At 37.2% G+C, this 123,581-nt stretch overlaps 1 protein-coding gene across 1 annotated transcript; it reads left to right on the top strand.

Moving 5' to 3' along the window:
- The first annotated feature begins 31,714 nt into the window (after positions 1 to 31,714).
- On the top strand, positions 31,715 to 98,681 carry LOC121402185 (putative interleukin-17 receptor E-like). Its single transcript, XM_041588518.1, has 18 exons — positions 31,715 to 32,264; positions 40,657 to 40,681; positions 44,569 to 44,718; positions 47,496 to 47,602; positions 51,376 to 51,490; positions 55,189 to 55,233; positions 58,884 to 59,023; positions 60,012 to 60,083; positions 63,098 to 63,152; positions 70,584 to 70,747; positions 71,478 to 71,522; positions 72,176 to 72,233; positions 72,989 to 73,134; positions 74,079 to 74,144; positions 77,135 to 77,192; positions 78,731 to 78,844; positions 90,770 to 90,841; positions 97,390 to 98,681. Exons 1-18 carry the CDS (start codon positions 32,136 to 32,138, stop codon positions 97,443 to 97,445), a joined length of 1,617 nt encoding a protein of 538 aa, XP_041444452.1. The 5' UTR covers positions 31,715 to 32,135; the 3' UTR covers positions 97,446 to 98,681.
- Positions 98,682 to 123,581: the final 24,900 nt, after the last annotated feature.

Raw genomic sequence — 123,581 nt, 5'->3', positions numbered from 1 at the left:
GAATGTAAACATGCAGATGTCAATTACATTGGCACACAACTGTAAAACCATTGAAAATTGTTAATAAACGTATATTGCAAAGTTGTTTAGAATAACATTTTCTTTTACTATGAAAAAAATGTTTCAGTACCAGTACCAGTAAGACCCTTTTAAATTGTATTAAAGGGTGTGTAGTTTGCTTCATTTACCAAGCATGTCTTAGAAACAGGCTCAGGGTTGTTTAAGTAAGACAAATATACATTTTTTTATGTTAATACAAAATAGGCATTTAACATATTCAACAGAAATCCCAGTTGTTTTTTTATTGGAAGAATTATTTTGTGTATACTACCCCTTTAATAACCTTACATTACTACATTTTGATTTATTTATAAAAGCCAGTGTTTGTGAATTTATCAAAATTCCTAATAAGTTTGATTCTAGCAAGTCAGGTTATTATTTCAGACAGATGGAAGACCTGGGAGAGCTGCAGGTGCACACTTAAAAATGGGTGAACCATTGAACTTGTTAAAAGCCTATGCCAAAGAAAACAGAGCAGACCCGGGCAAGACATAAGCATGATATAGTTGCTTTAAGAATGGCAAGTTTAAGATTATTGGTTTTGGACATGTTGAATAATAGCTTTTTGGAGAAAAAAGTTTGGAGAGAAATAGGTGGGTATAAATAAGGAATGATGTATTTCAGGCACAATTGCACCTGATTATAAGCTAATAGCATAAATTGATGATAAACTATCAGCCAAAAATTGACACTACAGCTCACAGCACTCGTAAATAGCAGAACGTTCTTGGAAGATGCAGGGAACTATAATTCACAATACAGAAGTTTGTGCTACATATAAATTCTTTAATTCAAACACTACTAGAATCTCTTGCGTTTTGTCGCAGCGCGTTGGATCGCGAAAAAATCGCTTGTGGAGTCCTACCCTTAAGCAGAATGGCAACACAGACTAATTTAATTTATTTGCAACCATCACTTTGCATACAAGCAGATTTTAGCCCAAAAATGTTTGTGTGCATTTTTTGACTAAAATCAGTCTGTAAGCTTGATGACAGGTGATTTGCTATTAATGTCTATGGTTGCCTCAACTTCCAAATTTCGTAGTGCACAGAAAGCCTTTGGCCAATGGCAGACGGGTAATTAAGCCTTGGTGTTTTGAATTACACCATTCACTTTTAATGGCAATCCCATGAAATCAAAGGCATACTTTTTCAACAGCTGATTATTGCATCTATTCTCAGTCTGAAAATCAGCCTCATCTAACATTAGCATAAGGCATTTTACTCAGCAATACAGGATAACCTATGATTTAGGAAACCCCAGGTCCCTAATATTCTTGAGTCTAGACAACAGATCACAAACATATACAATGCATTTAATTTTTGTTTATAGAAACAAATACCAAATGGCATTTTTTTTTCTAATTTTTTAAAAAATTTTGAAAAAAGTAGCCAGCTAGTTGTTGTTTTCTTAAATTGTAATAATAATAATTGATAATATTTGTTTTCTTTTAATCTATTTTACAGCAATTTCATGATGTTGTTTAGTTTCTTCTGATGCTGATCCTGTTAGTACAGGCATTATCACCATCATCCAATGTGTTCACTACAAATCACAGATGGGAATGGTTGATTTATCCTGGGACATGTCACAGGTAGACAAGATGAATTACAGAAATAATGATGTGAGTACTCAGTAACCCTTTCTAATGTAAGGATTTCAGATGAATTGTACAGTACAACCCCTGCTTTTATGCAGTAAGTCAGCCAGTCTCATGTGGTATGAGTAATGCCAGCAATTATTTCAGAAGCTAAAACATCTCTCACTTCCCAATTTGTTGAAGCACTACCCTACCACTCCACATAACAGTTAATACCACACAGACATCAGTGCTAAAAAAGTAACCCCCTCACACACAGGTTATAAAAAGCTATTAATGGTCAGGGCCCCCTTATAAGTTAAAAAAAAAACATTGGCGCCAGGGCCCTCCATAAAAGTTTTTTTTAAAAATCATTGGTGCCAGGGCTCCCCTTCCAATTAAAAAAAAATTGGGCCCCAAAAATACTTTTTTAAAAAACATTGCCACCAGGGCCCCCCCTTAAAAGTAAAAAAAATTGGTGCCCAAAATTTTTTTTGTACAAAAAACATAGGAGCCAGGACCCCCTGACAAGTTAAAAAAAAATTGGGGCAACAAAAAATATTTTTGAAAAAAGAACATTTGTGGCAGGGACATATAGAATATTAAAATAATACATTGGTCGCCAGGGGATTAAAAAACAAAACAAAACACAAATTGGTGTTCAGTAGAATTGAACTCAAGGCTTCAGGACTTCAACTTCACCTGCTTTCGTGACTTTGGGTCTTTTCGCCGCTTCAGGACTTCAATTTCGACTGTTTTCGTGACTTCGGGTGCTTTCGCCACTTCGGGACTTCGGCTTGGCTATTTTCGTGACTTTGGGTTCTTCGGCTGTTCAGCTTTTCGGCAGTTCCGCATTTCGGCTGTTCGGGACTTGAGAAATGGATGCACGGCTCGGGCGCTCTCAAGGGGGGCCCGGCTCTTTCAAAAGTGCAGCACTCCCGGGCCCCCCTTCATGCCCGGGCCCGAGACACTTGTTCCCCCTGCCCCCCCCTGATGGCGGCCCTGCCCACAAAACTTAACTGATTAAAAAGTCTTCCTAATTTCATAGTACATCAGCTCATAGCACATCAGCATTATCATTTACATCTTGAGGTTTTTGAATGGATATTAAGAGATTGCCTAAAAAATATATCATATTTAAAATTGTCACTGTAGTATGAATGAAGTACATGGCCAGGAATTTGTAAGATGAGAATACACTCAATGAAGATTATGTAGACACATGCTCAGGGTGATTACTAAATATACAATAACTGGTAGAGAGCAAACACAATATACAAAGTAATCAGCAGAGAGACCTGGGTATGTCCATAAAGCATTAAATGATAATGAACCTTTGGATTGTTATTGAAGTAATGTGTAGGGCATTACCGAATACTAATAATCAGTCTCTCCTTATCCTCCAATTCACACTTTGCATCCTGTAAATGCTTAGAATCTAGTTTTTCTAAAAGCAAAAGCAAATGTAAGGCAACGACCAGTAACTGTAAAATTACATACGGTGACTGTGATCCTCTTCCTGCTTCTTCTTTCTTTGCATGAGTACACATGTGCAGTAAAGTGAAGAGCTTAACTTTAACTTTGTTAAGTGTTTGTCACTGTTTAACTTTTAGGGAAAGTTAATGAAGAGGAATTGAATTGCAGTCCTTGGTCTGCTGGCAAAATACAAAAGGGAAATTAAGACATTCATATAACTATAATATGTATTGCAAAAGGGTTTCAGTCACCAGAATTATTTTGTCATCTTGTCCCCTTTAACTTCAATGGATTATGATGTAAAATCCACATCGGGGATGACTTTGACATAGTTGACCAGCTTAAATATATTGCAATATACGGACAAACAATACCTGTTTTATTTAAAGGGTAAGGCATTTTTTGGTGATTTAAGGCACAAATGTCTCAATGTCTTAAATATATTGATAACGGGTTGAGTGCAGAGGACTCTTGTATTTGTATATATGTATTTTGTGGTCACAACCTCAACCTTGCACCCCCGCCAAATGGTTTTAAAAAATTAGTGGTGAGCACAACTTTCCCTTGTTTCTCACTAATTGTTACATCTCACCTCAGTTAGGTGGTGCAGTGGGTACAGACACAAAAGGAAATAATAGGCTCTGTTATCTTGGGCCTTTCGGTGCAGTGGAGCAGATAAAAATCTAGCCTGGCTAACTTGAATGCTAAACCTTAACTTTTATATCAAATCATTATGGTTTTGTTTTGCTAAGTCTTTCCTTGCTTAAAAGGGGAACATACTGACCAGAATGTTTCTTAATGAACATTTTATATTGCATTTTACACTTGTCCAAAATACATGCTCAGAATTTTCAGGAGCAGAGAAGGAGTGTACTTCCCCAGTTTGACCTGCACCCAACCCAAACCTACAATGGTCACCCAAATTTCAAACCAAACCTGCTTGACCCACAAGTAAACCTGCAGGGTTTCAAGTCAACCCACACATCACTAGGGTACAGAACACCCGAGTGTCAAAATTGCGATGAGCAGGAAACCAAAATTAGGGAAACAGTGACAGATTAGTGTTCACTGATATACAAAGTTGGATGAAGACCTAATTCTGTATATTAATGTTCCCCCACTAGTCTGTCCAACACTGGATAATCAGAAATCCAGACTCCTTGTCAAAGTATAGTGAAGATTGTTTTGTATGATATGATATTACTCATTTACATTCATTGTGTGATATAAGGAGCTCTGTATAAAAATCTTGCATTAATTCCTTTTATCAGAGGATAAATCTTTATATTGAGTTTGTACTACTTTAAACTCACATAAAGCCACCCTCAAACTACAAAAAAACATGTCAACAAAGAGGGGCGCTATAAGCCAGATGGCATCTAATAGAATATAAGGACATTTACATTTGAATAATTTAATAGGGATGCACTGAATCCAGGATTCGGTTCGGGATTCGGCCGGGATTCGGCCAGGATTCGGCCTTTTTCAGCAGGATTCGGCCGAATCCTTCTGCCCAGCCGAACCGAATCTGAATCATAATTTGCATATCCAAATTAGGGGCGGGGAGGGAAATTGCGTGACTTTTAGTCACAAAACAAGGAAGTAAAGAATGTTTTCCACTTCCCACCCTTAATTTGCATATGCAAATTAGGATTCTGATTCGGTATTCGGCCGAATCTCTTGCAAAGGATTCGGGGGTTCGGCCAAATCCAAAATAGTGGATTCGGTGAATCCCTATAACTTAATGATGCACAGTTCTGTGCTCTATGTGATACTTGTGACACTTTGAACTAAGATGAGGTTTGTGTCTATAAAATGATTTAAATGGTGTAGTAAGTGTAGTATTCTAGACCAGGGGGCAGATTCACTAACCTGCGAAAAATTGTCAGCAACTGATTCGCACCCATCACCACACTTCGCCAGGCAAAAATTCGTTCTAATTCACCAAAATGCATAGTTTCTGTTACTTAGCCAATGCGAGCAATTCAAAGCGAAGATGCACTAGTGTTCACTTCTGCCTAGCACAAATTCGCTAGAGGTCTTGTGCTCAGGTTAATTTGCAAAAATTTAAAGTAGAATGGACATCTTTATGTTATATGTTGCTGCAAATACATTACATTTCCACTGTTAATTACACATGTCCAGGGAAGCTTAATAAAGACAACAGAGTTGTTATAATGCCCTACACATGAGCTCACTGTTCTATATGTTAGAAAATGTATGGGGGAAACCGGTCACCCAAAAAATAAATTTTAAGGACTTTTGCAGGCTATCACTCTGAAAAAAGGAAAAGACGCCAGCGTTTTTTGAACTTTGATGCTTTTTCCACTAAAGAATATTATGTAAGTAACAGAAGATTGAGGAAGATCTATGTACTCCAGTGCACTTCGCCTGGTCTGAGCAAGGCAAGTCTGGCAAAAAAGGTAACGTTCAGTAAAATCCGCACTTTAATGAATTTGCGGAGTAACGTCCATTCGCCAGAGTAAATTGTCGCCTGGTTATAGAGTGCGAATGAGCGCTAGCGCCTATCTCTTTTGCTAGTGAATTGGTGCCTGCGTCCATTAGTAAATCGGCGATGTCCCTGCGGGAGAATTGTCGCCAGCTTTGCCACTTCGCCCTTTAGCAAATCTGCCCCCAGGAACAGATGCAGCCTCTTTGGTCTTACTAGTTTAGAGTATATTGAGTGTATACAGTACATTGGAAATTATCCCTTAGGTAAGGCAACATGGGCAAAGCAAGATGAATCAGAATTACCCTCTTCATTTTGTCCACAAGTTTTTCAAAATGAATTAGGGCATTTTTATGATTCCCCAGATATTTGCCTGACTAGATTGTATGATTGCTTATAGTAACCACACACTGTCTAAACTAGTCAGTATTAGAAAGAAAGGCTCAATGCACTACCAAAATCATTAGCTCAAAGATTTAGGAACCTTCAATGTCAGCTCATTTTGCATTGTTTTCTTTATTTGTAAAATATCACAGTAGAGGTGTGGATCATTCTACTTTTGTTTTACTAAAATATGTTATTAGATCTTAAAAGGCTATGTTTAAATGACTACCACATGTACAATTTCTAAGATCATTTCCGTTCATTGTCAAAGCATTCCTGAGTTCCATTTAGATTAAAGCATTCCTGATGTCTTAAGACTGTTTCAGCTGTAGCTGTGTTATTTCATGCAATTTGTAAAATTGAATCAGTTTCTTTAAAAATATAAAAATGAATTCACAGTGAAAGATGAAAATAGGAAATGTAGACATTTATGACCAATGAGTAGGCCATTTGCACAGCTTTTGAGGCATTTTGGCAACTATTGTTTTGCTTTCAAACATAAAGGGCTAGTAAAACCAGAATAGGAACACATATAACACAGTGGAAATAAATTCACACAAGCGAGAACCATATTATTCCATTTATTTTCAATGAGGCTGAAAATGTCAAAAGTTTTAAAAAACTTGGAAAATAAACAAAGTTATTAGGAATTATTTCAACTGATTTCTATAGAACATCACCAGCTGTTACTTGGCGTGTTTTTTTTTTTGCCAAGTTTTTGCTTTTTGTTTTTTAATAAATGCAGACTATAGAAATGCAGAAAATACTTGCCCATATATTCGTAATTGTGTCACATAAATAAAACTGGTAAATATTGATCAAAAGTGTAGATATTAATATTGACAAGATTGGTGAAAATGTGAGGATTAAAAATGTCATATCAATCAATAAAAAATAACGCTATTCCCATTTGAAATGTGTGTGAGGAAAGCAAAAGGGACTGAGAGGGATAGGGTAGTACGTAATTACCTCTGTATAGCTGAAACAATATGTCCATGTATTTATAGGAGCTGCTATGTTAGGTACTTCACTTGCTGTTGAAGGTAAATTAAAGTAAACCCAAATATAACTAAATTACAACTTTACTCCATTCAAATCAAAAGACATCACCTACTGCCTCCATTTTACCTATCACTGTCTTTATTTCCCTTATCATACTTTTCTCTCTCCCTATCTTTTTTGCCAAAACCAAAACTCAGTGACACCTCAATTTTATACCCCTTGATCTTCTCACATTTTACACAATACATTTCTCTTATTTTATGGACCTCTGAAAAACGTCACATATTGGTTATGATGTATAACCAAATGGCACTTGCTTAACTATGCACTGTGCAAGCTTATGATTATGAATCTATTATTCCCCATTCTGCTAAGCAATCTATACTACAATATATGCACATAATATTGTCATTGTTTATTACAAGGTTTGCCACCCTGCTGTTATTTCACCAACCTAGCTGGTAAAATACCAGCCAGAGCCAGGGCTGGTATTACAAATTTACCGCCTATGTACTGTACTTGCCAGTAAATTTGGAAATTCTGTTTGTTTTGACCCCAGCCTGCCCCTGATCTGCCCAAATTCTGCCTCCTCTTTGGCCGCTAGGCATTCCAGCTCTGCTCCATTTTCATCATTGGTCCGTATGGGGCCAACAAAAGTGGCAACCCTATTTGTGGATGATATTTTGGTCATGGGGAAGAGGGTTGTATCGTTATTTTATGAGATTGTGGAGGAAGTTAACTTAACATCCCATGATCAAATTCATCACTGAGACATCTGAACTATCCCTTAATTTATTGGACATTACCCAAGGAACCCAGGGAAGCTGTCTGACTGTTTGCTGAGAAAGTCCCAGGCTGGAAGGCTGCACAGAGGTCCAGGTGATTAAACTGCTGGAGGACAGAGCTGCCTGCTAGGGATGTCACGGACTGTTCGCCGGCGAACTTGTTCGCACGAACATCGGCTGTTCGCGTCCGCCGCAAGTTCGCGAACGTCGCGCGACGTTCGCCAATAGGCGTTCGCGTCAAAATCGTTCGACCATTCGATCGCTAAAATCGAAGGATTTTCGTTCGAATCGAACGATCGAAGCCATTGGATTGAATGAAATCATTCAATCGAATGGCTTCGATCGTTCGATTTGAACGAAAATCGTTCGATCGAACGATTAAAATCCTTCGATCGTTCGAATCTAACGATTTTCGGATGTTCGAAGTTCGCGAACTGTTCGCGAACTGTCCGCATTTTTTGCCGGTGTTCGCGAACGGCGTTCGCGAACACATTATCGGCGGTTCGCTATATCCCTACTGCCTGCATCATCTCAATATCTGCTCATATCATATGCTACTTAAGTGGGGAACTGTGAATTTATTAATCCATATGAATTAACCCTGCTGTTGCTGAACTATATCATATGACAAGTGATTCAGGAAGGATGGTGTTTTTCACTTAAGTGGCAAGAGTTATACTGCTGGCCAACAAACTAAAGGAACAGCACTAACAGACATTGATTTGGTGAGGATTAATACCAAAGGGTCCCAACGTGCACAAATCATTTGGGACTGTGACAGGGGAGTTCATACATGATTGTGTTAAACTGCTATTGTTTTATAATATGCTGTTTGTTTAATATTGCTGGTTATATTCAGGTCCATCCCATTTGCTTCTCTCAAATAATAAAAAGGGATCTTCTTGTTTAAACACCATTTACCTTGCTGTGGTTAATCTGGGGAAAATACAGGGGTTTCACTAAGTGTGCTGGAAATTCATACATTTTGGCTTCACCCAAGGGTGTGCTACACATGTAGGGCAGCATAAGATGATACCAAGTACTGACAAGTATGAACATATTGTATGAGAAGAGTTAACATGTGTTTTCACTAGATCAGTGACCCTCAACCAGTCTCTGAGTAAAGGAGGTGGGGTTGTACCTTTACCATAATTATGTAGTTGAGTTGTATGGTTGGTGGAAGCTTAAAAGGCAGTTTAAATAAACAATATGCAGCTAAGTTCTGCTACAACCTGTCTATACATTCGTTTTTTCTTGATTTCAATCAAAATTTGCCTTTCAAATAGATGAGCAGTATGTGGTAAATACTGGTAGGCTGTTATGGGTTACTAGACCTGACAACACTCAAAAAATTAGGGGGAATCTGTTAGGCGCAAATGAATATTTTTTAAATTATGCAAAAAAGGCACATACATTCAAACTAGTTTTACCTTTTTACCACCTTGCCACCTTTCAACATTTTTAAATGTGACATTAACTAAAAGCATATTTGGAGCTTTAGTTTATTAAAAGCCTGCATCCTAAAAATGTTTTTTTTTGTTTGTTCAAACCAAAGGATATCACTATTTATGTACCATGAAATTCAGAAATTCTTTCTTTGTTCAGTGACTCATGCTATATGCTCATGGCATGACAAAAACTGTGGAAATGATACAACATGACATCATCAGTAACTGTAATTATGCTTGGAAAGTCTGAAGTGAACCATATCAATTAACAGACATATTTGTGACAAATGTTAATGTTTTCCTAAAAGAATAAAAGAAGACAAAAAAGTGTATTCTATCTGAAGCTTTTAATGATCCATATCACTTATCATGGCTTTGTAAGTAGAGCTAATATAAATGCCTGATGTGCCATGTGACTTAGGGTTATGTTATGTTTTTAATTTTGTTTTTCAAAATGTAAAATATTCATACTCAACACATTTTACACCTAAATAATATTAATGCATACATGAATTGCTATATTTTAGACCACCTGGAGATGACACAGTTGTTGAAACCTTTGTTACAAGGAAATTATATGGTTAGCAATATAACCAATTAATTCAGCCTACTACAGCTCTCGTGCTGAGACATGGAGAGAAAATAAAGGTTTTAATCCCCTCTTTACACAAAGGCCAAAATCAGCCATCTGAAATACCTTGTGGATTTCGACAGAGAACCGCGAGTCTGTATTTTGAGCCAAAATCCACTAAAGTCTGTTTGCACCGAAGCTTCTGATTGCGTAAAAGAGAGGAGGCTACTGCCTGTGGTAGGGCTGAAATTGGCCAGCGTATTTTGGCTCCCATGTGGCCCTAGCTTTAGGAAGCCATTAGAAAAAAATAGCATGTTGCTATATGACAGTTTCCATCCTAAAAGTCAAGTAATGAGGTGCAAACATATTACATCTGATGAAAGGGTATATGAACGAATGAGTGGAAAACTTTTGAATACATTGTTGGATACTGTTAATTAAATACAAAAGAGGGGTTGTGGGCGCACCCGCAAAAATTAGTTGGATCTTTAAGCAAATACACAGAGTAATCAGGAAATATTGGCTAATGTTACAAAATGACCACTCTACCTGCACAATATTTAGAAAATTTCCTCTATTTATCAAAGGGGCAAGGATCTAGGTGATTATTTAAAGCGATACTGACACTTTCCTATAAAAATCATAGGAATGTGTCGATATAAAGTAAATGCTGTACAAGGAATCGTTTCACTCAAAGCACCCCGCAAAGCCCCCCCCCAGCCCCCCGAAACCTGTGTTCACCTGACCCTCTGACACAGCTAAAAGTCCTTCAGAGCAGTGACACTGGGCTGGGGACTGCGCAATCCTTCCATAGGCTGTTTCGAATGAAAACAGGACTTCAGCCTATGGAAGGATCGCTCCGCCCCCAGCCCAGCGTCACTAAAGCACCCCTGAAGATCGGCTAGCTTTGTGATCGAGTAGGCAACACACAGGTTTGCGGAGGCTGGGGGCGGCTTTAAGCAAAACAATTCATTGAGCAGCATTTACTTTATACAAACACATTCCTATGATTTTTAAAGGAACGTGTCAGTATCACTTTAGGCAGTTACCTTAATCTAAACCTCAGATAACCCAACTATTTCTCTGTTAACTGGTGATAGGCACTTTTCCCTGTTTTTTAGGATTAGAATTGTAAAAGTATCAGCAAAGGTGCTACCATCTCTGATCCAACATTAGGCACTGAGATCACTCTACTGTAATAAGGAAACAGATATACATATACACAGAAGTAATCTATTAAAATGTCTGCGTAAAACCAGCAGGATGATTAGACACGCATTGAATGCACCCAGAAATGCAGTATGGAATGTTAAAAATGTGTGGATCTCTTGGACATGTTGGAATTATAAATAAAGTAAATAGACTAGCACAGGGACTACACTATAAACTTTTTGTTCAACTGATGTTACATGATCATTGTGGCTTTTAAAGGCATATTGCAACAATTTATTATTCCACTAGGTGTCACTGTAATAAGGATTTGTGATCTCCATGGTGGGTTCTCACTTGAGAAAGGCCATAGGATTGTCCCGAAATGTTTGATCCTGTTTTGTGTCCAAAGCGCCACAGTAAATTTAGATAACACCACAGCAATATCACCATTATTCGCGTTTTTATTTATTTTTTCTTCCATAGAAATGATTGCCACACAACTTGTGTGCTATTTGATGGCAGCCTAATTATTGGGCTCCAGCAAACACTGATATTTTGGGGACGAAAGCTGTATTGTGAGTAAAAAATGCCAATCTGTGTTGCAGTTTGCAGATTATGCTGCATTTGTAAATGAGCCCTTAAAGGTACAGCAGCTAGTACAATAAGGGGCCCATTCATTAAGTTCGAGTGAAGGAATAGAAGAAAAAATGCTTTGAATTTCGAGGTCTTTTTTTGGCTACTTCGACCATCAAATGGGCTACTTCGACCTTTGACTACGACTTCGAATCGAACGATTCGAACTAAAAATCGTTCGACTATTCGACCATTCGATAGTCGAAGTACTGTCTCTTTAAGAAAAAACTTCAACCCCCTAGTTCGCCACCTAAAAGCTACCGAACTCAATGTTAGCCTATGGGGAAGGTCCCCATAGGCTTGGCTAACTTTTTTTGGTCGAAGGATAATCCTTCGATCGTTCGATTAAAATCCTTCGATCCTTCGATTGTTCGATCGAAGTATTTGCACAAAATCCTTCGACTTCGATATTCGAATATCGAAGTCGAAGGATTTTCATTCCCCAGTCGAATATCGAGGGTTAATTAACCCTCGATATTCGACCCTTGATGAACTATTTTATTGGCTTTGCTACTTTTTGAATGACCATGAACACTCTACTGAGTCAGCTATTTAAAGGAGAAGGAAAGGTTACACTTAAGTAGATTTCTATTGTAGGGATGTGAAAATCTTAGACACCCTTACACTTTACAGTCACATCCCTAGTAATATGGACACCTTAGTGGGTCCTTATGGGGACCTTGTGCTTATGTAACCCCCGCAGTTCACACAGTGTACTCTAGAGGCACTGTGCCAGAGTATAAAAGGTTTAGGAACCATGTGCTCTGGGTCCATTGCTTTAGCCTAACCAAGCAGGCTGGAAGGGAATGGGTAGTGCTGACCCTAGGCACCTTGGCCCTAGTAATTAGACAGCTATACTCGTTTTATAGATCGCTCTAGGAGTGAGAGAGAGGTTAATTAGTTAAGCAGCTCAAGGCTCCGCCGAGGAGATTAGAGGGATTAAGATCCCAGGGTATTACTGACCCAGAGTAAGGAACCAAGTGTTGAGATAGGGATGTCAGGAGTTCCCCTGCCACTGGAAGATATCCTGAAAACTGGGCAATACCCATCACATGCTGTCAACTTACTCTCTGCTGTATATTCCCTAGCCTGTGGGGATTCAGTCTATACGTGCTGTGAGTATATGCTTCCTTTATGCTGCTGTGTATGTTCTATACTCCATTGTGGATCAATGTGCTAAATGATCTATGTGCTATCGTTCAATAAATACTGTTCTTTGTTCAACTGTTAAAGAACTACTGGCGCCCATCATTGTGCTATCGCATCAGGTTACAGTTACACTACACCCTTTGCCTCCACCCCGCTGCGAGGGCTTACCCCTGAGAAAGAGAGCTCATCGGTGGTCTTAGCCCACCAAGGAAAGTAGCTTAAACTGCCCTAGCACAAGTCAGTTTACTGTAGCGCTACACTATCATAAATCTGGTGCACTCATAACTTACAAAGTGCAGTTAATGCTTTCTCCCTGGTGTCTAGAAGAAGGAACAGCGCCCTGCAGAGAATGTAGCGTTGAACTCGGGTGACGTCACTAATTTTCAAGGCAGCTTCCTCCCTGCTGCAGCCTTGAGGCGCGTTGGGCTCAATTACAGTTTAATGCGCATGTCTCAGAGCAGCCTTTCTCCCTTGTAAAACGACGCGCATGTAAATTTACCTATGTGCACGTCATCATTGACCCCTGTAACCACGCCTCCCAGCCAATCATATTGCAAGCTAAGGGGACGCACGATCGTATATTTTTTTAATCATACTGTGAACAGCTAACAGGCAACTTTAGTCAATTGCGGTTCGCTGTGGGGGGACAAAACATTTTTTAAAAGCAGGCTAAGGTGAAATATGCAGCCCGAGTATTAAACATTGGTGGACAGAGGAAAATACTTACTATGTACGCACTAACAGTTATTGCGCGCTCTTGCTACTCGTGCTGCTTTTGCTAATGAGTGATTTGTCACATATGACGCGGTCGGGGGAAGTTTTTTTCCGGCGCATGCGCATTACTGATGTAGAGTCGAAGGAAGTCTCACATCCTTTCGAAAGATGGCTGCCACGTTCTACAGAAGAAGAGCAGAAGATTAACCTTCATTTTCTGCTTTTCTATGCACAATGGAGGGAAGAAAATATAGCGATTAAGGACATCAATGGGAGTCCTATAGAGGGAGGTAGTGCATGAAATGGACCTTTCCTTCTCCTTTAAGACATCTGTTGATATGATCTTTTAAAACAAAAACAGCAATAATTTAAAATTTGAGTGCATAATATTACAAAGCAATAACAGCAAAAGACCCCATAGTGTTAATTTGTATTTATTTGTCTAGTTAATGTCGGTTAATAATTAGTTTTCATTATTTCTGATCTTCCTCCCATGACTCGGTAGCCAGTTAACTATTACTTTATTCATCACTCACATAATGCTTTGACGTAAAAATGCTATTATTGTTGCGAACTTCAATGTTTTACACAATGTAGATTAAACATTTTCTTTATATTGTTATTTTCTTATTCTGTATTGTAAGAGGTTAGCTACAATGCACTATTGTTCCAGGTTCAGCTTTGTTTGTCAAATAAAACCGAAGCTACTCCATGTTGGTCCTTGGGATATAGATTATTAGATTACCAGGACTCACCCTCATACCAGGTACCTAACAAAGGGACACAACTCCAAAATGTTGTGTGCAGCCAGTTTGACACAATAAGCACATCGGATCACCTTGTGGAAGAGCAATTTTGTGGGCTGTGCACAGGTTTTTAGTCGCTATTTTTCTTGTATAGATACCCCCAAAATATAATTTCCAGTTTATCATAAGACATGGTAAATATCAAATGAATGTAATTAAACTATGCAGTTTTGCCCACAATGCAATTTCAATTCAAACATCTGCTATAAACTGCTTTAACTTTTTACACTGCTAGGCACCAGCTATTTAACAACTTGGCATCTTGGTGTATGCAAACTTACAACTGACTTTGTACCTAGTCTCAGATAAAGAAAAAATATATAATTGTAATTACATCCTAACAGGCCTATGTATGTGACGTACAGTTTCTAAACTCACCAGGTATTTTATACACTTAAAATATGTACTGGCCTATATACTGTAGTTTGGTTTCTGTATAAAGTTACATTTTTGGCTTTCATCTCTTCACATATTCTTCCATTTTGTTTTACAGTTACGAAGTCGAAAGCAGCGTGTTAGATGAAAATGGCTGCAGGCCTCTGCACTTCATTTAAAAGAGCAAAGACCTGTGCTACACCTTTTGGATTATTCTGGAAAATTTGGATTACTTGAATAAAATGGAGTCTATGGGAGACAGCCTTTCCGTAATGCGGAGCATTCGGAATAACAGGTTTCTGGATAATGGATCCCATACCTGTATCCCATTTGAGCACTGGAAACAAAACTACACTGCATATTCCAGTATTCCAGTTAAATAAATACTGACACCAGAAATTAAACCTTTTTTACATCTATCATAACATAATAACACTTTATTTGCATATAATTTTGCCATAAAAGTATTTGCCCAATGGTTTTACATTACTTACCTGATCCCTCATGTTTCTCTGTGAGGGGGTGCCATAATTGTGCAGCATTAGTAGGTTGAGAAGGTTGATTATGCTGGCAAAACAGGTTTAGGAACTTCAAGTAACAATTACTTACAAGAGCAGCCCTATCAGCGAAAAATGATCAGCATGACCTATAGGTAACATGTCCATTAATATTGAATATATGAAGAGTAGTTTTTTAGTGTCAGTATCACTTTAAGGGGCAGATTTATCAATGGTCAAATTTTGAGTTCATGGGAGTTATTTAAAACTCCCATAGACTCGAAATTTGACCAGTTGTAATTTATTAAAAGATCAAATTTTTGGAACCCGTGTGAATAGGATTGACCCGCAAACTTAAATTCGAATAGAATTCGAATTGAATTCAAATCTAATTTGAATCAAATTTGATTCAAGTTTTTTCTCTGAAAAAAACTTGAACATCAGGAAGCCTGCGCACAACTCCAAATTGATCCCAGGACATCCGCCATAGGCTAAAACAGCAATTCGGCAGTATTAAGGTGGTCGAATTGTCGAATTCGAGTTCTTAAAGGGCCAGTGTATGATAAATTTTGAAAATCTAATTAGAATTTTTGAAAAAAATTGGATTGAATTTTAACAATTTCCGTGTCTAATTTGAGCCATAAAAAAAAACTCGAAAATTCAAATTTGAAAATTCAAATTTTCACTTCGAAGGTATAAGTGGGTAGCATATTTTTACATCCCAGATGCATGGCCTTAAATTTTTCAACTCTGAATCTCATCTGCCAATTTGCTACCCGCACCCTGTATAGAATGAATTGGCCTGCATAGTTTTGTGTTATTTGCAAACACTCTTATATTATTTACAATCCCCATTATTTACAATCTTACAATATTTACTCACCCCAATGACATTAATGAACAAATTAAATAAAAGTGGGCATGACTACTCTTTACAAGTACATTAGAAGCCATTATAGACAGATAGTGAGGGATCTTTATTTCCTATATAAAATATCAATGCACCAGAGGCCACCCCTTTAGATTAGAGCAGTGGTCCCCAACCAGTAGCTCGCAAGCAACATGTTGCTCTCCAACCCCTTGGATGTTGCTCTCAGGGTCCTTAAAGCAGGTGCTTATTTTTGAATTCCAGGCTTGGAAGCAAGTTTTAATTGCATAAAAACTGAGTATAGTGCCAAGTAGAGACTCCTGTAGGCTACCAGTCCACATAGGGGCTACCAAATAGCCAATCACAGCCCTTATTTTGCACCCCAAGGGACTTTTTTATGCTTGTGTTGCTCCCCAACTCTTTTTACATTTGAATGTGGCTCACAGGTAAAAAAAAGGTTGGGGACCCCTGGATTAGAGTAACCAAACTTTTTTTGAAGCAATGTAAGTGTTTCTTCTGGATATGGAGAGTTAAGTTGTGGAATGCCCTGCTGGGTAATATTGTTGCAGATTTTGTTAATGCAAAATCTGGCTGGGATGATTGAACAAGCATAACATCCAAGGCTATTGTGATCTTAAAATGTACAGTTAATTAGTATAAGTATTGGTATATATATATATATATATATATATATATATATATATATATATATATATATATATATATATATATATATACATAGTTTAGATCTTTATAAGTATGTATATATATATATATATATATATATATATATATATATATATATATATATATATATATGTGAATTTGGAAGATGGAAACTATGTCAATACAGAACCCTGTGGGGAGAGAGGATACCTTTGACAACCACTCTTTGTACACTATTCTTTAATCAGTTTCCTATCCACTAATAAACAGCTGTACCAAGACCAACAGAACTAAGTTTATGGATCTGTTAAAACCTTCTGTGGAGCTGCACACATGTGAAGTCAACTTAAGCTTTTTGCCACCGGCCACATTGATCACCAGGCAAGGAAGAACCCACCACATTTACAGCCCTAAGCAACTAGGCACCTAGGATTAACCAAAAAGATATCATTGAGAAAAATAGTTGCTATCCTTACCCAATGTTTATGGATACTCAGGTGCTGAAAAGACATCCTAGCACAGGTTCAAACAACCAGAACACACAATGTATCTAGAAAACCAAACATATGATTGCCCAATAAACGTTGAATAAAATAAACATTCCATCCATGATTTCGTTTCCAGTTACCTGTACATAGTGTTTAAAATATTTTGCTGTATACAGAAGTATAAGTCTACAAAATACTTCCATAGGAACTGATTCTGAATAGGTTGCTTACACGGTTGAACAGTGAATTCCTTTGTCAACAGGATATGGAGAGTTAAGTTGTGGAATGCCCTGCTGGGTAATATTGTTGCAGATTTTGTTAATGCAAAATCTGGCTGGGATGATTGAACAAGCATAACATCCAAGGCTATTGTGATCTTAAAATGTACAGTTAATTAGTATAAGTATTGGTATATATATATATATATATATATATATATATATATATATATATATATATATATATATATATATATATATATATATATATATATATATATATACATAGTTTAGATCTTTATAAGTATGTATATATATATATATATATATATATATATATATATGTGAATTTGGAAGATGGAAACTATGTCAATACAGAACCCTGTGGGGAGAGAGGATACCTTTGACAACCACTCTTTGTACACTATTCTTTAATCAGTTTCCTATCCACTAATAAACAGCTGTACCAAGACCAACAGAACTAAGTTTATGGATCTGTTAAAACCTTCTGTGGAGCTGCACACATGTGAAGTCAACTTAAGCTTTTTGCCACCGGCCACATTGATCACCAGGCAAGGAAGAACCCACCACATTTACAGCCCTAAGCAACTAGGCACCTAGGATTAACCAAAAAGATATCATTGAGAAAAATAGTTGCTATCCTTACCCAATGTTTATGGATACTCAGGTGCTGAAAAGACATCCTAGCACAGGTTCAAACAACCAGAACACACAATGTATCTAGAAAACCAAACATATGATTGCCCAATAAACGTTGAATAAAATAAACATTCCATCCATGATTTCGTTTCCAGTTACCTGTACATAGTGTTTAAAATATTTTGCTGTATACAGAAGTATAAGTCTACAAAATACTTCCATAGGAACTGATTGGTTGCTTACACGGTTGAACAGTGAATTCCTTTGTCAACAGCATTTGTGAATAACAATGTGTGGTCTGAGCAACTTCACAAAAGTTAATGGAACACAGATTATGTTTTTACTGCTCATTGCTCTCTGTTTGGCAATAACATTAAGCAACAGTGTACTGAGGTTCAGCAGTATCCATATTATGTGTCTAACATCCTGAATAGAAGATACGGTACATATAAATGCAAAGCAGCAGACTGTGAAGCCAGAAACATTTTCAGTTGGGTTAATTTAAGAACTAAAACAAAGAAAAAATGTTTGTGCACAATTATTTCACATGGGTTCAAGATGTAAATTTTGCACCATAATGTGCTTATATTGATTTTTATTTATGACAAGAATGTCAGACCTATTGCTCCTAACTACTTTATTTATTCCAGCTACCCCTATTCCGGTATTTTGTTTGTGCTTCCAACACACTACTGTGTTCACTGATGCAAAGGCACAAAGCAAAACATTACTGACCAAGGAAACCCTGTACTTTTCTGTTCATCTGTCTTTGGCTGCTGATTAAGTCCCTTAGCACTCACTGGCACGCTATTTCTTTTATACTGCACAAATGGAGGACATATAAAAGAATGCAGATATCCGTACACAGCCCATATTGACAGGAATTATTTTAATGTATAATTTGACACAAATCTTTTTGGCATAGTTTCAGAAGGTAAACATGCAGTCTGCCTATTTTAGTATAATGCAATATCTTCCATAATTATTCTGTTGATCTACATATGAATAGAAAGTGGGGTATTGATTATTCCCTAAAATCTTGCCAGTCTAAGCCCGGGGTTTTGTGGCCTTGCCACATATCTGGGACTGGGTAGCGCTTAGTTTACACCTTTGTGATATTAGTGGTATAAAAACTGCTAATATCATGAAATCTGTAAAATGAGAATGAGTTTCAAAGACTATTGATGATAATCCAGCATATTCAATGGTAGACCAATACAAAGAACTGTATTTAGGACCCAATCTCCACTGCCCCCTTCACTTGCCTCTCAGGACTCTCTGCACAATTGCTAATTTCCGATTTAGTCACCAATGTCTGGCGTTAGGCTGGGGGGGATTTTGCTTAGGTATGGGTTCCACAAGTAGGAAGTCAAATCATACTGTAGCATGGTGATTGATTTGATGTCTTTAAACAGGAAGAGCACTCTAAAAGACCGTTCCTGTGTTAAATTAGAGTGCTATTAAATTAATAACAGCTCTATTACAGGGCTTCTTTGCCCTATATAAAATGACCACTCAACATATAGTTTCTTCATCCCACTGACACAGAAAAGAGGACTAAGGGCTCAGAGAGTACCTCACAGAAGAAGAAAGACATTTTCACGATACAGACTTGAACTTTAAAAAACAACATAAATGTCAAGTAAATATAATATAAAGACATCACCTGTAAACACTGGATGGAAAATATTGTGTGCATATTTTGGAGCTGCTCCAATTTACAAACATTCTAAACAGATGTATACATAAGCTCGGAGATATCCAAATATAGTCAGTGGGTTGTACTTTGCATTAAAGGTTAGCATGCTGTCCTTGGGTCAACTTGTAATATATATTTCTTAGCTTCAGCAGCATTATATGTTGAATGGGTAAACAACATTATTTTGCCATTGGCTGTTGTGGAACATACAACTTATAAAGAACTGCTCTTTTAGCATGAACACAATACATTTGATAATGTATTGATTATAAAAAAAAATTGATACTAAGATATTTTGGATTTATTAAGTTCAACAAATTTGTTTTAGACCCAGATTGTGTCACTGTACAATGTTATTTGTGATCTTTGTTGCATTATTCAAATTAATTATATTTAGTTAAAGTTTAACAATGTAAATTATATTATACCATAACCATAAGCAGAGGGTGATTTTTTTTTTGGGTAGCCTAAGTCTAATGTTACAACAACAGTTTTTTCACCTGTGATTTTCCACTGGCGAGGAAAGAGCTGATTCAACTCCATATTATTAACACTGGCAAAAGTTGTAATTCACCTGTCTGGGCACACAGGGAGGATTTTTGTCTAAAATGCACTACAGTCTGAATCTTAATGATGGGCCCACACGCTGCATGGTTAAATACAAAGTAATTTTTCACTTGACCTGGGCAAAGCCCAGACTATTTTGAAAATAATATGCACAGCAGTCTTTTATTATCAAAATGATAGAGAAAAGTTCAGTTCATCCACATTACGGAAATCAAGGCTAAGCATGTTTATTGTTCTACTTTCACACAAAGCACAAGGGATATGTTAACTGTCATTTATGGGAAATCTTATACATAGAAAGTATAATGCAGATATATTTAGTCCCCTTGCAAATAACAGTGTCTACTTTTTTACTGCAGTTTCAAAGTAACACAATATAACATTAGATGAGGTTGAGAAAAAACTTGCATTCAACCATCAACACAATATTTGTGTGTAAGTGAAAGTAGCCAAATGGATCTGTTAACTGATCCAGAGGGAGGTGATTTGAATTGATAAAATAGTTGCTAATATACTGCTAAGAAATGTTTTAACTAATTGTATCAACTAAATATAACAAATTGTAACAGTTGAGATTCTCCTGGATCACTGAGCCACCAGACTGAAACCCCAGAAACATGAACATTAAACTTTAAGCTTCAATTTTGTGAAAATAGTAAAAAGTAAAAGATGGAAAGCAATTGAAAAAAGACTTTGTTTATGTTGAACAACAACTAACTCAACTAAAAAAAGTGTTTGGAAAGGGAACAACGGTCACCAATATCCAATCACAATGGTTCCATTGAACTATTTAGGTAGGTGTTGGCTGAAACTCAAGTAGATATATAGCCTTAATGAAAATCCACATATGACCATTACTATTAGTAAGGAGAATATAAACAAAAAAATATAACATAATATTATATATAAATGTCATAGCACCCAGAAGTGAAACTCTTTGAAAATGTTGCATGAAGAGGGGGATAGTGGATGAAGGCACATGGGCATCCCTGGCACACCACTAACTTGAGTGTCATTCAGAACCTACAAGCAAGGAGCAACAAAGGACACACATTTCTAGGGACTCCCGACTTTGCACGCTTATTCCTGTCAAACCTGTGCTCTGTACATGAAAAATGTATGTGGACTTTAAGAGGTGCAACTTCACAGATTATAGATATATGTATTTATACAATTGTCCTACAAAGTACAGTTCTATATACTGTAATATATAATATTCAGATTTGGTTTGGGATTTGGCCTTTCTAAGCACTATTCAGATGTGGCTTAACCCTCAAATCCCAAATTCATGGACAGCACCACCTTCCATTAAGCTACCTTGCAGCTGCCCCTGTGCACAGAAATCCAAAATATACAAAAATAAATGAAAAACCAGAACCAAGATTCTCTAAAACAACCACAGTTATACACAGTATGCCACATTAGCCCGGGTAGTCTGATTTTAAATAATCAAAAGTGTTCTGATAAATCCAACAAGTTTGTAATGCATGATCCAATCTACTGTCCATCTCAGATTTAAATTGACTGTTTGGATCCCCAGGTTGTCTGCAATATGTACATGTGTCAGAAAGCTGTCATGAATTCTTGTTTGTAGTAGCCATTATCTAGTAAAATGATACCATCCTCTCTGTTGGCTGGGGAAATGACTAGGTCAGTTTCTCCTGCTTTTGCTGATAGTGATAGTGCTTTACAGCTTTGGCACCCTGCACTAAATATGTCTGTGACATACTCCAATATCCATTATTTGATACATACAGGCATTAACTATGGTGTACAATATAGGACGGGGCTTCTATATAGACAATGGTAAGTGTACTACCTCCCTTTCTCTAGTTAACTGTAAAAAATCAGCAGAGCTTGTCACTCACCAAATTAGATGGTGATTTGTTGCCTAGCCACCGTTTTGGAGCCATTTTGAGTCAAGAATTCATATTCTGGAGTCTCACTACAGTTACTTGTGTACATTCTCCTGATGAAGGTCCATGTATAGGACAGAAACACTGAGTATTCTGCATGTATTGTTTTTTATTGAATGAATTTTGTCATACATATAATATATACACATATTGTATTGTAAAACAGGTTATTAGTGTCAAAAAACACATTTTATCCTTGATTCTTTATAGCAAAAAACTATTTAGGGAGTTAAAAAGTGGAGAAAAAACTATAAACATGATATCAATGTGCTTAATCTTGAGATTGAGAAGTTGACAAGTTTAAGGTGGCCATAGATGTTAAGATTTTTAAAAGATCTTTTCGTTATCATAAGACCAAGCTTATTGTGAAACGATCATTTAAATGTATGATTTGTCCATCAACTAAAAGGCTTGAGAGTATAGGAACACTGATGTCAAGAATTTTCTCCAGACTTTTCATTTTATTCCATCAGTTTCCTGTTTTCAATAAATGGCTGAAGGATGTGAAAGCACTGGATTTTGAAGGAAAGGACATTTTCCATTTGATTTCTCTAACTGTAATAGCTACAATGGGTGATCTGAATTGGGAAAATATTCTTCTGTTACTTCTTAGTCCCTTAACTTGCTTTGTTCTATCCTCCATTAATGGATTTTTATGCCTCTCCTCAATCGGCTTTTGCGTTTCTTAGTTTCTCTCATATTTCTCCAGTTTTTCTATATACTATTTTTATGTTGTAAAAAGTGTTTGTTTGTAAATTAGTATTTGACTTACAAAGATATCCAAAAAAAAAATACAAAGATACATTAAAAACAGTTTCTAAACATATACAGACACGTTTGAACTTCAAGATTGTACTCTTCCAGTTACACAGGACTGAAATCGGGAATTAATTAAGCAACTTATGCTGGAAATGATGAGGAGCCGTTGAGAACATTATGCAAATATGTTTCTTAACAGAAGATGTTTTTACCTTAATGCCAGTTGTATCCCCTAAGGTGGAAGTGACTCATTTGGATTTTTTGGTTCACCCAGGATAATTCTATTACTATAAATTTTTATTATTGTATAAATATATTTTACTACAATTTGCACAGATCAAAAAGCAAGCCAGTAACCAAATGCCTCTAGCACTATTCACTATAGGTGAAAGGGCACATGCAGGTATCAAACTTTCATCTTTCTAGAAATGTTACTCCTTAAAGGATTCTGTCATGGGAAAACATATTATTTCAAAAAAATCAATTAAAAGTGCTCCTCCATTTTAAGAAAGGGGACACTTTTTGTATATCTAATTTGTAAGTCGGACTTGGGGCTATACATGTTGTCAGTTTCTCAGGTTCCCCCAGTCATTTACTTGTGCTCAGATAAACTTCAGCCACTCTTTACTGCTGCACTGCAAGTTGGGGTGATATTACCCAACTCACTTCCCACAGCAGCCCTTCAGCAGAACAATGGGAATGTAACCAGACAACAGATGATACCTGCATTGCTAAAAATGCTTCTATGCCCCGCCTATTGGTAGATATAAAAGCACTCCATAGTAAAAAAGACCTACTCAATGAGTAGGAGAAACAATATTCTGCCTGAAAGTAGTTCCATTATGAAGTGCTGAGATGGTTGCCTACCCACCAATATTACAAACAAATTAATTGGTTCAAGGATAACATTTAAATGGTAGAATGATAATGTGCAATGTACACAATGTCATTTTGGTAACAAAATCTATACCATAAAAATCATGACCCCAAAGTGGGGGAATGAATAACAACAGGGACAAATGAGTCAGTTCATGCACTGTACACAATCTTATATATGGACACCGTATCCTATATAGAGACCCCCTGACTTAGAGTATTGTGGCTTCTTAATCTTGGAACTAAATTTAGTCCCAGTACCATACTGAATATGGCATGTGTGAGCTGAATCTGGGAAACTAAACCTCTGGCATCCAATGGAGGAGATACAACAATGGCTGCCAAACTGTTGGGTTGGTTCTCTTGGGTGGAGTTAGCTAGTTAGGGTGAGAATGTGAATAATGGCCACTTGGTCTCCTAAATACACCATAAATCCTAGCATGTAAGTTAGTTGGAGTGAGATCTGTGGTGAATATGTATTTGGAGTCCCAAATATTCTTAAAGTTATAACTATCTAAACTGTCCCATCTTAGCATCTTTCTCTCTTCATGCAGGAGTTGGGAAAATGATTTTCAAGACAGTTAGTTCTAATATAGGCTTTGCTACTTTTTTCCTAAAAGATGTCTACATGCAAAATTTATGCCAAATGGTTTTTAAAATGTTGTTTGTGCTGGAATCAGTTATTTGATTGAGCTCTAATACATCTGCTAGAAAAAGTAACCCAACCCCCCTAAAAGATGTATTACTGTATATCTGAAATCAAAATCTGACATCCAACTCCTCAAGACATTAAGATAGAATGAAGAGAAATAGATGCTGTGAAGAGAATAATGAAGAAAAGCTTGATTATTTCAAAAAACAGTTCAGACTTATTGACTGACATGTACTTATTACATTATGATGAAGCTTATATTAAATGTTAATTGTTGCAAAAGTTCCCTTTTAAAGGTTAACTACCTTCTTGATAAAAAGTTATCCATTTCATTTAAAATGCAAAAACAGAGCACTACTTGCACGTTAAACTTGCAGCAACTGCGTATGACACATAACTGGTGCCCTGAAGGGAGAAGGAAGATTTTGCATAACCAGCTGCAAATATGCATTGCCTTAAGCTTTATTGAAATTACCAATTATCTAATTAATTGTTGCGATAGTTCCCTTTTTAAGCTTAACTACCTCTTTGATAAAAAGTTACACATTTTGTTTAAAATGCAAAAACAGAGCATTACTTGCGTGTATAACTTACAGCTATCGTGTATGACACACAACTGGTGCCTGTCTGAGCCCTGAAGGGAGAAGGAAGCTTTTGCATAACCAGCTACAGATATTCCTTGCAGTAAGCTTTGCTGAAATTTCCATTTATCTAATAACATACAAACTGTGCAGTTGCTGTAAAAAAGCATAGTTTCATGCAGTTCAGCCCTTCACGGTTGATCACTAGCTTAGTATGAAACCTTATGAAAATTAAGCGTAGGACTGGCCAGATATGGGATGACTTTGACGTGGCAGCTTAAATATATTGCAATATATGGACAAACAATCCCTGTGTTGTTTAAAGGGTAAGGCATTTTCTAGTAGCAGTATGCACAAAATGTCGCTGTCTTAAATATATTGATAATGGGTGCAGAGGACCTCTTGTAGTTGACTATATGTATTTTGTGGTCACACCCTCATTGCACCCCCACCTAATGGTTTTAAAAAATAGTGGTGAGCACAACTTTCTCTTGTTTGAAACCTTATGAAGCCAGGATATCATTTTTTCAAGTATTCCAGAAAAATCAATGAGACATGACAAAAAAAATGGTTCAGCTTTTTCCAGAATTTTGTGTAATTGCAGCCACCTAAATGTGTAGATGCATGTGACTCTAGAGCAGTGATCCCTAACTAGTGGTTTGCGAGCAACATGTTGCTGACCAAGCCCTTGGATGTTGCTACCAGTGGCAGTGTCGGACTGGGATGCTAGGGGCCCACCAGAAAACCTTAGGCTGAAGGCCCACTTTCGAAATTATTATACCTCCTCTCCTCACTCAACCACTTTATTCTCCTAGTCTCTTTTCTCTACATATTTAACTCTATTCTTCCAATATTATTCCCATAAAGAAATAGAGAATGACCATGAAATAGGCCAAATGATTAGAAGCAAGAGGCCCACTGACACCTGGGCCCACCGGGAGTTTTCCTGGTATCCCTGTGGGCCAGTCCGACACTGACCAGTGGCCTCAATGCAGGTGCTTATTTTTTAATCACTGGCTTGGTAATGCCATTTTTCATAGAGTTCTATTTTGGTAATTATTTTTTTAAAACAATTTAGTTTTTCTCTGTAATAATAAAACAACTCCTTGAACTTGATGGTAAGTAATAAATCAAATGCTCGGATGCCTGTGCCCCTAGACAGAAGATAATCAACTTGCATTTTAGGAGCATCACCAAGGCAGAATATCGCCATAGAGTTTAGAAGCCCTTCACTTGAATTCAATTTCTCCGGGATGTAAAAAAAAGAGTGCACAAACACTCTTAAAACCTAGTCAATAATAAGTGCATAGTTCTGGAAACCACTGTACCCTTGTGTGCTGCACCTTGCACCGTAGTCCCATTTATAAGTGAAGCAGATGAAGCATGGGAACTAGGTAACATAAAACACAGACCTCACAGTAGTAGTGCTTACTCTTATAACAGAGCAGTGACACATGACAATTAGTAAACAAATTATATATAATAAAATGTCCACTGGGTCATGTATCTATTACTGGATTTGCGGCTGTGGTGATCTAAAAGTAAACCGACCTTTTAAAACTGTGATTTTACTTTTCTTTACAGGTTAAAAGGAAAACCCTTAAATTAAAACGAAATAAATTGGCTTTAGAGGAATTACCCTGTAACCAAGTTATGTATTATGTAATGTGACATAACTACGTATATTTACTCAGCAGTGGCTTCTTCTTTTTTTTAACTTCATGACATCATTATTCTGTCATGTGATTAGTGTGTCAATGTGTGTCTCTTTATTTGCTTCCTCTTTCAACAGAACAAGAGAAACCACAGCAAAGAACACATTTGCAATAAAAGCTACTTAAATAGTATCCTGAAGTCATAAAGTACAGTAAAATCAAACAGAAATAACTCGAAAAAGGAAGTAGAGAGTAAACAGTGACAATACTGTAAGGGTTACTCACCGCCGCTCCGGTGAGACAAGATGGCGGCATCCAGGGATCCCACATGGCATGTTCCAACGACAATGCGTCAAACGTGCGCAGCGTCCCACGCCAACGCGCCAGAATGGACGTTGGGGACTCTCCACACACGGTACGATCAGATCGTTGCGTCTATGGCCAGCTTTACCCTCACTGAGGGGCAGACCCCTTTTCAGTGCACATTTTAAAGAGATGGTCTGCAATTTGGTTAAGGATGTTTTTATTATATTCACCAACATATTTATCATTTGCTTCTGTGTCCCTTCCATGTCAGTACAAATGGGCAATATTGTCTCTACCAGACTAGGAGGCAGGGCCTATACAAAATGAATAATCATCTATAAGACCATCTGACTTCCTCTGCAACACTGTTATTTTTGAGTGGTAGGATCTCCCTCCTCACTCTTTTTGTGAATCTTGAAAGTAATGAAACATAGTTTTTCTTTCGTCTTTTGCTGACTAGTCACTGCTATTGGTGTTTGATGTCTTTTTATTGACAAGAATGAGTCCTCTCTGCAGTATTGCATTACAGTATTCAATGAGCAACAGTTCATTTTGATCATGCTGACTTTTCTGATATTGCCTTGTACAGGTGCAATCTATCATCTGAATATTCATGATCCAGAAAGCTCCAAAATACAGTAATGACATTTACCTATTAAAGTTTATTTTTTTTAAACAATTTCCTTTTCTCTGTAATAATAAAACAATACTTTGAACTTGATGGTAACTAATTAATCCATGCCTGTAGCAAAAACATTACAGATAACAGATCCCTTAATTGTATTTTACTCTAAAATGTAATTGCTATTTCTTAAGTTTGCAGATTTTTATTTCTTGAATTACTTTTATTACATCCCACCCTTTTTCATTAAACTGACAATGGACTCTTTTCACAGTAGTTTTTATATATTCTGGGGATTGTTTGTTAAAGAGGGTACACCAGGGCCTAAACTAGGAGTGTGTGGCTAATAAAGTTGTTCTTTTTTTTTATTTTTTTTGTTTTTAGCCGGAAAAGTTTGTAATCATAGTGGACAGGCAAGCCATTATTAACAATGCAGTTATCTCCCCACACTGGATATATATTTTCGGAATGATGCAATGGTAAAATATCTCTTCCTTAATGTATAACATATGTTACAACTTGACTTTTCGACTAGAAGACTCTGGAAATGACTAATCCATGACTAATCGGGAATGCCATATTCCTTCAAGTGGAAACCTTGATGTTTATTAGAATGCATAATTAAGCACTGGTAATTATCAAACTATCAGAGCTGGATTTCCCTGAGTGTCGCCCCAAGGACCTAGCGTCCACCACCTGCGCGGATAAATCCCCCCCCGCCGCGAGCATGTGCATGGGCCATAGCCCATAGTCAATGTAGATTAGGATACGGGGGGTGGCAAGCCGCCCCTAACATTTCGATGCCCTACGCCCGGGCGTTTGTGGGCTCACCACAACTCCGGGACTGCATACAATTGTATAGCAGAGGTCACTGCTAAAGGGGTTGTAAGGCAACGGTATTTTTCAGAAAGTGAAATATTTTAAGGAATTCCTTATGCAAATTACAAGTCAATAGCCCCTGTATTATATATTATGGGGGGCAATGTGCTCCTAGCCCCTATGATAAGGCCATTATTACTGATCTTATAGCCTGGCGAATTTGTAAATTAAGCACTGGGATGGCAACTATGCTGCATGAATCTATATTGGTCTATTTAATGATTAAATGTTTTCTGGCAGACATAAGGTATGGTGATTCAATTTATGGGAAAGCCCCTCTGAAAAACCTGAGGTCCCAAATATTCCAGATAACAGGTCCTATACTTTTACTTAAAGTATTTTGCGATTTTTGAATTGACTTTTGGTTGAGATTTCTACAGTTAGGGCCATAAATATTTGGACAGACAACTTTCTTTTCTAATTTTGGTTCTGTACATTACCACAATGAATTTTAAATGAAACAACTCAGATGCAGTTGAACTGCAGACTTTCAGCTTTAATTCAGTGGGTTGAACAAAAAGATTGCATAAAAATATGTAAGGAACTAAAGCTTTTTTTTAACACAATCACTTCATTTTAGGAGCTCAAAAGTAATTGGGCAAAATAAAAAACTGAAAATAAAATGTTAATTTCTAATACTTGGTTGAAAACCCTTTGTTGGCAATGACAGCCTGAAGTCTTGAACTCATGGACATCACCAGATTCTGGGTTTCCTCCTTTTTAATGCTCTGCCAGGCATTAATATTCAAGAATACATTTTTTGCTTTAATAAACTCCTGGGTTGCTTTGGCTGTATGTTTTGGGTCATTGTCCATCTGTATTATGAACGTCTCCCAATCAATTTGACTGCATTTAGTTGGATTTGTCAGTATGTTTCTGAACACCTCAGAATTCATTTGGCTGCTTCTGTCCTGTGTCACATCATGTATAAACGCTAGTGTCCCAGTGCCACTGGCAGCCATGCACGCCCAAGCCATCACACTGCCTCCGCCATGTTTTATAGATGATGTGGTATGCTTTGGATTATGAGTTGTTCCACACCTTCTCCAAACTTTTTTCTTGCCATCATTCTGGAAGAGGTTGATCTTGGGTTCATCTGTCCAAAGAATGTTTTTCCAGAACTGTGCTGGCTTTTTTAGATGTTTTTTTTTTTAGCAAAGTCAAATCTAGCCTTTCTATTCTTGATGCTTATGAGTGGTTTGGGTGGCTTACACTTTGCAGTGCACCCTCTGTATTTACTTTCATGCAGTCTTCTCTTTATGGTAGACTTGGATATCGATACACTTACCTCCTGGAGAGTGTTGTTCACTTGTTTGGCTGTTGTGAAGGGGTTTCTCTTCACTATGGAAATGATTCTGCGATCATCCACCACTGCTGTCTTCCGTGGACGTCCAGGTCTTTTTGCGTTGCTGAGTTCACCGGTGCTTTCTTTCTTTCTCAGCATGTACCAAACTGTAGATTTTGCCACTCCTAATAATTTGTAGCAATTTCTCGGATGGGTTTTTTTCTGTCTTTGCAGCTTAAGGATGGCTTGTTTCCCCTGCATGGAGAGCTCCTTTGACCGCATATTGTCTGCTCACAGCAAAATCTTCCACATACAAGCACCCCCCCTCCTCAAATCAACTCCAGAGCTTTTATCTGCTTCATTGATAATGACATAACTAAGGAATTGCCCACACCTGCCCATGAAATAGCCTTTGAGTCAATTGTCCAATAACTTTTGAACCCCTTGTCTAATTACTTTTGAGCCCCTGAAATGAAGTTATTGTATTAAAAAAAGGCTTTAGTTCCTCACATATTTATGCAATCTTTTTGTTCAACCCACTGAATTAAAGCTGAAAGTCTGCAGTTCAACTGCATCTGAGTTGTTTCATTTAAAATTCATTGTGGTAATGTACAGAACCAAAATTAGAAAAAAAGTTGTCTGTCCAAATATTTATGGACCTAACTGTAGCTCTACTATAACTTCAAGCATGTGTATTTTCTGGTACAACAGTGCACTAGAAAATCTTATCAACCCAAATGTTGTGCCTCATTTTAGGGTTTACTCCACTTTCGCTGTTACTTTTGTCTGTGTATGACAAGCTTTGTAATAAAATATTGCCACAGACATAAAACTGGTGGCAAAAATGGTGGATGTTCATTAAAGAAAGAGAACTGAACACTGACTGAATAAAGGGTTAATGTAAAATACAGTCAAAAGGGGGAGGTGGAGAGGGACAGTTGTAATAAGATACTTTCTTAAGATTACCTTGTCCACTTGATGTCCACCAGAGATTTGCATTTCCTACATGTGGTTTTAACTATGTCAGTAATCTGACATAACCTGCCCTAGTTCACATCTGTTCTTTCTTCCTTCTTAGTCCTCCTCCATACCATGTCAGACCCCTGCCTGTATTATCAGTGCTTCTCTCTCCTCACCTTAGCACTCTGCCTAACACTTTGGGGGTTATTTACCAAAATCTCAGTTTTTCTCATGTTTTAAATAAAAAAGTCAGACCAAACTAGAATTCACGATTTACCCTTATTTATCATTGGATCCAAAAAAAAACAAGACTTTTTCGGATTGGTGCATGAAAACCACAACTTATTCGGATTGTCGCGGGAAAAATTTGAATTTTTCAGATTTGACGCCGGACCTTGGCAGGTTACAGGACCGTGGCAGGTTGAAGAGGGAATATTTTCAGATTCTGACTTTTTGCATCCTTGGTGTATAATAAATCTCGAAAAATATGAGGGTTTTTTTCCACTAAAAATTCAGATTTTATCGTAGAAAATACTTAATTTTTTTCGTGTTTTTAGTATTCGGAATTTAATAAATAAACCCCATTGTGCCAGACTTATCAAAATGTGAGATTATAGCTTACCACAGAAACATTCACCCAATTTCTATTAATTTCATATTCAGAGGACAGTGAAGAAAGGAGAGCACCAGGATGAATGTAGAACAACAGGGGAGGAGAGCGGTGCAGTAAATATGATCACATGGGTGGTATTAGTGGTACATTGACATTTGCAGAGATGACATGGAGAAGGGTGAGGATGCTGCACTGTTGATGGTGGGGGGCAAAGATGCACAATGAAATCACACATAAAGAATGTGTGTGACGAATGCTCACTACCTGTTTATAGTAGGGAATCAGGAATGAGTAAGCAGTACTAAAGACATTAAAATGAAAGAACCACCCACTTCAATTAGTTTTAAAGAAATTGCTCCAATTCACTGCTCCCCTTGCACTGGGTAGCAAGGGAAAAAATCAGTAAGAATCCTATTATCCATCCTCTCCCTCCTTCTTCTCCCTGTAGCAGTTAGAATGAGACAGAGCACAGAGCAGCAGCTTTAACCAGTGAATTGCCTATTGCTTAGTGGCTGATCCTTTTGCACAAAACTTTTGGCTAGCCAATCTCCTTACTTAACTCCTGATCAGATAAAGCTCCTTGCTGGTTCTCCTCTCCCTCTGTGCAGGGAGGAGAAGGAGGGGAGTCTATAGTTCCCTATAAACAGGTAGTGAGCATTCTTCATGTAATACAGGAACGTCACAACCAGTCAGAGTGTAGAGAGTGTATGTGCTTCCTCACAGGACAGCATTCTGCTCAGCAGCGTATTTGTAGTTAGAGAGCTCACGTTAAAGAGACAGTAACTATGCAATATCACCTTGGGAGATACAGCTTTTTGGAAAGGCTAATGGTTATTATATTGATGTTTGGGATGTCTTATTGCCATTCAATCCAGAGAATTAAAGAATGTGGGCTCACATGCTTCCATACAGGGGTAAGCAAATTTACCATGTTCATTTTGAATCATTTAATTCATTTAATTTTTTCTTTTCACTTTTGAGATGATGACATTCTCTGTTTTATTTTACTGTACCGAAAATAATTTATGTTCCTTAGTCTTTGTAATGCCTGGAATTTACTGTTGAATTGCACTTCCGAATAACGGACATTTTTGTTTGGAAATATTGGGGCCATAAATATGATGAAATATGATGAAATAATTATTTTTGTATTTAATTCTACAATTGGTCAATTGTGAGTGCAGCATCCAGATTACCCTGATGTGCAACTGAGAGAGAGTGAGAAAAAAAGATGCTGAGAGTTGTAGTTCTGTGGCTGAGGGCTTTCCTGTTCTGTTTTTTTAGACTTTTGTAAAAGATGATATAAAAACAAGGAACACGGCATTTGTACAATATACTATATGTTTTCATATGAAAGCAAGAACTTTAAGGGGATCTCTACCCAAAAACTGCTTTATTTTGCATAATGTAAGAAAATATAAACAACTATTCACTGTAACACATTTTGAATGGATTCAATTTTTTGCACTGCTGTTTGTGACTTCCAAACATTGAAGCAGAAGCTTTGACAAGAACCAGGATTGTACACAGAGAAGAGATTGTTATGAATAATGCTTTAAATTGCAATTATTTTTACAAATGAGTTGATAACATGAGCATGAGTCTATTTCAAACTCAAAAATGATGTACAATTTGTAATGCAGAGAATATGTGTACCATCAACACTAATTTGCCTTGTTGTTGAAATATATAGGGCAGTTGTGGCAGCTCTGCATGTTCTCTAATCTTTGTGAAGAAATTGTCATCAGTTCAGAAGAAGAGAAAAGCTCTGGATGGTGAGGGGCCTGGGTGTCTGTGATCAGCATTTTGTAAATATACCAACACTGGTCCAAGCAATCTGAATGAGATAATATCACAAGAGGGCACTGTGTCTGTGTGTGAAAGAGATAGATCTCTACAGATACCTGCATTTAACATCTCGTACTCCTGATATGTTTGTACCAGTGGGGGACAGGATGGGAGCTGCAGAATACTACTTAGTTGTCAGACCCTCCCCCCAGGGGCTCAGCCATGTCCTATACTCACTGGCATTCCAGGCCCTCTAGGTGGGGTAACATAAGGACTCAAGACAAAACAAAATGCTTAATCAAAAAAATCATTCTTGACTACACATTGATTCATCTGGCCTATGCCCAAACACAACCCTGACTCACTCATACCCTGCCCATAGTTAAGCCCCACTATTAGTGATGGGCGAATTTATTCGCCAGGCGCGAATTCGCGGCGAATTTGCGCGATTCGCGGCAGGCGAATAAATTCGCGAAACGCCCGCGAAAATTCGCCAAAAAAATTCGCCGGCGTCAAAAAAATTTTTTTCCGAAAAACGGACGCCGGCGTCACAAACGGACGCCGGCGTCGGAAAAACGGGCGCCGGCGTCAAAAACGGGCGCCGGCGTCAAAAACGAGACGCCGGCTCCGTTTCGCGAATTTTTCGCCGTTTCGTGAATTTCGCGCGAAATTCGCGAATTTTTCGGCGAAGCAAAACGGCGCAAATTCGCCCATCACTACCCACTATTTTTAGCAGTCCATGAGGCCAGACTGCTGCATCGTTCTTGGCAACTCAGTGTGTCCAGAGAGGACTCACACTTATCCCCCACCAGGATTGCCACCTGGCCGGTATTTTACTGGCTTAGTTGTCAAAATACGAGCCAAGGCCAGGGCCAGTACTACAAATTTACCAGCAATATATTTGTAAATTTGTAACTACCTGTCATTCTGCCCCTGTGCCCCCTCAATCCTCTCTAAATCCCTACTTCCATTCAGGGCTTACCACCCATATTCTAGCCTTCAACCCCCAGTCTGCCAATTTACATAACTGATCTGCCTCATTTATATCATGGCTCCTCCCCCTACCTCACTGATCTGCCCCTTTCACATTACTGATCTGCTCCCTCAGGGCTCCACCCCTGCACTTCTCACCACAGGCCAGAATTTATACAAGAGAAAGGTGGTAACCTTATGACTGTTCTCACCGCTGGCTAATTGGTGGGAGAACAGTCACAGTACATAAGTGACTAGGAACAGTAACACCTAAGAATGAAAGTGTTTTTAAATGAATGACAATACAATGTATTATGGTACTGCACTGATAAAACTGGTATGTTTGCTTCAGAAATACAATTATAGTTCATATAAAAAAGCTGCTGTGTAGCCATGGGGGCAGCAATTCAAGCACAGGATTCATAACAGATAACAGATATGTTCTGAAGAATCCCATTGTATACTACAGTGTTTATCTGTTATCTGCTGTGTATCCTGTGCCTTTTCTCCTTTTTTGCTTGAATGACTGCCCCCATGGCTACACAACAGCTTGTATATAAAAACTAGTGTAGAGTTTCTGAAGCAAACACACCAGTTGTACCAGTGTAATGCAACAGAACATTACATTTCATTTAAAACTATTTTTTTTTTAATTTAATTTAAGACAAAGAATGGAAGTTTTAGAAAAAATACATATCAGAACCACAGCTGGCTCCTGTCACTGAATGGATGTTTAGAAGCCTATACTGTGAAATGCATACCCATTGTTGCAATGAACCAAGGCACAGACTTTATTGTAGCTGCTCTCACAAGATTGATTTGATTTGTAGGCACTGGAGGGCCACCCTTATAAAGCTTACGTCCTAGGGACAGGCCCTATATATACTGTAATTATGGCCCTGCTTGCACTCTGGAGAATACACAATAGTCAACATCTCAGTACTCCACAAGCTTTCAATGGCTAATAGTGAAATCAAAAATGAAGTGCAGGTCACATGGGAAGTCCACACATAATAAAGGACCTCCAGCAGCCCATCCATACTCTTTATATTTACTATCTTTTTCCAAATTTATTACAAGACCATATATAATCATATAAGCATGAGTTGTAAATCTAGGCATTTAGTTTGTACTGCATATACAGGAGGTTAGTAGTAGGCCAGGAGCATGCATAAGTTGGAACATGCTCAGAGAAAAAGGATGCCTGCTTTACATAGCAACTGCCTCTAGGCCCGCTGCCGTTTGTCACCCTTTCTCCTCCCCTTCATTTGTGCACATGCACAAATTTTCATCTTTAGGTCAGGAGCACTGGGAATTGGCACATGGGAAATTTAAGATCAGCAGAAGATTTTCCGAACCAATGTGGGTGTGGTTCGGCTTCATGCCGTCCCCTAAAATCCTGCAGCCGTAGGCCTGGGCATTGGCGGCATTTCCACAAATCTGGGCCTGGTTCTCTGTTTAAAGAATTTTGCTGTCTTGCCGTGGAAGCTATAGTATTGTGGAAGGAACAGGCAATCCATTCCAGTAGTCCACTTTGCATGTTGGAGCTCACTTTTCCAAGCAGGTTGTCTTGTGGAAAGGTCTTTAATTGTAGTTAAATGTTAGGAAGGTCTCTCAGAGCTGGGCACAGAACAGGAAGGTTACTCCCAGAAGGGCTGGGGGTGCTGCCTGCCACTACAAGGAGCAGAGGGAGACGTGACCAGGTCACAGAGTCAAAAAGTGAGGAAAGCCAGAAGTTGAGCCAGGCCAGAGGCTGGTGAATTTGTATTCCTGAAGGGGAGAGTTAGCAGGGTTTGGAAGCCACCCTGTATGGTGAGAACCCCTAGAGTGAGTCTTGAATGCGTGCTCTTGAAATGCTAATGAACTGTGTTCCAGTTACCTTTAAGTTAGGAAGAGTTTGCTAAAATAAACCTGTGTTTTTGGATGAAGTCATGGTGTCCCTGTCTTTCATGCCTATTACTCCAGGACCCCATACTGTTAAGCTACAGAGCATGCACAAGACTATTCTTCAGTTGTACATGCCACTTCAAAATGGACACCTTAGCTCATGTTGCTCACTAATTACTTGAAAGTTGCTCACTTTTTTTTCAAATTCAAATCGAATTTTGACTATTCTCTAGTCGAAGTACACAAAAAATAGCTCAAAATTTAAATTTTTTTCATTCGAAAATTCACCTCGACCTTTGATAAATCTGCCCTGTAATGTCACAACATGAATAATCCAATAAGCCTTCCATGAATTAAGGGGACATAGAATGACAATTTTCTTACAGGCATTGGAGCTTTCTCCCTAATCCTTGAATCTGCTAAACTCTAAGGCAATATGCCTGCTAACAGATTTCTCATCACTTTGTTGGATAGCATATATTTGTTCTCTTATTCATTCTGGAAGGGAACATAGCGTACATCCAACATATTTTATGCCACTAGTGATAAGCGAAATTGTCACACATCAAAAAAAATTGACGCTCATAGACTTCAATGCATTTGGCACATATTTTGCTGTTTCCTGAATTTTCCAGTTTCCTGGATCAGATTGGCCCAACATATGCCACAACTGAAGCATTCCAACAAGTTAATCCCTTGTTTAGTGCTACAGTTCCTGTACATTTTATTCTTAAACACTCTGAGTTCATTGTAATAACCTTACATGTCAGTGACTCTTTCCACATCTGTAGGTGTCCAACCTGGGTTACTGGTCTTTAACAATGTAATGTTTATTTAGCCATTCATTGACCTTTAATGAAAATGCCCTTTTAAAAAACGGTGAATGCTTTATACTTCAGATACACAAATGATCATGATATGGAAAATAACCTATTTCTGCAAATAACTTTCTTTTACCCTCACTATTTATTAAAAAAAATGTGTAATTCATAGTAGTTTGATCACATTTTGTTTGAAATAAGCAGTGTGTGTGTTGCCTTTGTTTCCTCATCTAAAGCATCTCTATTGCATAAAGTTTGTTTTTAGTAATCATTCCTGGCAAATTATCTTACCTCAAATTATACATCATGCTTTAGAAAAGGGAAATCCTGCTTTTAAATAAATCACCAAATCAGAAAGTAATTGCTTTACAGTCATTTTATGCTTTAGTCTTGCAAAAAAATCCTTCTTTTACCGTCAGATTTAACCAAACCAATTTGCTTTTATAAAATACTTTACATGAATGTTTATTTGAATACATTAAACTAATTATGTGCATCTAAATTCTCTTTTGTTTATGAGTATTAACTATGCCATGTGTTAGCTAACTAACACTCTTTGTAGACAGAAGGGAACTTGAGGAAGATAGGAGTTTCCACATTACATGGTTCCCTTTAAATGAATCAAGTCATCTGTTTATAGAAATTAAATGAAATGCACTACTTGTACCATGGAGGTACAATAAGAAATTCAGCTAAATGGTTGCCCTTAGATGCAAAGGGCTTACCAAATAAGGTTGCATAAGATGAAAACATCTCTTGAAGGCAACTTTTCTGTATTTTACTACTTATTCATTTCTGCTGCTCAGAAATGTGTTTAGCTTTTAATAACCTGCCAAAACATTGTAAAATGGACATGGTAATTAGGGGATGTAGCCATAAAGTTGGCTTTCGCTGCACTGCGTGCAGAAGATCTTTTTGTAGTTTGCACTGAGCATGAAAACATCAGAAGACCATGATACGGAACTGCTTCAATTTACTAGCTTGTACAGTGCGGGCACTCTTTTGAGACCTCTGTATGCATTTAATGGATTCAGTGTGCATGCACATAAGCAGCACAGCTCAAATCATACATAGATGGCATTGCACATGGTCACATATTTAATACTTGTCCTGGTCTGGTACAGGACTCCCTTTGTGATTTTTACCTATAGAGGCTCAATTTTGCACTAGCTGAACAGCATGCAATTGTAGGACAAATTTTTATTTTATTTTGCATGAGCAAGTCAGTGGCCTTCACACCTACAGGGGTAGTTGGTGGACAAGTACATTTATGCACCCTGTTATTGTATGTGTTTTAACAGCCTCTTCATGTAGAAAGTTTGGAGTATTTATTTCCACTTTAAATATATGCCTTTGTAACACTCCCTTTTATTGATGTAATTTACATATATTAAGTTTAATTGGATTTAACTGTTCACTTTATTTTCTAAATAAATTATCCAACCAATGTGCAATGCAAGGCTATGTTGTGCTTTGTCTCACAATTATGTTTTTGCCTAATTATCAACCCAAAAAAAGCAATGAAAATGAATTTCCATTTTAGCAATTTCCATACACGAATAAGGTTGCATGCCATCAGTAAATTAAGTGTGTTTAAGTTACACAATCCACTGTATGGCATCAAGCCAAAGCTGACCACACACACAATTTTCCAACCAAAACATACAAAGAACGTTAAGCGACTTTAAGCTAATCACCATCTGAAGAACCCACATCAGCTAAAAAAAACATGCAGATGTGGAATGCATAAGAAGTCAGCATATTGGCAGAAGCCATGTTACAATATCTTGCACTGATAAGATCTAACAGGATTGAACCAGACTGGCATGGCTGGATATATGGCTATGAATTATTAGGCTGAATCTGTGGTTCTGGATGCATAGTTGGCATAGTGATTTAACTAGACCATTACTCTATTTGTGAAAATTAAAAAAAACTATGCAAAAAATGTTTTGCATAGTTGCATTACACTAGCAACCATGCACTGATTTGAATAAGAGACTGGAATATAAATGGGAGAGTGTATGAATAGAAAGTTGAGTAAAGAAAGCAATAACAATACATGTGTAACTTTACAGAGTATTTGCATACAAACATAAATGTAGTTAGACATATACCTAATCCTGTATACTTGTGCCAGAATGCCTTGAGCAAATTTTACTTCCAAGGCTCGCTTTGAGTTCTGCAGCTTCACACCCAACTGATTGCACCTAATGAACTGCACATTAAATTGGTTACTGGCGCCATGAGTGCAGCCATGCCAAAATGATGCAATTTTAATTGACTCCAGTAAATTGCAACTGGTGTGCAAAATACCAATATGGACAGTACTGGTAAATTGTGGACACATTGTAGTGCATACTACTTAGTGGTAGGATGGGATCCCAGAATTATCCTAGAATTCTGGGAAAAGACACTGCATTATGGGTAAAAACAATGGTGATGTGGGGTGGTTTTGTGCTTTTCACAATGCAATAAATGAGAGTTTATGTTCTTAACAGACAATATTAAAAAAACATTTACTGTTATAGCTGCATTTCAGAATAATTTATACTACAACTGTGCAATGATCAGTAAACATCACTGGTTCTGTACAAAATACATCATTTAATATTTGTAAGGCATCACATTAATCAAGGCAACCGACTATTTGAAGTACCTAAAAGGCCTAAGGCTGATGCCACACACAAGGGCTGATCTGCAGAAAAACATAGGCCAAGCATTAGCCCCTACACTGGCATCATCTTCCTTCTTCTGCACTAGGAACCACTGTGTAAACCTGGGTGCAGGCAAATCCATCTGAAATCCACCATAAGTGCCTTCACCCAGGCAATTGTGCCAGGTGCAGGTGAAGAAGGAAGCAGATACACGTGTAGGGGCTGAAAAAAGCAGGCTGAGACCAGCCCTTATGTGGAATTAGTCTTAGTCTTGTAAGAATTTACAAATGAATAATAAAATAATTTGTAATTTTTAAAAATACATTTGTTAATTAGCAACAGCATTAGTGACCAACTCATTTAAGACATAATTGATCCTGCACACATAATGCTGATTTATTAAAGAGGTTATTCAATTTTATTATTTGTGGTTTCTGAGTTATTTAGCTCTTATTGAGCAACTCTCCAGTTTGCAATTTCAGCAATCTGGTTACTAAGGTCCTAATTACACTAGCAACCATGCACTGATTTGAATAAGAGACTGGAATATAAATGGGAGAGTGTATGAATAGAAAGTTGAGTAAAGAAAGAAATAACAATACATGTGTAACTTTACAGAGTATTTGATTTTTAGATGGGGTCAGTGACTCTCATTTGAAAGAGGCAGAAGGTGGCAAATCATTCAGAACTATGAAAGATGAAAGTGAAGGCTAAAGACAAAGTTGCTTAGAATTAGCCATTCTATAACATGCTCAAAGTTAACCTAAAGGAGAACCACCCTCTGATACCAAGCTGATAGCACAATGTAATTAGCCAGTGCTTCAAATTGCACTCATCTGTAGCACTGGAATACTTTGACTACCCATAAAAATGAGTAATGTTTTGTTATATTCATTAGCTGAATGTATTCTTGTGATTTTAGGATTATATGGATGAAATATTTGGAGTAGTGTTTGACCCACAATCCTAACTTATAAAATCTTCATTTCTTTATAAGGATACTTGTAGTGCTAAGAGCAAGTAGATGTCAAACGCAATTTAGTGGGTGGAGTGGTGGATTTATTTTACGCTACTTAATGAGTCAGTATAAAGTGTCTATAATTATAAACCATTAAACAAAGCAAAGGTTTTTTCATGCATTGTATTTTGCTTGGTAATATTTACTGTACTTTCTTTTTCAGGGTATAAACTGTAGAAAAGTAACATGTAAGTATTCATTTTGTAACCTTTTCCTAAGCTGAAGCAAAACAGACCTCGCAGTACAGACAGCATACTGACTCTTTATTCAAGGAAATCAGCAAATACCATGCTTATGCTTTCCCTGTCCCTAAAATAAAATGAACACAGTGGCATTTCAGTTTAGATGTTTAAGTTTACAAATAAAATCAAGTTCCTCATCTTTTCTTCTCTGCATTTTGCAAATAGTTGCGTAATGCACAGTAAATATTTTTTATAAGGATCTAGAAAGGACATTTTATTACAGCCAATAAGAATGCTCATTGTATTCTTTTAATTTATTAGCATAAGTTAAATACATGTTCACATACATTTATGTACATTATTTATATATAGTATGTTAGTATCATTAATTAGGTACTGTTTATACTTAGGAAATTTGGGTATTATCAGATGAACATTTTTTGAGAAAGGATTAAAACTGCAGAGGTATCTTGTAGGAAGGGAGAAAGGGTGAGAACTCTTTGCAAAGAAGAGAAGGGAGAGATGGGAAAAGAATTATAGAGAGTGAAATAACATTAACAAATGGGATATTTTATGTAGAGAAAACAGGATACTCTGCAAATTAAGCTATTCCCTAATACATTTCCATTTATCTTTATGGACACTGTCACCATTAGTCATTTAGATAGTTGCTACATTGTTTACTTTTTACTCATTTTCTGTGGATGTTGCAAGGAAGATCCCGCCGTGGTATTATATTGGATGGTAACTTGGACCTGTTTCTCACAGTTAGTCAACTTCTTTAAGGGCCATATATATACAAAAATGCAGCTTTAATTTAATGCCACAAAAGTGCAACAACTGGCATCCAATTAATCTCAGATTATAAAGCATGTAAATTTTGTATGTAAAATGGCTGTACACCGTTTTTTTTTTTTTGCAAAAAGTGTGCATGCCAGAATATATCCACTTAAAGGAGAACTAAAGCTTAACTTAATATGTAGGCTATAAATGTTTTACATTATGTTTTGGGCTTCTGTATCAGCCTGTGGCAATCATATCCCTTTAGCAGGGAAGATCTGTACCTCCAAAGATGCCCCAGTAGCTCTCCATCTTCTTTCTGCTGATTCACTGCACATGCTCTGTGCTGCTGTTACTTACTGAGATTAGGAACCGACGCACAATATACTGAATATATAGAATATAAATGTCACAATATAAGGCTGATTAATAAATTATTCATATTATTGGCACATGGCAGCACAGAAAACATGCAACTAGCATGATAATTTAATAATCAGCCCTGTATCATCTGCTTATATTACAGGCCAACCTCATTTTCTGCTTGATCATTTGTTACAACCCCTAAGCTTAGCTTCTCAACAGCTGCTCAGAGTCCACTGAGCATTTAATTTTTATAGACACTTTCCAAGATGGTGACCCCCCTCTTACAAGTTTGAAGTCCTGGATCATTGCTGCTATTGAGAAGCTGAAACTTAATTATTAAACATCACCTTGGAGTTCCAAGACCTTTGGCATGTGCCTTTATAGGGTCAAGGAAATCCTTGACTTATAATATATTTATATTTTTAATGTAACAAAGGGTACATTATTCACTATATTTTACACCACAGTAGAAGTGAATAGAGACAAATAGTAGAAACTTGCACAGCAACCAGTTTAATTAGTAGATTTGCATAAGCTGTTGATTTTTAATGTACCGTACTATTACTAACCTGTCACGTATGGTGATCCCAAACCTCAGGGCAAGTGACTGAATTCCAGTCTAGGTGTGCTCTTCTGCCAATAACAGCCACCTTTGGCCTTGGAGCTAGCTCTCAGCTACTCCGCCAGGTCTTACCTCAAGAGAATCCAGCAACTCCCACAGGGGCAAGCGACGTTTTCAAACGTACAGCAGGGAAGGAGCCAGTAGAGACGGAATAACCATAGTCTGGCAGGCTGGGGCAGTACCTGAAAATAATACAAGAACCAGAGAATAAGGGAGAAGCAAGCTTGACCTACAACGGGCAATGTGTGAGTACAGAGCAGGGTTTTTTTTATAGCCACACTGATGGCAAACTCTGAGCACCAGTGGCCAAATTGAGCAGAGGTGAATTCACTATGCCTACCTGGAAACAAAACATGGCCAAAGCTCAACGAAGATCCCACCTGCCTACTCAGATAGAGCCAAGGCAAGTAGGCTGCATAAAAGACAGCAGGTCACCAGTTTGCAGGCAGGATGTGACATTACCACACTGTCCCTGTGTTGGTGTTTGTTTTAAGTTCATTTTAACTAAACATTTTACATGAATTGGACCATCATTTTGCAACTGTATAACTTCAATATTTTTCATATGGCAAACAACAGTGGAAAAAGTGGCCATATATATTTTACAGCACATTTTACATTATCCATAAACAGGTATGGGACCTATTATCAAGAATAGTTAGGACCTGGGATTTTCCAGATAAGGTGTTTTCCTGTAATTTGGATCTCCATAATTTGAATGAGAATTAACCCCCTCCTGCATTTATGCGGAGTAGCACAATGGAGATCATGGGCACCATCTTCTGGGTCTTCGGTCTTTTTCTGTAAGGGAACGCTGTATTTGGCGCATGCGCAGCTGGAGCAGTTCGGTCTTTGTACCAACTGCGCATGCACTGAAAATTTCTGTAAATCGCTGAAGGGAAGGAAGAGGATCCAAAGAAGACTCAAGACTTGGAAGATGGTTGCCCATGACCTCCACTGAACAACTCTGCAAGTAGAAAGCGTGGTGGGGAGGACTATCTAGGGTAGTAGTTGGGGCTTTTCTTATTGGGGGCTTTAGTTCTATTTTAAGTCTACTAAAAAATCAAATTGAACTCTATTCGATTGTTTTGCCTCCAGTAAGTATATCTTAGTTAGTAAGTGGTACTGATAAAGAATACATTGTTGGATAGGCCAGTTTAATTGAAGGTTTATTTACATGTAGAGAGTATACAGACAGTTGTGACAGAGCTGTGCACAAGCGATACAGTACACAGGTACACTCTTAATATAGGGTTTAACACATGAGTAAAGTAACCTAGAACTTGTTATCACTAATAGCAGATTGGGTGGAGGGGCCAAGCAACTAGCACACTAAGGGCCCCTCTGTTACGCAAACAGAAAGGGTGGAGTGGCCTCAGTGTACTAGGGGTCCCCTCACATATGCAAATACAAATGACTCAACAAAAATAGTTTGCAGAAAAACATTTTCAAAAATGACTTTAAAACCTATTATATAAATAGTATAAACAAGATGGACTCTACCAGTCCTGGACACTTTAAACCAGTAAGCAAAAAGAGCTGGTCTTCTGTAAGTCATGCTGGGATGGCAGCAGTGTGATCCTCAGGGAATGATTTGGCCGTGCCCCATCTCTGCCCCAAATCCATCCTGGCTCAACTCACAGTCCACTGTATCCCTGCCCACTTTTGATGGCACTATACTCCCTTAGCTTTGAGCAAACTCCCAGGTTGCTCTTTAATAATGCTAATAATGTAATTTTTGTAATGTGCGTGGTGTTTGTTGGATGACCTTTTATTTAACTTGCTTTATGTGGTCCAGTCTGTGCTAGCTGGACATTTCTGTAAGGGACATGCATGTAATTTTGTGCCAAAAAGTGCAAAAACCTTGTTTAAATAGCTGCAACATGCAAAACCTGAATGTAATTTTTTTGTGTAACGTGCATGGTACTTTAGATGAACTTTTAGCTTTTTATGTGTTAAGTTGAAAAATGTTAATTTTGTCATGAGACACTTCTCTGTACACCGAAAAAAACCCTTTTTTAAAAAATGCAGTTCTGTATATACTGTAAATCCGCAATCCACTTCTTGCTAAATGTGGTCCAGTGTTACTTATCTCTGACATATCTCTTCAATATTTTTCTTGCAGTTGCCAAGCAAAGCTTTTTCTGTCGAACCCCACCACGTTCTTTACCCTCAGATGTGCTGCAAAATATGAAACTTTCAACAGTTATGAAGTGCAGTGGGAAGAGATGGTGTTCACTTTATATTAATGTTAATGGGACTGTCATCCTGAATGGTATGCTTAAAGGTGCTTAAAGGTGGTGATTGCATGAAAAATTGTAACATACCAGTTAATAGTGCTGCTCCAGTAGAATTCTGCACTGAAAGTAGCAAACAGATTTTTTTACATTTCATTTTAAAATTTGACATGGGGCTAGACATATTGTTAGTTTCCCAGGAGCCCTCAGGTCATGTGACTTCAGTCACTCTTTACTGCTACACTGTAAGTTGGAGTGATATCACCCCCCCCTCCATCCCCCCAGCAGCCTATCAACAGAACAATGGGCAGCTAACCAGATAGCAGCTATCTGACACCTCTGCTGAAGGATTTGTTTGCTGAAGTTGCCTCACGTCGAAATTTCGGGCGACTTCGGAAAAGGAAGCGCTCCAAGTGCCATCCCGCCATCGATTAACATTCTAGCGGGCGGGAAGGCAGGGGAAGGCAGTTCGGGGAGATTAGTCACCCCGAAGAAGAGGAGAATTGTCGCGGCAACTAGTCTCCCCGAATATGAGCATGTGTCTCTGCCCTTACAGTTGCAATGCATGTTGGAGTGATATCACCCCCTCCCTTTCCCCCCCAGAAGCCTAATAACAAAAAATGGGAAGATAACCAACTAAACAAACAGCTCCCTGATACAGGATAACAAGTAGGCATGAGACTAGCACACAGTAGTAAAAATCCAAGTCCCACTGCGACTCATCCAGTTATATTGAGTAGGAGAAACAATAGCTCATTGAATAGCTTATTATTTAAGAGCTGGCTCTTTCTTTATGCAAAGGATCAGGCATAATGACCTGAGATGGTTGCCTACACACCAATATTACAGCAAAAAAAAAAAGAAAATACAGTACACGTGGTTCAGGAATAAAATTGTAGAGTCGATTATTTGTAATGAAAACCGTGTTATTTAGATATAAAAGCCATAAATATGCCTTTAATTTAAAGAATTCTAAATAATAGTTATAATAACATGACAATACAATGACAATATAACCCATATATTCATTTTAAATTTACAAAGGAATTACTATATAGTGAAGGAAATCAGTATATAATCAGTATATAGTCAAAAGTAGTTGTATTTCTGTACAATAAATTTGAGTTTAAAATCTACCTATTGTGTATCAGGATAACTTAATTGATGATATGTTTCAACTTATACAGGCAGGATTCTTAGTCTTCTTAATTGTAAAGGTGAAGAGAAGTATAACATGTATGGATAGACATTGGGAGTGCGTTGTAAAGCTAAAACAAGAAATACACAATGTTTAAAATAATTAAATGATACAAGCATCTACAGATTTAGGATCTTATTAGAAAAAGTAAGCACAGAAATTTTGGAAATTGCCTGGAGCATGTTACATGAATGCAGACTTGGACTGGTAATCTGTACGTTCGGGAAAAATGCCTGGTGGGCCTCTCCATTTAGGGTTAAGTTGCCAGGGGTAGCCAGGAGCCACCAAATTGGAGCCGAAGCCTCTGAATGGGAGCAAAAGTGGAAGCTGAAGTTGCTAAATGGAAACCAAATTTGAAGCTGCAAAATGGGAGCCACTCTGCTACAACCTGTTGAAAAAGTCAATGGCAGATGGTCCCTTTAATACTGAAACATGTTTTTTATATTCAAAATTCGATAGTTTGGGTTGTTTGCTCTGGTTTTCGTTCTATAATTTAATAAATTTGCAAAAGTCGCACGATTCAAGCATCAAATCAAAAAAGTCACACACTTCGAATTGTCGCGACTTTTACTTGCACTGATTTTTTCAAGAATAATTATTGGTAAATTAATGGGAGCTGGGTTTGGGAGTTGGTCAAATATTTATTTAAATAATTTATTTAAATAACAGAATGAGAAAAAGTGTAGTTTTAGTAAATAGGCAGTGTTGTAGCCTTTTTTCTACTGTACATTGGAACTAATTTACCCAAGGCAATTGCACAGATCCAAAAGGATTTTATATGGTGGTTGCTGTGTACCAAAGCTGGAGAAGACCAAAGTGTTTGTTCTCAGAAGTTATTCTCTAAAATCAGTGCTGTTCGCCTTTTTTAATGTAGTTGTTTCATTATTCTGAATACCATAAGAATGAGTGAATAAATATAATAAAAAGTATCACCTGTGTGAACCTGGGGGCCATAAAAATCCTTATAGGGCCACATCTGTTCAGCTGTGTTTCAGGGGCTGCTGCCGCCCCCTGCACGTACTTTCAACTTTTAGCATCGGAGCGGGTCCAGGAGGGGCCGCATCGCTAGTGCAATGAGTGCTATTGTGCTCACTGCACTAGCAGAGCTGAATTTCCTTTACATGTTTAAAAAACTTAAATTCTTAACTCAAGGATTTTTTGCCGCCCCTGGAGACTGGCCGCTCCATCCTGCCGGAGGCAAGGTTCTCATCTTGCCTCAGGGCAGGAGCGGCCCTACATCTGTCCCACAGGCCTCCAGCTGGGCAACTATAGACCGATAACAACTCCATAGTAGCAATAGATAGCAATTCTATGTGGCAAATTTATGAAGGTGTGCAATTTGAGCTACACTGCTCTCTGTTCATTTCTATATCATTTTTAGAGGTGTATTTATGAAATGGTGAACTCTAACATTCAACCATTATTGAATACACTTCTTAAAATGCCATAGAAATGAATAGAGAGTGGCTTTCATTTCACATTCAGGCTGTATTATAAGCTTGGATGCCAATCAATGTACCTGGCTGATTCATTTTTGTATTGGTACGTTTGTGTGTGTCTGTTTTCATAATAAAATGTGCCATGGGTTTTCTACTAAAAAGTTTCATTTTATTACAGAACATGTTCGAGGGGTAGAAATATGTGTCATGACATTAAGCTCATCTCAGACTGAATGTGAAAGTGTGAGATTTTCACACAAATCAAAGAAACTTGATAGTCACAAGGTACGTTTGCTCTTAGGGTAACAGGCAGAAAGACAAACATGCTGCTGTTCACTGCATTTCTATTCTTCTTCCAACAGAGAGCTGCACTTGTATTTTAATGCAGATGATTATGCTTAATTGGACAGTTACTATGTCATTTTTCTTTCCAAGTTCCTTCACGCTTATCAAATTTAACATAATATTTTTGTCAGGATGATAAATTACATGGTTAACATTATGGCTTTGTTCATTATGGCAAATTCAGGAAATGAATTACCCAGTCATGCCAGAAACTTGGACAGACAAAGGTAAAGTAATTTGAAACTTGTTCCACATTTACTCTGATTCCGTTTGGATAGAATCCAAGCTGAATGAACACACAATACATCACTATGTACCTATTTTTATAAGCAAATATTTCCAGTTCAAAGAAATGTGCTATTACATTGGTTCTATTCCAGAACAGAACATTGTCTTACGTGTTTCTGAAACAATGTATTCCAGTAAGATAAATTCATGAATAATTATGTTCTTTTGAACTACAATGCATAATAATTCTTATATACATGTCAGACTATACAAAGACTGATGGACAGTAGAATTGTTTATTGCTGAAATGATCTCGCTGTCAGCAGTTTTGCAAATACAGGTACGGGACCATTTATCCATTTAGAAACTGATGACGGTGATAGGTATATTAGGGGTATATTACGGGTGTTATGTGGGCCTCTTTATCAAATTTTGGTTTGGAAGCTGGAGTTCCTCTTTTAATAAACTCAAAACAAGTGCTTTGTCACCAATATAGATCTTAATTTGGATCAAGTACAAGGTAGGGTTCTGTTATTACAGAGAAAAAATGATTTTTTTTATTAAAATGGAGGCTATGGGGCAGATTTACTAAAAACGAATTGTGTTTTTTTGGTGAAAATCGCCAAAATGACAATTCACATTGACTTTGCCAATTTACTTATAAGTAAGTGACACACTTCCCTAGCAAAAAACCTCAGTGGTAGAAAATGTTCTAAACGTTTTGCCAGGCGAACAATCGTTTTTCAGCTTATATACTGTATCAAAATGTTTAAGTTTCTCTTCGTTACCCTTTTCTCCAAAGTCTATTTTGCCAGGTCCGGACTGAGAATTAAAATAGGCCCTGGCATTTCAGGTACACAGAGGCCCAATCAGCCCACACAGAGGCCCAAACAGACAGCCCCAACCAGCCCACTAAATACTGACTTTCTATGGCACCTTATAGCAGCCCCTCTGGCATTTGCCAGAACCCACAGATTGCCAGTCCGGGCCTGCAGGTAGTGACTGGTGAATTAATTAATAAGATGACGCTACATCCTCAACATTATTCTGTCAGTGACATCATATCCTGTATTCCAAAAAAGGGAAAAAAGGAAAAATGCTGGTGTTTTTTCCTATTAAAAGTGGGATTATGTTTACATGTTGTAACTAATATCTTGTTTACACTTTTTTTAACATTTCAAGCTCATACCACATTTTTTTTATTGTGGGCTTATGGCCTAGGACAATAGAGGATCTCTTTTGTCTTGATTTTGATTCTTTAAAAATTTTAAATAAAAAGTGGCCACTTATAGCAATTTCCCCAAAATAGAAAGAAATTACCAAGGCTCTGCCACGTGCCACTTCAAGGCCCCTCATTGTAAGTAGTAAGACCAATAATGCACTTACCCTTAACTTAGAAGCTCTAGTGAGACAGCAAGGAGCTTTTAAGACCCAGCCCATTAACATACACATGTAAATAATTCCCTGTTTAGAAGGCTAGAAGGCACCTATAGGCAATATTTATAGACAAATTTGCAATTTGTACACAAAACACAGATAGAATTTTGCCAGTGCTTGGTCTAACCCACGCTGTGGCTAGACCAGCTGCTAGAAGCAAACTGTGGCAGGTAATTTCACCATCACTATTAAATACATACATATGACCTTTATATACCCACTGAATTGAAATTGATATTAGCGTAAGTTTGTAAGCGTAAGTTAATGAAGCTTTGCTAGGAAGAAAGAGGAAATGCGCAAAGGAATCTTTGCACCCACAAATCTTTGTTGAAGAAAGTACAGCAGCGTTCTTTTGCTTAGACAAAATTACGTATTTTGATGCGTACGCATATTCATCACAAAATAATGTGTGTCGTAGTTGCACAGAGTATGGTGAAGTGAAAATTTGTACCTAAGTAAATCTGCCCCTATGGGAGCCTTTCTGTAATTTGAGAGATTTCTAGATAACAGGTTTACAGGTAATGGAGCCCATACCTGTTGAATTTAGTATTTGGAACACTTGGGACCTGGGGTTTTCTGGATAAGTATTTTTTCTGTAATCGTTATCCTTACGTCTGCTAAAAACAGTTAAACATTAAATAAACCTATATGCCAGAGAAATAGAGGCAGGGCAGGCAATATATGATTGACAGCTCAGATACTGAAATAAATTTATAATGGGTAGTGATGTTTTAATAAAAAAGCGTTTGGGTTTCAGGTTTAATTTGCAAAGGACATTTATTAAAATGCTTTTTATGTCTGGGTGACAGGTTCCCGTTAATGCTGTTATTACCACCTGTACTGTTGGATTGCACACAAGTTGTTGTGGACTCCCTCAATTATGCTAACATTTTGGGGGAAAAAACTGCTTTGTGGCTACAGCCACATGTCAATTTGTGACTGACGTTTGCACTGTAGTCATAAATGGGCCCTAAATAGTGAAGTCTATACATATATTTACTCAGTCCTTAGAACTACTTTGTAGTGATAGTTTAAAAGAACATATTCACTTTCTCAGGAGTCCTGTTCTTCTACTGAACAACCAGTGTGTACACGCTTTCTCATTCTTTTATGGTACCAGTACTGATGCTCTTCTTCATTACGTTGCATTGCACTCTGAATCCTTCCCAAAAACACATGATAACACTGGCCACATAGGAATCACAAAAAAGGGACTTTTTTTCCATTTGTGTCACTTAACATGTGCAATGTTTGTTTGCTACTGTGCATCATTATTGTAATTATTGTTATATGTTATCACTATATAATAAATGTAAACAGTGAGATTATATTGTGTGGGTTCATCTGGGTACTCCAGTTTCCTCCCAAACCCCAAAAGCATACAGGAATTTAACTGGCTCCTGATAACACCGAAGTGAGATTGAAAACTGTACTGGGACATGAACTAATACAAGAGGTCTAAACTCTTTGTAAAATGCTGTGGAAGATGTCCATGCTATATAAATAACAATAAAAATAGTATTTCAAATCAATACCTATTTCAGTCCATGTGGCTGTAGAGCAACTTGTAGATCCATCATCTCTTCGTGAGAGAGAATTTTAGTAATGTCATAACACACATATAATATTGTACCCGATAACTAATGCTCTTAAATTTTAAAAGACATGGGTCACCTTAATGGTGGGCTCCAACATATTTTGACACACTAGGGCTCATTTACTAACACAGGGCTGGAATGTTTTAGTTATGCCATTAGGTAGCAACTAGCTATTACTTTAATTCATTAGAGTTCCTCTGCTTATAAAGTCCACCACTGCATAATAAGATGCAATAAGATACACCCTGGAAAGCTGGAATTTATTTCTGCTTTTATGGACAAATTTACCAATTATTTAATGCTTGCAGAAAGCTGTCACATATAGGATACAAGAATGATACAATAAAATGGTGTGTCAGGCCAAACTACTCCAGTGCTTCACAAAAATTTAGAAAAAGACTCACATAAACGTTCATGTCTTTGTAAGATTTTTATTTTTCTTTCTTTCAGGTTCATATTCAGTTTAACTGCTTTGAAGTGGGTATTGGCCAACAAGTATACGTAACCATGAAAACACTACCAAATTATTGCTATGTTGAACTAGAAAAGTATCACAATGTTGAAGGTAAGATGCTGGAGTGGAAAAACATTTCAGCTTTCTGAATGAAAATATGCAGCAGAGCCAAAAGACTTTACATATTATTTTACCTTACAGAATCATTACATCTAGGCTAGGCTAGACTTTATACGGCTAGGAAACAGGCAGAGCACCCGTTACATTTAACCCTTTCTCAGCAGGATGGGCCTTTGCTGCTTGAAAGGGTGAAGGAATGGTGTTGTATAACTATACCTCACTTGTGCTGTGTGATTAAATAACAGAATTGTATGAAGGGTTGGACTGGGCTTGTGGGAGACCGGGAAAAAACCCAATCCGAACCCTGAGCCTCTTCCTCTCTTCCTGCCACGACCAGTCAGTTGTGGCAAAAATGCAATGCACTTGTGCACATGCACAAACACATGGTGGGGGGAGGCGCTGAGGCAGCAGCCCCGGTGGGCCCCCCAGTCCGACCCTGATTGGATGCCAGAAGTTTATTAAACAAAACAAAAAGCAACAGGCTTTATTCTCTTAAATTGCAAATCAGGGTTTGAATACTCTTTGGATACAATTCTCTGAGGTATTCACATACATGTCAGATAATAACATAGCATTTCACAACCAGCACCTTGACATCCCTGTGGAGATAGCATACCACATGGATAGAGGCACCCTCAGAATCTCTGTACTGTGACCTAAATCCCTGTTAGGCTGTTATCCCTACACTACAGGCCAGTCTTGTCTGAGGGGAGAGCTATCCCCGTGCTATGCCTTCTTGTTGGAGCCAGGCTGCTCTTAATTACTAGTTCTATCTGCCTCACTTTCCTATAAAGTGATTTACAGAGGACTACCCTGTCCTGACTATACCTTATTCACAGGGTCCCTGTATCCCCAACTTCACCAAGGCCTTCCTTTTACTGGGGCCTAAGCTCCAGGCTCCCATTACCATCCACTCCCTCCTGGAGTGGCAGGGGAAAAAGGAAGCCCCATCCTCTTCCCAGCACTATACTGTAAGTGTGGCAGGAACTTCTCACCAGCCTCTTGGCCAATAATACACTGCACATCTTATGCTATTAAAGTACAAGGACGTGTAGTTATTTAAAGCCATAGGGGAGCGTAAACCCTATGGGTCCCTACACAAATATTGGTTAATATGTATATATAAGGTAAAGTTTGCCATTTTCCTATATGGCCTACTTATCTGTGCCCAGTGTGTTCCATTTAAAGGTCTTTTATCTTGAACAGACAGTTAGCAACTATGTTTTTTTCATCCTTGGATATTTCTACTTGGTCAATTCCCTTTTACATCAGGCCAACTAAGTCTTAATTAATAAATTAGTAGAAATTAGGAGAGTTTTATTAAATGCAATTATATGATGAACATAATCCTACATGTTTAGGTTGTTCTTCTATTGGATTGTGAAGCCTGTTATGTATGTAAATATTTTTTTATATTTTAGTAATACTGCAGATATGTATACAGTGGTGTATATTTTCATGAATTACAAGTACAGAAGGGGAAATGTTGCAATCTACAGAAAAATAAATATAAAATTAGAGGAAGTATTAAATGATATAAGAAACAAGGTTCCATGATTCCACAATCTAAAGAAGTGGGTAAATATCAGACACAATTTATTTTGTAAGCAAAACCCTTTTTATCCATTTCCTGGTATTTATATGTAATCTTTATCTTAATCTTAATTTTATTGAAAAACGTTACAAAATATGTCAGTGTTATAAATACTTGATAAGAACTCGTAAAATAAAGGATTTTGAATGGCACACCCTAACTGCCACATCTCTTCTTTGAAGAAAACAGCAAAATGAACTGAAAGTATCCTTTGAAATCTGACAAATTGTACCAGTTGATGTTCAGCCTTTAATTAAAGTACTCAATTACTTAAATATGACTCCAAATAACACTCAATAAATCAGAATAAATAATTGATTTTTCTTGTTTTCTATAAACATGTCAGTGGCTAGCAGTTGGCCCTAACAGGTGTGGTGCTGAATAGTTTTGTATAAAGTGCCATTGTACTCTTTTGTATTTACCTTTTGTCTATGATTTATTCGTGTAAAGCAACGACAAAAAAATTGGCATATCAGGAACTAAAAACAGCACAGTACTTTTCTTTATCTTCTTGAATGCACATTTCAAGAATAACTTCATGTACCCAACATGCAATAAAAAAAATAGTTTATTTAGGATTCGATAAGGGATCTTTATTCATACTCAAACTATTAACAAAAGCAAATGGTTAGGACGAAGCCTGCCATTGACATTATCCTATAAATACAATATATGCAACATGGGATCTTTGATTCTAGGCAAGCAGAGTCATGAAGGAAGTTGAAATATCAGTGCTAGCCTTACCTTTTCTTCACCCTTTCCTTCTTTTTTCTCTTCTAACACCTGTTTCTCCCTCCCCCCTACACGCTAGCTACGAGAATAGCATAACACTGAGCTATCTCGAGCACGGCAGGTTTTCCTTCACTAGAGCCTCTAAGGCCAATGCTGTCATCCAGACCTACGCCTGTTAGATCACAGGCTGTGGTCGGACATTGAAATTGTTATGTGAAGAATTGCTTAATGTATTTGGACATAAACAAACCTGCCGCTGTGACTATGTTATACATTATCGCATCCTTTTTACTTGTCATGTTGAAAAACAATAAAAACTTTGAATAATAAAATAATAAAAAAAAAAAAAAAAATATCAGTGCTAGCTTATACAGGACTTTCTTTCCAGGGATGCATGAAATACAAACATCGCATGCAGTAACAGTAAATATATGCCCATGTCCTTATTTTAGTCTGTGCAACTCACAATGCCATAGAAATACATTAGCTGTGTAAGGTTAATGTAACACCAGGATATGACAGTAGTGAGTAGCTTTGTAGCAGGTTGAAATAACATGGAATTGTTTCTTATAGCCTTTAATGATATACATAGGGAATGGTTGTAAGTATGACAACATTCACAAATGTCATTTTAAAATGAATCCATATGCACTTGTAGGGCTTGTAGGGCTTGTAGGGCTTGTAGGGCTTGAAGGGCTGCTGTTCGATAATTGCACTGACTCCAGTGGGCAAAGAGAGTTTTTTGTAGAAAAGTCATGATTGCTGAACATTGAAAGTTCTTGGTGATCTTACTTTTTAAAGGAAACTAAACTATTTTTTTTAATTCTGAAATAAATTCCAAAGTGTTTCCTGCCATTAACATTAATAGTATTGCTTTGAAGAGAAATCTATGAATGAATACATCAATAATGGGATACTGGCATGCTAGGGCAAATTTTATTTGGCATTTTTTAATATACATATTTTTAAAACATTTTTTATTACTACCATGTTTCAAGTCTGAGTGCATTCCCCATGCAAGATGGTTGGTGGTGACAAGTAGGAACCATAGCATAGGGAAATGATCCCTCCCTTTCCACGTTGCTGTTATGCTTGTTATGCTGGTCTTTTTCTCTGTAAACTGCAAACATGTGCCCTGTCATATATGAAAGCCATTCAGCACCCAATATATGATAGAAGCTGACATTTTTAAAAGCTATTCAAAATGCACTTTCATTTTAAATGTGTTTTGCATTATTATATTAACCATTTTTATAACATGATTATGCATTGTGATAAGTTAACAAACACATAGACCTGAAACTATTCATTATTCATCAGAAATAAGAATATAAATAATTAATTTTAATTATGTTTTACCTAGGTTGTGACAATAAAGATGTCGAAAATAACATAATGTCTTGTTTAGGTAAGTTAAAATTATGCCATTGCTCTTTCTTTAATAAATAACTATGGAAATTGTTGTATGTAGTGGTCTGCTGTATGATTGTAACCGTATTCATTTACAGTGGTATATCAATTATGTATTATATGGAATAATGTGCTTCAGTTGGAAGATTTAAATTATGAGGGTAGATTGTCAAGTTTGGGGTTGAGGGGAAATGATTACACTTTACAAGTACATTAGAGGACATTATAGACAAATAGCAGGGGACCTTTTTACCCATAAAGAGGATCACTGCACCAGAGGCCACCCCTTCAGACTAGAAGAATCAATTTGTATTGTAAGCAACGTAGGTGGTTATTAACAGTGAGGACAGTGATGATGTAGAATGACCTGCCAGATGATTTCCGTTTAGTTGGTTTCAGATTGTTCACAAGAAATAAAGACCTTTTCCAATTACAGTACTTTCTATTTTCTAATTTCTATTTTTAATATTGAAATGTAAAGTTTTATGTTTCATCTTCTAAAGCAGCTCTGGGAAGGAGGGTTACCAACTCTTTAATTGTTTTAAACTGATACATTTGTTATCTTTGTCCCTGCTGAGTTCCATTAAAGGGCACCTGTTGGACTAAAATGCTATCCCCAGGTGTGGTCTAATAGAGCCCATACTCTGGTTGGGGGTAACAGTAGTATTTTTTTTTCAAAAAGTTGCCCCCCCGCCAGCGCTAGGACACTCACACCAAGAGGGAGCTCCATATTAGTCAAGTGGCCATATCAGTCAAAGCACATGCGCAAATGTGTTTCTGACGTCACACACATGCACATATTGAGCAGAGCACAGCACTCACTCCTTATGCGCATGCGTGTGCCCCAACACGGACACTTGTACTGGGAGCTCCCTTCAGACTGAAACCCCAGAGTCACAAACATTACACTTAGGGGCACATTTGCTTAGCTCGAGTGAAGGAATAGAATAAAAAATACTTCGAATTTTGAAGTATTTTTTTGGCTACTTCGACCATCTAATTGGCTACTTCGACCTTCGACTACGACTTTGACTTTGAATCGAACGTTTCGAACTAAAAATCTTTCTACTATTCAACCATTCGATAGTTGAAGTACTGTCTCTTTAAAAAAAACTTCGACCACCTACTTCGCCACCTACAACCTACCGAGCATCAATGTTAACCTATGGGGAAGGTCCCCATAGGCTTTCTAGCCAATTTCTGATCGAAGGAAAATCGTTCGATCGATGGATTAAAATCCTTCGAATCAAACGATTATTCCTTCGATCGTACGAATAGCGCTAAATACTTCTACTTCGATATTCGAAGTCGAAGGATTTAATTTCGACATTCGAATATCGAGGGTTAATTAACCCTCGATATTCGACCCTAAGTAAATGTGCCCCTACAATTTTGAGAAAACTGTAAAAAATAAAAGATGGAAAGCAACTGAAAAAAGCATTTGTTTATGGAGAATAATCTGAAAACAATTTAACTGAAAAAAGTTTTGGAAGGTGAACAATCACTTTATGCTTTTAAGAGGGGATTGAATTGAATGATTTTTTGGACAAGCATAATATCCAAGGCTATAGTGATACTAAATATACAATAAGTATAGTTATCTATAATTAGTATAGATATTGGTATAGTTTATGTGAGTGTATGGAGGGGCCAGCGTGAGTGTGTGTAGGTATGGGCTCTGGGTTTCATTCGGAGGGGTTGGACTTGATGGAGTTTGGTCTTTTTTCAACCCATCTTGACTATAACTATGCAACTATATACTATATCTCTATGACTGCTTAAAGCCATAGATCATAGCTATATGTCATCATAAAAATCTTCCTTGACTTCCGGTATCCTTATAATTTACATTTTGGTATTCTTTTACATATATACTGTATATAAGTCTAGCCAATTTCTGATCGAAGGAAAAATCGTCCGATTGAACGATTAAATCCTTCTAATTGAACGTTTTGAAGGATTTTAATTCATTGATCAAACGAATTTCCTTTGATCCCAAATTGCTAGGAAAGCCTATGGGGACCTTCCCCGTAGGCTAACATTGTACCTCGGTAGGTTTTAGGTGGCGAAGTAGGTGGTCAAAGTTTTTTTTTAAAGAGACGGTACATACGACTATCGAATGGTTGAATAGTCGAACGATTTTTAGTTAGAATCGTTCGATTTGAAGTCGTAGTCGAAGGTCGAAGTAGCCAGTTGGATGGTCAAAATAGCCAAAAAAAACCTTTGAAATTCAAAGTTTTTTTATTCTAATCCTTCACTCGAGTTTAGTAAATGTGCCCCCAAGTCTTTGCTTTCTTTTATGTATGTGTAAGAAAACCAATGTTAATAGAATGTAATTTAGAATGGTTATCATCACCAGCCTATTCTAATTAAAAGAAAATCAAGTGATGGAAATGATGTGCTGGAAGTGTTTTTTTTCAGCCAAACAGACATCATGGAGAAATTCTAGTGACATGAAAAAGAATTAACTATGTGCGAAATTGCAAATTTCACACAAATCTGTACCAGGCAAAAATGTTTGCTCATCTCTAGTAACCTTCTTTTTTACCACTAGCGTAGGCAACCCAAAGTGACAGATTTATTCAAATTAATTTCAAGTTTGTTGTGTTTTTAATAACAAATTTGAATTTAAGTTTCCAAAATTTTTATTTTATAAAATTCTTCAAAAACTCAAACTGAAAAAAATTCAACATCTAAAAACTTATGAGTTCATGTAGAAGTCCATAGGTGCTGTGTTTTGAAATTTCAAGCAGTTTTGCAGTTTGAGTTCTTGAGATTTTAACATTTAAAAAATAAAATATAAAGTTTTTATGTTTTAAGTGTTTCAAGTGTTTTTTCATACTTAAAGGGATACTGTCATCGGAAAACATGTTTTTTTTCAAAACACATCAGTTAATAGTGCTACTCCAGCAGAATTCTGCACTGAAATCAATTTCTCAAAAGAGCAAACAGATTTTTTTATATTCAGTTTTGAAATTTGACATGGGGCTAGACATTTTGTCAATTTCCCAGCTGCCCCCAGTCATGTGACTTGTGCCTGCACTTTAGGAGAGAAATGCTTTCTGGCAGGCTGCTGTTTCTCCTTCTCAATGTAACTGAATGTGTCTCAGTGAGACATGGGTTTTTACTATTTAGTGCTGTTCTTAGATCTACCAGGCAGCTGTTATCTTGTGTTAGGGAGCTGCTATCTGGTTACCTTCCCATTGTTCTTTTGTTTGGCTGCTGGGAGGAAAAAGGGAGGGGGGTGATATCACTCCAACTTGCAGTACAGCAGTAAAGAGTGATTGAAGTATATCAGAGCACAAGTCACATGACTTGGGGCAGCTGGGAAATTGACAAAATGTCTAGCCCCATGTCAGAATTCAAAATTGAATATAAAAAAATCAGTTTGCTCTTTTGAGAAATGGATTTCAGTGCAGAATTCTGCTGGAGCAGCACTATTAACTGATTCATTTTGAGAAAAAAAGCAAACATTCAAATATGTGAATACTACTAAATATGCCCCATGGTGTTTTAAAAATTTTTTTTTTAAAATATAAATGCAGAACTACATATTAATCTTCTTAATGTTTTGCTATGTTAAAATCTGTGATAATTGAGTGTTTCTTGCCCTGATATTATGTTTTAATATGTATTTAAAAATTTCAGCTGGTAAATTAGATTACTTGGTGGACGAAGAAAAAAAATCCATAACAATACATGTTTCAGATATAATTGAAGGATTTGATTATAATGTCCGTCTTTGCTGGAAGCGTTTCATCTGCAAAGATATTGGAGCACATGCATTGGTTAGTGAATTATCTTATTGATAATAATTACATGTATTTTTTTAGAAGACGTGGTAGTGGTGTTTTTAAGATAAAGCTGTTTATAACCAACACTGCTTAGTGAGGAGCATATATATCTGTCATATAGGGTGGAACAATTTATGTTAGAATAGTATACATTTTATTAGGATGATGACTAGTAAGTCCATGAATTATTGGGGTAACAATGCTTTTTTGTCATATCTTTTAACATAATTTCAGAATTTCAGTAGGCATTCAACAGTCTATGCTTTTAGGGTTTAAATGAAGAATTTTATGTCTACATGATGGCATTCTAATTTCAAAAGCATATGATGTCTGCATCATAGCAATCCAACATGACGATTTGCATTTACAAATGAGTTTGTAAAAAATTATCTGATTCCCTTGGTTATTTTACCAGTATATCACTGCTTCTTACAACATCTGTTTGAGCATCTAGCACCTCCAACAGTTTGCATACGATTGCCCATATTTAATAGAATGCACAATGTTTTCTCAGATAAAGAAACCCATAGCAACAAATAAAATAGTTACTTTTAAACAGGTGACCAGTCAATACTACTTGGTGCTTGGTTGCTATTGATGCTTAAACCTTTAGTAAACCTTTTATTACAAGACCATACATTTTTGAAAAGGACTTGATTTTGAGGGGTCATGAAAAAATAACTCTCAGGTCTTGCAGATACATTTCTGTAAAGATATTTATGTATTAATGTTTGCACCAGGCCTAGTAACCCATAGAAACCAATTAGGTTTGTGCTTTCAAACAGACAATTAGGAAATATTGCTCCTTGGTTGTAATGGGCACTTAGACCTGGTGCAAATCTTTCTGTTCTACATTAATCTGATTGATATGTTTTACATGAAGAAGATTTTCATACTGAAACAATATTGGTTTATTGTCACCATTCAAGCTTAAAATAGCTTTTGTGTATGCTTGAACATTTTGTTAATTGTTTTCTTTCAGATAAAAGCAGACAATACAGTTAGATCGGTGACGTTGCGTTATGCTGAAATCTTGCCGTGCTTATGTATTGAGGTAAATTAACTTTGTTGGAATGACTAGAAAAAGACAGATGGAAGTCCACACAGATTTATATAGGGAAAGGGTGGGGGCTTCTCAAAGCTTGTGTAATTACCTTTAACTCCTCTGTAGCAAAAGAATGAGTGGGACATTATTTTACTGATAACACCAGTGTAGTTGCTCAGTACACAGTTACAGTATATGGACTACTGATTATTCCCATTGCTCATTAGTGCTCATTAGTGCTCAAGAGAATTCAGCTTTTAAAGGGGTTGTTCACCTTTGAGTTAACTTTTAGTATGATGTAGAGAGTGATATTCTGAGACAATTTGCAATTGGTTAATTTTTATTATTTGTGGTTTTTGAGTTATTTAGCTTTTTATCCAGCAGCTCTTCAGTTTGCAGTTTCAGCAGTTGGGTTGCTATGTTCAAAATTACCCTAGCAACCATGCACTGATTTGAATAAGAGACTAGAATATGAATAGGAGAGGCCTGAATAGAAAGAGGAGTAATAAAAAATAGTAGTGACAATACATTTGTAGCCTTACAGAGCATTTGCTTTTTAGAAGGGGTCAGCGACGCCCATTTGAAAGCTGGAAAGAGTCAAAAGAAAAAGGCAAATAACTATAAAACTATAAAAATGAAATAATGAAAACCAATTGAAAAGTTGCTTAGAATTACCTTAAAGATGAACCACCCCTTTAAGATGTCATTCTGTTGGTGCATCAGTTTGAAACCAACATTTAACTGCTGTGTTCATGAAGGGGGAGATGCAACATTAAGTTCACTACTGACATGTCATATCAATTATTTAGGCTCACAAGCAGGCAATACAATGAGCTTGACAGACCTTCCCAGAATAGGTCACAGAAATTGCTAAAATGTACAACCAAAAGGCTTCTTCCTTGGCAAGAAGTCACTTTAAAGAGATACTGACACCAGATATAAACTCTTTTTTACATCTACCATAACATTGTCTTTGCATGCGACATGTATTTATAATTTTACCATAAAAGAATATACGTGATGCTTTTACATTACCTATCCGATAGCCCATGTTCCTCTATGGGGTGGCTGCCATATTTGTGCAGCAGTTAGCATTAAATAACTTAATTTATATTCATATTTTTTAATGCACATTCATATTTTGAAGAGTAGTTTTTAGTGTCAGTGTAAGTAGTGGTGTCAGTAGAGACAGTTAACATTACCCTGGCTTTCTAGAGCTGCCAATGCAAGAAAAGCCAAACCTATAAATGCAGATATCTTTTTTTAAAAGTCTTTGGATTAATAACCTAATTGAAACAAGCAAATGTGAGTTCTGATACTTGAAATGTTATCTTTCCTCTCTATAACCTTTCAATCTCTAGGAGATGTTTATTCCATAAATTTAGGTGAAACCCAGTGAGTTCAGCAATGATAATGAATCTTTCAATAATCTAATAATTCAATTCTCTCTGGGTTCAATTACTTCCAGTAATTGGGTCATTGTTCTGCATGTGTGGACTCAACAGAATAAGATAAACACCTTTTTTAATGAAATTACATTTGGGTAAGGGCTAGGGAAAAGTGCTGTGGGTTGCTGGTTTATACTGTAAATGTATGACCATTTTATGTGTTTATTTTTACGTTTTGCAAACCTGTAGTAATGACTAAATCATCTACTACCACTGTGCACTTTTTATTTTTTGCTAATGCACAAAGTTTGTATTGAAACAATGACTAGAGAAGAAATGATATGAAGGTGTCACTGGTACCCTTGAACACAAAGCTGTAAAGATTTTTTTGCCAAGTCCTTGTATGTATCTCCGCCACAGGCACAAAAGTCAATGGCCTCAGATTTATTGTTTGCACAACATGTTTTGAGCCTACTGGCTCTTGACAAAGAGGCTCGAAACATGTTGTACAAACAATAAATCTAATCAATTAGTAATACTGCCTCTCAGGCCATTCCTTGTTACCCCATTTGCGTTTTCAAGAGAATAAATGACACATTCACCCGGATCTGACCCTGCCAAAAAAAACTTTATGCAAAAAGATTTATTTAATAAAATTTGCAGTATAACAAATGTCTTAAAACATTATGACATACACATTTTCTATATTTGCAATTTTGTATTTTTCTTTGAACTTTTACTTAGCTCGAGTGAACGAATAGAATAAAAAAACTTAGAATTTCGAATGATTTTTTTGACCATCGAATTGGCTACTTCGACCTTCGACGACGACTTCGAATCAACGATTCGAAGTAAAAATCATTCGACTATTCGAATGATAACATTGGTTATCATATCACAGTAACTACACAGAATCAACACCTCTGTAAATTTCAGATGTCACCTCTTTGAAGAGTTACAATGTGCCATTGTGATTGGATTAGTGGAAGAGTTTATATGCCAAGAACTTTCCACACCAGTCAGTTGAACTGAAGAAGCTGCTCGGATGAGTAGTGAAACGTCTTCAGTGGTTACTCAGCAAGTTCAGTTGTTTTAGACTTAATTATACTTTTAGACTTAATTATACTAGATATACAATGACCTGGATGAATGAAAATCTTCATAGTCAACTTTTAATTTACTCTGCTCAAAATATTTTGCTAGAGAATAAATCCTGTATATGTAACACTCCAATATAGAATCTCTTAGAAAAATAGATAGGAAAACAGTTTTGAATTGTAATCTATTGATTATGATTCACTTTATTTATATTTTAAATCTGCTGGTATTCTATGCTAGAAGTACATTTCTCTAAGTGAACAGAAATCAAAATGAACTAAAAGTTCTTCAACATTAAAGAAGATGTACAGTATAGAATAAGTGAAAAAGCCCTAATTCTGTAGACTCCCCTGTTCAGGGAGCAGGAAATGGAAAAGATGGGCTGGACTAGTAGGGCTTTTGTAGAAATTTAGAATAAAGTAACCAGAAACACAACTTTTTAAAGCATATTCTAAAAGAATATAATGCACTGGTACATTCTTGTTTTTTTTTACATAATATGACTCCTTTAACAAATCATCATTTTTATTTTTTTAGGGCTGGTCAGCGATTCCTGACTCAAGAAGAGCACGCATTTGTCCATTCAAACATGGCAAGTAAAATATTTAATAAAAAGATATAAAAATGTGATTGAAATATATCCCTAAGTATATTACAGTGAACATAAGTTGAAACTGAAATTACTAACAGGTTCATACACTTAAAACCAATTCCGTTAACCACCAAACAGTTTTGGTAGTTTAAGAAAAATTGTATTGTAAAATAAATGTGTATTGAACATTTAAACTTGCTTTAAATCTGTTTTATATGTTATATGTATAACTTCAAAGATTAAGGGGCAGCTTTATCAAGGGTCGAATTTAGAGTTTATTGGAGTTTATAAAAACTCCCATAAATTCGAAAATTAAAAAAAAATAAAATAAAATTGTTTCAATTCAGTTGGATGGGATCGACCCACAAACTCTAATTGAATTCGATTCTTTTCGATTTTCAGGATGCCACCAAACAACTCCAAATTTATTCCAGGATATCCCCATAGGCTTAAACAGCAATTTGGTGGCAAATAGTCAAATTTCTTAAAAGGCCAGTACATGATTAATTTCAAAATTTTAATTTTTTTTCAAAACTCAAATCGAATTTTAACTATTCCCTAGTCGAATTACACTAAAATAAACTCGAAAACTTGAATTTTTAAATTAGAATTTTCACTTCGACCCTTGATAAATCTGCCCTTAGGACTTCAAGTAAAAAACAAATGCTCCACATAGCCCAAATTTTTACTAACTGCCCAAAAATACCATCTTAAAGGGATGTATCCCCTACTGATAAATATACAGTTGATTACATCCACTGTATAATTAATTCATTTTAAGTGAAACATATGGGCCATGTTTGAATGGGTAGCGTCCTTAATTGTAGACATGTTTATTTTTACTCCTATAAGGGTGAAATTTCGAGGTGATGGGAGTATTTTTAAACTGTCATCACTTCGAAATTCAAATAAAAAATGAACAATCGATAGTTATTAAAACGTTTGAATATTTTTTCTTAGGGGGAATAGTCCGTATTCATCGAATTGGAATCATAGGAAACGAAGTAATAGCGAATTCAAATCGTATGAATTTTTCAAAGTCCACCAATTGTCTCCTAATAGGTCCTAGGAGGTCCCCCATAGGCTAAAACAGCAATTCAGCAGGTTTTAGATTAGGGACAGATTTATCAAAGGTCGAATTTCACATTTAAAAAACTTCAAAATTCGGATTAAAAAAGACCAACCAATATGTATTAAAAAAAATCTAAGGTTTTTTTTTGGCCGAATAGGTCAGTTTTTTCACGAAAAAAACTTTGATTTCACAAAGTTGACCAATTTACTCCAAAGGAGGTCCCCCATAGGCTAAAACAACAATTCAGCAGGTTGGCAAATGGTCTAAGTTTAATTTTTAAAGAGACAGTACATGATTTATTTCAATATTCGAATTTTCAGTTTATAAAATATGGCATTTCTAGTCATATTTATTTTTAGGGTTTAGTTCTCCTTTACACTCTCTCCCTAAATGCTATAGCTGTACAAAAATACAAAATATTAATCGGTAATATATGGGTTATAAATTTAGTATTGGGTCTCTGGGAGTACTTGTATAATATATTGTGTATTAAATATTTCTGGTATATTTTCGGTTATCATTCACATGAGTTTAACCTTATTTAAGCATTTGAATATGTTGTCTATGATGCATGAACTCACCAGCTTTTTATTGTTATCCGAAAGTCAAATGCACTTTTAAAGGCTTGTTGGAATAATTACCTTAATTATTAAGATTAGTCATAATTAAAAATACAGATGTTTAATATCACGTTCAACTGGTGGCAGAACCCTGGAAATGATATAATGTTACAGAAAGAATGTTTGCTTTCATGTTAAACAATAGAAGACATCTGAAAAAGTAAGAGGTGGTTTGAAATAATATTTATAAACAGTGTGACAGATGGGGAAGGTTAAGAGAGGGAAATCCATTGCCTAATAATACTTATAAAGTAATGAAGTAGGAGTTATCTATCACTTTATTGCATGCAGGCCCAAACATTTATTCTGTTTAGATGTAATCTGATCTTTTATTTTGCTGACTTTTAGAAACCCACTCCAGCAATCTTTATAAGATTGAGAATACATATAAAAACAACATATACTGACCAAGTGGATAGATTTTCAAATTCATCTCTTTCAATGTAGAGAGTACATTTGTATGAAGTAGTAAGGTGAAAAATTATTTTAGAATATGTTGTTACTGTTAACAGTTATAAAAAAGAGCCCTGATATCTTGCATATACTGTACTTACAGGTCTGCAACCTGCAAAATGCAATTTCGAATTCAATCTCCATGTTTTTTTAATCATAATGCAGCATTTCCCATAATTCTATGCAATTGCAACTGAAATGAGTGCAGTTGCACATGCGCTTTGATATGATTTGTTCACAGTTGTATTTACTTCCAGCATTCGCCACTGAATGACATCTGCACTCAATTAGAAATTTCTCTGTGGCAATTGGCACAGTATGCTGTGGGGACCCTACTACCATCATCAGTAGGCCCAATTGTGTGCAATTTTTAGCACAGTTACGTGAACGTGCAAGGGGAGGCTTCAGACACAAGTACCTCTAATGAATGTTTGCAACTATGGCCAGTCTGAGTTACTGCAATTGCACTTTCTACTTGTAAATAACACTTAAAATTTTGGTGATACTTTTGATTGCAAGAGTAGTTTACTGAAAAATTTATTAAGAAAAACATGCACAAAACCATCTATCACATGCATGCTAGTTTGGCACACTGACCATCTCTGTAGCACAGAACCCAAAAACGAATGTACCTGTAACAGAAATGTTTCTTCTACAGTAGGGAGTTAATACAAACTGCTCTATCGAGCCTATACTTTTTACATTCACTTAAACAGTGAACTTCAAAATAAGGATCACATTACATTTATAGAGCTACAGAATATGTTGGCACTTATATGTGGTAATAATAACCATTTCCCAGTGATATAATACTATTGGCACTGTAGCCTAGCTTATTTATAGAGATGATTCAAGACACAGCACTGAGAAATATGCTGGCGCTGTATAAATAAATGTTAATAATTAATCTAAGTTTAATAACTGTTGGGCTCGTTTTTGAGTACCACACTGAAATATATTCCATATTTTTTTTATTGATTTAAATGGCATGCCATTGATAACACCTTATTTTCTGAAGCATTTGTATATGCAGTCCCTACAAGAGTATGCAATCACCAGATTGTAGCACAGAAAACTGTTTAATTTAGAAATAATTCAAAATGACACATCTCAAAATGTAAAAGAAGCCAGAGATCTGTGCCTTTTTCTAGCACACAGTCTATTGGGGGAATATAATAAAAGTCACAAAGAATAAAACAATTTGCACAAATAAGAATAAAAATGTACATTTTGCAATGTAATACTCTTCCTTAAACTATTAACTTTTTCAGTTAGAAGTTTTATTCCACGCACTGGCACAAACTATAAAATTCGCAAACCTTCTTCTACTTGTGGAAGTGATCGCTAAACAGTTTTCGGATATGCAAAAGCAATATTAAATTTGTGCAAAGGAAAATTAGTTTGCCCAGAGGCATAACTTTTCGCATTGCGAATATTTTTCCATTTACCAACTTTTATTACATTCACCCATATGTGTTACTTTTAAGCTTTTCTAGAGGTTGCTTCTATGTTTTGGTTAGACAAGAAGGAACATAGCAGAAGAAGTTACATGTTATTGAGTCTGGCCTATTGTTGTCAGTGTGACTCTGAGGGGAGGCTGTCATGCCTACCAGGCCTGAAAACTCTCTAGAGTTTCTAAGAGTTTGGTATTATGTAGTGAGCAATACATATTTTTTTAGATAAGCTACACATGTACAATAATTATTCCTCTTATTTTAGGAGGGGCTAAACCCAATGGTCCAGAGAATTTCATCTGATCAAAATTCCATCTATGTACCTAGCTGAAGTGTTGTGATGTTTAATTTTGAGAATTATTCAAATTCTCCTACAAAACAAAATCTCCATCTTTCTTTACAATGTACAATAAAGTTTAGGATTTGACCATATAAAACAGATACACACTGGTAAATAAATTAAAAACAAATCAAAACACTTTTCTTTTGTAAATTCTTTTATTCCTACTTTTTCTAATATAAACATTTATGCAAATATGTATACATTTCTAAATATGATGAAAATAATACTGTTATTTATCATAATGGGAAAAGTAACCACAAACACTTTCACCAGACTCATAGAAAAAAGAAACAACCCATGCAGTTATCTCACAGGAGTGCTTTTACACAAATAAATACACACTCACCTTTTAAAAGTGGTATCTTCCCTATAACTACAGTTGAGACACACTTTAATTTGGCCAGTGGCATCATTGTATCATTCATATTTGATTGTTAAAAATAACTTGGCAATCATAGAGAATTGATGAACAGAACAGCTTGACATGCTTCATAGCTAAAACTCCTAAATGTAGAAGTTCTTTTTTTTTTTTTTAAATAACAGCCAGTACCAGGATGCTGAAACCATGAAAGTCCACCAAAGACTTTTTAAAGGGGATCTAAGCCCATAAAAAAAAATAATTGATGTAAACTTACCCAGAGTGGTCCTTTTGAATCCTTTTGGGAGGCTGAAAGAAGTGGATCCACTCTCTTTCCAGCTCAGTTTAAAGGGATTCTGTCGTAATTTTTATGGTGTGGTTTGTATTTCTAAATGACATTGTTCACACTGCAAATAATTCACTCTACAGTGGAAAAATGTTATTCCTAACACAACAAGTGTATTTTTTTTTTAGTTTTGATATTGGTGTGTAGACAGCAATCTCAGCTTTGTAGTTTCGAAAAACGGTCCGCACACACCAATATTGCAGTCGGGGATTGTGCCCCTTTTATTAATGCCACCAACAATAAATTTTCAACGTTTCGGGGGGACACAGCCTCCCTTCTTCAGGAGCTGTGACGTTTGTATTTTAATTTACCCTAAACGTTAAAAGAGGCTATCTATCTAGGGTAAATTAAAATACAAGGTCACAGCTCCGGTTACCCTGTCCTGCCTTATCTTTGTGGTGTCCCAGGCTTTAGAAACGAAATAGGTAGTTAGTTTTTGGGACAACTCCACTCTCTATATTTTCAATTTTCTCTTGATCTTAATCCTGGAATATGACCGAACTAGTTTTTTAACCCATATATATATAAGAAATCTTTTCTTCTGGCCATTGTTTTACCAAATCCTTTTTTAACCATTTAATCAATTACCAAGCCTCATTTTTTAGCCTATTTATTGCACTGCACTTTATTGGTGTAATTTATTGCATAACCATTCCGCCTAATCTATTTTGATTAACTACACTTTATATATCAACTAATTAATGAATTTATCTATTAAGGGGTGTTTTTGGAATCTATTGGTGGGGTAATATACCCTTTTGATTCAGGAATAATTAATTGTTATCAGTCTTTTGACTGAACGGCTTCACTTTAATTAATTGCACTAGCACTTTACTTAATTTATTAGTCAGCACCTTTATGAATGAATTACTATCCTCATTGATTATTTTGGTTTTGTAATTTGTGTTGTGAGTCTACTTGGTATAAATATAGTAACCCTCTATTTGGTGGGGTTCTTTTTTCTTAAACAATATTAACATTATTTCATCTGACATCGTCAGACCTCTACCTATAGTTTGGGCTAAATAAGGATCTAATACATATATATATACATACAGGGATACCAACCAGTGTTGCTTCGTTATGTACACAATCCACATGCTTAAGATAACAGACCATAACGTAGGCATATGGAACTCTTTCCCGCAACAGCTTTTTTTCAACTGAGGCTGTGCTTCATGTGTACATTTAATTTTGTCTGCATATTCCACACACACAAAACTCTTCGTTTAGAACAGGGGTAGGGAACCTGCGGCTCCAGAGCCTCATCCGGTCGTATTTACAGCCCTCGCAGTAAGCACACTCAAGAAGCCGCCAGCAGGTGCGAGGGCTGTATAGAAGTCCCAGGAGTGACAGGCAAGACTGAGCCACAGCAAGATGATTCATCATGGTCCTTACCGCGGTCACACACTCAAGACAAGAGAGAGATGATCAGCATGGAGCTTCAGAAACAGAAGTCACATTAAACAGATGAGAACACCAGCATTTAATAGGGCTATTCAGTGTTTAATTTATTTCAAAGTAGCCCTGCATATACACAATGCACTTCTGTTTGTTGTATTATGTTGTTGTAACAGTTAAAATTAAAAAAAGGTTAAAAAAGTTTATAAGCTGTGTTATGTAAAATGTAATCTATAAAGGCTGGAGTGAACAGATGTCTTACATAATAGCCAGAACACTACTTCCTGCTTTGCAGCTCTCTAACTCTGAGTTAGTCAGCGACTTGAAGGGGGCCACAAGGGACAGAACTGTTCAGCAATTGATCCTCAGCATTCAGATCAGATTCAAAGGCAACAGTTATGACCCATGTGCCCCCCCCTCAAGTCATTGATTGGTTACTGCCTGGTAACCAATCTGTGGAAACCAAGAGAGGAGGAAGTAGTGTTCTGTCTATTATGTTAGATATCCGCTCACTCCAGCCTTTATACATTACATTTTTGGCTAACTAACTATATTAGAAACATTTTTTATTTTGCACAGCCTATCTATTTACCCAGTTTTTATTTTTATACTGAACAATTCCTTTAAGGGGTTCTGAGAGGCATATCTGTTAGCAGTTTCTCATGCCTTTGGCAGCAGCAATGGTTCTTTAGAACAATTTCTAATATGCCACAATGACAAGTAAAAGATATAGCTCAAACAGTGGACTTGTTTGTGTAACATACTAACAGGGAGTCTCACCAAACCTTTGCCTTTTGATTTTGTTTTCTTGTCCAATTTCCTTTAAAGGCGTATGTTTTATAAAAAGATGATGGATGCATGGAATTTTTATAGCTAAATTTATATAAATGCTGAAAGGGCTGATGTTCTGAGTAACCACATTTGACATAACAGAAAATTGGTTGCAGTATTTGTAGCTTATGTCCTTTTTACAAACCCTCATAACACTGAAAATCTTGCTTGCTATACCATTCCACAATGATGTCTTACCCCACAGTCAAAATACAAACACACACTCATGCAAAAATGAATGCTTGAATGCTTCTGCCAGACGTCTTCATGGATGAGAAGATGATTCCTGAGAAGTTTTGTTCCATTTGGTCATGCCGTGTCGAAATCCATAAACACCCAATGTTATTCTTAATAAATAAAATCACATCTATGAAAACTCAAATAACATTTGAAACATTATAATAGCCAGTTTACCTACAGAATCTGTAATACCAGTACTACTCAGTATGATCAATTCTACCTAAATTACTTGTTTTACTAGCATGCTCTGGAAGCAACTAAGTTGTTACAGTAAGAAATATTTTATATATATATATATATTTATATCTTATAGATGCCAATTCAATTTGGAACAGCATTACATACAACTCTGTTACTCAGACGCTAGCCTGGCAATCTCTCTGTCCTGTTAATGCCACTGTCAGTCTTTGTTGGATGACTGATCAGAATGACACATGTGTGAACTTTTCAAACTCATTAGGCACAATGAATGATAAGGTAAGTAGTTATTTGCATGGTTTCTCTAAAATCACATTTACTAAGGATAGAATTTCGAAGCGGTAAAACTTTTTAATTCAACCATCAAATTGTAGAAATTCGATAGTCAAAGTTTTTTTGGAGTGAATTTAGCTGTTTTTGATCAAATTCAAATAATTTGATCGATCGTTGAAATCGTTCGAATAGAACGATTCGAACGATTTAATCGATCAATCGTTTTTCAAAAAAAAAAACAAACTTTGACTTCTAAAAACTTAGCCAAATACTGGCTATAGGTTCTAGGAGGTCCCCATAGGCTAACATAGCAATTTGGCAGGTTTAAAGTGGCGAAGTGTCGAAGTCGAAGTTTTTTAAAGAGACAGTACTTCGATTTTCATATGGTCGAATATTCAAAGTTTTTTCAATCCAAATCGAATTTTGGCTTTTTCGATGGTCGAAGTACCCAAAATTACTTCGAAATTCGAAGTTTTTGAATTCGAAAATTCACTTTGACCCTTAGTAAATGGGCCCCTTAATGTATATGCAATATACAGTATGATTAGGGCAGCTACATTTTTTATGCTTAATGTTTTTAGTGGCCTGGGGAAGTAATCTAAAATGAAATGAAATAAATATGCAATTATCATCATGTAGCAAAACCTATTGATGTGAAATTATTCCTACAAAACGTCTAATATATATGCTGATAGACTAAATTTATAATTACTTTAAACTAACTCTTTCCATACAGGTTTTATATACTCAAGTTGACTATCATCCTAGACTTTGTGCAAAGGTAAAAACAATGAGGATATATTTGACATGTTCTGCTATGCAGAAGAACACATTCTGGAGCAGGAAGTGAGCTTTCTGTTTATGTTAAATATAATATGTAGGTCAGTTGCCTTGGGGTGTAAATTTTTTACATGATTTGAACATTTTTCGAATGGTCGAATATTCAAAGTTTTTTCAATTTGAATCAAATTTTGGCCTATTTGATGGTCAAAGTACCCAAAAATGACTTCAAAATTCAAAGTTTTTGAATTTGAAAATTCACTTTGAATTCACTTTGACCCTTAGTAAATGGGCCCCTTAATGTATATGCAATATACAGTATGATTAAGGCAGCTACATTTTTTATGTTTTTAGTGGCATGGAGAAGTAATCTAAAATGAAATGAAAATGCAATTATTATCATTTAGCAAAACCTATAGATGTGAAATTATTCCTACAAAATGTCTAATATATGTGCTGGTAGACTAAATTCATAATTACTTTAAACTAACTCTTTCCAATCACAGGTATTGCTTGTTTCTTGTTTGTTCAAACCCTAAATTATATAAACTAACCACAATTAAAATGTAAGTTTGCATTTAGTATTAGTTCTATTTAATGAAAACTATCTTGTTTGTTATTTGTAACCAGCTCCCCTTCACTCTTTGTTTTCAGTTAACCACTAATATGGACTCCCAGGTTAGATGTCCTTTTGCACATGAACATTTTCCAGGTAAAAACAATTGTAAAACAATAAATTATTTTAATTAAATAGTGTATAGATGATAATGATTTTGCAAATGAGCTTTTATTTAAAACAAACAGTAAGTTTTGCTACTTATGCACGTAAAGGAGAACTAAAGGTTAACAAAGAACTATAATAGAAATGCTGCTCATTATGTTTTAGGGTTTTAACAGTTTGCCTCTGAAGATGCCACCAGTAGCAACCATCTTCTTTTCTTCTAATTCACTGCACATACTCTGTGTTACCCTCAGTTAACTGTGCTTAGAGTCCGACTAACAATATACAGTATATATAGAAATATAAAAGTCTTGTTTCAAGGCTGACAAGTAGCTAATTCAGATTCCCATTACATGGCAGCTCAGAAACCAATATTATTTACTTTTAGAGTTTAACATTCAACCCTGTAGCATCAGCTTATATGACATATGAACCTCATTTTCTGCTTGATGATTTGTGTCAATCCCTAAATTTAGCTTCTCAACAGCTGCTTACATCAGAATGAGCATGTGCAGTGTCACTGACACTCCTAACAAAGTCCAAGGTGGGGGATCTCATTTGACAACTTTGAAGACCTGGAGCATTACTTCTATAGAGAAGCTGAACCTTAAGGCTTGTTCAATAAGTTCCATATAACATATGGCATTTCTAGCCATAGTAGAAGCCATATTTTTAGGGCTTAGTTCTACTTTTCTACAGTTCTACAGTTTAAGAAATCAATGTAACTGATTTTGTTTTTTTTTTAGGGTGGAATGTGAGCATAGCAGATACAGATTCTTTTGCAGAAATAAAAATCACGTCGAAGATCAATGCCAGTTTTATATTGCGTTTGTGTAACAGGACAAAACTTACATCATGTGACTGCCTTAACATCTTTGCTTCAGTCCCTGTGGTTAGTAGCTCATTTTCAAACCACTTTCCAGATATAATGGAATTAATATATGATATAGCTACACCTTAAGACAGCGGTCCCAAACCTTTTTTTACCTGTGAGCCACATTCAAATGAAGAAATAAGTTGCAGAGCAACACAAACATGCAAAAAGTGCCTGGGAATGACAAACATGAGCTATGATTGGCTATTGGTAGCCCCTATGAGGAATTGCAGCCTACAGAAGGCTCCGTTTGGCAGTACACTTGGTTTTTATGCATCTAAAACTTGACTGTAAACCAGGAATTAAAAAATAAGCCCTTAATTTGAGGCCACTGTGAGCAACATCCAAGGGGTCGAAGAGCAACATGTTGCTCACGAGCCACTGGTTGGAAATCACTGCCTTAAGGACACTACTTTTTTGATGACCTACTGTAAATGTAAATAATGTTAAAATTATTCTGTTGTCAGCCTTTATGTACATTTGTTTAGCAGTTAGTTAAAAAAATTGATGTAGCTGCCCATAGACCTGACATAGACCTGCATGCAGTAGCCTTTTTTTTCAGGGGGCATTGCTTTATCTTGTACAGCAGAATTTACCAGCAGTTATATATCCTAAACCCAATAACACCATTGGCCTTTTGTTTTATTGTTTTTAAAATACATCTTTAATTTTAAATTTAAGATTTCAGAATTCAAAACAATTAAGGAGCCTTCCATTAATTATGTACAAATTAATTCCATATGAAAAAGTGAAGTTTTATCACACATATGCACGCACTTATCCTAGCATACCAACTTTATTATGCAGAAAATGGCTGAATGGTATTGCAACGAATTTATCTGGTTTATTTTGACCTTTCTAGCCCATGAACCAGTACAGTGCCTCAAAGCAGGCCATGCTAAATATGGCTTATAAACAAAAGTCTTGAAAAAAAGAATAGTAATTCATTTATTTTCAAACAGGTGGCTTCAAGCTATGCAATCCTAAATTTATCAAGTGATATATGCGGTTCTAATCTTTGCATCCAGGTAAGTAAATTAAATATGTACTGTGATTATTTCATTTGCAGTATTAATGATGGCCACATGTGGAAGCCTATTTATCAGAATTCAAAGTTGTGTAATATTAGAGGTTTTTTATCTATTTCGAAATAACACACCAAAAACCAGCAATATTTGCTTATTTATTCGGAAATACGAATATAAAATTTTAGATTGAATAAAATCATGGAAAAAGACTTGAATACCTTGAATTTATGATTTTACAAGCTCAAAAAATGTAGAAAACCTGAATGGAATAGTTTACATTTTGCTTAGGACAGTTCCAATTGACTTCTACATGACCTTGCAAGTTTTACTTTTGAGTTTTTTGTGTTTTTTAGCCTAATAAATACTTGCTTTGAAGTTATAATTGGAGTTTGTGACTATTAGCACAAAAAGCTCAAATACGACCATTGATAAATCATTCCCGTGCAACAAGTTATTTTGCAGAATTCTACAATACAGTCAGTGACTGCTATTCAGGTTTGTCCATTAGGTTTTTTTCTAATAATGTTCAAGATAGGAAATACTGTATGAGATACTTAACTTGATAGAAAGTGACCTTTTATTGTGTCTCTACTTTGGGCAATGCCAAGCCTATGCAATCCTAATACATTTAAATGATGATCAGATAATGATCAGGTATTTCCCTGACATTCTGCTTGATCCCTAGCATGACGAGGTGTATATTGCATTTCAAAGTTCATTTTTTTATTTACTTAAAATACTTGTGTCTAGCTCAGGGATATCTGTCAGCTTTGGTGTCACTATTTTATGGAGAAGACAAACTCCAGGTAATAAAATCTGGGTGTTACTGGCAAGAAATATTACTGACCATGCCACAGGCACAACTAGTTGCTCCCCACCCACAACCAATTACATCTCATGTCCCCATGTCCTTTCCAGATGCAATTCTGATTGCAGATTCTATTTAACAATAAATTTATCTATCTTTAGTTTACAGGAGCTACAATGCTGCATGTTAGCATACGTATTAGTAGACTCTAATGTATCACAATTTATTTAACTATTAATGCAAATACACACTTACATGTAAAATAAAATATTTACCTTAAAATGTGATTATATATTCCTGTTTTTAACACCTATTTCCTGTTATTTAATCCCAGCCTTTATATGCTTAATTGCAACTATTCAACACAAATTGACTAACAAATACAATAACTGAAAGCTAATCAACCAGTTGATCATATTGTTTGAAATAAATCCATGCTAGTTTACAGTATGGCCTAGTACCAGCTTAATTATTATGTCAGTAGTAGAATTTACCTTTGTATTCAATGTGAACAGTATAGTAGCAGGACATGTTTCCATGTTTCTCACATTCTGTGCCTTTCACAAAACCTGGTTTTCTACAAAGCTAAGACTATGTTTCTCAGCACAAACCTGTATCGGTTCAGCTCCACTGACTTTCACAAAAAGACTTGCACTGCAGGATTATGTTTTGAAGTATATACTTTAACATGCTTTGCATCTAAGGCTTTGTATATAAAATGAAAGCCAAAATGCAGGGAAAGTATAATTGCAACCTAACAAATAGATGATGGAGGCAAAGCATATTAAAACCAGAAATCTTGCTAATATATTTAGTGTATTTAAAAACACATTTTTAATGGAATTACTTTTGCTCTTATTTCTCTTATTTTAGGACAACAGGCTCATATTCAGCTACATAGATGCATTTAGAATTATGCAGAGCTAGAGAATGCATAACAATTGCCTTGATGTAACCTATTTGAAATACAAGAACACATTTAAAATTGGAATTAGGGAATGCAATAAAAGTTACGAATGAAAAGATTTGCAAAAATAAAAGCAAGAACTAGGGGGTTATTTACTAAAATTTGAAAATTTCTCAGGATTTTAGTAAAACCACATTGACTAAACTCACATCCACATTTTACCTTATTTCTCAATAAATGAACTCAAAAAAAAATATGGTGCCGGAAAAGGATTTGACACCCGAAAACTTTTTTGTATTATCGCCCAAAAACAGTGTATTATTGGATGAAACCCAGCGCAGATCATGATATCTTCCAACTTTAAAAGGGACAACTGCCATTTACTTATGCATGACCTTGGCAGGTTTGAGATGGAGTACTTTTTTAATTCTGAGTTTTAGCAGCCTCTGGGTTTAATAAAACTCAAAAAATTGTGACTTAAATAAATAACCCCCTTAGAATTATGCATTTTAATATCCTTATTAGTTACAAAGTTACTTAATTAATTGTGGTTTGAAAAAGCCAAGTCAACTCCTCCAAATCACCACCAGTGCATACATAACCCATACCTTTACTAAACTAACTATAGAAAAAATCACTATAGCCTTGAATATTATGCTTGTCCAATAAATCACCCAAGCCATTCTTAAAGGCATTAATAGAATCAGCCATCACAATAACATCTGGCAGTGCATTCCACGACCTCACTTTCCTCACCGTGAAAAACCATCTACGCTGCTTCAAATTAAAGTTCTGTTCCTCTAGTCTGGTGGCCTCTGGTGCATTGTTCCTCTTAATGGGAACCCCTCACCTGTCTACAATGCCCTCTAATATACTAGCGAAGAGTAATTATGTCCCCTTGCAAAAACTCCACAGATGCTAACCCCAACCATGATAGCCTTTCTTTATAGCTTGTATCATTCACTTACCAGTGTAGTGTAGTGTTGTTATATATCTTAAAAAAATAATTTAAGGCTTGAGTAAATAATTTTTGCCACAGTTCTTAGCCCACTTAGATTTAATACAAGACAGGGCCTTATTCTTCTTGTGTTTCCCAACACTTGGCCCTTAATGCGACTGTTTATAGTAATTTCTAATTCGTTTTAATCTTCCTCATCTGTTTTTTAATGCACTGTTTGAATGTACTGAGCTGCATGTCACACTTGCATTAAATACATGTATAATATAATATTTATATGTAAAAATAATGTAATTATATATTTTGTTTTTTTTAAGGTCTCACGGTCAGATGTCAACTATTCAGTTCCAGTCAACATCTGCAATATCCCCTGCAGTAAGTAAAGATACTTCAATTCCAAACATAGGTGGCATGAGTAGACATTAAAAACAACAAACTAAAGACTAAAACTGGAGATCAATGTTAGGGGCTGATTTATTATTATTCTGTATTTTAAAAAATACCAGAAGGAACTTAGCAAACGCATTACTCTCAGTCCTAACTCATAACTAACTGGATATTACCCTAAAAAAATAAGTGACCCATTGGAAAAAATTATAATAATGATATGTATAGGAAATAGTGATTGCTATGGACCCAGAGACTCAGAAAGGAACTCCAGGAGGCACCACCGTGATCTTGAACCTTTAGTTAATACAGATCATTGAGATTGTTTAGGCTTTTCAGTTTTGTTTGATAAAAATAGACTCTTATTTTGAATTTCTTGGACAGTTACTGGACCTTACTGAAATACCATGTATAAAAATGGACCATTCCATATAGATCAATTTCAGGAACCTGTAAAAACAGATCCTGACCCACACCACCTCTCCCTTTATCCCTTTCCCTCTAATCATTCCCCAACCCCTTCCCCTTCAAATCCTTCCCCTACTCCCTCCCCTTCTCTTCCTGTCAATAATGAGACACAAGAAATGAAAATTACCAGTGCTGAATGATACATTATTGATGTTTACATATACAACGGTATGTATTGTTTTGTTAAGTACTTTATTACCTTCAATAAAAAAATTTAAATAAAGAAATAAAAATACCAGCAGAGACTTATGAATAGTTAACCTAATTTTCTCATTGTAAAGCTTCTAATAACATCCTGCAGTAAATGCCTTGAAAAATTACTCAAATCTGAAGAACATTTTGATCTTGTTTCCAGAGTCATATAGAGTCCAGAATAACCTCCTTCATATGGTTCTCTAACAATAGGTTTTCTCTGGTACTGTAGTCAAGACACATATGTTCAAACCAGGAAATATTTAGTTCTGCTTGTTCTGCTTTCTTTAAACTCCTTGTAATTGTAGTGCGGGTATGGGATCCATTATCCAGAAGCCCGATATCCAGAAAGCTCCAAATTACGGAAAGACCGTCTCCCATAGACTCCATTTTATCCAAATAATCCAAACTTTTAAAAACAATTTCCTTTTTCTGTGTAATAATAAAACCCAACTAAGATATAATTAATTCTTATTGGAAGCAAAACCAGCCTATTGGGTTTATTTAATGTTTACATGATTTTCTAGTAGACCTAAGGTATGAAGATCCAAATGATGGAAAGATCTGTTATCTGGAAACCCCACGTCCTGAGCATTGTGGATAACAGGTCCCATACCTGTACTGTACCACAGTGTTTGAATAAGTGATCATATGTCAGTTAACAAATAAAACTAATTTCTAAAGGTTAATGTTGTAAGTATTTCACATTTGTCTCAGGCATAAGGTTCACAGATATTGTCTGTTTGCCAACCTATACATAAGGCAATAGCAGCATATGTTTACAATGTACATTGCAGATGGGGTTAAGAAGAAATGTATGCATGCTATATATCACAATATTGACTGTCTATTATTATTTTTTGCAGGGCCACAAGAGCAGTCATCTGATGAAGCTAGCTCCTTGGAGATATTCCTACTGACATCAGTATTGTTGATATTGATTGCAATATTCAGCTTTGTTGGATGCATTTTACTGTCAGGTATAGCATCAATGAATAAATGGAATTTTGATTTTATGTGTTTTTGCACCATTTTTGTGCAGTTTCTACAACAGATTTTTTACTTTACCTTTATTCTTTCTACAAGCTATATATTAGGATCTAAACCTCAAAATATGAGTTGATGCATACTTTGATTTCTGGGCTATCAGCAGTTTTAAACAGTTTTAGACTCCAAATACCCACCTATCAGCTCAATAGCTCACTCAGCGTGGCACCACCTATGAATTGTCTGAATTGCCTATGTGTTTTTTTGCATTCATTTAACCCTAGAGTTGATGACTCTCAGTTGAGCCAAAAGCTTTGTTTTTGAAGTCTAAAACAGCAAGTATCTCAGAAACTGCTAAAATTAGAATACCTATGCACACTGCAAACATTTTTAGAAATGAGAAAATGTATGAATCAGTTTATTTTTGGAGAACAGATCCCCTTTGAATATCCTGTAAGAAAATTGGTGATAATAGAATTTGCCAAGTATCGGTAACATTCAGCATAAATGGGGATTGTAATACTGTAAGTATAAGCCTCAAGCAAACAAAAGCATATATATAACATTTTATTATGTTAGCATTTAGCCAAATTCTCTCATAACTATTATTTTATGTATTATACCTATTCTAGCTGCCATATTTTGTGTCTCTGCTCTATCTGTTTTGAAGTTTATTTCTGACATACTATAATGTCATTATGAAATCTTCTCTTTATAAAACTGCTCACTTGATCACAAATCAGTCTATTCCACACCCATGCAGCATTGGATGAGGTAGCCAATCATTGCATATTTCTACCTACTCCATTTTTCAGCAGGCATTCTCTTGCCTGTTCCATCCCCACTCAGATTCTGTCAAATGAATAGTATATTCTTCAGTGTATGTAGAAGGGGTTGGGTGGCTTCTTAGCAAGTGTGAAAAAGCAAGATTATTGAAAATAGCTCTTAATACAAATTGATTCAGGGACTGGTCCGATTGTCAGGAAGGAAGATTTTTCCCCTCTGAGGCAAACTGAAGATACTTTGCATCAAGTAGTAGTTAGGCAGGTTTTCTATAGACATGTAATGGTGGCAGATATAACTAGTGCCTTACCCATACCACCAACCTTTTTTGTGGGGGGACCCTTGAGTGAAACACACTGGGCGGAGAGTTGCAGTACAAACACATCTTGCTTCCCATGACACATCTCTGATCTCACTTCCTGCAACTTTCCCTTTAATAACTTACTATTCTCCACCTACTAGGTCCTTTCTCAACAATTGTTATCCTCCATCTCCGCCTAGTGGCCAACCTGTATATATATATATATATATATATATATATATATATATATATATATATATATATATATATATATATATATATATATATATATATATATATATATATATATATATATATATATATATATAAAAACAGAGTCAATGGAGAAGCCGGCACTCTCGTCACTATGTATAAACGTGCCTGGGTGCAGTGTCCAAATTTAGTACATCTAACACACAAAAGGTCCGCAATCTCAGGACTTACTTGTAAATAAAAAATGTTTTATTAAAAGACTAACGTTTCGGCCTCTCCGAGGCCTTTCTCAAAGCAAAGAAAAATACATAATGAATGTCTTAAATACTAAAAGATGGCGGGAAGTGTAAATTGGCTGACCAATCATAGACAACATCGAGTCATTAAATAGTTAAATACAATTATACATCTGTGCTTGCACAAAACGAAGACTATAGCTATTAAGACAATCCCAGTTAAGTTAAAACCCCCTCTATTACATTTTTAGAAGGCTAAAAAGAATTAAAAACAATACTAAGTAACAATCACTTCCTGTTAGGTGTTAATCTCAATTTAAACTTTCTACGTTACATAGTATCAAAAACATGAGTAGGTGAAAGATCTGAAATAACTTACCCTCATATATGCAAATAATAATCGGAACTATAACATATCAAGTAAACTATTATGTAATTCACAGGTCAGGGTCCGTATCCATATATGTAAAAACTACTACAGTGTTAACCCCCATTTGTAACAGTGAGCAATGGGTTAATATAAACCTATGAGTGCTGGGATAAAATGTTGCCTAATGACACTGCATGCTACGGGGCAAATCCACATATGTGTATTAAAACAAACCAACATGTGCTTTAGTCCCAAATAACTATATAAGTTATTAAACCAAGTGTTATTAATAACATCATGTGATAAACCCATATTATCAATATGTAAGTATTCATCCAATATTATATGTAACCTAACAAGTGTATATTAACCCTGAATAATAATCAATTAATAAGAAAATAAACCCCATTATGTTAAGCTAAAAAATCAAAAAATCAAAAAAATACAGTGTACAGAAATAAGAAACAAATAGTAAAAAAAATACGACCAAGATTAGAAGCACTAACTGTGCAGTGAGACTGTTCCCCGAGCTGCATATAGTTCTTGGCAGATGTCCAGCAATTAGTGTGATCACCTGGACTTTAAGTCAGGTAAACTCCAGGAAAGCAGTTCAAGGCCCGCTGACTAAGGAACTCCAAAAGGCCAGCGGATAAAGCAAACACTGCAAAGGGCAACGGAACACCGACCTCTCCCAGATCACCAACTGCAGGGCCAGCGACACGCCGGCCAGCGGGTCCCCGATGGACCTGCCGCCAGAGGCCCACACAGGGCAATGAACCCACACGCCGCGTCAAGCGCTGGAAAGTAGCGACAGGTAGAAGATCGCATGCTACAGGACCAAAGCCACACCGGTAAGCAGATCTTCCATAGGCTCCCCATCAGAAGTTAGCGTCGTGTGATAGGCTTGCACGGCATATTCAGTGTTAAGTTCCGGCATATAGCGACAAATGGAAGGTCACTCGCTACAGGACCAGCAGCGCACCGGTAAACAGACCTTTATTGAGCTCCCCATCAGAGGTTAGCGTAAAGTAGTAAACTTACATTTCATTTTATCCCAGCACTCATAGGTTTATATTAACCCATTGCTCACTGTTACAAATGGGGGTTAAGGGACCCTGACCTGTGAATTACATAATAGTTTACTTGATATATTATAGATCCGATTATTATTTGCATATAAGAGGGTAAGTTATTTCAGATCTTTCACCTACTCATGTTTTTGATACTATGTAACGTAGAAAGTTTAAATTGAGATTAACACCTAACAGGAAGTGATTGTTACTTAGTATTGTTTTTAATTCTTTTTATCCTTCTAAAAATGTAATAGAGGGGGTTTTAACTTAACTGGGATTGTCTTAATAGCTATAGTCTTAGTTTTGTGCAAGCACAGATGTATAATTGTATTTAACTATTTAATGACTCGATGTCGTCTATGATTGGTCAGCCAATTTACACTTCCCGCCATCTGTTAGTATTTAAGACATTCATTATGTATTTTTCTTTGCTTTGAGAAAGGCCTCGGAGAGGCCGAAACGTTAGTCTTTTAATAAAACATTTTTTATTTACAAGTAAGTCCTGAGAGTGCGGACCTTTTGTGTGTTAGATGTACTAAATTTGGACACTGCACCCAGGCACGTTTATACATAGTGACGAGAGTGCCGGCTTCTCCATTGACTCTGTTTTGCTATTTGCTCAGCATGGCACCCGTGTTTTTTGATTCATTAAACAATTTACTTCAAGGATGTCTATACTACGATTGGCGTTGCTAGCCAAAATTTGGACTGACGTTTGTATGCCCTCCTCAAGTCTTTAATGGTCTGATCGAGGCATGCATGGTCGAAGCCGACAACAGCGGCCGACCTATGCAGATGGCTGTATATTGCCCCACACATGAGTGGATACAAGCCCAGAGATGTGGGATGTCTATTCTGTGTAAGTTTACTACTTTACGCTAACCTCTGATGGGGAGCTCAATGAAGGTCTGTTTACCGGTGCGCTGCTGGTCCTGTAGCGAGTGACCTTCCATTTGTCGATATATGCCGGAACTTAACACTGAATATGCCGTGCAAGCCTATCACACGACGCTAACTTCTGATGGGGAGCCTATGGAAGATCTGCTTACCGGTGTGGCTTTGGTCCTGTAGCATGCGATCTTCTACCTGTCGCTACTTTCCAGTGCTTGACGCGGCGTGTGGGTTCATTGCCCTGTGTGGGCCTCTGGCGGCAGGTCCATCGGGGACCCGCTGGCCGGCGTGTCGCTGGCCCTGCAGTTGGTGATCTGGGAGAGGTCGGTGTTCCGTTGCCCTTTGCAGTGTTTGCTTTATCCGCTGGCCTTTTGGAGTTCCTTAGTCAGCGGGCCTTGAACTGCTTTCCTGGAGTTTACCTGACTTAAAGTCCAGATGATCACACTATTTGCTGGACATCTGCCAAGAACTATATGCAGCTCGGGGAACAGTCTCACTGCACAGTTAGTGCTTCTAATCTTGGTCGTATTTTTTTACTATTTGTTTCTTATTTCTGTACACTGTATTTTTTTGATTTTTTAGCTTAACATAATGGGGTTTATTTTCTTATTAATTGATTATTATTCAGGGTTAATATACACTTGTTAGGTTACATATAATATTGGATGAATACTTACATATTGATAATATGGGTTTATCACATGATGTTATTAATAACACTTGGTTTAATAACTTATATAGTTATTTGGGACTAAAGCACATGTTGGTTTGTTTTAATACACATATGTGGATTTGCCCCGTAGCATGCAGTGTCATTAGGCAACATTTTATCCCAGCACTCATAGGTTTATATTAACCCATTGCTCACTGTTACAAATGGGGGTTAACACTGCAGTAGTTTTTACATATATGGATACGGACCCTGACCTGTGAATTACACAAAGTTTACTTGATATGTTATAGATCCGATTATTATTTGCATATATGAGGGTAAGTTATTTCAGATCTTTCACCTACTCATGTTTTTGATACTATGTAACGTAGAAAGTTTAAATTGAGATTAACACCTAACAGGAAGTGATTGTTACTTAGTATTGTTTTTAATTCTTTTTATCCTTCTAAAAATGTAATAGAGGGGGTTTTAACTTAACTGGGATTGTCTTAATAGCTATAGTCTTAGTTTTGTGCAAGCACAGATGTATAATTGTATTTAACTATTTAATGACTCGATGTCGTCTATGATTGGTCAACCAATTTACACTTCCCGCCATCTTTTAGTATTTAAGACATTCATTATGTATTTTTCTTTGCTTTGAGAAAGGCCTCGGAGAGGCCGAAACGTTAGTCTTAAAACGTTAGTCTTAAAACATTTTTTATTTACAAGTAAGTCCTGAGAGTGCGGACCTTTTGTGTGTTATATATATATATATTAACCATTAATTACACAGTTACATTAAACAATTGACATTTCATCCTTTTGCAGACATAAAGGTCGAAATCAATGGATGTTTGTCTTTTTTTTAACCTAAATTACTATTATATGTTAAAGTGGCAGAATAGCTAATTACTACTGTACCTGTCCACATTATAAATATATAGACTTTGAAAATAGTATTGTTTTGTCTTAATCTCTAATCTTTATTCTCTACTCTTTTTATCATGGGGGGATTGTTTTCTGAATTCAAAAAAAGTGCTTCTTTAACCACAATATAACTTTCTTATATAGTACAGGTATGGGATCAGGAAACCCGTTATCCAAAAAGCTCTGAATTACAGAAGGACCGTCTCCCTTAGACTTTTTATCCAAATAATCCAAATTTTTTAAAAACGATTTCCTTTTTCTCTGTAATAATAAAACAGTGCCTTGTACTTGTGTCATTAATCCTAATTGGAAGCAAAACCAGCCTGTCAGGTTATTTAAAGTTTACAAGAATTTCTAGTAGACTTAAGGTATGATGATCCAAATTACAGAAAGATCCGTTATCCAGAAAACCCCAGCTCCTGAGCATTCTGGATCACAGGTCCCATACCTGTATACTAAAGTGCCTAGATTTTGAATTTTAAGTAAGCAAGCCCAACAAGAATATGCTAGATTTTTGTAAATAGTCCAAAAAATTACAGTTTGAACATTGTTTAGCCTTAGGCTTCATTAATATTCAACCTTCAGCAAATAGCTTTGCATCTGGTGACTTATATGCATTAAAACAAGGAAGGTGCATTTTACCTTCAACCCATTTTCAAATTCAACATTTTACTCTTTTAAGAGTCGAGGCCTGAGGGATTTGGAAACAATAATTCTTTACTTTGAGCAATTATCTTTCTTGTGCCGGAGGGGGTCCGGGGGGTGCATCATTTAAAAACAGAAAATTTGGCTCTTAAAGTTACCAGGAGTAGCTTTTTGTGGCCACTAGTAACCTGTTTGGTGCTGCAGTCTGAGGCTTTCAACTCACCTCATTGGGGCAACCCCCTGGCCACTGCTGCAGAAAGGTACGAAGAATAATTATTGACAAATTCCATAAGTGCTGTCTAAATGTTGGATGTGGAAAATTTGATTTGTAAGCAGACACGAAAAAAAGCTACCCAATACAAAATGTAGCAGAGAAGTTTGGTAAGGAAGCATTAACACTAATTGCACATTTTTGCATAATGAAAGAATATGGCATTCTAAGCAAATTTCATTTACTGTAAAGTTGAGTGTAAATGTAATTGCAACTGAAAGCAGTATTCCTGGGCAGATGTGCCATCTGTTACTTTGTAGGAAGGGAAGAATATACAGTAAAACAGCCATACAAATATGGATTGCTTTTAGCTCCAGTTTCACACCATCATTAATCAAACTGGAAAATCTGCAGGTTCTGCAGGTTTTGTGCTGCAATTTATCAAGATCAATCATACCAGTGGAGTCAATTAATTCTAAAGAATTCAGTACAGGTATAGGATCTGTTACCCAGAAACCTGTTATCCAGAATGCTCTGAATTACATAAAGGAGACAATTTTCTAATATTACGTGCAACCGAGCAGTCCCATAATGAATGACCATTTCACCCTATACACGCTATGTGACATTAGTGGACACTTCTTCCTGTTACAGACTATCACAAAATGGTAAAAATGGTTAAAACTTGATTTTTTATAGTTTTAGTTCTCCTTTAAACGCATCTGAACTGAAATAAGAATGTTGAATCATTTTTTGATTCAGCCAAATACTGAATGCTCCACAAAAAATGAAAATTAAGCTGATTTTATAGGATTGTTTTTAACTTTGGCTGAACACTGAGCTCAGGGCTGGGCTGGGCTAAGGGCTGGTTGCTGCGTTTTTATGTAATACCAGAAAGAAAAGGCCAAAACAGGGCATGAAACGTCGCTGTAGCCAGATCGTTGCTATATGTACTAAATAAAGGCTTTTTTATTTTAAACATAAACCGTTGCTGTGCTTCAAGTTTTCTACAGTATACGAATGGATGGTGGCCATTGACTAGCACCAGCACTGGGAAAAGTTTTCCTTGAATGAAAAGGTGAAAACGGAGCTGACCTAATCAAGTTTACAAATACCAATAACACATACCAAAAAATATCTTGATATACCAGCAGAATTTCCATAGGTATACTATAATACATATACAGATGCAGCCACTTTGGTTTGTCTGTTTGACACAGAATAACTAAACACAGATATCCCATTTATCTCATTTAACACAGAAAACTGTGTCACAACATCCCATCTAATTAAAGCATTCACCATTGTGAACAATGGTGCTTTGGTATGCTAATGAAAAGGTTAAATGCATTAAATGAGTTAAGATAACTTTAGATAACACAGTTTCTTCAATTAACTCTGAGTCATGACGCATTTAACTCACAAATCCAAGTGGCTTCATCTGTAGATACTATAGCTCTGAGCTTAGAACATAGCTATCAAATAATATATGCCTATGATTAAGGGAGTGATTCCCGAAACGCGTAGGGCGTTGGATCCTTGTTTTAAACTGGAATAAAAGTACATTCCAGTGTATTCGGAGTGCCGTCCTTTTCTTTTCGAGGTCTATCAAATAATATACTAGAGTTCATTTTAATGCAGAGTCCTTTTATAAAGAATAGCTTTTACAATGAAATTATTGAAAACATGTACATATATATTGCAATTAATAATGGAATAACCAGTCTCCCAATGTGAAGTTTAAATCGGCAAATGAATGCTAACATGTTAGAACAGACTAATCGTAGATATCAGGTTTAGTGTAAGAATAACTTTGCCTGCTGCAGTCAGGTGCAAATTCATGCTCTTTGGCAATATACACTTTTTAGAAAATACCTCCAGTAATTATTAAAAAATAGTCTTCCTTATATATATATATATATATATATATATATATATATATATATATATATATATATATATATATATATATATATATATATATATATAAGGAAGACTAATTTTTTATAATTACTGAAGGTTTTAGGTTCATATTGGTTAAGAGACTTAATTGAATTATCGATATCAATAATTTAATTGGTTGTTGTGGGTCGAAATTCTTTATTTAAAAGCACTGAGCACTTTCTAATACAAATTTTTTGAATGTAATTACACTACAACCACAAGTGATTAGAATTCATAATTTTATTGATCATTATATACATTGATTAGGAATATTTAATGTATTCTTTAATGAATTTGGGGGAATTGATAAGGGAATTAATTTATTTAATGAAATTGTAACTTGACTAAATACAACTAATCTTTTCTAATTGGTGAATATACGGGGTACTTTTCTCTCTTTTTCCCTGTATAATTCTCAATAGATAAGTTATATTACAGGTTTATCCTCCTATACACTTTTTATGTAACAGTCACAAAGAATACATTAATTATTACAGAAAGTTTCAATGTGTGTCATTAAATATATCTTAAGAAATGTAGGGAATCTTGTTTGAAATATTTAGGCTAAGCCATTGTATAATACTGGAGATTTTTTCAGAAATCTGCATTTACAGTCACGGAAAAATCCTAGTCTAGTGATTTGCATAATGCTGGTATGACACTGCCAGGGGCATTTCTAGGGAATTTCCCACATGTGGAACTAGGTAGTTTCCTTTTGAAACCTGCTTCTGTTGTGGATAAGATAATAACAGTCTCATACAAAAAAAAAAAACAAGTACAGAACACAGACTGAAAACCTTTTTTAAGTTTCTGTCAGAGCTAATATGATTTAATAGCTTAAATAAATTGTAGAAACAGAGAGGTTTCTAAAACTTATCAAGTGCTTATTAAATACAAATATTTGAATACAAGGTGTGCATAAAAGGATAAATAGCTTTGGCTATTATTATTATTATTATTATTGATAACATGTATTTATATAGCGCCAACATATTGCGTAGCACTGTAAAGTAAATGTGATTATACAACTACATCACATGAATTACATACATAGAATATATGGAGTAACAAACATCACAATCAATACAGGTACAAAGAGGTGAGGAAGGCCCTATGCATAGGCATATAGTCTAAAGGGAAGGGAGTACTACACAAGGTGTGGGAGTGGGCAAGATCGAAGTAAGTGGGTGAGAAATGTGGTGTTGTATGAGTGAGGGTAGGCTTCTCGAAAGAAGTGCGTTTTCAGAGATTTTTTGAAAGCAGAAAGGTTGGGAGAAAGTCGGACAGACCGTGGATATAGAGATGAGTTCAGAGATGTAGGGTGGAGCAGAGTTGTGAAGTGCTTTGAAAGTCAATGTCATTAATTTGAATTTAATTCTGAAAGGTAACGGAAGCCAGTGCAGGGATTGACAGAATGGCGAGGCAGAGGAGGAGCGGTTGCTGAGGTGTATGAGCCTCGCAGCAGTGTTCATTATGGACTGGAGAGGTGACAGTCTCTGGAGGGGGAGGCCAATTAAAAGAGTAATTTACTATAGTAAATATGATTATCAAAATAGGAAGCTGCACTTTAAAAATATGGGACCTGTTATCCAGAATGCTCGGGACCTGGGGTTTTCTGGATATCAAATCTTTCCGTAATTTGGATCTTCATACTTTAAGGGGGTTATTTACTAAAATCCGAATGCAAAAAATAACAAAAAAAAAGATTTTTATTATAAAATCGGACTTTTAAAAAATCACAAAATTTTCAGGATTTATTAAACCCAGAGGATGGAAAAATCCAGCATCTCAAACCTGTCGAGGTTGCATATAAGTCAATGGGAGAAGTCCCAATGATTTTTTGATATGCGATGGGTTTCGTGCAATACCCCGAAGTTTTCGTGCAAAAATCTGAAAAAAAATTGTGAAAATCTGATTAAATCAACATTAAATAAACCGAATAGGCTGTTTTTACTTCCAATAAGGATTAATTATATCTTAGTTTGGATCAAGTACAAGGTACTGTTTTATTATTACAGAGAAAAAGGAAATACATTTTTTTAAAAATTGGATTATTTGACTATAATGGAGTATATGGGAAATGGTCTTTCTGTATTTTGGAGCTTTCTGGGTAACAGGTTTCCAGATCCCATACCTGTACCATAAAATTAGAATCATGGTTTCAAACCTACCCTTTACTGCTGAAATAAAGCTCAGTGGGTAACCAGTCCCGTATTAGAATCAATATAGTAGTCTCCTGTTCCCTTCCTGCATGTGTTGCTTATGGTATGTGTTGTTGCCCTCCATCATATCCATATATAGGAGGTAACAATTTAATATTAAATGTAAACAAACAAAACCGTGACAAACCCACTGATTTCACTGCAAAATGAAGACATTTCAAGTATTGCAAGCTGGCTTCTCAGAGATGATTTGTACAAAATCTTCTGGCATTAGATGTATTCTGACATTCAAAATATAATAAACCTTGTAAAAGTCAAATGTCTATTTAGATTAATGAGTAAAATAATCCTGTATCCCACTACTCTTTCTCCACATTACAAACAGTATCTGTACTATCAATATGAGCATCTAACCAGAAATAATTTTCTTTCAAAACTAAAAGTAATAGTACAGGTATGGTATCTGTTATCTAGATAGCTCACAATTACGGAAAGGCCATCTCTCATACGGGCAAATTCACTAAGATGCGAAGCGCCGAACGCTAGCGTTAATTCGCTAGCGTTTGGCATTTTCGCTACTGCGCAAATTCACTAACGAACGCTGGCGTAGTTTCGCTAGTGTTACTTCGCAACCTTACGCCAGGCGAAGTTTCGCTAGCGACGAAACTACGCAAATTCACTAACTTGCGCAGTGTACTGAACGCTACCTTTTACGCTAGACTTCCTTCGCCACCTCAGACCTGGCGAAGGGATTGTTTAAAAAAAAGTCAATTTTTTTTCTAGGTCCCAAAAAAACGCTGGCGTGTTTTCTACATGATGGCTGATAGGCTGAAAAAGATCGAAAATTTTTTGGGGCTCCCCTTCCTCCCCCCTACATTTCCTGACTCATGGCAACTTACCTAGACAGTGGGCACATGTGTAGGGCAAAATAATATTTTTATTTGCAGATTTGAAGGTTTTCTAGGCATTTGTAGTGCAGATACATGTTCCTCCATTGAAATTTGAATTTCGCGCCGTATGCAAATTAGCCTTCGCTAGCGTAACTTCGCTTTATATAGCGAATCAACGCTAGCGCAACTTTGCAACCTTACGCTACCCCTGTGCGCAACTTCGGATTTTAGTGAATTTGCGGAGCCCTGGCGAAACTACGCCTGGCAAAGTGCGGCGAAGTTGCGCCTGCAACTTCGCATCTTAGTGAATTTGCCCCATAGACTCCATTTTGCCCAAATAACCCAATTTAAAAACAAATGTCTGAAATAATGAAACAGTACTTTGTTATTGATCCAAACTAAGATATAATTAATCCTTATTGCAAGCAAAACCATCCTATTGGGTTTATTTAATGCTTAGATGATTTTCTCTGTGTAAGTTATTATTTATTGATAGATAAAAAAAACATTTCTATTTATGACAGCTCACGTAATAAGTGTTCTAAAAAAATCAATTAAATGTTGTTTTTTTATTATCCAAAATGCAAACATTTGATTTTCCCTGTGTTTTTTTCAAGTGAACTACAGAAAAAAGCTGCAAGAGAAAGGTTCTTTTAAAATTAAAGTAAAACATATGTCTTCAGGGGTGGGTAAGTATTACTGAACAAGCTATTTTAATATATAAAATAAATAAAAGTAGAAAATAAAATAAATAAAGTAGAACAAACTGTGAATTAACAGTGGCTTTGGAAAGAAAGTGGGAAATAATTAATTGGGGTACTGAGAAAAAAGAAAAGGTGGAGAATATGATTTTCAAAAGATTTGGACAGCATGCAGGAAATAAACAAGGCTTTAAGAACTGGGAAAGAAATGATTAACTAGTATACAGCTAGACATGCTCAGTGATTGGCAAACTGTCAGAGAAGGAAGAAATGAAAAATGAATTATGGACAACTAGGCTGTAGAGGGTTTTTGACATTAAGAGGCTTTCTGCCCTTAACCTTAGCTTCTACAGATGATTTTCAAAACCAGCAGAAAGTAAGTACACTGAAAATCCCTTAGTAAGTATTTGAAGCATTTGCTATCAGCAGAGGGATGAAACTCAAAAACAGCTTGAAGGACAAAACACTGAGCAATTTTCAGCTAACCCTTTTTTCTCTAGTCGGCCCTCCTGTCAGTGCAGACGTCAGGGGTTTTGTCTTGATTCACCTCTGGAGGCAGGACAGAAAGATTGATGCCTCTTGGCCCCTCCTCCTCCTTCATATAAGCTCTGGCTCCACCATCTTCCCTCAGTTTTTTGTCCTGCCTCGGAGGTGAAGGACAGTTTATTTTTTATTTTATTTCTTTTAGTTGTTATTTTTAATTCTTTTATTACCATATTTTTACTTCAAGGAAGACTTCTGCCACTCAGGATACGCTGAGCTATCCATACGAGTGTAATGCACCTCACAGGCTAAGTGAGTGTTCATACTCTACTGTAAACGCTGAATTTTCAGTGACAAGAACAGGGAAAGATCATCATATTGTTACTGGGGCACGCTGATGCTGCCTAGATGTAACCCGATTACAATTTCCAGGTTTATTCTGCTGAACACGCTGAGCTGTTCCCTTAGCAGATCACTGACATGACCGCCACTTTCTGGAGGTAAATCCCAATGGCACACCTTCTGACACATAGTCAGTCTAGTATGGGCCGTGCGCGCATATTTCTAGGTAACAGGTTCTTTTCATAGGCAATGGCAGCGTCTCTCTCGCGCAGTGCCGAGAGAGCCGCTCTGACGTCATCCCTGTGCGCGGTCCACTCGCGCCAAAAGGCAGAGCGCGTACTGCGCGCTGACGTCACTGTTCGCGCCTTCAGGGAAGCCGTCCTAGTCTGAACCGTGCAGTTACAGGAACGGAAGGCCAGTTTAGACTGGCGCATTGAAACACCACGAGACAGCGTGTCGCAGGATTCAGAGCACAACAGTGAGTTACTGCGTTCTCTGCATTTAAAAACCATGGATCAAACAGATCCCCTTACTGAGTTAAGAGCAGGGGTTAACACTGCCAAGAAAAGGGAGACAAGGTCTCAGAAAAGGCCAGATAAATTACCAAAATGCAAGACATGTAAGCATTCCCTGAGGAAATCTGAAAAGAACTATTGTTCCGATGCAAATCAGATTCGTTGGAGGCCCCAATACTGTCCCCACACCCTCCACAACAGGCTGACAAGGTGGATTCAGTTCCTAATACCCCTCAGGGTATCAATTCTAGTGGACCCAACACACCTCCACTTTTTATTCCATCAACCTCCATATTATCTCAAAGGCCTACAGAGGCTTTAACATCTAGCCCACGTGACCAGGGTGCTACGTCCCAACCACCACCATTACCAACTCCGCATCAATTTGGTGATTTCCTCCAGTGGATAATGAACACAGTTCAACCTCCACAACCCTCAACATCTAGGGAACCTAAAAAGCGTAAATCGACTATCATTTCAGACTCATCTGAGTCAGAGGAGGGTCTGGTTTCTGAGTCAGAAGACGAACTACTTCCTCACCTACTATCAGATAAATCTGATCATTCCAATAACGCCTCTGACAGTGATTCTGATGAAGAAAAACAGTCATTAATAAACCCAGAAGTGTCGAAGAAACTGTTGCGACAAATGCTTCAAACCCTTGAAATTAAGGATGAAACAATTCCTCTCTCAAAGGCAGATAAGTTACTAGGGGGGCGCAAAAAATCTAAGCCTACCTACCCAGTTTTCAAGTCAATTACTCAGGCAGTTGAAGCGGAATGGAATCATCCAGATAGGCGCATTGCGCCCACTCAGAGATTTTTTAACACCTTTCCTATTCCGGAAGAATTCGAAAAGAAGTGGGATAGAGCACCCAAGGTGGATTCAGCAGTGGCCCGCCTCTCCCGACAAACAGCACTACCAGCAGAAGAAGCTGCATTCAAGGACCCTTTAGATCGGCGGATGGAATCAACTCTAAAGAAGGCCTATGTTCAAGCAGCCGCCACTTTACGTCCAGCAGTCGCTTCGGCGGGCTTAGCCCGTACAGCTAGACATTGGGCTCTGGAGTTGGCACGCCAACCACCATCCTTTCAACAAAAATTACAGTCTGAAGTAGATAAATTGGCTACAGCTCTAGCATTTCTTGGCGAAGCATCCATCGAGGTGGTCAAGCTAGCAGCAAAGGCAACTGCGAATGTAGTTGTACTAAGGCGAGCTCTCTGGCTTCGTCACTGGACAGGTGACACGGCCTCAAAACTCAAATTGTTATCTCTCAAGTTCACGGGAGACACTTTATTCGGTCCAGACCTCAAACAGATTATAGCCGAGGTCACTGGGGGCAAGAGCACCTTCTTACCTACGGGTAAGAGGCAAAGATTTGATAACTCTAACAAATTTTCTGGCAAGAGACCATGGAACCCACAAGCTAAACCCTTTCGTTCCTTTCGCAACTACAGGTCGTCCCAGGCAGACCAGAGTAACAAATGCGGTAGGCCCGCTTGGCAGCACCAGAACAGGAACACGAAGAAACCAGCAACAGGCAAACCCAGCTCGGCCTGACTCCATCAGGCAGCGGACGGGGGCAGTCGGGGGCAGACTGCAAAGATACGTGGGCGAATGGGAGACTCATGTGACAGATACATGGGTACTCACTATTCTTCAACAAGGTTACAGAATTCCCTTCTCCCCTCACTTACCACCAAGACGGTTTGTTCCAACCACCATACAACCACAAAAGGAACGCATCCTGTGGGACACGGTAGAAAATCTACTTGTCACGGAGGTGATCAAAGAGTTCCTACGCACCTAGAGTTCAAGGGTTTCTACTCCAACCTCTTTCTCATTCGGAAAAAGGAAGGTTCCTTCAGACCAATTCTGAATTTGAAACCATTGAATCACATGGTTTACAACAAAAAGTTCAAGATGGAATCCATAAGATCGGTCATAGCATCCATGGAGCCAAATATCTTCATGACTTCGATAGATTTACAAGACGCTTACCTCCATATACCCATACACCCTGTATCCAGACAGTATCTCCGGTTCGCCATCCGCAATCAACATTACCAATTCACTGCATTGCCGTTTGGTCTTTGTACTGCGCCACGTATCTTTACCAAAATACTGACTCCACTGGTGGCCTATCTCAGATCTCTGGGAATACATGTCATACCGTATTTAGACGACCTGCTGATTATGGCTTCTTCAGAGACTCAATCGGCCAGGGACACAGACATGTGCATACGAGTACTCACCCAACACGGATGGCTCCTCAACAACCGCAAGAGCTGCCTCACACCTTGCCAGACAATTCAATTTCTCGGTCTTCTCTTCAACTCCATCACACAGAAGGTATCCTTACCTCAGCAAAAGATCATCAAATTGATCTCCACGACTCAAACCTTTCTGTCGCGGACGACAAGGTCAGCCGCAGACTGCCTACACCTTCTCGGTCTCATGGTATCCGCCTTGGAGGCCATTCCCTTTGCCAGGTTTCATATGCGACCCCTCCAACAGAATTTCCTAGCTCGTTGGAACAAGAATCACAAGGACCTCCTCCAGGTGATACCAATAGCGGAACTAACATGCAAACAATTGACTTGGTGGACCTGTCCGCAGAATCTACAATCAGGCCGCAGTTGGGCTCTTCCCCAGTGGGAGATAGTCACGACGGACGCCAGTCTCAAGGGCTGGGGCGCAGTTTACAGATCACACAATCTTCAAGGCCTCTGGTCTCCACAGGAGAGTCTTCTGCCCATCAATGTGCTCGAACTACGGGCTATCGCCCTAGCCTTAGAGAGTTTAACGCAACTGCTCACCTCTCTACCAGTCAGAATCCAGTCCGACAACACCACAGCTGTAGCGTATATCAACAAGCAGGGCGGGACCCGCAGCAAAGGAGCAATGAACGAGGTGACCCGCATCCTGACTTGGGCGGAACAGACCGTACCGATAATTTCAGCAGTATTCATTCCGGGAGTCCAGAACTGGGAAGCGGATTACTTAAGCAGAACCACCATAGACCACGGGGAATGGTCACTCAACAGCGACACCTTCCTTCTTCTGACTCAAAGATGGGGAAGGCCACAGGTGGATATGTTGGCCTCGAAACACAACTTCAAGGTCCCCAACTACTGCGCCAGAACATGGGACCCAGGGGCAGCCTTTGTCGACGCTCTAGTCACCCCCTGGGATTTCAGACTCGTCTACGCATTCCCACCGTTACCGCTTCTACCTCGGATAATACGGAAGATAAAAATCAGCAGGGCAACGGTGATCCTCATTGCACCAGACTGGCCCAACAGAGTTTGGTACTCCGATCTAGTACAGCTCTCCGTGGCAAGACCATGGCGACTTCCTGGTCGGCCGGATCTCCTTACCCAAGGCCCTATTCGACATCCCAATCTACCTATGCTCCGTTTGACGGCCTGGCTGTTGAGACCCAATGGTGGCAACAGCACGGTTTCTCACAGAATGCAATAGAGATTCTACTTCAAGCACGTAAACCAACTACTGCTAGGGTGTACCATCGAGTGTGGAGGCTTTTTATATGCTGGTGTGCCCAACGTCACATCGTTTGGGAACAGGTCACTACCCAATCGCTGATTGAATTTCTCACCGATGGTTTCCAGAAGGGTCTGGCTTTACGTACCCTCAAGTCTCAAGTGTCAGCATTGTCTGCGCTTACTCATGTGCAGTGGGCAGATGACACTGCTATACAACAATTCTTCAAGGGGGTGCTCAGGAAGAGACCACCTGTACGTGATCCGACCCCAGCTTGGGATCTTCCATTAGTTCTTGCTGCCTTACAACAACCTCCTTTTGAGCCGCTGGCGACATGTGAATTGAAGTGGCTGTCGTTCAAAGTTGCCTTCCTCATCGCTATTACATCTGCAAAGCGAGTTTCTGAGATTGCGGCCTTATCTTGCAAAGAGCCTTGGTTAGTCCTCCATGCTGATAAAGTTGTTTTACGGACTATTCCAGAGTTTTTACCTAAGGTGGTGTCCAGCTTTCATTTGAATGAGGAGATTGTTTTACCATCATTTTGTCCGCGGCCGCAAAATGTCAAAGAAGAACTTCTTCACAGGCTAGATGTAGTACGGGCAATCCGCATCTATTTGAAACGATCCAGCTCGTATCGCACTGCAAATGGCCTCCTCGTGTCTTACGCAGGAGCAACTAAGGGACGTGCGGTCTCGAAAACGAACAATAGCTCGGTGGCTGGTGGACACGATCAATTCGGCATATGATCACAAACAACAGGTCAGACCCTTTTCAGTTAAAGCTCACTCTACCAGAGCACAAAGTACTTCTTGGGCTTTACAGAACATGGCATCACCAGAGCAGATCTGCAAAGCAGCCACCTGGGTATCACCAAATACTTTTGTTCAATTTTACAAGTTAAATGTTTTTGCTTCTTGAATGGCCATGTTTGGCCGGAAGGTTCTGCAAGCAGCAGCAGTACAGAAGTTCAGTTAAGACTTTATGCAGCTACCCACCCTATAACAGGGACAGCTTTTGGACGTCCCCTGACGTCTGCACTGACAGGAGGGCCGACTAGAGAAAAAAGGGTTTTCTACTTACCGGAAAATCCTTTTCTAGTAGGCCCGAACTGTCAGTGCAGTAAGTCCCACCCAGGCTGATTTTAGTATGGGCACAGGGACATCTTTCTCGCTATCCTTTCCTTTCTCTCTATTGTCACTTGGCTTCTTTCTAACCTTATCTCCACCAACTATGCTTTACAAATAACTGAGGGAAGATGGTGGAGCCAGAGCTAATATGAAGGAGGAGGAGGGGCCAAGAGGCATCAATCTTTCTGTCCTGCCTCCAGAGGTGAATCAAGACAAAACCCCTGACGTCTGCACTGACAGTTCGGGCCTACTAGAAAAGGATTTTCCGGTAAGTAGAAAACCCTTTTATTATCCACAACAGTTACAACTATGCTTGGATCTTTTGTCACCATCTGTTGTGGAGCTACAACTCCAACTACTGACTATGTAGGCCATACAGACTAATCGAATCCACATTTTCTATGTATCAAAAATTAAGTAAATTAATTCATAACTGATTTGCTCAGCATTCCACTAAAGTATGATGTCTTCTACTATATATTATTATTGCTTTTAGCTGTTCGATTAGTTTTACTCCAGTTTTTGTCAAGCATGGTCATTGTAATCTTTTCTTTTTGTCCCCTAGCTTCTTCACTTGAACAAACAGTATCCATAATGTTTGCCCAGATGGAAGACAAGTGAAACTGTTGAAGTTTTTCTTATCATCGCACAGAACATATTTTGTCAAAGTCTAAACATTACGACTACAGCCAATTCTTTAGTTTGTGGCTTTGAAGCCAGAATCTGAATATCAGTAACGGAAAAATATAATTTTGCAGTATTACTTCGATTTTTTTGCCAGGGGGCCTGGCACACTCTAGTAATGCCACTTATTGGAGAATAAAGATTCTGACAGGTGATAGTGCTCGGCACTGCTAGTGAGCAACACTGAGCACTGTCACCTAGTAGATTAGAATGGCATAGATAGTTTAAAGCAAACAAACTCATTCTGAGAAATTAACACAGGCATCAGGATTTGGTTTGATATGTTTGAATTTGTTACACACTTTTCAGACAGCTACCTCACAGTCAGGAAAGTCTGAAATATCTTGGTTGTGAATCCTTCTGGATTCCCCAGTTTGATATTTCATAAGTGAATCCCTTAAGAAATCACAAGCACAAAAAGATATTTAATATCAATCGTGTTGCCAAAGGAGCTAAATTCGATCTAGGCAGCAGTTAGAAGTTCAGTGCTGATGTATTGTCTTGACATGATGTAAAACAAATTTTGTAGAACCGCTTAACATGAGTATACACAAGCTTTTTAGTGTCAACAGCAAAACCTTTTCTTTTGATTATCCTCCTTCATAGCCAGGAATCCCCATTTCTGCTATCATATTTATAAATCATGTAGTAATTACTAGGGAACTTTACAAAAGGCAGAAGATAATACATTTCTATGGTTTATGATAAGTACAGGAAACTCTCAATAAAAGTTATGAAACACCTGCTAAAAACTCTTTTGTTTATGACTCAAACAGTAATTCACTTGTATTTCTATAGCTAGTAGAGCAAAAGGATATCACCTCTGCCAAGATTTTTTTCATGTTTTTGTCCTGTTATGCATTGGTCTGGTTATTTCAGCTCATTTTAAAAGGAAGACTTATTTGTATATGCATTTATACATATATATTTATACTAACATTATTTACTTGTAAATACCTTATAATTTGAACAAGCTCTATTGATCATGGCATTAACTGAACAAAGCTTTTGTATACAGTATTTATTAACACACAGGCTATACTTAAAATCAGTTTTTTGCACATGGTATGAAATCCTTTGCTTTTATATATTAATATTAATATTATTTTATAACAGAAATATGTATGCTGCATGCATTTAATTAAATAAAATACAGACCAGTTATTAAAAGCTTGGATGGCGTTCCTCATTTAGTTAGTTAAAACATTCCAACAGGTTTTCCCCAAATGTGCCCCAACTTACACCAATCAATCAGCAAATACTGGACATGGTTTGACTTCCATAGTAAGTTAGGCCTGCTCAATGTATAAAAACTCAGTACAATGCATATATTAATAACCATGAGTACAATCTAAACTACATTATGAAACTAAATTATGAAACAAAACTATAAGGCTATGGGAACACAGGCTGTTGGCTCTGAGAGAAGCAGATCTGCTCAGTGTCCCTGCTCCATTGATTTGAATCTGATCAGCCTGTGTGTGGTCACAGACAGCGGAGCTGAAGCTGAGGTGAGTGCACATAAATGCAATAGGAAAATGTGAGCTGCAACTGATTTACTGAAGTGGACCCTGATAAGAAACTGCAGGGGTTGTTTACAAAGACCCTGAAAATAAAAGTATGAGGCCTATAAAGGGCAGGGGTGTTTGAGGCAGTTTCTGAGTCTGCGGCGGTTCCTGCAATGCCACCCCCTTGCCCACTCACCTTTCTGGTGCGGGGGTCTAGGGGGAGGCCCCAACACTAGTGCATATTTGTGCTCTCGTACAGGCGAATTTCCAGTTTAAAAAACAGAAATTAGGGTTTTAAAGGTACCAGGATTGGCTTTTTTCCATCCCGGTAACCTCTTTGGTGCTGCCGCCTGAGGCAAGGTTTTCAACTTGCCTCATTGTCGCAGTGCCCCTGCTGGTGCTTAGTCAGGGAGAACTTTTATCTGGGGACTGGCTGTGCTCTGCACCTTGGCTGTATAACAGAATCCGGAACACAGTGTGTGTGTGTGGGTGTGTGTGCAAGCCATCTCTGTCTTTAGCACCTGTATAGTGGTAAGTATAGTGTGCTCATGTGACCTGTGCCCTACAGCACTTTCTAACTTGAGTGCTTGAATGGTGCACGAGTTAGGGTATGGGTAGTGTGGAGATGTTGTAATGTGTACTAAAATCTGTTACACTGGTTTTAATGCAAGCGTTCACATAGACTGACAGACCTATGCTGGGTGAATGGTATGATTCCTGTTACTTTTCCTCTTCTCCATTAGGCTGGCCACCTCATGCACTTTTCTTTCTTTACTCTGAATCTGTCAGCGCCTGTGAACCATGCATGTAATTAACTAGCTTGTCTTAAAAACCTTACTTGTATTTTGTGTTACATTTAAATGTGTAAAGCAAATACTACAGTGTACATATATGTATAGGAAAGCTAATTTGTGTTAGCTATATTGCTGTGAATGATTTTAAAATACAGCTTAATTGCAAGTGCAGCTTTAAAGTTAAAAGTGTTGCTATACCTGTGATCCAGCTGGGCATGTTGGTGACTTGCACCTCCTAGGGCCCTTACTCACAGGCGTTTCAAGCTGCGCTCCCCTGCGTTCTGGTTTTATGAGTTCAGTTGCTGGGGAGCGCAGGAGTATACACTCTGAATTCATTTCAATATGGCTGTACTCACACAGACGCATGTAAGCGCCGAACGCAGGTAAAATGCAACATGCTGTGTCCCAACCTGCGTTCGGCACTTACTCCTGCGCTCCCCTGCGGCTGAATGCATTAAACTGGAACACAGGGGAGCGCAGCTTTAAACTCCCGTAAGTATGGGCTCTAAAGAGGCAGGCCAGCAGCACTTCCTGGAAATTAAAGCAATTGATGCAGTGCATGGCGGGAGTTTTGACTCCTATAAAAGGCTGGAGTGATGTGCAAGCAGAGGCAGTCATTTGCAAAGCACATGTTGGAAATGCTGGTTCTAAGAAGTGGTGCTGTATGATGTAAATATCAGTTTTTTTGGTAACAAAATCTGCTTTGCACGTCTCTGAACTGTGTTAAATAAGAGTCTTGCTTATTATTTGTATGTAAATCACTAGTGGGATGCCACTCGGAACACTTTGTTTTCTGAAGTCGCCCAAAGTTGTCTCATGAGGAAACTTCGGGGCAACTTCAGAAAGCCAAAACTATCAGAGTCTTTTCAGCCACAAATAAAGGCCCATGTATTGCAAATTTGTCATTACCTGCTGAAATACTGTTTTTTGTTTTACTGTAAGAGGAATATCAGATCAAAGGATGAATCAACTGTCTGGCAGATGTAGCTGAGTGCAAATCCACTGCAAGAAAGAATATGTCAAAAGAATTGTTTCATAAACAAGATGAAAAAATCTCACATGTTAGAACAGGCACTCTACTGGGCAGGGCCCTCCTTCCTTCTGTGTCTCTTTACATGTGGCACTTCATTTTCTTAATACATTATATTTATTATAATATAGATATTTGATTATTACTCATGGTCAGTACCATTTGTGTTTTGTAGAAATGTACAGTGCTGCATAGTAGTGCTATCTAATAAACTTAAAATGATTTGTGTGCAGAAATAACCAATGCTACAGATGCAGATCCATGTGCATTTTGAAAACAATTGACATTGGGGGTTTTAAAGGTGTCGTAAACCTTTAAATTAACTTTTAGTATGATGTAGAAAGTGATATTCTGAGACAATTTGAAATTGGTTTTCATTTTTTAATATATGGAGTTTTTAAGTTATTTAGTCAGGTCAAGAATCTAAATTACCCTAGCAACCATGTAATGATTTGAATTGGAATATGAACAGGAGTTGGCCTGAAAAGAAAGACGAGTAATACAAAGTAGCATAACAATACATTTGTAGCCTTACAGGCAGGACGAGCATTATTGGTTCCAGTTTCATTGTGGCACTGTATCTCTTGTATATGGGCCCAGCTCTAGTGTAAGGGATTCATAATGTATCCAGTGCTGTCCAACTACTGTGGTACCAAGGGCCAGAATTTTTCTGGCCTACATGGTGCAGGGCCGAAAATGGAACCAGCCCACTCCCTCTTTTAAACCATGCCTACTTTAAACCACACCCATGTTATAACAAGAACTTTTAAGACCATGTCCACATTAATGGTGGTAGCACACCAAAAAACCAAATGGTTGATGCTCACTGCAGGGATATCACTTATCACTTATATGTCACAAAACATACCCTTAAATTCATATGCATCCTCCCCTATGGATAACACAGCACCCCAAACACATGATTAAACACCTTAGGGGCCCTTAACAATCATTTCCAAATACTAACAAACCCCCAGAACAAACCCTACCATGCTCACATCCCAAAGGCAGAGTATGGCACACAATGCAAGCATAGGGCAGGCAGAGTATGACACACACAGGGAGCATAGGGCAGGCAGAGTATGGCACACACAGGGAGCATAGGGCAGGCAGAGTAGGTCACACACATAGGGAACATAGGGCAGGCAGAGTAGGTCACACACACAGGGAACATAGGGCAGGCAGAGAATGGCACACAATGGAAGCATAGGGCAGGCATAGTATGGCACACAGGGAGCATAGGGTAGGCAGAATGGAGCAGGAGACAGGGAAACCTATCAGGACAAATCTAAAATGAACAGTTTATATCTGAAACCTGGAACTTTTCAAAGATAAAGATAACTCACCCTTTCATTGGCTGTGAAAGGGATTAGGATAGAGGTCTTTGGGGCACCAAAGCTTTAGCTCCTGAAAAAAATTTACACTAGGACCCAATGGTTCTTAGTTAATACCACTGGGTTTCTGGTAGCCTTTATATCCTGCATTAATCATTATTCTCCCATCAGGAACAACTGCATGCTTTGGCCAGTTCCAGGCACAGCATATCCAAACTTCAGCAACTCTGCAGCACACATCCTGCTAAGACCAATACAGTATGGTATCATGTAGCATGTTTTTTTTTATGTACAGAAGATGATCAGATTACAGAAAAGATAATCTGAAAATTGGAGGGATTGAGACAAGAAGACAGAAATATATTTACATAGAGATTCTTGCCCTTTATACAGAAACTGTAGAGGGAAGTGCAAATAATTTTATTTTGTCCACCAGGTGTCTCCAGAAACTATTTTACCCACAGACACATCTAACTTCTGTCTTCTATGTATAAAAAAGCAGCTACAGATGGTAAAATCAAACTATGCATAAAATAAACTTAAAAAAAAATAATCATAAATGCATAAAAATGTTTATTGTGCAATGCTTTCCTTTAACATATAATGATTTATAGGATTTATAGGAACTACTACAAAGACAATTTTATTCGTATTAATGTTAATCTGGGTAAACTGTATGTCTAATTATCAGTGTATATGTCTGATAGGAGCAGAATAAAATAAATACAATATTTTGTTTATAACTCCATATCTGTACTTCTCTTTCTATTCTCTCCTCAGTTTTCTGCATTATATCATCTTTTCCACTATTTCTAGTTTTACTCCCAATCCCCTACCACTTTCTCCTTCTGTTTACACAAGTTGATGAGCTATTTTCAATAGGATTCAAAAGCCAAAAAACATTTATGCAAACTTGCTCAGAGTGGTCTGCTTTTGAAATTCACCTTTTTTGATTGTAGAGGCTTTTAAGATATTAGCAGTTGTAGGGGTAAATTTTATAAAATTTACGAAAGAGAACACATATGCGCAGAAAAAAAAAATTGCATACTGCAATGTAATAATCTTTATTTGACGCAAACTTTTAAGACCTGCTTAAAGGTGGTGTAAACTTTTGGATTAAATGTCACAACTTTTCAATAAGAAGTTTTATGTTTTTTGTGTGAAGGGCAAAGTGTTCGCAAAATTCTTTGCAATGCGAATATTTATTTGCATTGTGAACTTTTTTCCGTTTGAGACCTATATTATATTGCCCCATTAGAATGCTAGTAGCAGGTTTTTGGCTCAGTAGTTTTTTTCTGTCAAAGAGTCACCAACCCTAGGGTCAACTGACTACACACATGAAGTGCACAGAAATTGTATAGTCAGGGTCACATAGATTTATGCTTTATCTTTTTATAGCAGCTATTTTTTTTGGGTAGAGATCCCGTTTGTCGTCAAACCTTACTTTCTTTCTTTCACTTTTTCCTCTGCTTCTGGACACATTTTCATACAACATTTTAGAGCAGGAGCTAGTTTAATTCATTCTAATTTTGCATACACTACTGCTCCATCTACTGGTGACAACTGACATTTCCACAAATGGATCACTTTCTTGTAAAATGTAAAAAAAAAAAAAAGGTTTATTTGCAGTATGCTTAGAGTTATTTCTTTTCATATTATCTGTGCTTTAGGGCTTTAACACATAAATAATTTCACCCAGTGATGAAAGAAGTTGTGAAGTAAATGTGAACTCTTTACCCACTGAATCTCTATCTGTTACAAGGTAAAACATGTTTAAGCCTTGACATATACTATGTTAATTATGCTGTGTAGTGAATGGTTTGAATATGGAACATATTATATATGGCTGTTTTTCACCAGTATTATCCGGGATAGAGAATAGTGTGATTCTAAATGCCTTTGTGCACCATATTCTGATGTAGGTTACAGCTACAGTGTCTTTACCAAGTTGGGGTGCACTGTGCTGTGGAGTCATTCAGATGGTCAGGTACATAAGGGAGGACAGCAATGCACTTGTGGGGGAGTGTCAGGTAGTGGAATCCAAATAAGATACAGATTCAGTTACCTGCATGTCTGACAAAAGGTTGCTACCTGGCTTGTATTTTATTCGCCAAGCTGTTAAAAATAGTACTTATACAATATTTGAGACTTTTGCTGAGACCATGATACATTTTTGAGAAATATCCATATGCAAGATACAAGTAGAAACAGGAAAGGGGTGACTTCCAGTCAGGGCTGGATTCCTCAGGCTGGCGTCCCTAGGCCTCATGGGCAGATCACCCACCTGCCCGCAACCCCGCCCGCAACCTCGTAGGCGTATGGTCCTAGCGGCTGCACTACCCCCCTCTGCCGCACACATGCGTGTAAGCACTGGCGAATGGCGTGGTTGAATGGGGACGCACATATTGTGGCAAGGCGACACGCCTCCCCTAATTTTTTGCCGCCCTAGGCCTGGGCCTTTGTGGCCTCGCCACAAATCCAGGCCTGCTTCCAGTAAGCACTATGCAGTGTACCTTGCACAGCTCTTGTGAATTTACTTAAAGGGATTGTTCACCTTTGAGGTAAGTTTTAGTATTTTATAGAATGTCCAATTCCTAGCAACTTTGCAATTGGTCTTCATTATTTATACTGTGTGTTATCCATTTTGAGTTATTTGCTTTTATCTTCTCTATCTTTACCTTGGGGTAGCCAAATTCTGGGAACCCCAAGTGATTTAATTACTTAATACCCTGGGCGTGTGCTCTGGAAGAAGAAGCAGAAGAAGAAGATGGCTCTATGGTGTTTACTGGAAGATCCCTGGGCCGGGGTAGTTTTCTGCTGAAAGGAGCATCGACCTGGGGTGTCAGCTAAGTAAATACAATCACTTGGGGGTGCCTAACTTTTACTTAAAAAAAGGACATTTCTTCTCCTTTAATCCATAGAACAAGCTACAGGTGTAAATTCGGATCTAGAGGTAACGCAAATCATACATTACTTGTCAATCTATTGTTAATTGACTTGTATTTTTAATATTAGTTGATGTGAGTACTGATGAGTGAAATTATTCACTAGGTTTCACTGTGAAAAAAGGCCCCCCTTAGACTCCAATGGGTGAAAAAATTGTTACCGATAGACTTCAATGCATGTTTCGCTAATTTTTGGCAAAGCAAAACGGGTCAGATTCTATGATTTCAGTTATAGGATCCCTGGAGGCAGCATTTAATTCTTAAAATGGCAATTTTCTATTAAGGATTACTCAAGGCACATACTACAAAAAAGTATATTATTATGAAAATGGTTTATTTACCTGAAGCAGGGTTTTATATATGAGCTGTTTTATGCAATATATTTTTATAGAGACCGACAATGTTCAGAGGTATAGTTTTTCTTTAAAGGGGACCCGTCACACAAAGAAATTATTCAAAATTCTATTTCATCACATTAGTCAAGCAAAATGAACTCTAATTACACTATATAAATTATTTGAATCTTGTTTCCTTCAGTCTGGGGATTCATAATTATAGCAAGCAGGCAGGAGTCATTTTGTGGACACTGCTATTAAGGCAAGTCTTGCATCATCTCAGAATCTTGTTTGTGCACCAGAATGGGTGACCAAATGTCCATCCCCATGCACTGGCTACACAATTAAATGGTGAAGAGAATGGGGGAATGTGGGGAAAGCAGCAATTTCTAGGAAGTGCTGAATGGAAAGTGAAAGTAATTGTCTGCCCTGCCTCTATGCCTAGGCATAGAGGTGGGGCAGACAATATTTGATTGACAGCTGAGATTATTAAATGAGTTTACAACAGCTATGAATGCTTTAATAAAAAATACAAATTGGATTTCATGTTAAATTTAAAAAGGACTTTTATTATATATCTTTTTGTGTCTGGCTGATGGGTCCACTTTAAAGCCCAGTAGTTGTGATGCAGCAAAAGGCAGGATTAGCATGAGGGAAAAGAGGTAGGGAGAACAATGTGTGTGTAAGTACATGACATGTGCAGCATACAGTCATCCTTCCCATTTGGTCTATTCCCATACCACATTATCCCTAATAAAACTCCCAGACACTTTGGTTGGAAAGAGAAGGCTGCAGTTATTTTTCAACCATAATTATGCCATTTGTATAACATACATTTAACTTCACAGAGGTCAAATTCTGAAAAAGCATGAGGTTTTTGGCGACAAATCAAAAAAATTTATACTATTCTGATTTTTCCACGATTTTATTGAGTTTTTTCCTGCATAAGAAATTTTCGTGAAAAATTATTGATTAATAGGGGGAAAAATCAGTGTGGATTTGGTCAGAGTGGTTTTCAGAAAATAGTCAGAAGTTTTCGGATTTTGCTAAATAACTCCCGTAGGGTCTCATATGCAATTAGCAGTTCACAGTGATCCTGTGACTTCAGCGACAATAGAATAGAAAGTGTTCTATCATAGCTTTCTGTGAGGTGGAACTCAAAAAATGCCACTGCCATGGAACATGTTAAAATGTCCATGTGTAAAAGAAATGTAGTAAGACTATTTAGTAATCATGAGCAATGGTTATTCGTGCATCCTTCTCAAAGACTGGACGCTCCTTGCATTGGATTCAAATTATCTTCAGGACTGTTCTGTTTTAAAGATATCCATCTAGCAGCAGAGAAGATCCAGGGCACACCATGTTTGTTGATGTGAAAACAGTTAGTTAGGCCCCAGTGGGCCCAAGTTTAATGAGCAACTCTCACAGTACAGTTATAGGATCCATTATCCGGAAACCCGTTATCCAGAAAGGCCATTATTTTTGTCTCTAATAATAAAACAGTAGCTTGTACTTGATCCAAAGTGAGATATAATTAATCCTTATTGGACGTAATCCAGCCTATTGGGTTTATTTAATGTTCACATGATTTTCTAGAAGACTAAAGGTATGAAGATCCAAATTATGGAAAGATCCCTTACCCGAAAACCCCCCATGTCCAGCGCATTCTGGATAACAGATCCCATACCTGTACTGTACTACTAATTAATCCAGCAATGCAGCTGAATGCCATTCATGTACAGTCAGTAAGCCCCAAAAATATTTTGCAACATGCTTTGCTTCTTTGCATTACTGTATGTGGTTTCAAATATGATCAGTAGGTGTCAGGCTTGCTGCTAAAATTCCATTTAGCAGTTCACATGTCATACTTTTCAATTTCGTTTATGTGCTTTATATGCAATACTTAAAAATAGATTTATAGATGATATTTTGATAGATGTGTTATAAGGCTCATTAGTGATGGGCGAATCTGACCTGTTTGTGAAAAGTCTCCAAAATGCATTGAAGTCTTTTGGTAACAATTTATTTTTTGATGCACAGCAAATTTTTTCAATAGAGTCTATTGGTGTAATTTTTGTGGTGAAACTTGGCGAAACATTTTGCTCATCACTGAGGCTCATATGTAAATACAACAATACTGTTGTAAGATCATCTATTGATTATTATGCTGGTCCCATTCACCCCCTCCCCACTTCCTCCTCGCATAGTCCACTGAAAATGTTGCTGAAAATCCCACAGACCTCTCCATGCCCTAGGACCCCATGATTGGATCAACCCAATATCGCCCACTCAGGGCAAGATCCGCTCATGTGAGGACTTCTCCAGACAAGAGGATCTGCACATGTATGGCCACCTTTAAAGGAGAAACAAACCCATGAATTTCGTCGCATGCACAGTTGTTCGGGACCAGAAAATTACTGCTCCAACTGCACATGCACCAAAAGTGAAGGTCTGCTTCTGAAGTTTAACTAAGAAAAGAAGATGGATGCAGTGAACTGCAGGGGACAGAATCTGCACCGAGGGGTAAGTAAAAAGGTAGGAGCATTTGCCCTGGGTACCATGTAGTCTGGGGGGGAGGAGGGAGTGGGGTCTACAAAAGGTAAGGTTTTTTTATGTTATGGGTTTGTTTCTCCTTTAAGAAACATTAACATCAAAAAGGAGAGTGTTCTAAAGGAATTCCAATATAATGTACTGTTGAGGTGCACTGGTAAAACTGCTGAGTTTGCTTCAGAAACTCTACAATAGTTTATATAAACTAGCTGCTGTGTAGCCATAGGGGCAGCCATTCAAAGCTGAAAAAGGAAAAAAGGCACAGGACACATAGCAGATAACAGATGAGCTCTGTAGTGCAATTGGATTCTTCAGAACTTATCTATTATCTACTGTGTGTTCTGTGCTTGAATGGCTACACAGCAGCTTATTTATATAAACTATAGTTGTGTTTCCGAAGCAAACACACCAGTTTTACTAGTGCAGGGCAAAAGTACACTATATTGTCATTCTTTTCAGACACTTTCCTGTTTTGCTGTTAACGCACACACACACACACACACACTATATTTTGTACACAAGATATAGTATATTGATGCTATTTGCTGCTCCCTAGAGATCTGACAGCAATTGGCTAAACAAATTACTGTCTTCAGAAAAGGAACTCTCCCCTGTGGCCAGAGAAGCCAAAGGTTTATGTCTGTAATGATCTGCAGAAATCAATCTTTTATGATCTCTGTCTGTTACACTTTACTGGGAAGCTTTGCCATTTGAGCAGAGCTCTGCTTTTATCTGGCAAAAAATGCTGGGTTCTCACTGAAAATCAATAGAGACAGAACACTCACCACTTTAGGTTTTCTGCAGTTTTATATACAAGTACTATATGTTTTCATTGCTTGATTGTAACACAGTGTAGCAAACCAGAGAGGCACCTCAATAATAAAAAAGCAAATCCTGCTAAACATACTAAAATTACAATCCTGCTAAACATACTGTATTTTGAAAAGCTCAGACTGCAACAACATGTATGTATATACCATTTAGTATAATATAAAAGCATAATAAGAGCAGTACCTGAAATGACAATGTAAATATTTATTATGTAACCCTTATTTGTTACCAAAAAACTGTATGATTATATATATATATATATATATATAAGATGCTGTGTGTTATGGATTCATGTATAGTTACATAGTTACATAGTTAGTTACATAGTTACATAGTTAAATTGGGTTGAAAAAAGACAGTCCATCAAGTTCAACCCCTCCAAATGAAAACCCAGCATCCATACACACACCCCTCCCTACTTTTAATTAAAATTCTATATACCCATACCTATACTAACTATAGAGTTTAGTATCACAATAGCCTTTGATATTATGTCTGTCCAAAAAATCATCCAAGCCATTCTTAAAGGCATTAACTGAATCAGCCATCACAACATCACCCGGCAGTGCATTCCACAACCTCACTGTCCTGACTGTGAAGAACCCTCTACGTTGCTTCAAATGAAAGTTCTTTTCTTCTAGTCTAAAGGGGTGGCCTCTGGTACGGTGATCCACTTTATGGGTAAAAAGGTCCCCTGCCATTTGTCTATAATGTCCTCTAATGTACTTGTAAAGTGTAATCATGTCCCCTCGCAAGTGCCTTTTTTCCAGAGAAAACAACCCCAACCTTGACAGTCTACCCTCATAATTTAAGTCTTCCGTCCCTCTAACCGATTTAGTTGCACGTCTCTGCACTCTCTCCAGCTCATTTATATCCCTCTTAAGGACTGGAGTCCAAAACTGAACTGCATACTCCAGATGAGGCCTCACCAGGGACCTATAAAGAGACATAATTATGTATTTATCCCTTGAGTTAATGCCCTTTTTTATGCAAGACAGAACTTTATTTGCTTTAGTAGTCACAGAATGACACTGCCCAGAATTAGACAACGTGTTATCTACAAAGACCCCTAGATCCTTTTCATTTAAGGAAACTCCCAACACATTGCCATTTAGTGTATAACTTGCATTTATATTATTTTTGCCAAAGTGCATAACCTTGCATTTATCAACGTTGAACCTCATTTTCCAGTTTGCTGTGTAACGTGCCAGTTATATGCGTTTATGGATGTTAATATTCATATATATTGTTTAATTATGCAGGAAAACATATCATATGATGTGGGTTGGTACGTAGGTGCCCCTATCCTGTCTCCAACTGGTGCATCATTCAGGTGTATAAGAATGGGGGGGGTTATGGTGCAATGGAGTCCTATCCTTGCAGGTAGTAATACAGAGCTGTTTAGCCCTCTCTCCCGGCCCTGTGCTTTGCACCAGAGCTGAATTTTTAATCCTGTTTGAAGTGCAAAGAGCAGCTATGTCCTGAATGCATTTAAACAGTGAATGTGCTCTAATGGGGTGAATCTGGACATAGTTGTATTCAGAATAATGGCAGTATGCTTACAAAAGTGAATAAAGCTCAAAATCCTTATAATAGCTTTTATTTCCATACACACACATGCATTGCAAACACTGCACATTCTATTCCAAATCAAAACATGAAGAAAAAGTAGTGTCTGTATTCTTCTTTACAAACTCAAACATTCACTGTATAAACTGAAAAATGTTTATAAAGCATCTGAGATCATTTTAGCTGAGCAGCCTATCATTTTCTGCACTTCTTTGTTTTCCCCTCTCCAATCAACAAGTATTTATTTTTTATGTAGGTGGCATCAACCAAGAGTGCCACTTCCTTAGATCTTCAGGCTTTTGGGCTGCTGCTTGAGGCTTTTGATTGAAATACAACACAGATCAAGATCATTTTATTTATATGAAATAAATTATTGCATATTGTGTGAATCAGTTCAGAGAAGAGATGGGGCTCCATCTGCATCCTATGTATTCTTTTATAAAATGAGATTAGCTGACAAGTGGCTTTGATTATCTTTATATTAGTTTAGATATTGGGTTGCTTCGCAGCTTCTCAAAACACACATAGAATTAACATTCTCTTTTTTAGTAGACAGCAATGAATTATTGTTTTAAGCTACTTCAAATGGATTTTAACCTGATCCCTTTTAACAGATAGTGTAACAGTGATTGTTCGACATGTTTTCTGATGCCGCCTCATATACTCCAAAATTCTTCACCGCCATCTTTTCTGTACAGCAAATAGCAAGCAGTTGGTGATACAGCATTTTCTTTAGAAAGGCATTGCCCTGAGCGCTGAGGATGGATTTTGAGGGTTCTAAATCCCAGACCCAGGATTAACTTGCAAGCATATCCAAGATGCATAGACAAGCTTTCCTGGAGTTGTGAAGTGACAGCTGCCAATAGGCTGTAAATATTAGCCAGAGTGTAACACAGCAGCTATGATGTTGAACTAGGTGCAAGTTCAGCAACACATTTTCTACTCATTGCAAGATGCTAGAGAAATACACTTAACCCTGTATCACATTATTTGGTGATATCAGATAGCAAAGGCTGCTGGAGAAAAACAAAATGTCTTATCCACTGATCATACATAATGGCAGCCAGTGATATATCATTCAATAGAAGCAATAATCACATTCATGTTAGCATCATTGCTTGCATGGCATAGGGGGATAAGGTGTAATTACTGTATGTATAAATGCTTGGCACTTGGGGTTTTTTTTATCAAAGGGATCTTTCTGAAATTTGGATCATCATACACGTCTTTTAGAAATGGACTCTATGGCAGATGGCTTTCCCATAATGTGGAACTTTCTGGATTAGTGATTTCCAGATAAGGGATCCCATACCTGTACTACAATGCGGACAGAGCTGGTAAAATGTGCACATAGCTTGTAGTCCATACACATCATATTTGTAGACCAGTACCCAGTGCCCCCCTGTGAAAAATAGCTATTTGCAGTCTTTAGTTTACATTCTACTGTACAATTTGCTGAGTTTTAGGATGCATAAAATAAAATTCTTATAAAAGTTAACATAAACTTAATATTACATGAAAATTGGAAAGAAATCTGACATTTTAAGCATTTGTATTTCTTACTGTCTTGGTGTTATCTCTGTCCTGATAAATATCAGTATTAATTAGATGAAGATCAGGCACCATTCATCTACTGCAGGGATATTTCAATTTTTTTTAGCAGTAGCTGCCTCATTTTTACTCAGAGACACTGCCTGCTTTTGGACTCCAGACAGGAAAGCCAGACAAAGTCATTTATCAGTGCTGTTCTAACCTGTCTGATTTTATTAGATATTAGATTTTTTTGCAACAAAATAAAAGTTAGATGTATTTTCTAGCACAGGAAACAGCTTACAGTGAAAATAAATATATACTATTTTTTTATTTGTACAGTTATAATGTTCACAAACTAAAAATACTGAAGCCTATGTCAGAAATAGATCCAGATGTACATTTTCTAAATTTTTCGGTACTACTTATACTAAAAAAACTAAAGTGTAGCGGGTAGTAGAATACAGTTTAGTGTAGTTTGAAGACTTTCTGGGAGTGCAGATAAGTGTTCATCAGACATATTTACTTTTTAATTGAAATATACACTTCTAATGGTGAAATATACACTTCAAATGGTAATAGACAATGCTATAACTTTCTAATGTGCTTGTTTGTAGAGTGGGATCTGTTGTCAATGACATGATTTTGTTGGTGAACAGAAGTTATATTATATATATCTTTATTTATATTGAACCACTTTTATTGGCAGCAAGGCACAGTTTACATTACAATAAAACTGCAGACAGAGAAAGCAAATAAGCAAATGCTGCAACAAATATATATATTTGCACCTATTGTAGGTACATGACTCCTGGTACATTATTCCTCAACTCCCAAACAGGCAAACGTCTTCTGATCAAACAACATATTACCTGCACCACCACTCATGTTGTGTATTTAATCACATGCACATGTGGATTATCTCATGTGGGGAAAACAGATCAAACATGGCCGGCACCGTTCTGCAATCAGTACAGCATTTAGAGATGGCCTAACAAATAAACCCATTGCAAAACATTTTCTTGAAATGGGCCACATACTGCCCACCTTATATCAAGCTATAGACCATATTCCCCAGTTCAGACGAGGTGGAGACAAGTCCGAACGTTGGTGACAGACCGAAACGTTGGCTGGTTTCTTTTACATGTGATCAATAAACATGGACTTTTAATTTTTCAGAAAATCGTGGTGTCCACAGCTATTTAAGGTAGCACCTGGGTATTTGTTCCATACAAAATTCGTTTTGTGGATGGTGTGCGCTAGGATTTTGTTTTGGACTGTGTGTGTATATATATATATATATATATATATATATATATATATATATATATATATATATATAAATATATATATATATATTTATTGCACCCCCGCCTAATGTTTTTAAAAATTAGTGGTGAGCACAACTTTCCCTTGTTTGTTATAGTTATACGGGAGCAGTGACCAGCTCCATGTTGTAGCTCCCACCCTTCCCAACTATAGTCAGGTGATCCCACTGGTGTCTAATAAAAGGGCAGCCAAGTTTGGGAGTTTTACTTTAAAAGCAGCTAGTAAGTTGCAGGTAAAACTTAGTCCCTTTGTAAAATGTATAATGAAGTAATAGAATTCTTAATGAATCAGATGAAAATTAAGCGTAGGACTGGCCAGATATGGGATGACTTTGACGTAGTTGGCCAGCTTAAATATATTGCAATATATGGACAAACAATCCCTGTTTTGTTTAAAGGGTAAGGCATTTTTCAGTAGCAGTATGCACAAAATGTCTCTGTCTTAAATATATTGATAATGGGTTGAGTGCAGAGGACTCTTGTATTTGTCTATATATATATCTAGACAGTGCATACATTTAAAAGTGGGACACTTGACTTTGAAAAATGTGCCAGTGGCAGCGGAGCCCTCATAGTGTTCAGTGCTCTCTGAAAAAAAGAAAAGGGTGTAAAACAGGTGCTGCACTAATCGTAGATCTTCGTAGAAATGTAATGATGTTTCCAAACATGTGTTATACAATTTTGTTTCATATATTGGCTTGTTTCCAAGATGTACATTACTACCATTGCAAATAACATTAGGGAATACAACTTTCTAATTATTTACTAATGATATTGATTAATACACATAGAACAATGGACCTGTGCTACAACAATTTATTACTTGGAAACTCTTTTTGTTTCTTGTAAGCTCTTCTGGGGTATTCCCTTCCCAGTGTGTGCCCTTTGGAAAAAACATGTATCAGTAATATTTTCAGTGATTTATTATCAGTTTCAGCCACAGTAATTCATATACAGTAATTCATACGTCATTGCATTCATTACTTCTCCTGATGGATAGTTTAAATACAAATAAATATACCTTTGTACATGGAACCACAGTCAGTCCTTGAATGATAATTCATATTTCAAAATAATCTATTTAAACACATACACTATATAATTAATTATTTTCCCAACCTGACTTTATAAGAATATCTGTCTATCTATCAGGCTGATTTATCAATGTCACTATGGTTTTTTACCACGACTTGAGGGGGTTGCACATTTTTGAATGCAGGGTCATGTAGCAGTCAATGGGAGTTGTCCTAGGCAAAATTTTAAACTATTTATTCAACTTGAATTTTCCATTTTTTAAAAAACTTTTTTGAGCTATTCAAATTTGCTTCCATAATTTCATTCAATCTATCATTTTACATATTTCAATGTTATAATAAAAAAAGCAAAACATCTATTTTTCTCATGTGTTTAATCAAAGTAGAAAAAAACTCTAAACTTGCACAAATTTGAATTCTGATAAATAGGCCTCTCTGTGTTTAGCTGTGTAGCAGGTACATTCCTTGAAAAACACTGTGTAGTAAAGAAATATCTACACATTCTGTAAATGTCAAGCAGTTATGTGCCTGTGTTTTATTTACAATAGGGTTTTCTACTTTCTCCAGTGAATGCAAATATTTTACTCACTTTTTGGCAGTCGCCTCCCCCCTTTTATCTCTGCTGAACTAGTTTGTTCTATCAGGACAAAGCTTATTTCAAGTCCCTTCCCCACTTTTCACAGGTGGTGACTAATCAGTTCCAAGCCTGTACTGGTTTTTCAACCCAAGTGAACAAAGCCTTTGCTTTTCTTACCAGTTGCTCTGCCTCATAGAGTATTATGGGAAAGATACACATTCTCTTTAGGTTTTTGCTAGGTACTCTCCCTAAGTGTAAATATGATACAGTGTACTCATGGTTTAAGTTGTCATTTTGGTCCTTATAGGGACCCCTCTCAAGATGAGAAAACAAATCAAGCAAGCCCAATAAATGTTTGCTACATGGTCCTTAGAAAAGGTCTTTGTGTAGATATTAATGAGACAGGCATCCATGTTGTTTATGGTGTTCAACTTTTGAAAGCTGCAGGACAATCTGATTTATTGGAACTATTAATTCTATGAATGCTGGTGACATGTTTAGCGTGGCTAAATTACACTACAAAAATGATGATCAAAAGAAGATCGATATTATTAAAAGCAAGGAACCACTGATTTTCCAAAAAAAGGGTTTCTTTCCTTTCTAATGGTGACCTAGTGACCTGACCTTGTGACTTAAATTTGCTGATTACTGACCTACATTGTAAAAGACAGTTCCAGTTAGATCTGTATATTTATTTTAAATGAAAACTTAGTTTAAATGAGTTACTAAATTGAAAGATGGTTATAATCAAAATAAACTGGGGTTATATGCAACTATAATATTTATTATGCCAAAAATAAAATGTTGCTTAATAAAAAAGCAGAAAATAGCACATTTATAATATGTTTAAAATCTGAATTGGTTCTAGAATACGTTTCTTTAAAATTAAATTTCAAATCAAAAAGAAAAAAAGAGCCATAATCTCCTCCTAGCCCGACATGTATTAATTATTATATTCACTGCGGGTGCATCCTGTACCTTTTCAAAAACATTTTCTTAATATCAACAAAAATGTCTTTTTACCCCTAAATTAAAAATGTCCAATGGCATGGTGTCTTTAACAATGATCTAGGAATTTTGCACAAAGATAATGGTTACAGTTGTGAAGATGAAAACTAGGGTTATATTCTCAGTGCTCTCATTAATACTGAAAAGGATAAAAAATACTAGAAATACCTTGAAAAATGTACAGGGCTCATTTATAACCTGCAACAGCAGTTGCAGTGATGCTAAAATTGCCATGAGTGAATTGGCACCATTCATTAAGGCTATTTGGGCATTTTGGCTCACAGACCCTTCAAATATTTCAGATGAATCTATTGCAGTGCCGCAGTTAGGGTTGCCACCTTTTCACCTGGTGGAGACCAGGCAGGGCGTTGTGACATCGGGGGGGGGGGGCTATGATGATGTGATTGGCCGATCGCTGTGTCAGTCATGAATCCTGCCCGGTTTTCCTTATTTGGAAAACCAGGCAGTTTTGACCCGGCAGCCCTTCTAAATAACAAGCTGTCTGGGTCAAAACCGGATAGGTGGCAACCCTAGCCGCAGTGTCCCATAGCAGCCAGTGTCAAAACAAGCAAAGAAATTTCAGCTAAAGAATTAGGCACAGATGTCATTTTTTAAGAGCTGGAAATAACAAAATGTCAGCTTCAACAATTTTTATCACACCTGTGTCCCAAGACAGTCACTGGAGAAAAAAATACTGCATTATAAAGGGATCCTGTCATCGGAAAACATGTTTGTTTTTAAAACGCATCAGTTAATAGTACTACTCCAGCAGAATTCTGCACTGAAATCCTGGTCATGTGACTTGTGCCTGCACTTTAGGAGAGAAATGCTTTCTGGCAGGCTGCTGTTTTTCCTTCTCAATGTAACTGAATGTGTCTAAGTGAGACATTGGTTTTTACTATTGAGTATTGTTCTTCGATCTACCAGGCAGCTGTTATCTTGTATTAGGGAACTGCTATGTGGTTACCTTCCCATTGTTCTTTTGTTTGGCTGCTGGGGGGGGGGAGGGAGGGGGGTGATATCACTCCAACTTGCAGTACAGCAGTAAAATGTGTTTGAAGTTCATCAGAGCACAAGTCACATGACTTGGGGCAGCTGGGTAATTGACAATATGTCTAGCCCCATGTCAGATTTCAAAATTGAATATAAAAAAATCTGTTTGCTCTTTTGAGAAATGGATTTCAGTGCAGAATTGTGCTGGAGCAGCATTATTAACTGATTCATTTTGAAAAAAATGTTTTTTCCCATGACAGTATCCCTTTAAAATTGCATTTGTACACTTGTGCTCATAAATAAACCCTTACTAATACATTGTGAAAAAAAACATATTTTGCAAAATAAAAGAAATGACAAGTTGGACAAAAAAAAATGAAAGGCAAGGATAAAAGAAACAAAAAATTAAATATACTGCAGAATAATGTTGAGCAATCTTAAGAAAAATGATTTGTGTGCAGACAAAGGCATTTAGATGATTGAAAAATATATTATCTTTACATTTTAATTCTAGGAGAGCAACGAGTCAGCCTTCAGGAAATATTTTATCCTGACTTGCTTGAAATTTTCAATTTCCTAATTATATAAAGACAATATTAATCAATGTCATGTTTTTGCTTAATATATGGACATGTTCCTGCAGATTCCTTGTGTCGTTATATTCTTATGCCAATTTCTTGTAACGTGCCTAGTAATGTGTTTAACGGCCCTCACATTCATTTACTCAGTGGGCCATTACCAATTCAATATGAGATTAAAGAGCAGCTGGTAGATTTTGCTCATTGTTATTTACCACAGCAGAAATAACAGGGCAATCATAAAGCACCCCTTGAAAAAGGGAATATAATTTCATTTTTAATTAAAAGGGCTACACTTTCCAAATGACCACCTCATAATTGCATTGATTTATAGTGACAACTCTATTAAACTATATTCATTCTTATTTTCACTTAGATAATATACTTATTTACCTGCTTAACAAAAAAGCCCTGAGACTTTATATTTCTTGATTACCATGGAATTCTAAGCTTGATTTATAAATTCCTAAGGACCGTGACTTGCTATGTAAGGGTTACTGCAGGCAGATGCCAATAACCCTGACTCCATCCATAAATCATTATGAACCAGAGTCAGTTCTCCTTATTCAGTTTCAGCCTATATTCAGCCTATATCTCGAAGGCAAAAACAACCTACAATCCTTCAGCCAATGTCAGTCATCCTGATTTTAGTCCAAACGGCTGTAAGGATACTCCAAAAATGGCACATCCATTAGGACCATGGTTTCTCTACACCCCAAATGGTGGTAGATCATAATGTCCCTACAGTTTTACCTTTGATAGACATCTGTCTCAAAAAAGGCCAGTCTTCTTGAAGTTAACTGGGTCTGTGCTTTAAATGTAATACAGGTATGGGATCCGTTATCTGGAAACACTTTATCCAGAAAGCTCCCAATTACAGACTGCCCGTCTCCCATAGAGTCCATTTTATCTAAATAATCCAAATTTTTTTAAAATGATTTCCTTTTTCTTTGTAATAATAAAACAGTACCTTGTACTTGATCCCAACTAAGATATAATTAATCCTTATTGGAAGCAAAAACAGCCTATTGCGTTTATTTAATATTTACATGATTTTCTAGTAGACTTAAGGTATGAAGATCCAAATTATAGAAAGATCCGTTGTCTGGAAAACTCAGGTCCCGAGCATTCTGGATAACAGGTCCCATACCTATATAGGTATATGAGCATCACTTATTTTATACATACCGTATATTGAATGTACTTTTAGATGGTTTTGTATTTTTAACATGTTTACACTGGTCTTTCACCCATTTTAAGAGACCCTTCCTACAGTCAATCTCATCTGCATTTTTGACTTTGTACTTCACTTCTTGTGGCTACTATTACTTTTCTTTATGTCTATTTTGATTATGTATACTACTTACGTAAATAGGAAGGAAAGACTAACAGAGCTATCAGTTCATCTGGTGAGCCTAGCTGCCTCACAATTATTACACAGTTCAGACATTAAAATAAAAGCAGGAAATATGATAAAAACCAGGAAACAGGAGCCAAGAATCTTGAGTTTTACAAGATTTGTGTTGCTGAGAATCCAACTGACATAATAACAATAGTGATATCAACTGCAGTGTTTGCCTTTCAGCTTACACTAACTATTTTCAGTGTCTTGGTGTATTTTCTAGCAAGGGAAATTTCCACAAATTTCTACTTGAAGGAGAATTTAACCATAAATTAAAGAAATCCCTACCCCCACCCTACATAATCCCCCCCACCTTCCTCCCCCCGAGCCTAGCTGCTACCATGGGCAAATGCCCCTAACTCTTTACTCACCCCTCGGTGCAGATTCTGTCCAGTGGAGTTCACGGCAGCCATCTTCGGCTCTTCTGTAATCTTTGGAATGAGAGCGGTGCTTCAGCACATGAGCAGTTGTTGCGAAACAGAAAATTGCTCCAACTGCGCATGTGCCGATACGGCACTTACTTCCCGAAGATTATCAAAGAGAATAAGATGGCTGCTGTGAACTCTGCTGGACAGAATCTCCCCTGAGGGGTAAGTAAAGAGTTAGGGACATTTGCCCAGGGTAGCAGCTAGGCTGGGGGGGGGTCTATATAGGGTAGGGTTTTTTCTTTACGATTGAATTCTCCTTTAATAAAAACATCATTTTGATTCCTGAATTTTTGCAGCTTTTGCTTCGTTTATAAATATTGGCACAAAATGACATATTTTAGCATACATTTCTTTCTTTGTATTCAATGCTTTGCTGAATCATTAAATGGTGTATTGTATTTTCACTGTATATTAACTACTGCTCATAATCAACCAGGGATCTTCAGTATGAAAAATGTGTATTATATATACACAAAAGGGAATTATACAAAGTACAGCTGTAGAATATATATTAGTATTTATGCCAGTCCTGGAAATATTGTTACTTCATGACAGAAATGATCAGATCTCAGGTCCCCTCCCCCATATGCATGACTGACAGAGAATGAGATATTTTTGGGCATGCTATAAAACCGGAATGTCCCTTTTTATAACATTAATTATTGTTAGGAAAATATAAACTGCACAAGGTAAAAAGAGAAAATTCTAAAATCATGCAAACATAGAACATCTTGGTATATCGATTTAATCATTTAGTTTCTGTTATGTGGCCTTTAAAGTGTAAATATTTGGAAGAAAAAACATGGTTTAAAATTACAGGAAAACGGCCAAAGCCATATGAAAATCTGGTGTATCGTTTTCTCAAAGTTCTCTTCATTTTGGGGGAATTCTTGTAATTCCTATCTGTTATCCTCAACATAATTTCACTCGTTTTTCTGTTCTGAAGTGATATTTTACATATATTTGCCACTTAATGGGAAGCGACAAAGTCAACTCATGGCATTTTATTCTTTGAAAAAAGATTTGCTAATAAATTCAATAAGACAAGCACATCCATTCATTTGTCACATTCTTGGTTGATATAGAGAAAATGATTTAAATGATCACCATACTGTTTGGTTATGGAAAACAAGTACACCACAGAGTTTCCTTTTTTGGTAGATATTAATATATACATATTAATTAGAAAAGTATGTTTTCATGTCACTTTACAAGTTGCCTGAGGTAGAAGGAACAAAGAACCAGATTAAATTTGATCAGAAACACTTATCTTCTTATCCAATTCCAAATTTGCCCACAGACTTCTATTGAAGTTTCATTAGATAAATCCAAAATAAATACCCACATCTTGCCAGGAATTACTAAAAGGTTAAAAATTGAACATGAAAAAATAGAAAAGCCTAACATTTTACATCATACCTTTGCTGATTATATTTCTGATCTCTTTATATTGGAGCCACCCTATTTTGATTCAATTATATGATATGCAAAAGTGTTAAATTATTTTCTTTTAACCTGATTCCATTTCTAATCAAGACAGTTCGTTGCAGACATAAGAAATGTCAGAGCAAATGAAAGCCATGCACCTGTGTGCTCATTAGAAATGATGTGCTGCTTATTTCCCTTACTGTCTATGCAGAATTGTTTTTGATCAGCTCTAAAAAAATGGGATTAATGATATCTAAAGTTAGGTCTGTGTACGATTATTTAACAGGGTAATTTGATTGCATCCCTGCAGAAATGAACATGTCAAAACTCATTTCGACTCCCAGGTGTTTAATATGAGCGTCTCTGCTGGAGGTTTTATTCTGCACACAGTAGTCGGCAAAACATTTCTCAAAAACACCTCTCCCCCACCCTTTTCTGAACAAAATGGGAATAGTTGCTGAAACAGAATGATATAAAAATTAGAAATATTAATTGGGAATTGAAACCTTATGACAGAGTTTCTTTATCACAGTATCATAGCTAATGTGGGTCTTTGAATATGTAATCTATTACAGCAATCTTAACAACATGAGCAACAAAATCCACATCACTTCCTTCTCTTTCCTACTCCATGTGTCTTTATGTACTCAGAGACAGATTCAGTTCCAATAAATCACTACCAACTTAAATGTTAAACATTTCACTACTCTCTAGGGCAACATTCCAAAAAATGTTCAATATTTATGTGCACATTAATTACCTGCTAAATAACAATAACATTTGGTGATGACTCCTCCAACAGTTATTTCACACAGTGAAACATGAGGCTCTTGTTAAATATTTATTGCCATAGTGGTTTTGACATGTCAATACTTACAAGGTCGGACTGGGCTGGTGGAACATCAGTAAAAGCCTGGTGGGCTCTAGCCCCCATGAACCTCGCAGGGAGTTGTGGGCACCAACACTTCCAGCAACCTTGGATTGCCATGTGTCCAGTTTTGACCCAGATTGCCCGGTATTTGAAGGGGTTTTCAGGTCAAAACTGCCTGCCCGGTTTTCTTAATTTGGATTCCTCAAGATAGATCCAGTGATCGGCCAATAGCTGATTGCCACATCATAGCCCTGACTTCATCAACCTGCCCCAATACCTCATTGACCAGCCCCACCATGTCTTCGACCTGCCAGTATATCACAGGCCTGCCTCCTCCACCCCACCTATAGTTACCTGCGTGGAAAGGTGGCCAACCCTACCACCATCTGGAATCTGCAAGGAAGTAAGTAAGTAAGGCAAGCAGTGTGTGGTGTGTGGGGGTGGCATTTGGAGGAGATGGATAATTCAGATTATTAGTACATGGCAGCTCAGAAATGAGTGCAATTAGCATCAGAAATTAATAATCACCCTGTAGCCTTAGCTTCTATGACAGACAAACCTCTCTGCTCAATGATTTGCAATGACCTTAGTATCTCAACAGCAGCCCACAGAATGCTGAACATGTGAGGAATTTCTGTGTACAATTTTGAAGGCCTGGATCATTACTGTTATAGAGATGTTGAACCTCTAGGCTGGTGCAAGAAGTTCAGTCTAGCCATATTCAATTTTAGGCTTTATATCTCCTTTTAGGGTTGTGGGCTTACAGTGACACTACCATTAAACTGGTTGTGGTAATACATTTGCTGGTGCATGATAGTATAGAAATGTAATTATCTCATTAGAATGTTACATTTCCCTAGGGTAAACTGGAAAGAGATCACTTAGGTTAGTGGGACCCATCTGTGCTTCCAGCTTGTATAAATGCCTCACTAAATATATATATATTGGTGAAACAACTACTTGGTGAATTTGCTTATTATTTCTGTGGGTCTGCAGGACCAATACTTCAGATAGGGGACAAAACAGGTAATTTGATCATTAAATGCCATAGACTGGAAAATAGGGGTAGCCCAAAGCATATACTGTAGTATGTACTACTGCACTTCTGGGGTTATAGTAATTTCTGGCAAATCGTAATGGGTGACAGCATATGATCACTAACACATGAATTGCCCACAACTGTTCTGGATGAAAGGATGATAAAGGTATTCCATACAACTAAAACGATTACTTATTTTTTTTCAAACCAAAAAGTTTTTATTGATTTTCATTTACAAGACAAGGGGGAAGGGGGGGGGGGTATGCTCCCGCCTGGGAGGCACGGACCAGTAACAATTCCGTACAATAGTAACAAGAATACAGATACATTTCCCTTGGTCAGGAGATACATGCTTATTCACCCACATCCGAAATACCCTCAGCATCAGTCCAGGGACGCCAAATCTTATCAAACTTGTCAGGACAGCCCCGAGACAAGTAGGTAAGTTTGATCAGGGGGAGGACAGCATTCACTAGCTTACGCCACATTGTCAGTGTAGGGGGCCGAGGCCCCATCCATCTCAGTACAATAGACTTTCTTGCATAGTATAGCAGACCTCGAGTGAGCAGTTGTAAGAATTTCCCATGAATAACCCCCTCTAAAATACCCAGCAGACAGGAGTGTGGAGTAAGCACCAGGGGGAGATCCAGACATGTCGAGAGATGCGTTATGACAGCTCTCCAAAATGCTTGTATGTGGGGGCATTGCCATGACATGTGGAGAAAATCGGCCTGCTCCTCCTGACACCTATGGCAGTTACCAGTAGCCCTACCTCCAAACCTATGTAACTTAGCCGGGGTTAGATAGACCTGATGGAGAAACTTGTATTGAATCAGCCTATCGCGAGAGGATACCAAGAAGTGATACAGATTACCAGTCACCTCTTCCCACTGGTCCTCCTCCAGGTCGCCTAGTGTGTCCCGCCATTTAAGGTAAGTGCGATGGAATGGGGCCGCAGGGG

This window comes from Xenopus laevis, chromosome 3S (genome assembly GCF_017654675.1).
Source record: "Xenopus laevis strain J_2021 chromosome 3S, Xenopus_laevis_v10.1, whole genome shotgun sequence".
NCBI lineage: Eukaryota > Metazoa > Chordata > Amphibia > Anura > Pipidae > Xenopus > Xenopus laevis.
Note: the sequence above shows the minus strand (reverse complement) of the source record. Positions and strands in the feature narration are given on the sequence as shown.

Excerpts from the sequence above, each read along its gene's own strand:
- LOC121402185 (XM_041588518.1), top strand. The coding sequence starts at position 32,136 with ATGCAATATCACCTTGGGAGATACAGCTTTTTGGAAAGGCTAATGGTT. Across the intron at positions 51,491-55,188 it reads AAAGTATCACAATGTTGAAG|GTTGTGACAATAAAGATGTC; the intron begins GTAAGATGCTGG and ends TGTTTTACCTAG. Across the intron at positions 72,234-72,988 it reads TGCACATGAACATTTTCCAG|GGTGGAATGTGAGCATAGCA; the intron begins GTAAAAACAATT and ends TTTTTTTTTTAG.